The 134,386-nt window shown below is 39.6% G+C and overlaps 2 protein-coding genes across 2 annotated transcripts; both read right to left on the reverse strand.

The window, feature by feature from the left end:
• Positions 1 to 37,603: 37,603 nt before the first annotated feature.
• On the reverse strand, positions 37,604 to 44,328 carry LOC104842168 (probable G-protein coupled receptor 115). Its single transcript, XM_010584307.1, has 8 exons — positions 44,254 to 44,328; positions 43,313 to 43,349; positions 43,010 to 43,170; positions 42,130 to 42,420; positions 40,034 to 41,398; positions 39,276 to 39,317; positions 39,119 to 39,178; positions 37,604 to 37,660 (listed from the first exon to the last, which is right to left on the reverse strand). The coding sequence occupies exons 1-8, from the start codon at positions 44,326 to 44,328 to the stop codon at positions 37,604 to 37,606; spliced, it is 2,088 nt and encodes a 695-aa protein (XP_010582609.1).
• Positions 44,329 to 52,473: 8,145 nt separating this feature from the next.
• CD2AP (CD2-associated protein) lies at positions 52,474 to 118,337 on the reverse strand. The gene is made up of 18 exons (XM_010584308.1): positions 118,319 to 118,337; positions 110,661 to 110,821; positions 94,712 to 94,865; positions 90,900 to 91,000; positions 86,281 to 86,401; positions 83,563 to 83,747; positions 79,816 to 79,924; positions 75,685 to 75,776; positions 73,277 to 73,381; positions 70,790 to 70,826; positions 70,343 to 70,405; positions 66,743 to 66,902; positions 63,077 to 63,219; positions 56,676 to 56,791; positions 55,722 to 55,808; positions 54,884 to 55,068; positions 53,664 to 53,727; positions 52,474 to 52,515 (listed from the first exon to the last, which is right to left on the reverse strand). The coding sequence occupies exons 1-18, from the start codon at positions 118,335 to 118,337 to the stop codon at positions 52,474 to 52,476; spliced, it is 1,944 nt and encodes a 647-aa protein (XP_010582610.1).
• Between the last annotated feature and the right edge of the window lie 16,049 nt (positions 118,338 to 134,386).

Consider the following 134,386-nt stretch of genomic DNA (forward strand, 5'->3'; position numbering starts at 1 on the left):
TTAAATACTTGCTTCTCAGTACTCGTTTTTCTCCGGTTTGATGATGACTGTCAAAACTCATTACTGTGACACACATCCTTAGCCAAGTATTTCCCAACAGTCCAACTAGCTGCTGTATTTAGGAATGTAAATAACAGTGACCAGAAAACTTATCTCAAAACAACTACAGAGCACAATCCTTTTCTTTCTTTCTTTTTTTTTTTTTTTTACCTCCTAATGTAGTAGAAGAGTTTTGCTTAAGAAAGAAGGTCTTGGTTTAATCTCAGTTTAGGGCTAAAGTCTGAAGACTCAAGCTATGGACTGGGAATCTGTCTTTTGTCCCCAGTAGACTTGTTTAACCACCAGGCTGCTGGTTATTCTAGGGTAGATTCTCTCACACCCATTGAAGAGGAATCATCACTTTGAGTTTACTAAGTTAAAAGTTTAAACTAGCATTTCCTATATTTCAGGTGCACACCGTGCTTCATCACATCAGACTGCTGTTTTTGTGCTAACAGTGACAGAAATCAGTCAAATCGCAATGTCTCATATTTCTCCCATAAGAGAGAATCAGAGAGCTTTTGGAACATCAACTTTTTGGATGTCGATACTAGGAAAATACTTTATGCCTACCTATCACGGAAGATCTGCCCAACCAACCTAATGTGACAACACCTAGCAACATTAGAAGGGCATGGGTAAGAGAAAAGCTATATTCAGAGGTATGTGGTCCTGGTCTCAGGCTAAACCCCCTGCTGAGCGGTGAAACCTAAATTTTTTATTAAAGCCCTGGTTAGGTGCTTCTATTTCCGTTCCATCTCAAAAGTATGCAGTAAAACTTGTTACTGAGTTTTGAAACAATGCAGTAATTATAAAAAATGGGACAATAATAAATTCACAAGTGGTTATGTGAGCACCTGCAGCTACATTAGTAAGCAGAGCAGACCTAGAGCAGATCTGTAGAGCAAAACAGTTGCTGTTGAAGACCTCCCTTTTTCCAAGGCTGTACACTTTTTGAGCACTAGTGCTCAAGAAAAAAAAGGAAAAAAAAAAAAGAAAAAAAGCAAATATATGAAAATAACAAAAAAGTGAAAGATAAGAGAAACCTGTTTTGTGATTGAGTCCTTGATTCTGATTAATAAGCATAGATTAAAACCCAAGCTCTCAAAAGATGTTTTGCAACATGAGTGATTCATCTAGCGTGGTAAGCACACTTGGACAAGCACTGGAAAATAAACCAGTTAGTTATCGAGGACTGGTTTCTTCTTGCTCCCCGACAAGACCAAAGAACTCCACTTTGCAGTAGGTCTCCAATGACCAAAGCGTGAGAACAGAGAGCACTACACGGCAGCGTACCATCTAGCTCATCGACAGACCATCTTTCCAACACATCCCGTGCTGAAAGGCCCCCAGTGCCTGTGGAAACCAATCTGCTGCTTCCTATTAGAAATGGACTCATGCTTATTCCTGTGCTGCAGACATTCATATTTAATACAAACAATTCAACTTTTAAATAATATATTCTTTAAAATGGAACTGTTCCACTATAGCCAACCTCAGGAGAACCAAAATCCTGACTCAGACACTATAAAACGGCAATATCAAGCCTCAAAACTTCTGAGACTAAAAAATAAAAGCGATTTGAGGATTTTTGCTTGGCTTAATCAATGCAGTTTTGCCAGCTCTACAACAGTTTTGCTCCCCGCTCTCTCCTCATCTGCCGCTGGGGTGTTTCACCATGTCCTTTGCAGCTCAGCCAGGTTCTTCTTACCCTGAGGAAGGCAAGGACAAGCCACCCCACCTCCTTCAGGAAAGACACAAACTGCAGAATAGCAGCAACCTTCCTGATCCCTTCCTCCTATAGGGAGGACACTGAAGGAAGGGTGAGAAAAATCTTGGTTGTTCCTGCAGAGCATTGACTACCTGACGTTTTTCCTAAGGTTTGGACAAATCCAGGGAATTTTCAATGGGGTTGCCAAAAGCAGGACTTTTTACAGGAGGTGAGTGACAGCAACCAGCATGGACCTGACTGTTACCTATCATTTATGGGGCACTGACATTCGGTTTCAGGGTTTTGTAGACCCTTCAGTGGCTGGCACACTGCAGACACAGCACGAGACTTTCCACGCCCCAAGCAAAGTCCAGCCTGCGAGCTTAAGGTCACATCTGCCTCTGCAACATCATCTGGAAAAGACAGGAGCTTCATGGTAACTGCTACCTCAGCAGCTGTAAACCACTGACGCGGTCTGTCCAGCCTGTGGTTTTGTCCATTTCTATTTCATCACACCCCATGACTTTGCCACTGTCCATCTTCTCCATCCTAGTCCATGATGTTTTCCCATCTTCTGAAGGAGATTCTTACAGTCCCCTGCCCTCCCAAGGGAGCAGAAATGTCTGGAGGACCAAACACAGAGCAACGCCCTGGGTCCTGCAGAGTCTCATCCCTTCTTCTCCTTGATGGGCAGTTTTCAGCAAATTGCTAAACCTCTTCCCCCAGAAGGAAAACAGAGTGAATTGCTATCTATGGCAGAGGTGGGCCAATGGACTAATGTGAGCTGGTGTAATGGCTCTCAAGTCAGTGATATGAGCAAGAATAATGTGTTCTGCTGTTTTGGAAAATTATTATAAACCACAAGCTGTCCTAAGAGATGTAAAGGCATGCAATGCTTTTATGAAGTAAGAATGAACTTATTAGCTCCAGTAACAACAGACTGTGATTTTGCAGGTGATGTCATACTCAGAGACCTGAAGCTGTTTTTTTCCCCAGGACAGCATCTTTGGAAGACAACTGATCTATTTACAATAAAGAGATCAAAGCTGAAATTTCAGATTCATCTCAGCAGCCTATTATATTTTCAATGTTTGATGTGAAAAATCACAAGCATTACGTTTTCAAAGCGCTGCATTTTTACAGTTAGTCCTCAATATCCAAAGGGCACATAACAACATCCACAAGCCTGAATTCATCTGAATTTTACAATTTATTTGTGGGTTTGTTTTCCTATAGCTCAACAAAACAACAAATAATGCTCTTTGTGGTGTAATGCCTGCTAATATCCCTGACAGCAGCCAGATATATGTTTGTGTCCAGGAGCAGAATCTGAAGGTGCTGGGGCATGCAAATCACTGGAAATTTCCTTCTGAAAACAGCAGTATATTTGAGCAAGATGGGTAAAGAAGCAGCCTTCACAAGAGTGCCCTCTGATTAGGAACATAAAACTCTTAACTGTTCACTCTGGCTGCTAATAAAACCCTTTGCATGTGGTTTCCAAGGAGGCCAGAACCACGATACTCAATGATAATTTTGGAAGATTGGGTGGTATTTTCAAGAGAGCTAACCGAGCGGTGATTGGGGCTTTACACCCTGCAGAAGGCAGATACTGAGAAATGAAATCGTGGCATACAATCATTACAACCCTTATGACTGAAAAACAGGCTGGAGAGGACATCAGGCAAACACGTACTCCTTATCTGATTTCATAGCAGGATAAATTCTGGTTATGTTGTTACAGATGATTGTCCAGCTTGTTCTTAGCAATGGAAATTTCACAGCCTCCCTAGGTAATTTTTTTCCTGAGGTTAATTAAAATTCTCAAAGAGAGAAACTTGAGACCGCTCACTTCTTAAACAACTCACATCATTAGATCAGAGAGACTCAGTTCCCCCCCAAATCCTTAATATCTGATATAGGTAGATCCTTTTGGGGAGGAATAATATTAGAGATTAATTTCAGTATTTTAGAAGTGTAATTAGTGTAGATTCAATAATCTGCTGAATTCAGCCTTGATAAAAGACTTGTTAATGCAAAATGGATTATGAGCAGGGTCATGCACAAGGAAGGACAGTTCAAGTGCCTTGAGCAGGTAACACACATATGGAGAAGTGCACTTGTATGTTGACTAGTGTCACTGCTTTGGCAAGAATTGGGCATCAACTGTGCTTTTTAGGGACTCCAAAAAAATTGAAAGTCTTCATGATAATTATACCACAAAATATATATTAATTGCAAGAGATAGAGGTGCAGGAAGGCGAGATGAAAGCAATAAGAGAAATTCAGAAGAACCTGAATTCAAACTCAAGCACTATTTTATCCGGAGAATAGAGGGTGTTTAAGAAGCACTGAGAGAAACTCAGTTTGGGAACAAAATTTAAAATGAAGAGCCATGTAAATATTTGATAAACAACACTACATATTTCCTCCTGCTTGGCTTTTAGTTCATGAAATCGACCTAACTGCAAAGCATTGTACACACCAACACCGCGACACCGTGTTACGCGGCGCCTTGCGCCTGAGTCAGTGCCCACAGCAGGGACACTTCCAGCGCTTTCGCCAAGGGGCACGGGAAGGCAGCACCCAAAACGCATTCACGGCTTGCCCAAGAAGAAGAACACATTATACCAGCGGCCCTGCTTAGATTAAAAAGTTAATCGCCAGATTCGAGCCCTCATTGCAAAGTTCCTCAACTTCAAGAGCCAGCATATTAGGAGGAAGAGTTCTGTGTTCCCACTGTATCCTCAGGGAGCCCTCTGGCACACCAGCATTTCCTTGCATCCATGTTTGAGTTCACCCTGCTTATGAATTTCAGGGCACACACCCCTGCTCTTGTCTGGGGCAGGCAGGACTATATTTTCTTGCAATAGTTTTCCTGGGAGTCCTGATGGGGAGCAGATCTTCAGCTGTGTGAACCTGCTGCAGCGGAGTAATGGTGACTTACATGTGCCAAATATCTGGCTCTACCCCCCTCCTAATCTTGCAGAGAAAATTTGGGTGTCTATAGACCTTAGCCAAAACAAACCAAAAGAAAACAGAGCAGACATTTCACAGGATCTGAAGAGGCTGCAAAGGTTTTATTGAATATTCCTATGGTATCTACAGCACAGCAGTGCTAAAGCAGGTTTCACACTACTGCTTTGCTGAGGTTGACTTGTGAAAAAAGCATGTGCCACTCAGATACAGGAGCTACAGAATCAGCAGAGACTGTCTAGATGAAAAGGAAAAGTAGTCACAGTCAAGGTATGGTTTAGAGCGGACAAAAATGGGGCTAAGTAACCCAGCAAGTACAATTTTAACCAAGAAAACAGTACCCCGATAGTAGCACCACAGGAGAACAAGCAACAAGGAAAAGCTATGAAAACAAGACCAGCTAAAGAAGAACAGAAAGGCAATGCCAACTCACAAGATACAGCACCTGCAATTTTGGTTTAGGCTCCTGGAACACTTTTAGGTGGAGGTTTCCTATTGCAGAGGAAATCCTTTTCCTCCGCTTTGACATCGCTGTCCATTTGTCCATTAAACAAGTGTCCTGGAGATACACAAAAGCCTGATCCTGTCCGGAGGAGAAACAAGTGGCTTCCTGGGAGACCAGCAAATGAAATCTCATCCATTCCTTTCTCATGTAAAACAATAAGGCCCGGAGTAAATACACACATAACAATTTTCCAGCTCATAAACTTAATTAGAGTGGCTTAGTGATTTACGTGCAATCATATAGCGAGTCAGAGGCTGGGAATGTAACTTGGAAACGCTGACTACCTTTCCCTCACTCTCTCTGCTGGATCTCCTCCTATTACAGGCTGAGACTGATATTAAAATTGTCTTTTTGCTCCTGTTTACTACCGAAGCAGTAGTTCAGCACCGCAAACTTTGGTGCAGCCAGGCACGCAGAGAGGGTGCCTGCATCCACCTCAGCAAAGAAACACTCTCCAGCTGCATGCAGACACTGGGGTTTGCTGATGCCTGACACTCAGATGAGTACTTCAGTGCTAATTTGCAATTAAATGTAGTTTAGAGTTCTGCTAAATACAAAGAGCTGTTTTTTCTTTGGTGTAAAGTGCCATCACAACACTCTGCGGACTTACAGTTTTCCAACTCCAGGCAATTGCCTTCTATGAACAAGCAAAGCTGTAACGAAGGGACATGAACACCGTTTCTGCACATACTTTCTCTCTTATTGTAAGGGAATGTTTTGGGACATTCATTTTAATTTCTTACTTTGAATTTATCCAATAATCAGTATCAAATCAAATCAACCAATATGTTAGGCTCCTGATATTGCCCAAAGAAACAATCAGTTCTCTTCTGAACTCATCCCAAAATAAAGGTAATGCCAGATTTGTATAGACCTCCAAAACAACTGAAGAAAACACCAGTCCAAAAAGGACAGTATTTATCAAAATGCCATTACACTGCCCAGGCATGTTACATCGTGAAATTATCCCTGATTATATCACACACATATCATATGCCTAGAGACCCCAATGCCATCAGAAGGGATGGAGGAGAAAAAGAAATAAAGGGCACTGTGCAAACATTAAATATCAAAACTTTTCAGAAAATTTTGCTGACTTTCTCAGATACCTTTCAGAAGGCTACACCCTAAAATCTTTATTTCTATGACGAAATATTTTATTCTACAGGAAAGAGAAGAAAAGTAGAATGGCAATCAAGAGGTTTCTATGTGAAACTAAGTATTAGTGAAGCTAATATGAAGATGGACCTAAACTAAGAATACAGTGAAAATACGTAGTGTAAGACCCTAGATGTGCATGTATGCATGTAATTTTGCACCTGCATTTTTTGCATGTACACACCTATACTTTCAGCATCTTACAAGAACAGGAGGAGAAATAGGACGTACCTTATTCATGAACTCCGTATAAAGCATCCCCCCTAGAGCTCCCCAGCTGCTTTTATTTCAATGTCCAGACTGGAGCGATCTGTAAAAGCATAAATCCAGAGTGCTCTTGGTGTTTCAAGTTTTCGGACTGAAGAGGGAGAAGGGAAAGTCACGCCGTTCCTCAGTAAAAGGCAATCTCTCTCCCCTCCTTCCCGACTCGGGCTCCCAGCCTCTGGATGCTGTGCTGTTCCTCCCTCTCTCCCTCTTCCCAGCAGCGCTGCTGTCGATCATCCACTTTACCCCACCAAAATCACTCTCCAGAGCATCTTCCCCTACGGCCGTGCTGGCCAGCTTTCCCAAGCAGCAGTGACACCTTGGAGAGAGACCCTGGGAGCGTACCTCTGGGGAGGAAGGGGCGTAAAGCCAGACTCAGCCAAATTCTGCCAAACCCCATGTCACATGCTGCTGGATCCCTCCTGCCAGCACAGCTGTAATCCTGTTTATCGCCCGCGCCACAAAACAGAGAATGCTTTTAAACTTGAAGGCTTACGTGGTTTTTCTCATCAAGTGAGTCTTACTCTCTGGTAAGAGAGGAAAAAAAGCTGCAGTCTTAAAAGGTGCTTTCACAGCGTTAATAAAAGCATCTTTTGGTATTGTATTTCACTCATGTTCACCAGCACCACCAGCCACTTATAAAATTGGCTTGGATAGCAATAAGACATATGTAAACCATCATCACCACCCTGAACTCAGTAAATTTTTACATCAACTAAAGACCTGACTTTCACTCCCCACTGCAGTAAAATAAAATTCAAAGCCTGCAAAAGAAGTTTACAAAGGTGAAATGCAGGAATCGGTCCCCGGTTTTTCCTTGCCAAGGCAGATTTCTTGAGTCTGTACATCTCTGCCCCACAGAATCAGTTTGCTTTCATCAGCTGCCTGGTCAAGAAGCACTTTCCTGGTTAACACAGCAAAATTAATCTGATCCTGGATATGGAAAGAATATTGCAGGGAAAATTTTTAGCTGCTTTATAACCGGAGACTAACCCTGTCACATTTCTGCCAGGGGCTAGGAATTAAGAGGCTGCAGAAGTCACTGAAAGATTTTAATAAATAACAACTTCACATGACATTTTAATACCAAAGATCAATACAGACTATGACACTTTTTTTGCTTCATTTAAAAAAAGATCATCATGAATTTTATCGGTGTCTTTCTATGCTTGCCAAGAGGTGAAAGGATTATATTCTACAAGTAAAAGAGAAAAAAGGATTTTATCCTACAATGGTAAAAGATAAGAGGAAGCAAATGATTTCCAGAAATATGAAGATTCTTCTGAGCCAAGGCAGAGTCTTACAGTAAGGCTGGATATCACTCTCTGATGGTTACATAAAAAAGAAAAGCAGCATGTTTTCTCCCTTCCTAATGAAGAGATTGGGAGTAGCTCAGTTTTCCATTACAGACTGGCCCCAGTTAGTTCACCTGGAGTGCAGCCTTCCTTGGCACTCACACAGATCCTTCAGCCCATAAGCACAGCACATAAAGGGAGGAATCATGAAACTCCAGAGAGTAACTTTCTAACTGACCCAAAATCCAGGCCACACCATCAAAAACCTTGCATGGCAAGCGACCTCAGGACAGATCACTACAGAGTTATCAGGAACACAGTGTTTTATGCTCAATTGACTTGAAGCTGCTTTGCAGAAAATGCTCATCGTTAATGCCATGTTTTATTTACAGGGTGAAGGATCAGGGCAGAGAAAGATGAAAAGCACACGGTTTTCCAAATAGAAAATTCACTCCAAGTAAGATTTTCAGTCTTCCAAACTGTCAGTGTGTGCCAGAACTGTTGTAGGCATCAGGAAATCTCTTCAGATGCAAAGCTCCAGAAGCTCCAGCCCCTCCAAAATCAATCCTGCACTGCTACCCTACAAGCCTCAAGAGGAGACCAAGGTCAGTGGCTGCTCCATAGGTGATAAGTCCCGAAAAAAAAGCTACATGGTGTCCCTCCTCTCCTCACCTCCACTTTTTTGACATCAACATGGAGAACAGTGGTAAACAGCAGCACTTAGTGAGGGTTAAGAGAGGAGTATAACAAAAGAGGGTCAGGACTTGGAAAGGGCGAAGAAGAATGGGTGAAAAGGAGGAAAAGGGAAAGATGGGCGTCATTTATAGTATCACTGAAAGCCTTTGGCACTGGGAGAGAATAGCAGCATGGGTCTCCTCCAAAGCAGTAACCAAAGAACTGGACTTTCAAGGCTTCCACTGATGACCTATACCATCATTTTTTAAGGAAGATTTTGATATTTGCTATGGAATCAAACACCGGTAGATGTAAAGTATAAATTGAAGCCTTTCTGGGGCATGTCACTTATCTCCAGGAAAGAGTTTGCTTTCCCTAGTTGCAGAAATCATGGCAAACAACTTATGAAAGGCAGCAGTGGAAGAAAATTGAGCTTATTCCTCAATTTATTGCAGGTGGTGTTGGTGATATGAAGTTGTCATTGTTAGTAACAGACCACTGACCTCAAGTCCTCCTCTTAGCCCTCATCTTAACTGGTCTTGACTTGCTTTGCTTGCTCTAGCAGCAAAGTAGTCAGGTGACCAAACTCTTAACAGTAAAAGAAAATGGTCAGATGTTTATCTTTTTAAACACAGTCCTTGTTCAGTAGCTTTAAACCTTGAACTTGCTCATATTTAGTAAGATTTAGTCATTTTGTTTATGGCAAAAGTCCAGAAAAAAACCACATGTGAGTGAAAATCCTAGCATAGTATAGGATCATAGATCTCTGGGAAAGAAGCTCACTAACAAACAGTATAAAAATATCCCCAAGCTAACCACAAAACTGAAGCATATCAGAAGAAATTATTGCCATCAACGGCGACGCTGGCAACTTGGGGCACTGACATTTTGTCGTGACAGCCCTCAGCCAGCACCCACAGGAAATCACAGGCAACCTCAAGGGTGGGAAAGTAGCTGGGAGAAGAGGGACAGCAAGAAGATGGTGTAGCCAGGATATTGCTATTAATTACATTAGTAATTTCACACCTTTTATTGTAATTAAACAATTTGGATTATTGATGCATGGGTGTAATTTTAATTGGACTAGTAGCAGCTTTTGCCTTCTTTTAATTGGACTAGCAATCAGTTCTTGTATGTCTCTAATAAGGTCCATAACAAGATTTTGACTATGCCAGGCCAGGCTGAGGATGTGGTACCAACATAAATGCTGTGAACTTCTTGATGAACTAGCATGTGGGGGTTAGTGAAGATGTGAAACTTAGAAGATTCAAGTTGTGGAACATTTTTTCAGGAACTTTGGGGAAAAAAAGCCACAGTTTGGAAAATGTTCCAGTGGTTGAAGAGAACCAAGAGGCTGCTGCTCTTCCAAGCTTGGATGAATCGAAGTGGTATGTACCTTTCATGTCAAGACTGTCATAAACAGAGCAATGAAAGCCGATAGTGAACATGCTTGCAAGAACCCAAACCTGAATATTTGATTAGGGATTTTTTTAGAAAAAAAGGTACAGAAGAAAAAAAGGTACAGGGGAAAAAAGCTTTCTATTAATTCTATTAATTCATCGATTTTTTTCTATTTCTAAAGCAGCCTTTTAACAAATTACTGATTTAATACAAAAGCCAAAAAAAAACCCAACCCAAAATCAACACATCAGAAAGGCAGTACTTCAGTTTTGGAACACCACAGCACTGTAACCTATCTTTTCAACAAACATAAGGCATAATAAAGCTCCATGTTATCTGCATCATTTGCACCACTATGCAGTGTTCTTAGTGCAGCAGGTAGAACATGGGTCCAAAGTAAACATAGTCATGGGCCAATTGCAGGTTGTCTTAAATGTTCAGCATGTTCATTCACATGGTTATAAAAGAAATTCGTGGCTTGATGCTTAATATCACACTGATCAACTGAAATAAGACCTAAGTAACTCTCTGCTCTGCTTATTCAGTTTCAGCTTGGCTACGCACAATGGCTTGAAAGATGGGAATTTGAGTGCAAGAGCCTCATCCATCAGGATATGTCCACTCAAATTACTCCTATGGCACTCACACTCTCTCATTAAGAAATAGATGCCAGGACTCATTAAAGGGCAAGGCTGTGCGAAACTCCAAGTAATACATCATGATATGTGGCAGAACGAATTAATACAATGCCAGTGCAAAGCTTAAGGCGCAGAAGAGCTCGGTGGTGGTGGGTGCCATCCCCTCTTGGGGCCTCATCGTCTAGCTGCCAAAACATGTTAACTGAGTCATTGACTTTGCTCAATCTACTAGCACCATTCTGGATGATATTTTAAATATTAATGCTGGACAGGATTTGCCAAGTGGAGCAATTGTGCACATGCCCAGACCTTCTCTGTTGGCATGTTATGAATTAGTCACCTGCAAGTTCTTGAGAAGTTACAAGGCAACTGGAAGCATGAAAACTCCAGAGTGTTTTGTTCATCAAAACACAGCTCTCTCCTCTACAGATTGTAGGTAGCTGCTTACAGTACCGTTCCTTTTGGACAGATAACTTGAATCAGGTAGGAAGGTAAGATATTTCCCTTTTCTTCTGCCCCCTCAAGAAAAAAAAAAAAATCATTCTTCTTAGCATGTTATCCTCAAGAGAAATAGAATCTTTTCTACGTGAAAATAAATCCTTGTATGGGTGTATTGGGTTTGCGTGGCAAGGTTTTGGTAGCGGGGGGCTGCAGGGGTGGCTTCTGTGAGAAGCTGCTAGAAGCTTCCCCCATGTCCGACAGAGCCAATGCCAGCCGGCTCCAAGATGGACCTGCCGCCAGCCAAGTGGCAGTGGTAGTGCCTCTGGGAGAATGTATTTAAGAAACAGAAAAAATGTTGCTGTGCAACAGCAACTGCAACTGGAGAGAGGGGAGTCAGAACAAGTGAGAGCACCAGCCCTGCAGACCCCCAGGTCGGTGCAGAAGGAGGGGAGGAGATGCTCCAGGCGCCAGAGCAGAGATTCCCCTGCAGCCCGTGGGGAAGACCATGGTGAGGCAGGCTGTCCCCCTGCAGCCCAGGGAGGTCCACGGGGGAGCAGATCTCCACCTGCAGCCTGGGGAGGACCCCACGCTGGAGCAGGGGGATCCCCAAAGGAGGCTGTGACCCCGTGGGAAGCCCGCGCTGGAGCAGGCTCCTGGCAGGACCTGCAGATCTGTGGAGAGAGGAGCCCACGCTGGAGCAGGTTTTCTGGCAGGACTTGTGACCCCTCGGGGGACCCACGCTGGAGCAGGCTGTGCCTGGAGGACTGCAGCCCATGGGAAGGGACCCACGCTGGAGCAGTTCGTGAAGAACTGCAGCCTGTGGGAAGGACTCACATTGGAGAAGTTCATGGAGGACTGTCTCCCGTGGAAGGGACCCCACGCTGGAGCAGGGGAAGAGTGAGGAGTCCTCCCCCTGAGGAGGAAGGAGCAGCAGAGACAACATGTGATGAACTGACCACAACCCCCATTCCCCACCCCACTGAGCTGCTGGAGGGGAGGAGGGAGAGAAAACCTGGAGTAAAGTTAAGCCTGGGAAGAAGGGAGGGGTGGAGGGGGAAGGTGTTTTAAGATTTGGTTTTATTTCTCATTATCCTACTCCGATTTGATTGGTAATAAATTAAGCTAATTTCCCCAAGCTGAGTCTGTTTTGCTTGTGATGGTAACTGGTGAGCGATCTCCCTGTCCTTATCTTGACCCATGAGCCTTTCGTGATATTTTCTCTCCCCTGTCCAGCTGAGGAGGGGCAGTGATAGAGTGGCTTTGGTGGGCACCCGGCATCCAGCCAGGGTCAACCCACCACAATGGTCATATGAGTTTCTCTTACCTTGTGCAAGAGGCTATCTCCACTGCTCCACCAGCAAGTGGACCTTCAGGGCCACGTGTTCCACCATATCTAGCTATCGAGAATTCCTCAAGGCCCCTCTCTTCTCTTGTTTTGTGCCTATCATCTTTGTCCTCATCCTGTTACAGATAACCCTCTTCAACGTTTTCTCTTGCTCTAAGCCCTCCCCCTTTCTTGACTCTCAATTCCTTTCAACCTTGCACCTAGAACAACATTTCTCAGATGTCTTGTCCAAAAACCTCTCAGCCACTTTGAGATGCTGTGGCATGGGATCCATCTACATTAAGCTCCTATCAGTTACTGCAAAGAAACAGATAGTTTGGGTCTTTTTATCGCCAGAGGCCATTTCACCTTGCTATAAAATGCATAGCTGAGAGTAGGCAAGTGACTTTCTCTCTAAAAATGCCAGGTTCTCTAGGACTAGAGAACTAGGTCTAAAATTAGTCCTAATTCTAACTTGTCCTGTACACATCCCTCCAAAACAACTTGTACCAACCTCCACTGCAAACATAAGCAATGTCTCCTTTAACGTGCATGCATTTAGGAATGTTTTTCTCTTACTAAGGCATACAAAAACTGTGAGATCAATCAAGCCACTAATTCTGTCCTCTGGGTCTGCAGAACTTGCCAAAGACAACCTTAAACTAGGCCACCTGCTGACAGTTCACTCAGGCCATCTGGGTATGTCTCACTTCAAAAAAGTCCTGTCTTAGGAAATGACAACACATTGGGGTCATCTGGTTTGAGCCAGTGGTCCCCAGCCTCCCAAGAGCAGGAACATGAAAGGTAGAGAGCAAAGAGACAGCCAAATAAAGTGTAACAGCCCATCATGAACGGGTGAGCAGACTTCTAGACTTAATTCTATGAACTACGAAGATAATTATACATGCAGGCTAAGATTCATCTCACCTAACATTAGCTGATGAAATATTAAGCATCAAAATTTAAATATCTATAAGCCTTTTATCTTTAAGCATGAGAAAAATAAACAGAAAACAACATTTTCATCATGGAATCATTCAAAAGAAGAAATAGGTTAAAGAAAGATGGAAAAATGTCGTTTTCTTAAAAATTTGAAATTAAAATTTTTGAAGTTAAATACTTCCTAAAACCTCATTTTTAATTTCTTTATCCCTGAAAATATACATTAATTCTGAAAATTGAATTAAAATTAAGCAGTTGACTTGCTTCTTGGTTTCTTAAGGAAATGTGGACTACATAATCACACTGCCCATTTTCCCCAATAACTTTTAACCTTATTAATTCCCTCCAAAACAGAAATGAGTGGAAATCTCTAATTATATCTCTTTTAATGTTTTGAAAAATCAGTAAGAACATAGATAAAAGAGATGCAGAACCATGATCCTCAGGAAAGAAAGGAGGCAGAATCATGACCTATGCCATTGATGAAGGCTAATGACAGCATCAACCTTCATTTAGTGCCTCATCAGAAAACCGAAACACCAATATTTCTGTGTACAATGTTTCTCTTTTGACATCTCTTAAGGTTAAGAGGCATGGGAAGAATGTAGCATAATTATTTTAGAGGGAAATGGGAAGATACACATTAATGGATGAAGAATAATAGAAAAATCAAGCTTCATCAATTCCACTGCTCATGATAAAACTGGTTATTTTTATGTATTTATTTGAAACTGTAAAAAGATTACCATTCTGACAAGCTGTACATATCACCTATTTGTGTTGGTGGGTTGGTAGACCCTATTGGTGTTGATATCACCTGTTTGGGTTGGTAGGCTGGTAAGTATGGGTAGACCCCACATTTAAAATGAGAAATGCATCCACTTAAAGAGTCTAGAAAAAAGGCAACAGAATAAGCAGAACTGCAGGGGGAAAAAAAACCACAGGAAAAGATGTATTTAAAAAAGAAGTTGTTTAATCTGAAATGGAAATTATTCAAGAGAGACCTCTGAAGAGTGTAAAAATGTTTAGAAGAGTGAATAAATTTTCTTCCCACCGATGTTAGAAAGGACAAGAAAGGCTAACATTTCAACAAAAGAGGTTCACACTGGACATTAGGAAAAAAAAAACCAAGAAGCTTGGACTGACATCTAGTAGAAATGGTTTCAGGAGAGTTAGGGGAAGAGAGATGGCCTAGATTACTTCTCAGATTCCCTGCTCCTCTTGTTTTGAGTCTATATAATATATCTATTCATGAAAACAGCCCATATGCCAAGTAAATATTGATATAACCAGCATGGAAAAAGACCTTATGTATAAAAACCAGCTGACAGATACTGAAATGAATTAAGTAGCGAAGTTCAAAAGAGTATGAAACAGTATTTGATTGATCTATGTCTACTTGAATTGTACATTTCTCTACTTCATACTGTCAGTTCAGGAAAGAAATCAAACACATTTGTTGACAGAGATTAACCTCATGGGGTTGTACATTAATGACATTAGACCCAAAGGCAATTCTTGCTGGGTTTGAAACAAGGAACTGGCTGTTTGAATCTTGACTGCTTTCATAGTTCCCACTTCATTTGGATTCTCTACTTTGCAAAAAATTAAAATAAAATAGCCTCTTTAAATGTTTCCTCTGATGGAAGGGTTTCTTCTGAATTTGAAACCAAGACCTTCCAGCAATTTCAGCTATGATTTTGTCTTTTTGTTGCTAGAAAGTGTAGCAATTTCTTGCTATATTTCATTTGCCTAGATATAAAAAATGGAGTCCAAACACCTAATTCTGCCTACATCTAATCATTAGACACATTGGTGGCAGTCTGAGGAAGGGGAAAACCACAAGTCACCCTGGATCCATCATTTCCCCACATAGACTCTTGCTATCTTCATTGCAAATGAAAAAAGGACAAAGGACACTTGTTTGTTTTTTAATTTTCCAATATATCAGACAATCTTCAGCTTCTCCATTTCTCTCCATTTCTCTCCATTTAAAAGAGATGATAAAGCTTAATAATGTTTAACTCAAGAACACTCCATATTTATTGTATTAGTGAAATAGCTTAGGCAATACTGAGGTAACACTATTTAGTTAAGACAATTAACCATAAGCTCAGGTACTGAGTTTTAGAATAGTATTTGAAAGGCTAATATTTGGTTGAGATGGTCAGAGTCTTTCTAAGGGCAATAATATAGCTTAAAAACTAATAGAAATTAGGATGCTTTAACTTCTGCGGAGTTACAAATCAGTTTGGCATTTGCAGAAGAGAAACAGAATCTCTTCCATGGAGAGCTCAAACTAGTACTAAAGACCAAAACCAATTTTTCCCCATAAAGAATTTTTATATTTTGCTGCCATTTTGTTGTGGATGTATTATCTCAGTAGGCTTTTTTTGACCCATTTTGGAATAGCTCAGCTGATGCAACCCTGATCTGTTCACAATCATATTAAGCACAAAAGCGTTCTGCCACTGGTCTGGTTTGCTTGTGTGAGTGTGCATGCACACGTGTGTGCACATGCTTCCCTGCTCTGAGGCCCTTCACGAACGTGTGATTTAGCATGACTCGTAACAGGGCACAGAGCTGCTAATCACTGTGCTCCAACAGTTACACAGCCCGATTAATCCACTGCAAAACGATCAACAGCAAGTTCTTGACCTCATTTCCCGAGAGCAGTGCCCTATAGCAAAAAGTTGCTGATAGTCAGGTGCGTCTTGAACTTTTTGAACCTAAGGAATATGAATCTTACTTCCTACATACACAGAATAAAACAGGATAAAAAAAATAAGGTCCTTATTCTCAGCTCCCAAGCTTTTTACCAGCTTCCATCACAAAAATCCTCTCCCTGCCTTCTCTCCAATACACTCAGCATTTCCCCTGCAAAAGGAACCTCCACATTTCCAGTTTAGAGCAGGTCCCTTCTGTGACAGCAAGTCACTTTCCTGTGCATCTCAAGCTGGAGATATGTACTTGGGTTTGTACCTGCCATTACTTCAGCTCCAAACTTCCCTGTTATTTGTGTAAGTTTTGTTAAAACTAATCTGACTTATGCCAGTAGTTTCAGCAACCGGTTTTGATAAGATTCCACCCAACACATTTCTCCTAATTGTAATTGGGTAAATAAGTCTCTGCTTGTAGAGTTAGCACCTCTCCAACACCATCCTTTAGAGATAATAATACTTCAACTTCGTGGTTCTCATTTTAGCTCCTCTTTGTTTAGTTTTTGAACATACTGGCAGCCTGCTGGTTGGTCTATGTTTGCCTACATATATGACTACATCCTTTTGAGTCAATAGCTAGAGGATTGATGAGAAGTTGAAGTTGAAAGAGAACTATCTAATCTACTATGCGCTTGATTCCCAGGATCTCGCACAAGTGCTTACTGGAGTCGCTGGTTTATCCACCACAGTGAAAGGATCTTGATTGTGTAGCGTGCACAACCTCCAACAAGATGCAGTGATTGAGGAATTGCAACAGTCAGATCAGCCAGTTTAATACAAAGATGACCCAGCTGAGGTCACCAGCTGTGTTGGCCAATGGCAACTTTATGTGTAAATTATATTTTCAAGTCTTTCTTTGGGTGCTCGTTGGGCACAGTGTACAAGAAAAAACATGAACTGTCCTATAAAGCAGAATCTCTTAAAGAGGACAGAAAGAGTGAATGCAAAAGAGAGGAAAAGGGGAAGAAATGAAGAATGGGCAGAAACAGCAGTAGAAGGCAGCCAAAAAGAAAGGTACTGAAAACAGTAAAAGCAAGAGAGAAAAGTCTTGAAGTGAAATGGATTGGAAGATGAGACAGGCTCAAAGGAAAAAAAAAAAAGAAAGAGGAAGAGTTTCTGAAAATATATTGTCATTCATTTAAACTGCATCTTCCATGGTTCAACAATCTCCAACATCCCCTTTATTGTTTCAGGGTAGGGACATCCTCCCTTTTCACCTCCCTGTGCAATTCCCCCCCCTCGGCCCCCTGCTCAGCCTTGTTTATCCCTTGCCTTTTATTTTGTCTCTTCCCACTCCCTTCCCAGGCACTATTGCTTCCCTGTGCATGTCACACGTTTTAGTCCTTGGACCACAGCCTCCTCCTCTCCCCAGTCCCACTAGTGTCAGACTGAAGTCTATTTACTATGCTCTATTTACTTCCAACGAAAGAAAAACAAGTAGCCATGAGGTGTTTTGGAGACTCTTGAGCCTGGTCTGGATTACGTTCACCATGCCCAGCCAACATGGGTTGTACCAGCTGTGTAAGAGCAAGCGTGGTAGCAGGGAAGTCTCCGCATGCAGCAGAGTGGTCAGCAGACTCTACCATCAAATTAACACTTTTATACTACCAAAAAATCCACCCCTAAACAGTATTACCTTCAATGCAACAGGAGGTGGCAGCAAAGAAAAACGATGAGTTTCTCAAGGAACCCAGAAGGTAATAAAACAACAGAATTAGTGCTTGGAGATGTGAAATATTACCTTGTTGAACTTTTGTCATTGATTCATTTCTGGTGAATTAATTAAAAATGAAGATGTACTTAAAAAAGAAAAGATAATCACAGCAGAAGACTGTCACTTGAACAAATTAATTAATTTTTGTGGAAAATAGTACAAAGGAAACGTTCCATTTTGTCCATTTGAATGTGTTTGTGATAGATGCAGGTTTAAAACCAAATCTTTCATGGTATTTTCACAGAATTCAAATACAAATGGACAAGTCACACTTTATATTTTAAACAGGTATCCAAAACCTTAACTACTGTTTACTTTTGTATCAATACACCAGTACTCGCCCATTTTCCACCACTTGAGATGAGATATAAACAAAAAAACATGGAACCTTCCCAGCTGGGAGAAGACACCTAGGAAATACCTTGAGGATCAGGCAGTTATGCAAAAAACTGGACTTAGGAATTACTAAAGCGAAGACCACAGGAGAAGAAAAAAGGGCAAAGGACAAACAAATAACATTTGCAAACAGTTGAGTGCAAGAGGCAACAAAATTTGAGTTTGATGTAACTAATTTTTTGCTCTTTTCAATTCCTGAGACCTAAAGGCAGCTGTCTCTGCATCTGTGTAACATGCTTTTGGAAGATGAGCACAAACCTTCATTTAATGGGGCTACGGTATCTATTTCTCCTGTTTTCTTGTACGCTGACAAATTCTGTGACTTTCTTGGAGGTCGTTAAATGTAAATCCAAAGCACCGTGTGTTTATGCATAAGGATGGATGTTAGAAGTCTCTCCGTGTATGTGGTCCAGCACGGACAGCAGGCTGGAAACACCTTCCTCAAAAATAAACCCACTTTTTCTCTTACTGCTTTACACCTTTGCAAAATGTGTGACATGCAATGGCAGTAGTGACTCACGGAGGTGATCCCACTTCGATGACACCTCTGTCATGGTGACTGTCTCCAGGGTGCCAGGACTTTCCAACTGGTTCTGCAGCTACAAAAGCAGTGCCAAAAAGTGTATAAAATGGGAGTCAGCCCTATAGATGAGCATGTTACCCCAACTCCTGACAGCATCTGCCATGTCTAGGCATGTCATAGAAGGAGCGAGAAAGGTGAAGACAACATTATCAGCTTTGCTAGGTGACTATGTAAGAGATGCCATCACCAGAAACAAGCATGAAACAGTGGTTTATTCTGGCAATGGCATTTCTGCACCTCTGTGTCAACCACTGCAAAACCACCCAGCAGAAAATACCAGCAAAGACTTTTCAGGTCATTTTTCCACTATTCCACCTAAAGTCCGGCTTACCACAAACCCAGTGCTACTGTCCTAAACCAGCTCAAGAACGTAAATTAGTTGTTTTCCCCTGCTAATGCAAGGTTATCCTTAATCCTAAATGCTTGATCTTTCTTTAAGTCATTCATACTGTGTGGATGGATTATTAAAAATGCAAAAAAAGTTGCCATTGGATAAACTGTAATCGCTGCCTACAAACTTTTTTCTGCCTGGTAGAAGGTAAGGGAAAAAAAGGATGAATGAATTGCCCACGAAAGAGTTTGTCTGACCCACACCTATTGACCTAGAATTCAAGTGTCTGGTCATCGGGCTCTGCCTACAGACACACTGGCACTTCCCAAAGGCAATTTGCCTCATTGTGTGCTTGCCAGTCCCAGCTGAAACAATATATCTTCTTTCCAAATATATATATATAATGTAAACATGTATATAAGATATAAAAAGAGAGAGAGACCATAATAAGAGATTGTTTTCCATGCAGTTAATATGTGATTTACAGAGCTATATAAATACCCCCATGAAGGGGGAATGCAGCATTAGGAAGAATATTTGGAGCTATGAAATCTCATCACCCAGCACTGCAGGCAACCAGCATGTAAGCTGATCACACTCCTTTTTCTTTTCTTTTCTTTTCTCCTTTCTTTTTTCTTTTCTTTTCGTTTCTTCAGCTTGGTTATTTGTTTCCTTTTGGTTTTACCGTAGGCCTATTCCTGAATTTCATTCAGTGATGATTAGAAATCTCTCTCTAATGTCCAGTCTGAACATATACCTATTTGTTATGTTGAAACTCTCCTGTAGCTCTGGTAACTCTTTCCCTGTTCCAGCATTTATTTCCCCAGTGAATTACAGGAAACAATATCATTTCAACCTTTATTTTGCCATCCAAATAAACAAAGTACCTTCAGTTTCTTCATGAAGAGAGATTCCCCGTTCCTCAGATCACAGTTAGTCACTCTCAGGATCGGCATTAGTTGATCCATCTATATTCAATGTGAGACACTACATCCTAGATGAGGCTTTATATATGTCACATACCCGGGGGATTCATTCTCCTTGTGGTTTTGAAAGACATCGGTGATACGATTTAGGGGACCACTCAGCTTTTTGACAGCAGTGGAATGAGGGTCTGTGTTGAGCCCGTGGTGGGATGGTCTTTCGTGTCAAGATAAGCTGAGCTCAGGAAACAACGTAAGAGCGGTTCCTGCGGCTGTTTCCTAAGGGCACACCTTGTACTTGGTACCCACCTACTTCACCCCATTTCCACTGATTTCAGACTGCAGGGTGACTCTGTTTTCATCGGCCACGTTACTACTGAGAAATCATTCCCTGGCACTGAATCTCAGTCACCTGAATATTTGGCCACATTTTTGGCCAAGACAAACCAGCACCCTACCAACAAATCCCAGCCATGGGGCAGGAACCATTCCCAAAAAGTAGCTTGGATGTGGCCACACCGTTTTGGAGGCCAAAGGAGCTTCATAGCATTGAAATACTGGCTGGGATCCTGCTAATGCTCCTAGTGCCAATGCACCCAGGCCGTGCTGTTTTAATCTTCTCCTGATTAAGCGTGATCATTGAGGATAGGTACAGACCTGGCTGATGGTTTCAATCAGTCAAAAGCAGTGTATTTGCCTTTGACTAAGGATGATTTTTGCCTCTGTAACAGTTAGGTGTGAGTGTAAAGAACTACATTATAGAAGTCTGCCAGTTTCTGAGAAAATATTGACATTTTAATTTCCCAGTCTATGGGGTTTATGAGATACACTTAATGCGAGATGACTGAATACAAAGTATTGCAGCAGGGCACTGTAGAAGATTTTTATTTATTATCACTGTAGTAATTTTTATTTACATTGAGAAGCTACTGAAAAAAATGACTACTCATCACATCTAGCTACAAATAACTACAGCTGTGAAATTGTAAGACTGCCACAGAATTCCAGATACAGTATGTACATGACCTTTCAAAGAATAAAGCTTGCAGAATGGAGACCATATCGCACTAGTAAAAATGAGCACTTTGTCCTTTTAAATACTAAAGCCTATAAGAAATCTGACTTTTTTATTTTTTCCTTTTTTTAAATTTTTTTTTTCTCTTTTAAGATAGCAATTAAAACAATGTCCTCAAATAATCCTGAGTGGCATTTTTGTGTCACCTCAAAGCAATATTACACAAGAGGCTAAAGATAGTAAAAGGAATCAATTCCTGCAAATAAAAATCTCATTCTTTGGCTAGTCATTATGCTATGAATGCATTTCTAATAAGAATTACTCCTCCACTTCTCACTAAGGGAAGCAGCACCAAGAACTTTTGCAGTCTAAAAAAAAGTAGTGTCAGTGTTTTGAATAAGCACAAAGTGGATTTTAAGGACTTTTTGATCATTAACTTAATAGGAAACAAAGGTACATCTGCTCCTACAGAAGATATGTCCTGATAACAACAACAAAATGTTGCCTAATTCTTGAAACAGCCATTGTATTAATTGTACTTTTTCTTCACAAACAAAAAGATTACCTTTTAATGACTAATTCTTGTTCATACTATACCAAGTATTGCAAAGATAATGCTGTTATTGTCCTCAAACTGTGAGCTATCATTAAATCCAAAAAGTTTTTATATTTATCAAATTATGGGTCATGGTGGGGATTTAATTACTCCAACATGCATAGAAGCAGATAATCTACTTTCTGATGTTATAATGTATCTAAAATATTAAGCATATATTTAACATAAGAAAGTTCAACATGCTTTTAAATTATTTTGTTATAATAGATACATTTTTAACAGTATGAGTGAAGTTCTGACTCCAAAGTAGATTAATTGGGAGATGATAAAATGAACAGAGTAAGAATTGCAGGGTGAGTAAAATCAAATGAAGCATTGCAACTATTTAAGATATTGATAATAGATTATATTCACTAAGAGACATAGACCAAAGAAGAGGTAGAGCACTGAATGACCACAGCACGGAGACGTGAAGATGTAACCAGAACTCACGGCCATGGTATGCTGCTAAGGCTGGTTCAGTCTTGTAAAAGCCAACGAGAACAGACCCAATTTTCTTTTTTCTAAGCCCTTCTTTTATTGATGTTGTCACTGCAGTATAAATCATACTACCAGAGGGATGGAAAAAACTTCTGCATAAATAAGAGAGCCCTCTACACTCAGTGGGTTAATTTTACAGTCTTCACACCATGAGAGCCTGATGTTCCACATAGCAACTGAATAAAGTTCCAGTAAAAATGTGTAACCTGAAGTGTCATCCTCTAGAAATATTTTCTTCCTAAAGGAACAGAAGATTTGAAAACATGCAAACCCATGATGGTGGATAAGCCTTCACCTTAATAATTCCAAGTGTTCAGAAAAGGTCTATTTATTTATTTTAAATCCCCTGCTGTTCACAGTCTCTCTCTCTCTAAATGGTGACACATGAGTGTTACAACATCTGCTGCGGTACTGGGAGCTCCCAGTCAGACGGCTGGAACTTAGAACATAAACTGGAACTTGAAAATAAAGTCTATCGAAGAAGCAGAAAATGCTTTAACAAATAGCTTCTTTGTAATTGTAAACACGTCATTTCAACACAATGTTCTCTGGAAGGCACAGAAAGAAAAAAGATAATTACTGGAACACTGGCTAGAATTTTCACAACTTTGAGAGCAATCCCTTGAGGACCGGTAAATGGCTAACATCTTCCTATTGAAGTAAAGAGATTAAAAAAAAAGACTCAGGCGTATCATGACAGGGAATCACGCACTAACCAGCCACTGCTGAACTTGCTCAGATTATTTCAAGGGCATCAACATAAATTATATATACACTGCACATCTGCACACAAATATGCTGGTAGGAGCTGTTGCGGTGCGTATTTCCAAGGTCACTGAGCTCTTCTCTAGGAAAAAGTGTTTTGCCATTCATGTTTGGAGTGAAAAAGAAAGAAACCACGAGTAAATTCCCTTATTATTTCAAATCCACCAAAGATAGGAAACGCAGATCAAACTGACTGGAATGGCACGTTGGCAATTTCTTTTAGCAACAAGAACAGAAAAGTTTCCCACTTCTATCCAGCAAGATTTTTCTTTTTCCAAGTCCTTATAGCAAAAGTGAAATGTAGAGCTACTATGGAAAGTAGCTCTGGAAACAGAGGCACAAATACAGCTATGAGTGAAGCATTCGGGAGGCAGAGCATTTTCCTTCACTCCTGAGAAGTGGAAAATGGAGAATATGAACTCAACTTTGTGGTTTGGAGGAGGGACACAAAGCAATTTGGCCAAGGAGAAAGCTAAGCAGTGCACGCATCCCACGCAAAACATAACAGCAGGATCGTGCGTTCATGCCATACTGCTGCAAGGGAGGGGAAAGAGATATTCAGATGTCCTCTGGGAGAGCCAGGTTCTTCCACGTCTTGAATTCAGTGGGAGCATGAATGCTTTTTAGCTCTTGGGGAACTGAGCTGCCATACTTTGGAAAACGGAAGAAATGGCCATCACATTATAAAGAAAATTCTAATTTCCTCTGCACGTCCCTTTGGTCCTCAGCCTGAGCTGCCAACTTTTGAGTAGCCTTGTGCAAGAGCAATCGAACACAACTCATGGGGAGGGACATCTGACGCTTCCTCTGCATACTCGCATGTATCATCGTACACAAAAAGGGCAAAGGAGTGGGATCCACCTCCCTTAGACGTAAGGCGCCCAGTCCAGGGTAGTCCGTGAGCTCCACAGACACAGGTGACACATGGATACCTCCAGACTGAGGTTCAGTCCCAGCTCAGTATGGAAGTACACAGAGATATCCCATGGAGAGGGCTTCTCCCAGGAACATTAAAGTTCAGAAATAAGGTACTATTACAGAGGGGACTTTTGGACAAATTTGCAAGGAATTCAAACCATTCAAAACACAGGTATATTTTGCTTTTGTCACACAAATGCAATTCCTGCTTCAAAAACTCGTTATCTAGGAGGCAGGCACTCATGCAATAATGAATATTTTTAGGTACCTCAATGAACTATTCTTACCTGTGCTTTGATGAGGTCCCTAGTCCTTCTATGCCATAAAAAGAAAATGGATTTACTTTTGCAGTGTCACAAACAAATACAGTTCAGCCATTAAACCATCCCTACCAGGGCAGAGCGTTCTGCTCACCGCGTGGCAGTTACATGCCAACACTGAAAGCTGCAGCCTCTAACGCATCACTGGAAACATGTCCATCTGCCTTCACGTGCACAATGGAGACTTCTTATAATAATTTTATTTTGATCCATTACCACATTACGGTCCTCTAAAGTACCAGTAAAATGAGGGTCTGTTTAAGCTTGGAAGGGTCTTTTGGCTAAAATCTATAGGATGCCAAACACATGTGCTTGAGATGTGGAATATTATTTGTTTCTGAACCACTTACTAGGGCACTATAAGGCTTGTTTCTTACTTCAGATTGTAAACCTAAAGAGACTACTCTTAAACTCTCTGGAGCAGAAAGATGCAGGTAAGTTTTTCTTTCTTTTTCTCACACAACTATACTATTTGATTAAAGGCTCACAGACACTGCACAAAAATGTTTTCTCCTTACACCCCAAAATAATTTTAAAATTATTTAAGTAATAATTTTCCATATCTATGATACCATCCATTTAATTGCAGGGTGCCTCCTTCCCATTCAATCTCCTCGAGATTTTTGGAGTCCTGAAATATAGCTATAATATTTCTAAGTTTCCAAGATGACTGTTCACAAGTCATCATGGAGAGTACTAAAGAAAGAGATACTTGTCTGTACCTTTGTGATTGGCTTTTCATGATTTTGCTAAACATAATTAAGGTTTGTTTAATTAACAATTTGCCAGCAAAATTAGTGCATGCCAAATTTATGCTAAAGTTCAAGATGATCACTACTTATGGGTGATTGTTCTGAGAAAAGTTCACAGTCAGAAATATTGCCTCAAGAATGTTAATTTAATCAAGTCACACTGACATTTTCCCCTAAAGAGAAATCAGATAATAATAGGGAAAAGTCACATCACCTCCTATTTCTAATGAAAACAAATAAACCATTTCTAATACATCTTAGTACAAGTGACATGGCTGTGCAATACCAACAGCATAAAATATTTCACTGATGCAGCCATTTTACACGTGCAAAAGTGAAATCATGCATTAACTTGCTAAGACAAAAAGATGTTACCATTATTCTCCCTGAGGAATTTCTTTAAACATTTTTCCCTAATACATGATTATATCTTATACCACAACAGACAGCCCCAATGAAAGAGAATTTCATAAAATCCCAAATAGCAGAGAAAATCTAGGAAAGTAGTTAAGACAAGGTGATTGTCTGAGAGTATATTTAGTGCCAGAGGCAAATTGGCAAAATCATATCTTGATATTAAGAATAAGAGAAGAGTGTGTCAAGCATGGAGGGGGGGAAGGTTGTGGATTAATTAGAAAGTGTGTGTTGGGTGTTTTTTTAGATTAGACACACTTTGACCAAATTTGAGTTAAAGCTTCAGTCAGACAGGTACCAAATCGGTATCAGTGACTCCATGTGGGATGGGCCTGGAACAAATACCGGTGTCAAGGAAAAAAACGGAGCAAGAGAGGAGTGACTGGCCTTCCAAACCATCTGCTCAGAATTGCCCATATCGCAGGAAGCAGAACTGGAGAGGACATTTGTTATTCATGTTACATTTACAACCTGTAGTAGAACTGTACTGCTAAATGCACCAAATTCTCTCTGGGCGTTTATCAAGAGCAGCCCAACTGACATCAGTGAGGAGCTCAGCAGAACACAGGTATGCAAGTTGAGTTCTGGTAGCAAGTACGTCTGAAAATGAATGCTTTCATAGGGAGACCGCGGACTTACTGTTTTCATAAAGTGTTTATAAAAATGTTCACAAATTGAAAAGAACCCCAACTTTTTCCACAAAAGATTGGTGACATGAAATTCAGAACAGAGTTCCAGTTTTATTCAAACTCTTTGTTCTGTCATTTTTTGACATTTTAATCATCAATCGGGACACAGAAAGAAGATTGATGACTCATACTGGACAACATCCACACCAAAAATTAACAAATCCATACGTACTAGCCATATAACTTCTTGTGCAGATGGTCCAGGACTTCCTTCCTCTTCCTTCTCCCTGTCCATCTCCTGGCCCATACCCCTGGTACCAGCAGATACACATAGTGCACACGACTGCTCATGGGAGAAAAATGCAGTTATGCCCTGGAGCATTACCAGGCTCATCCCTGCAGTAGGACAAGACAGACATGTATTTTTCCCAGGGCAATTGCATTTTGCTCATATAATGCTGCACAATCAGTCAGACAGCTGCAGAGGAAAGCACTTGGCTGCAAATTCCTCCATTTGCAAATTTCTCCCTTTCCTCCAAATTTCTGTGTGGGAAAAGGCAATAACCTGTATGTGAGGGTCCCAGGGAAGAGGATGGCAAGGTGCAGGTTGGAGGCCAGGTGAATTTTTTTCCTGAGCTAGATGTGGCTTGGGGTTCTTCACCTCATCAGCCTTGCTCTAAACAGTGGGGTCAATATTTACAGAAAATAAAAAGCCAGTTGCAGATATCAGAGGTTTATGAAAGCTCCCAGTAAAATACAGCTAAATGTACAACACACTTCATACCAGCAGCATCATGCTATATATGAAATTAAAAATTATCTGTACTGATATTTATGTAAGGTCCATCATTCAATTTTAAGATGTCAAGTTTGTAAACCCTGCAAACTCCCCAGCTCAGCTTTTTTGTACGACGTGGGTTCTTTGACAAACACTGTGACATAAATGCACCATTTTAAGGTAAGTGGCTTAACAGGTTGCACCTTTTAGGTCAGCAAGGGAAGTTTTTTCTGCCTGATGGTAAAGGCAAGAGCTGTAGATGCTACTAAATCATCTCTACAAATCCTGAGCAAGGGGCTGGTGCTTGTTACTGTTATTCCTGGTACATTCAGGTAATGCAGGAGATACTTAGCAGTGAGCATGGATTATTACCCTGCATACAGACAAACAATTATTAAAAATGGGCTATGTTTAATAATCTCATTCATGCTTTTCACTATGCTATCCCTGTGCAGAGTTGGGCTTGGTGAGATAGAGAATTATTTTACTGGGGATAATACACATTCCCTATATTTTTCTTGCAGATTTACAGACTTGCAGTGGTTATATGACTGACGTGAATAACCTGGATAAGATCTGAGACTATGTCTATCTTTAATGCCTCCCCAGAACTGTTAGTATCTGGAGAGAAGATTTAAGGTTATGCCTTGGTCCCAGGGATGAAAAACCTGTCATTTTTGTTTAGGAGCTGGTCAATAAAGAGGGCAAGTTTGGGTGTTTGTGTGTATTATCCCTTCAAATACGTATTTTTGTGGTTTAAAAAAATTATCTTTTGAATTTCCTTTGTGCAGATGACTCTGGCTGATAAATGAGGTGCTTCACGGGATGGAGAGCTCAGAGCTCACACTGCAAATTCCCCGTGGGTCTGTGCTAACACCGATGAAAGAGGGTGAAAATCTATGACATTAAAATGACAAATTCCATTATACTTGCACCTTCAGTGGCTGTCTGGTCAGGAAAAAGAAAGTGTGAATGTGCTGAGCAAGATGACTTTGACTTTTAAAACCTGCTTTTATCAAGGTCATGCGAGCAGCCCAAACTTTTAATTGGGCACGGTTCCCTTATCACGGAGATGCTCGCCCTGCCCTTGGCTGGTCTCTGGCTTTACACGACGTTAGCAAGGTGCTCTCAATGCAATGGAGCCATTTCCAAAGGTGCTCAGCTCACAACCCAGCAAGAAAAGATGTTTCAGAGATGGTTATTTGTGCTGTATTGAGCACACATGCATAAACAAGCCGAGAACCGAGAAAAACTAAAACCACAGCCTATCTGAAAGTATATCACAAAGTTCCCGCAGTGGCAATAGCAGCAAGCAAAAGGGTAAGGAAAACCATTATTGGGTTCACACTACAGAGAGAAAATACTGAATGAGGATTCCAAGTCAGTTTTTCATCTCAAATTTAATGCTGTCAAAGGATACACAAGAATTTTTTTCACTAACTTTTTCTCATAATGAAGTTTCTTCCAATCCTTTTCTTGAACCATTTCAGAGGGGGTGAAGGAGCCTTCTGCTCCCCCAGAGAACTGCTTTTATTGTTGTTAATAAAACAGCAAATTCGAAAACATTCTGTTGGCTAACCAAAAGTTATTATTTCTTTGTAAGCAAAATGTGGTTTTGTTTTGGTTTTTTGTTTGTTTGTTTCCCCCCATATATTGTTTCCATATTTTCATTCTTCCACATGGCTTCCACTTTTAAAATCCTTCAGTCAACCTTTAGGGAAAAATTCTTGCCTTCATCTCAGCCCTTCCAAGAAGCTACTGTCTGTATCTTTGATGATAAAAAAATAGAACAAGGAAATGAATTCATGTTTTTCCTCATCTTTCTCTTAGATGAGTGCAGGCAACAAACAATCACATTACTCTGTAGCCCCAGCCGTGCATGTCCTAACAGATATCACATCTTTGCTGCTGGCCACCAATTGGTAAATTTTAATCCTATCAGAGATATTTCCCTTCATTGGTTTGGTGGTTTATTCTTAATAGGTCTACATATCCAAAGACCTATAAAGATGTTAGCAAACGAAAGAATTTATTCCATGCACGGCCTCTATTGATACTGCATGGAGAGATTTATTTTTTTCCTGCACATAGAAAGGCTACATAATGTATTTTGATAGATGCACATACATACACACACCTTTAAGTCTGGTGATAAAGCCAAAGAAATATCTTTCATCCACAAATAAATCTACCTCTTCCTATCTTTACAGCATCTTAGTAAAAAATTTAAAGTTAATGCACTGAGAAGTAAGTTGCTTGAGAAAATAAAATCATACACTTGACCTGAAAGATGTTATAGAGGTACACAACCTGAGATGGCATTAAAAGTTTCATATTTAGGGTTACTCTTTGGGGGAAAAAAACTGAAAGCAGCACTCAGTGAGTCTGTTGACAGCAGTGTCTGAGTCGCTTATCAAGCAGCCCTAACACGCTGGCTCAGAAGCAAACGGCCATCGTGGAGACAGACCGACCCTGCCCAAGATACTTCATGGGCAAAAGCTTCCTCAAAACTGGTAGAATTGGTGCCTTTCAGTTACGTTTCAACAGGGAAGCAACACAACTGAAACAATGCAAAATTATTACACTAACAATTTCACTTAATAGCACAGGTAAAGACCAGAAGAAAGTTGAAATTCAGGTAGAACTTGTCTCAAACATTATATTCCAAACCTCTATCTTGTTGAACTGAAGCTTTCTTCCTTCTTAACCTGTACAGAAACTGTGTTGAATGAATGCCAAGATGATCTTGATATAAAAGCAAGACAACTGAAGTTTCGGACTTCTTTACACCAGGGCAAAGAAAATTTTCAACATGTGCCCCAGTTGCTTCTTCAAACTTTCAGGTTTTATTTACTTATTAGGATGATTGCACTGTTGTACAAGTAAGAGAACTGAGCAAAGGCCATTACGTTTTTTTTCCGTGTTTCTTGTTTGTATGGCTTATCTTTACTGCACCAATAAAAAACTTTGGTCTGAAATCAGTAATAAAGCATTGTGGAAGTCATGGGTTTACCCCAAAGAAATAATCCAAGAATTTGTTTCATAGTATTTGCTTTTATTTACATTGTCATAAGATCTGTCTCTGAGACACATGACTTGTTTTTATTTCCTGGAAACAATGATTTAGTTATGTCAAATCATATCAAGCTAACTAGAGTTCAAGCCCAGAGTTCACCAGTTGAAAATAATACAATTTTTATCAGAAATTCTTTCATAGAAACACATGACTCCAAACATAACGTCTGTAGGATACCCTTTTCCTTTTGCATCAGCAAAATTAACAATTAAGAATTTTGGTAAGTGACTGTTAATCACCTACTTCTCTGCCTGCAGTGGAAGATTATCTTATGCTACTAAATCACATCACTTCTACTTAGAACTGTACAGGGCAACAACTTTTGTTTAGCAGGTATATATTTCAGAGTGTAATTTCATAAACACATGCATAATGAGAAATATTCAAGAGGAAGCCTTTGGAGTCACTAGTAGTATTATTATTATTCACTTATACTGTGGCATCACGTAGGATCTTGAGCCATGGTCCAGAACTCCGGCATGCTGAGCTCTGTGCAACCATAGCACATTTGGACTCGATGATCTTAAAGGACTTTTCCAGCCTAAATGATTCTATCATTCTATAGCACAAAAGAATAGGTCGTGTTCTCAATATTCATATTTGGTACTTGGGTCAGGTTTGTGTTACCCCATTTGGGAGAAGTTAACCGAGGTCAGAGAATACAGCTACCAGCATGGAGACCTTCAAGAAATAAAATCCAAGGTTATAGTCCTAAAGCCATAAGTAATCATCTATGTAAATGATTGGACTGGTCAACTTTTATGAAAATCAAGTTATTGACAACTTTCACTAATATAAGTATCATGCATGGACATATGTAAGTCCCTGTAAAAAACCACTTAAGTAGATCCACATTTGAAAGTATTAATTTAAGCATTAAGATTCTGAGTGTGCTTAGTATGAGCTGTGGATCGTCCCAATCCTGATTACACTCAGCCTGATGTGACCAACACACAATCAGTAAAACATTTTGCTTGCTTTCTGAACAACTGTTATCCTGACCAGGGAGCTACGCAGCACGACTGGGCTTGCAAACCAGCATCGGACCTTCCCCGTGGCAAACTTTTTGTTTTTGCCTCTCTAATGAGCAGACACCAAGTTTTCAGCAGCTCTACCTGTGACCATTTCTGCTTCTGGGCTGGTGCCCATGTTCAATCCTCCAGTATTACATTATGCACTCTGACTCCCCACACATCTCCTCCACAGAGGATGCCAGCCTTAGAGCTATTCTCAGATACAACGATCCGTACCAATTTTAGAAAAGGAGGATTCAGGCTTATGTCCCCCTCGCTTCTTAAGGTTCCCCAGAGAATTTCCGCACTGGGAGAAATTAGGACTGACAGCGGTTCAGCTAATCTCTGGAGAGAGATGACTATTCCTTCATCAGAACAATTGTATTTTAGGCATATTTCAGCTGAAAGTCAAGCTCGTTCAAGTTACACAGCTTTCCTTCACATTTTTTCACCTCTCTGTAAACTGGTATTCGTAGAAAAGCTGGAAGCAACAACGACAGTGTTTCTCACTCAGCCCATCTCCCTTCTCCCCTCTGGCTCTAAGTGCCATTTCCATAAAGCACATTTATTTTTAAGAATCCTGTAGTAGCTCAAGTGATCAGGAACACATGCCAGCTATTATACAGCTCTATAATTCAAGTAATTTAGGATTGTGACCAGCACAAAAGGAAACATTCCTTTAGAAAAAAGGGATCCTGTATTCATCAGCAGCATCCCATTTTGCATGCTTATTCCTCTTAAACCCTCCGTAGTAAAGTGTCCTACACGGAGGCTGCTGCTGCTAGACAACTGCAGAGCTCCAGATTACCTGGGAGAGCAACTTTTGGACATCTCATCACCTTCTGCATCACCCTTTCCTTTCAGTTTGAGGCATCTGCTACCCTCATCACCACACACCGAACGCCCAGACATCCCAAATGCCTTGGGACAAAGCTCTTGGGGTAGCCTGATGGCCAAAACCCCGCGTCCAGCTACAGCCTGGCTATCGCAACAGGTCCCATATGGGGTTTTCAAGGGGTGGTTGCTGAAGCACAAAACCTCCCATGAGCTAGTCAAAAAACCTGAAGATTTGTAGCTTTTTTTCTTTGCCAACATTGCGATTGAGCTGTTTTGTATCTGTTTCAGATGTCAGCCACTATTTTTTATCAATTTTATTTCTGTATTTTCAGCTTAAGTCTCAGTTACCAAAAATTTTGTCTCAACTCTCCTTTCTTCTTGTGGGTTTTCACACACATTCATTACAGGAAGAAGACCCTAATTCCTATTAGTTTAACACAGCTTGTAACCTGAAGGATGCATTTGTGTACTAAATTTATTCTTCTGTCTGCTAGCAAAAATGGAAATCAATACAAATTCAATACTACAACTCCTCTTCTGAAAGGAAAAAGACAGGTCAATTTATCTAGCTTGCCCAAAAGAAGGTTGAAGGGTGGTTTGATCAAATCTGAGAGGAGAAGGCTCTGGTTAATCTCAACAGTTTCTTCTGGCCTAAAAAATAAAAGCTTAAAAAAAAAAAAAAAATGGATCAGTGAACCTTTTCCCAAAAGCAGACATTTTCAAGACACTTACGGCTTGGCAGTTCGTTTTAAAGTCAGTGGGAATTTTACTGCTAATCAGCACACTTCAAAGTCAGCCTTCAAGTCTTGTCTTCAATAGATCTTTTGGCAGATCCTGACGCACATTATACTCTAGTGGCTTTACAGCTTATTGATAAAAAGGTCAAAATCCTCTATTCTACTGCCCTATTCTTGCTATGCCCAGCAGCTCCTAAACTTGCAGTACAGAAGATAACAAGAGGATTTCTGCTGTACCTCTCCAGCTGGCTAGATGAATACCTTGGGCTCTCTACAGCGAGCAGAGATTAAGATAACATTTTGTAATAACGCAGAAGCTAAGCAAGAAATCCAGGCTGCCCCAGAGCTCCCAAGCCAACTATCCTGGCAATGTAGGAGATTTTCAGCTACGCCACGACAGAAAAAAAAGATTGCACGAGTAAATGTCATTACCCAGAAAAAATTAATCCTTTACTGTGGAAATAGCAATCAGAGACACGCACAGCAGTGTGATGGATCTGACATTGATTTAAACAGGTGAGTGGTACCCCAAGTCCAGTTCTGCTCTCTTGTACCACAAGAAGTCAGGATTAACTACTGACGTCAATGGAGCATTTCTGGAAGAAAAACACTCCCTGAGCAGGGATGGGGGCCAAAGATACTACTAATGAATAGCAGGGTTTATTAGAAAGGTTGGCACCAATGCAAGTATACTGATGCTATTACCCCACCTTCCTTTTCCTTATAATTGCCATCAGAGAGCCAGCCAAAGCAGAGATGGCCACCTATAATACTAGAAATTCACATTTGGCTGCTGATAACAATGCTGGGATAGTTATCGAGCATTAAGGCCAGAAGGGAGTGTTTCACAGGCTGGAGAACTGCTTTCACACCAATAATTAGTGTTTACTGAAAGCCTGGTTTAGCAACATCAAAGAAAGGAAAACTCACTAACTTACCCTTCTTAAGGCCGGGTATTTAAAGCCAGACAAATTCAAGCTAAATATAGCTCAAACTTCCAATAGCCCAGTAATTGTAATAGTCTGCCTGTTCCCTGACCAGAGACGCTGCAGCATGAAAAAGTAGTAAACTATAAAACTCGACTTGTAGTCCCCAAGGGTCGGAATGATTTTTCTAATCAATCTGTTGTTCAACGCTTAATCTTCAAACAGCCCAAACAGATGATTTATTACTGCTCTCAACCTGAAACAAAAGTACCCAAAGGGTACAAGTACATCTTTCATGCGGGTTGAAGGCCTACAATTAACCACTGATGCTTAAGCAAGCAAGAGAGCACTGGGCTTTTCAAGTTTAGCACTGCTGAGCAAACAGGAGCACAATTCCATTTACTGGCTGCAGTTAAGTAAATAAATTGACCTAAGATGACTTTTTCCAATTGTGAAAAAGAACAACCTTAGAACGTGGCTGCAGTGACAGAGGAACTATTTTTGTAAGATCAGAAGAGGCATGCACCTTTTTCCAAAGCTTGAATTAGCCTCAAGGTATCACTAAAGTCGGGCTGGGTTTCAGGTACAATGGGAACCTTCAGGGCCTGAAGGAACACGGTATCCAACTAAATGTGACCTGAAACACAGGCTGGACGTAAGCAAGTTTACAAACTTTACACCATTAGAAAGGTTTCTCTGTTACACCCAGGTGGACGCTGTTCAAGAACAACATCTCTAACTACAGTGTTCAGAGCAAAACCATGGAAAGATTTGATTACATCAAAAGATAACAGAAAAGTTAAAATTATATACAAGTCCAGTAGCATTCAATATTGATTATGTCCCCCTGGGGAGAATGAAAACAAAAAAAATCTGGTTTATAGTGCAGAAGATGTTAGAAATCGTAAACTAAGTCATCAGCATCACCTTGCCCACAGGACATCTGACCTGGGGGAATACTGTTGGGTTTGACCCGATCGCATTCACAGACATGCTGACAATATATTCACATAGTACTACCAGCCTAAACAAAAACACTGACACTGGAGCCAGAGGAGGAGGCAGTGCTCCCACGGGGCTCTCTCCCAGGAGCACACCCACTAGAGATTTTAGGCGCATCTTCACTGTGGGGCCAGAAGTGAAAAAGTGCTGGATGTCCAAAATTGTGCTTTCCCCCCCCCATAACCCTGAAATCAGGTTTAAGTGCAGGAGGGATATTACCCTACAAACCCCACTCGTCTAGCAACGTGTACCGTTAACACCTGAAGCCAAGCAGACTGACCACAGGGCATGGCCACACTTCTCACCAAGGCAAAGCAGCGAGCCAGACCCAGAGCCACGCAACGCCTTTGCGAAGGACCACAGGTCAAACACCCACCAGTTTTTGGAGCCGGGAACAGCAGGCTGGAAGCGTGCCTGGAGCTAGCAGTGCCAAGCCTCGTGGTGCAGCCAACATCTACTGTAAGCCCATTTTATGGGGCAACCCAGCAGCCTTGTTAACAGCCTGCCAAGACTCTGCTGGTTTGGCATCTTCTTCTCTTTTGATCCACCAGCTGTGAAGGAGATGCCTGTGCTAGATAGAAAAAGAGGGGAGAAAGTTGCCTGGCTCTGGAAAGGCAACATAAAACTTGAGGTATTTGAGGTAAATTAACGTTCTGCCCAGGAACTTGTTCTAGTGTTGTCGTGGTTTAACCCCAGGCAGCAGTTACACACCACGCAGCTGCTCACTCACTTCCCCCCCTCACCCAGTGGGACAGAGGAGAGAATTGGGGGAAAAAAAGTAAAACTCGTGGGTTGAGATAAAAACAGTTTAATAGAACAGAAAGAAAGAAACTAATAATGATCATAATAACAATAATAATAATAAAAGGATTGGAATATACAAGTGGTGCATAATGCAATTGCTCACCACTTGCCAACCGATGCCCAGTTAGTTCCCGAGCGGTGATTCCCCCAGCCCCACTCCCACCAGTTTACATACTGGGCATGACGTCACATGGTCTGGAATACCCCTTTGGCCAGTTTGGGTCAGCTGCCCTGGCTGTGTCCCCTCACAACTTCTTGTGCCCCTCCAGCTTTCTTGCTGGCTGGGCATCAGAAGCTGAAAAATCCTGGACTTAAAGGGAGGAAACGGAAGGGAAGAAAAAAAACCCCCTAAGCGCTTCAAGGAGAGAAAGAAGCTAAAGCACAGAAGATGCTGCTTGACACCAAGAAGCAGACTTTGGGGGAATGGTCTTTTTAAATTTGTTACAGCAGCACATAAGCCCAATTTTATCTTTACCTGATCAAAGCTCTGCAACATGCAAATGTGCTGTATGAAAGGAGCAGGGATAGTCTCCTGTAACAAGACTACAGTCTATGAGGAAAGAAGATAGGAGAGGAAAACACAAGGATGCAACAGATTCCTGGGGACAAGGACTGTCTCATGGCCCAGGGCAGAGCTCTGCCCTCCAGATCACCCCCTCCAAAACCCCAGCTTCTCCCCCCACGAGACATCTGGAGGTGAGTTTTTCCATAGTACCTGTCAGATGCCCCACATCCCTCAGTTCATTTGCCAGGGTATTTTTCTCCTTCAGTAAAGGGGTGTTGATGACATTAAACAGTATTATTTCAATTAAATCTTCTATATCTCAAATGTACATAAAGCCACAGGGGGATGAGTGATTTCTGACTTGAGTAATACCAGCTAATATTAAAGGCCATTTATCTGCTTTTTTTGGTAGAGGAGGATAAGGACCACTTACTAGAAACGATGACAAAATTTCAACTGTATTGCCATTTGAAAGCATCGATTTGTCCTGACAAGAGACAATAATGTTTCTATCAACGCTTTCATTAGAAAGGGTTTCTCAGACCAAGGACTGATTTTCTAATGAAACCAGATACACCATCACACATGGACAAACCACTTCCTTTGTTAGCACATTGCACTGGACACAGGAGATCTCCATCCGCTTGATTCAACTCTGAAGCACATTCAAAGCTTGCTTTCCCACATCTAAAGAGGCAAACTAATTATTTGCAGAGTGCTCTTTCTTGTTTATCATCGTCTTGCAGGATTGGAAGACGAATGAAAATTCTGTCCTGACAGACCAAAAAAGGGCTTTGTACAATTTCTCTGACACACAAGTACTGAGATGGAGAGAACAGCTGTAATGCAGAAATAGAGTTACGTTGTCCATCAGTCAGGGATGACAAATGGAAATGATGAATACAGTGCCACCTAATAGAATCACTTTTGATCAGAGACAGCCAAAACCAGCTAGATAACACTCAACATTTGTATATCGCATTAAAAATTAAATAATTTTAGAACAGCTCCACATGCTGTACAGCTCCTTATTGCACTGACATAAAAAAAAAAAGAAAGAAACTGAAGCACTGAAATGGCAACCGAGGACAAACTCTCCTCACAGCAGTTTTCACAATGGTAAGAAACAACCTTCATGTATCAGCGCGTTTCCTCCAAGGGTTGCACCAACACTGATGGTTTCCTGCTCCTGACAGCAGGTTCAGGGCCTTTTCTCTTCTGGTTTTCACGATGCTTCCCACGGTCACGCTCCAAGACAGCGCTGTCCACGCTCCGAGCCGGTCAGCCACTTTGGTTCATCTCAAACCAGGATTTCTGTGTAAGAAGTGCTCCTTTTCCTCTCGCTGGTCAGATCCACTGAAGACAACTGTGCACTGCTAGGACTAGGAGAAAACACATCAGCAGGTCAGGTTAGATGTAATCGTCCATGTAGGTGGAGGTTCCATTTTAAACAGGAGGTGCCTCAGAGTCCTGCGAGAAACGCCACAAGATGATCATCTTAAAATCTGACCCAGAAGAAAGGCTCTTAGAGTCACAAGAAAATAGGAGTCCTGAAGCAAAATTCTGCATAACCCTTCCAGATGTTTTACATACTCACCATTAAAATCCCAGATACACAGTCCCATTCTGAAGCTCTGTGAAACAAGATTTTTTTTTTAACAATCGTTTCAGGTGAGACAAACTTTTCCAGCTCTCATGACTCAAGTTCCATATTTACATCCAAGTTTACAAAAGTGGATGACTAACATTTTCCTCTTCTCTGTTACACAATGGTAAACACCTACATGTGGTCTCTTCCACCCAGGTGAGTGACATTGACCCAAGTTCTTGGGCACATGCAGCCATAGTTGCCACATCAAGTTTTGCCCAGTGAGATCACTTAATACTTTTACAGTAAATATTGCTGAGTCATGGGATTAGTGATATTTCCACCTGTTGTTTCCAGAATATTATATTGGTAGCGACTTGAAAGAATTTTAACTTTCAACCCTGCGCTACAGCCTGTTGTTTCACTTCTTCACTGTTATTTGGATCCTGGATCTGTAAAAGCAGGAATTGTAACCTCTGCTTATTAAATATGGAGCAATCTCAAACACTTCCCTTCTCTTTTTTTCCCCTCTCTTAGGTAGGAAACAGTTAATTTTAGCACAAGTTTTGGGGTTGGGTCTTGTTATTTGTTTTTCATTTTGGGGCTTTGTTTTGGGTTATGTCTTGTTGTGGGAGGGGGTTTGTTTGGGGTTTTTTGGATGGTTTTTCTGTGGTTGTTTTGTTTTGAGAGGACCTTCTGCACTGCATTTAAACTTGGCACATAATATCAGTGCTGGATGCAACTGAAGACCAAACTGGAGAGGAGGGATGCCGAGGAATCAGAAGTTGTACAAACACGCAGCCTCTCTTGCACCAAATGACCCAAAGCACACCAGGCAACGCTGACAGCAGAGAGGAGGTACAGTTTCCTTAACCCCTCTATTTTTTCCTCAGAAACCAAGGACATTTGGACACACTGTCACTAAAAGACACTCTGCAGCTTTCAATACTAGAATCAGGACTGATTAGTAAATAAACCAGAGGAAAGTAAGGAAATATCTTTATTGTTCCAAAGTCCAAACTGAACTGACACAGTTTCTTTTGGTGGATAGCAGGAGCACTGCAGACTATTCTTGTGAGACAGCTAAAAGGGATTCCCTTTTACAAATACAGCATGAAACCATTAAAGCCTTGGTACCAAAAGAAATCTGACAAACAGCAGATAAAAGTTTTCCAGCAGAGGTAGGAAACACTTACTCAATGATGTCAACACATCAATTCTGCCTATGTTTTCCTAGGAAGCTGCTGAAACACAGTTGTTTCCTTACGCTTTAAACATTTCCTTTTAATGAATTGCCCCGATATTTAAAAAAACTCAAGCTCTTATGAGTACACGACATTGATCAGCACCAAACGTACTGGCTGGGCTCCAAATGGTTTCCATGCTGAGCTGACATTCAGATGGAAGCGGAACAATCCTCTGACATCCTAGAGCAGCCCTGCTGTCGTACAGATCCATATTTTTGTGAAGGTGGCAAACAGGTCATTATATTGGGATTTTGGACTCTCAATTCTGTTCCTTACTTAGTCAGTAACCTTAAAGTAGATATATTTTACAGATTGGAAAAAAGTCATAGGCATTCTCTACCTAGAGGGCTTTGATATCTACAGGTGAAGAGATTAGATTAAAATACCATTTTTATTTTCGTAACAGGAGCAGTAGGTTACGTAGAGTTCATAAAAATCTACAGATTGCCACTGCTAATATTTAGAAGCTTAATAACCTAAACATTCTTTTGAGATACCTGTATTTCCTTCAGCAAGCACTTGCCTTAGAAAAACTTTAAACTAGGTAAGATTTAGTGCATAGTTCCATTCTCTCCATATACAAATAAGAAGGTGTGTAAGTTGGTATAAATTTTAAATTAAGCCATTAAGGGAGGAAAAAAAAAAACAAACCCCAAACTTTACCTTTGCTAGACTACACCTCCACTTTGATGAAATGCAGTTCATCCTTAAGGCTTCTCTTGTCTGTAGGTTTAAAAAAAAAAAAATTAAAGGGAAGAGTTTCTCAAAGTGTAGAAAATGTTTATATAATTTAGAACGAGTGCTGAAGTGACCCAAGTACCTTTCTGTCCAGAAGTGTTCCAAACAACAGGATGAAGAACCCCTAAAAAATTGTAAAAAAAATTAACAAAACCAGCATAACCACATGACGTTTCTGAAATGCTTCTAGATGTTGTTTCCTTAAGGATGGAAAAAATAATGTTTTTGTCAGTGTAATAGATCTCATCATGTATGACTCAGATAGCAGCAATACGCAAAGTGAGTTTATCCACCCAGGTCACACGGACTCTCTGGGAATGTCAAGAATGGATATATAACCCATGCTAATTCTCATTACGAACTGGACTGATGGGTACATACCAGGACTTTCTCAACCCACTTAGTAGCAGCATTAGCCAAGAGCAGCTAAGGCAGACTGGCGATACAACAGTACGTCAGGTAACATTGCATGTCTATACTGATGAGTTAAATAAAACCCTCTTCAATGGCAAGGGAGAATTTCCTGTGTATTTGTTAAGCGATAAGGATGAGACATCTTTGCAATTACTGGACATAAAGCAGTGTACTTTAACATAAATTTGTCATCTTAATTCTTCATCCCACTTTACACCAACTAGTTTGTTCCATTACCCATCTGCATCTACTATGTCAATGCAGGATGCCTGCTGCATGCACTGTGTAAGACAGTTAAGCTGAAGGGAAAGCCTAGGTCCTGTTTTTCATGCACAGCTCAAGCTGCCAGACCCTCTTAGGTCTGCTACCTTTTCCCAAGCTCAGCAAAGTCTGAGCACGTGCTATTCCCAGTCTCGCTGAGCTTACCTGGAAGGCGTTCAGCAGCGCAAACGTAACATGGAATGCCAGAGAGCGGCTGTCGACAATTGTTGCTAATCCAAACCCCCAGGTGAGACCCAGAAGAGGTGTCAGAAGGACCACGTTTTTGCTAATTCGGATCATGTTGCTCAACTCTTGTGACTTGCAGCCTTCTCCAACAGCGGATCTCCCAGTCTTCGCCACGACCACCACCACCACCACCACATTCACAACGACGATGCCCAGAGCGGGTACAACAAAGGCCAAAAGGGCTTTCGTTTCATGCCAATTGAGCCAGCAGGCTCCACTCCTTAAATACCCATTTTTTGGTTCAGTAATAGCAACAGTGAGGATAGATATGACCAAGGGACATCCATAGCCAATAGAGAATGCTGTAGCTATGAATACAGATCTCGTTATCTTAAAAAAAATTAATAATAATCCATAGAGAATCAAGAGGCCCAGGGTAAACATCCAAAAAAACATGGCAAGATAGAAAAAGTGAAGGAAAAAAGTGGCTGCTACACACAACTGGTAATTTAGGGCTGTATTGTGCACAATAGCCGCGAAGATGAACAAAACATCTGCAATGAGAAGAGATGTAGCAATGTTGACCAAACAAAAATGGCGCATGTAGGTTATTTCAGTTTTTGTAACGTGATGCCAGACAACAGTCTCGATGACAAGGCAGAGAACCAAGCTGAAAATGGAAAGGCCTAACCCTACACGTGTAATGTAATCCAGCACTGCATTTCGCAGCATGGTGGGGGACATCAAAATGGAGAAGGATTTGAATGTCCGACGGTGATGCTTGCAGATGCAAACAACACTGCTGATGTTGTCAGACTTCGTTTTGCATGCCCTGTGATCCCATCTCCTTTCAGTAGAGTGCCACCCAACACACTGAGACTTGACATTCTCCAGTTTATTCACCTTTTCGAAGATGAGCAAAATATGCTGAAGCTCTTCTGGCAGAGACACCGATAACACCATTCCATTCACAAAAACAGGGTCCAACCGGTTGGTTTCTAGAATGGCTCCAAGTGTTGGAAGAGCAATGCTGATGGCTTTGGAAGTCTTGGGTAACTTCAGAAGCTCTTCTTCTGGAATGACCACATGCCCAGTGATATCTCCTGTGTTATTAAACTCCATAGAAAAATCAAAGCTCTTTCCTGAAGTATTTTTATGTATGCTGTAGCCTTTTATAGAGATGAAGTGCTCCTGTACACTTTCTGACCCATTCCTTAGAAGAAGTTTCCCTGCAAATAAATTCACTGAGTCCAGTAATATTGAACTGGCATTTCTGTCCTTTACAAAAGCCCAGTTGGAAATGATGGAGCTGTTCAGAATATGGTTTGCTATCCTGCTGTAACTCTGAAACAAACAAGGAAAAAAAAAAGTTATTTTTTATGTTAAAAGAAACCAGCTGTTATTCCACTGGCAGAGCCTCCAGAAAGGCTCATTTAATTCAAAAGTGATGTCTATAAAGGGAATATTCTTCTTTGACAATGAATGGGTTCCCATGATCCATCCCAGTCAAACCCAAACATCTCATTGGCATGGTCACTACCAGAACTGTCCTATCCTCTTCATATCATAGCTCAAGAGATGATTAGAAAAGCAAGTATAAAGCAAAAATCAGGACACCTAAGTTTATTCCAGATGCTGACCTGCCATGTACATCTGCTTTACATCACCCTCCCTATATTTCTTCCCCCACCTCTCTGACTTCTGAGTTCATCAGGGAAAGATGTCAGTTTTCATTGTGCAACACATGACGGGTCAGCATCTCCAAGGCTGCCTTCCCTACAGAGCCATACTTCAAAAATGAATTCTTCCTTGTACTGCTCTCCCATGTCTGTAACAGCAGTTCCTGAAAACAATTTTGCTTTTAAAGTGAATTCCACAGAGTATTTTCACCATACATGAATAGGTCAAACAGTTTCTCTGACAACAAAATATGGCCCTCTCTGGAAACTCTTTCCGGGTGATCTCCTTGTGACTAGCAGCCACCACTTCATTGGATAGTGGCTATAGGGACAAAACACTGTATGGATGCTCTGGTAAGCTCAGAAACATGTCCTGAAGCCCATAAAAGTAAATACCTGCATTTTTTTTCTATTGACATTCTCTGATAACAGCAGGGAAATCTTCTTTAGCAATTCCACTATATCAGCAATGTTTCCTGGAATGGCTGGTGAAGACAGGATATCTGGGATGATGCATGAAAAATCAGCTCGGCAGTTACTATTCCCATGGTCATCAGCACCAAAATATTTTGCTCCATCTCCAGGCCTCCCATGCACTGGCTTTCCTTCCCCTACAAAAGGAAGGTGTCCTCCAGCAACACTAACATGTCCTCCGGAGCTTGGAAGGAGATCACGTTCAGAAATCCTCTGGAGGGAGGAAAATAAATTTGAGAAAATTAATGGAGAGAATAAAAATGAAGCTACAGCTACAATCAGGCAAGAGATACAGTGCAGGGGGGTGCAATGAATGTGCTGGATGGCCTGAAACCAGGGACCAAAGCTCACCTGAGAAGAATGTCTTGCTCGTACAACACACATGAAGGAAGGGGCAAGAACTAAATGCAGTGCCTTATTCTTAAAGTGACTTGAATGAAGTTCTTCATTTTGTAGTTGGGGAGAATTTACCATGAATCATCTGATTATTACAGATATTGGTGTTGCTCTTTTCTCAAGTTCATCCTAGTGTATCATTGTCTTGGTTTAGATTCACCTGAGGAACATTAGCCAAGTGAACAAGGCAACTTCATTTCTGAATTATGTTTCTACACAGGAATTTCCCAAATTTATTTCCTACCGCTTCATTTAGGATGAAGTCAAAGCCTTTTATCAAAGTAATCTGTGTTTTAGGATCCCATCTTCTTCCCTTTGCTCAAGACTGAAAGCGTATGGAGGGAGGGGCTGTCTTTGCTAGAAATTAGGAGCATAGGCTAAAGTAGAAGCATAACAGTTACCTCACCTGAAAAAGGGACTGAACATCCAGGCTTGCACAGGCGTCTATGAACATTTGCCACTTTCTGTCTGCACAGACAAAGCTTGTCTCCCCGTGGAAGGAGGGAGAACAAGGCTGAATACAAATAGCTCCGTTATCTTTGCAGGGAATGAGATTTATACAGCCATCTGAAAAACATACCAAGCAGATATTGTTATAAGGTGTAAGACAGCATACCATGGTCCAAGAGGTGAGTATCAGGGTGTAAAGTATTGATAACTGATAACACCTCACAAAGAATTAACAAAGATACATAGCTATTCACTGTACCTTGCTGATCACCAGTCTTTGATTCCTTACCGACAACCTGAAAAATAAGAAGCGTAGATTGAATGTTAAAATAAATAAAAGATGACTCTTTGGCACAAACCAGAAAGGTGATTTCAAGGGCAAAATAGTCCTTTCAAGGTCCAGAATGCAAAGCTTATGGCCCCTTGCTTGTACGGACCAACTGAGAACTCTCTACTAACAGTTTGTTTCTGTATTAAGCCTTCAGTTGTACCCTTCTACTGAAATGACATACTGAGCTAGTGGACAGGATCACACATGCCTCCAGCAGTCATTCCTCAGTCAAAAAGCCTGTATTAGGCTTAAGGTCTCTGGTGTTTCTCATGTTGATGAGAATATGCGACTTGTTGATGAGGATATGTGACCTATATGACTTTTGCCGTAAGAGAAATGTACAGTTGTACAAATACCAACGGCTGCTTCGTTCCTCTCCCAGCTGGGAAGCGACCCCACGGTAGGCATACCCGGCTCCCGCAGGCAGGACCACTTGCTGGGACTGCGTGTCGTAATCCAGAACAGCTTCCATCACTGCTTGGTCAAATGGTCTATCATCTACAGCCAGCCAAACCCTGCCAGCCTGGAAGGAAAGCTCGGCTACGCAATGCCCTGGAAATTGCACTGTTACTGCTGGGGAGAGCAGGCCGCACAGCAGATTTCTAACGCCCCAAGGGTTGCGCTGGAGGTTGCTTGGCCTACTGAACGTACTGAATACTTCAGAATGTTTTCTCCTGTAGTGACAGGACAAGGGGCAACGGTTTTAAACTGAAAGAGGGTAGATTTAGATCAGATGAGGAAGAAATTTTTTATGAGAGTGGTGAGGCACTGGGACAGGTTGCCCAGAGAAGTTGTGGATGCCCCATCCCTGGAAGTGTTCAAGGTCAAGTGGGACGGGGATTTCGGCAACCTGGTGCAGTGAAACTTACCCCGAGAGCAGCGCGCGGTGCGGCCAGAAAGTGCACGGCCCAAAGGAGGAGACAGTGGGCTACCCTCACATCCATCACCTCCCATTTACTGCTTTCCTCCTGCAAGAAAGAGATGTTAAAGAAGTTTAGACATATCTGTTTTCACCTGTGAACATAATCCAGTTCATAAGAGAGCAGCTAAACCCATCCCAAAGACTGTCCTTACTGGGCTTGCAAGGTAATGTTCAGAAATTTCTTAAGTTTTTTAATGAGAATTATTTACGAACCTTTTCTTAAAAATAAAAAAAATTTTAAAAAATAATCTGTCCAACACTGGAAGTTACTGCATTAATAATTTGCTGTAAACTGCAAGGTGGAGAGCTTATTAAAGCAGTTCAGCCTGTGGTTCCCTTTTGAAGGGATTTAAGACAGCCTCGCCTCCACTGGGTTCACCACTGCTACTCTGCCTCCTTGGGCAGTTCCTGATGAGACCTGCCGTGTGAGGTAGGAAACTCAGGCCCTTGGGGCTCAGATATCCAAACCTGAGAAACAAGGACCAGACTGAAATGTTATTTGCTTCGCAGAAGTATTCAGGCCTCTGCTCCCCCCATGAAGTTTCCTGTGGTCCTTGGTAAAAGCTTAATATCCTGGGATGCAACTTACAGGCATATTTACTGGAGGAAAATAATTCAGTAAAGGGAATGAAGAAAAAAATGATGCATTCTATCACATCTGATTATTAGATGCCATACGTGTCTAACAAAAAAAAAAAACCAGCTCCCGTAGATTCAACAGAATTGAGACACTGATCTTCTATCACTGGATGTAAAAGTAGATTAAGCCATGTACTAAAAAAAAATAATAAAATCCATACAATGGATGCAAGGTGACAAAAGCAGGATGATGGCTGGTTTTCAGAAGATGCACACAGGAGAAGGCTTGGTCAAATCACCGTGCTTTGACAGAAGACACTCAAATTTCCCCAATACGTACTGATCAGGACAGAGGATGCTGAAACAGAAGGGGTCCTGCACTGACAGAGCAAAGATGTGTTTTTCTACCCAAGAAACTCCAAGCTCTCACAATCTGATGGCATCAAAGGACCAGGCACACAGGTGGCTGCCCCCTTCACCTGTGACATTTGTTCACCTTACTGTATTTTGATATCTGCAGGTTTATTACTTAATTACAAAAAGATCACAAAGGGAAGAGCCAGATCGATGCACTTAATTTCTAAGCTAGCTCTAAAGGAGAACCTCGTGCCAGTCTCTGAATTCAACTGGTATTAATAAAAGCATTTTCTGGGTTTAAAGCTAGCAACTATTAGCTCTTCTAAGGAAATAAAATGGATAAGGAGAAGTGAACCAAAAGACGCGGATCAATATTGCTGAAGAACAGGAGGTGGCTGGGAAACACCTACAGGTTTGAGGCAAAGGGCTGTATTGAATTCTTTTCCGATTTCTGCAGTCATTAAATGTTTACTCTGTGCTCCTAGCCCTAATTCCATTTCACAGCTGGGAATCCTTGAGCACATCATGTTTCATCACTAATTAATTCATATTCATTTGGCATTTAATCACTGATGTAACTCCACCTAGGGCTGTTACCTTTAAGTGAGGCAGAAATCTGGGACAGCTCCAGGTATCTGAGGCTCACCAAGATACTGGCCCATGTTACCAGCAAAACACTGATCTTGCTCAGTTGCATTGCTTGACTCATCATGGAAACCACCCAGTCTCACCACTGCAAGAATGTGCCAAGGTAACTACTATGCAGCAGTAGAAACTTAGAGCAAAACAGGTAATACAGCAGCAAGTCACCGTCACTTTATGGAAAAAATATGGATATACCAACATAAGGCCACGGGAAAGCATATACAGCTACTCCTCTCCCTCCACAGCATCCAATTATGGTACTTTATCTAGATAAAGGATGATGTATAACTAATCATAAACTATCTACTGCCATTAATAGGAACACACAGTGTGAATGCAGGGTATCAGACAGTGATCTGGTCCAAACTCAGGCAATGCATTTTTTTTTTTTTTTTTTGGGGGGAAAGGTCCATAAAGACCAACTGAGCTGTTAATCCAAGACACTCCAACTGAAAACTTGACACTTTTTGAAAATCATCCCCTGGATGAAGAACACCTTGCCCCTTCATGCACCCATCCTTACTGGGATTAATTCACATTTGCAAGGCACTAGGCTACTAACTTTGTCTCCTTTTTTAAGAAACTGTAAACACATTACTCCTCTCTTCCAGATGTTTCTGCTCCATCAGGGTACAGGCACATGAGCAGCTGAGTTGTCAAAACCTTCTCAGATGGAAGGGACTTTCTAAGTAAGAGGGCAATTCCATACCCTCAGGTATCTCCCACCCAACTCAGGAGATTGTCACCAGCTGCTGATCCTCCTTCTCCAGCTCATTTCATTTGGTCACAGCACCCCAGGGGGGGCAAAGCCCTCAACAGGAGGGAAAGAGTGAGGAATGAGTGACTAGACAGTGGTTACGAGAGAGGAAAGAGCCTCTTAAAACAGTAAAAAAGGGTAAACTGATCATGTATTTAAAAAGTAATCTATATGTCAGTTAATGTATCATAACCTTAAATTCAAAGCCCTTACTCTGTGACTTCTGTTGGCTTAAAATCAAAGTGTTTTGTAAAACCCCACAAAACTATCCCTCCCTTCCACTACCCCAAGCGCTCTCGTGCTTTTAATTTCTGGCAGGATGCATTGCAAGGCAGCCTGGCCCCCCCTGCTCACAGCTACCCGAGGGCTCAGCCCAAGCAGCGACAACTGAGGGAACTACAGCCCCAGACTGGTGGACCCAAGGGCTCTGGCCAAAGTATCCTGCACAAAAGTTACAAGCACATACTGTAGAAAAAAAAAAAATTACAGTGGGCTGGACAAATATATTTTCCCAAACACTGCAAACTCGCACTGTTTGTATTTAACATTTTTTTAAAAATATTAAATCTGTTTTTACAGAACCTAATCTATTATTTTTAGAGCTTGAATGCTACATGGCTGGCTTAAAACTCAATAAACCACCCTAATATGATCACTTGCCATTGCTACCTAGCAAGTTAAAAAGGCTGCACAGCAGGAGACTTTAGAGTCTTCAACATGGTCATCCAAAGATAAAAATTAAAGGTCTTAACTACACAGAATTGTATTACTTGTATTTTTAAAGGGACCACACTTGGAAAATATGAATTTAAGTAAAGCAAGTTCTGAGAGCGATCTTTACAGTAACTTTAGCTATGAGAAAATTTTGGATTTTCTTAAAAGTGACAACACTGTGATTAGAGACCAGTAACAAAGCTACAAGCAAAAAGCTCAGAGGATAACTAAGATATCTAATTGTTTCCACAGATATAAGGAGAACATAAAACTGAGGAAATAAGTGCAAAGTAAATACAGCCTAAGCAATTAAGTGCATTTTAGATTACGAATGAACCAATTTCACAGACCACTGATATTTTTCAAGCAGTTCTGAAGAACGTTGTTTTGCGAGAGTACTCACTGTTTTTAGAAGTCTGGGTTCTACTGTAAGCAAAATTAATGCAGCCAGAGATCCTCAAGATACCACAGGCGAGTGTCTAACCATTCATCTGCTGCCATCGTGCCCCAGTCCCACTCTTACGGTCGTACCCAGTGTTGCTTGAGTGCTCTGATTCATTCAGTTTTCCCATGAAGAAATAACCTTGGGCATCAGCCTCCTTCTTTTCTTGCCCAACCGGATTAATATTGAGGAACCTGCAGATGACAATAAAGGTATTGCACTGCAAAATGACAAAACAAGTTACAAAACACACCCGCAAAACTGCCAGATTGCCACCTTTGCCAGGAGTCCACACAGATGAATCACACCCGCGTAGTTTGTATCTTTCTTCCTCATGGAGAAGGCATCTTCTGCTCTTCTGGATTTAATAGATTGAGACTTTAAAGACCAAAAAAAAAAATCCATGATCAAAATCTGGTCAAGTTAACGTATTACCCTTCATAAATCAAAGACGACACTACTGACGGTATCTCGCACAGCTGAAAAGCTCAATGAGCAAGTAATAATCTTTTCTTTACAGGCTGCACCCATTGTAAGGGGTGAGAGCTGTCTGCTGAACTTTCTGCCATGTTCACTGTTGCCTCTCTTTGTATTGGCTCACCTCCAACAGCCAGCAATTTACAGCAAGTAGTTTATCATAACAGAAGAGCAATTCCTAACATACCTTTTACTCACAAGGCTGCTTTGGAAGAGCTTTGGTCACTAATTTTTTCCACAATCCTGTAATGTGTTTGTCATGAGCTTATAGGGTTTCCTGTGATAACGTCATTTTGCCTGCTACCACAACTTCAGTCAGTCCTCAGCCACAAGGTAGGTCTCCAATTTTAGCCTAAAGATAGGTATTATTTACTGTTCTGTTTTGATATAGCCAGCCTTGCATCTCACATTGGTAACAAGTAGGAATTAAGCCAAGCACAATTAGACACAGCCAACACAGCCCATCTGGAAAGGTTAAATGACTTGCACTTGATACAGTACCAGGTAGAGATGAATTAAAAGGTGGCACCTTAGCTACCTTTTAAGTCAGAAGGGCCAAAGACCAGATCACATCAAGGTACAGACACCTGTTGTAAAAGGCTTCTTCCCTTAGTCACCTGGAGTTGTGCTTCTACACAGTCCCTGAACCTTTGCTACGATGGCAAGACTGAATACCCCTTGATTCTCAAACACCTCCCCAACCTAAGCAATAGTCCTCTGAAGTACACAAAGGCTGGCACACTTCAACACTCAGACACACACATGCTTCTCCCAGAAGGAAGAAGTGTGAATCTGTGCTCCTGAGGGCTTAGGAAGATATTCAAACCATGATCTCCAACAAGCAAGGACGGTACTTCCAAACCCCAAACCCAGCAGCATCAGTCCCACACTTTACAAGCTGGTCAAGGCTGCTTGCATTCTTCAAGCTGGGAGGTATGTGCCCAGGCACCCAACAGGGAGTGGTTTGTCTTTTCAGCTCTTGCAAAATCCAATTAGCCAAGATATATGACCAGCTGCTTCGACACCGCTCTAAGAAAGTGAACAGTCAGCAATCAGGAACATCTCAGAGAACTCCAATAGCAGCCAAAAGTAAGGCAGGTGTGAAAAACTGGTTTTACCATTTCCTTTGGAAAGAGTTAACAGACTTCTACTAATTTATGACTTCAATGAATACAAGGTATTTATTTAAAAGTTCAACAGATACTTTGCTACACAACCCAAAGTCAAACCTTGCAATACATTACAGGTATCATCAGAAAATTAATTCCCCTGAAGCAACATTAATGAAAAATGTTATCTTGCTGGTGATTGTTTAAATAAATTAAAAAAAAAAAAGTAGACCCGTAATTTTTTTTTAACACTGTACCTTGTATGCAAACAAAAGCTTTTTGGAGAAAGTTACAAAGATTGAATAAAAACCTTGCAGTTGAAAAATGCCCTTCTGTTGTTCTGTTCTTCATCTGCCTTCTCCCTCATCCATACCCCTTTTAAACATGCCATGCTCTCAGTCTTCAGTTCTTCATTATATATTTAGGAAGTGATTCAAACATGCATTTATCCATGCAACTGATTGGCAACAGGGATCTTAAAAAAGGCTCTGAAGATGCACAATAAGGTCAGTTCAATATGGACCAACAAGAAATTAAAAAAAAAAGGGAATAAAGAGATACTGGTAAGATTCCCAGTTAAATTTGCAAATTAAAACAGTAAGATTTCCAACTGTCTGGATCCTAAGCCATCCTGGGAGTCAGGAACCGGAGCATTCCAGTGAGTAAATTAAAATCCAAAAGCCTCAAAGGCAGACCATATAAATAACAATACACTTCACTCCCACCCCCCAAACTCCTCCTGCAAAGAATTTAATGGCATATGAAACATTCCTGAACAGAACTGAGCAGACATTTCAACAGGTTTTTAAACTTATTTTATTTGCCAAGTTTGGATAGCATGCATCATTTTACAGCACCGGTAAACAAGTCAGTGAAGCATACTGCTTTTAGGAACTTGTACTGTGGAATGTCTTCAAAACCATTACCCTCTCCCCCTCCACTCTAGTACGTAACACTAGCTGAAGACAAGACAGAGATATATCGGGGCAACTTTCTTATGGCTAAAAATACTCAATAGCAGCGACTTTTAAAGGAGGGTTTTATTAAGTCAAGTCATTGCACTTGGGTCATTTATTGCTATAGCAAACAAAGGCCGTTAAATAACAAACACCTTTCATTTGTGGTTTTAACCGATTGTCTTGTTCTGTTCATCTGCTACAAGCTTACATGCAGACACAATTTCTGTGGAGCAATCCATTCCAAGATTTGTTTCATGCTCTAATCACAGTGAGAGCTTGTATAACAAAATTGGCTATTCCCTTAGGCTCAATTCTTGCTTTTCGTCACCTGACTTAGAGATATGAATTCTAAGTAAGAGTTTAGTGTCTGATGAGAAGCATTACTTCTGCACATTATTCCTCAATATATAGATCTGGCTCAAGTCTTCATTTGTGATGCATCTAGGCAATTAAAAGCATTAATATTGAATCAGCTTATTAGCAATGTGACTAGCAAATATTCCCTAATACCTCGTAGTATATTAACCAAATTTTATGAACAATTTAAATCAGCAATTGACAAACATCCTCCAACTGACCTTTTGATGTTTGTATTTTATGATGCATCAACTGTGGAAAACGTATACTCTCAAGAAGCAACACTTCCCTGTCACTTGCTCAAGTGACACACTAAATAATTACTATATTGATGACTATTCCCATGAATAGAAACTTAATTACTTCTCTTACTGGTGAAGTTGCCAAACTACGTGGCATGTTTTTTCATTTAAATTCTAGTAAACCAAAAGGAGATATGGTGATTATTAACAGAAGTAATGCATTTGACTGGCTTTCTAAGCTGTAAGTTTCTTAATTGTTTGATCAAATTAACACAGCAATAAATATCATTGTCTCCCACCACTTTACATATTATTTGGATATTATTCTGGTGCACTGTGTTGAGCTCAGGGGTTAAAGATAATGGCAATCCACAAGATTTCAACTGTTTTCCATAAAATGTGAAAGATGCCGTCTTGGACACCAGCACAATGCTGTCAAAGCAATTGTTCCAATCACTCATTAAAATACAAAGATGTTATTAAATTTAGAGATACACAATATACTGAGAAAGTTTATGGCATAAATATATAAATATTGAGACCTTTTGAGAGTATCAAAGTTCCAAAGGGATTTATTTAGAGACATATTATAAACAAAACCTGACTATTGTAAAAATGGATCAAGATGCATATTTAACCACTAGAAAGATTGATGACTTCAGTTTAAATACACAGAAGCACAGATGTTGTGACTTAAGGTTTACTTTTTCATGCTGTATGCTGTATACATTTTAGGCACAACAGGTTAAGACTGGATTGTAGCCTTGTTTCTGTTTTTCTTGCATTTTGTGGTTTTAAAAGTTAATTTTGTCATAGCTTCATGATTCAGTCCCAAATCCCTTTTTAATCCAATAGTGCAAGTGACAAAACATTCTGCTAAACTACTCAGATTAGATCATTCGTTCTTACTATAATGCATAGGAGTTTCACCTGCTTCGTTGCATTAAAAAAATTCCTATCTCATTACTCAACTTATAAACAGCATATTATTAATATTCTCACTGCAGACAGGCACAACAGCATAACCCTGGGTAAGACTGCCAAAATTATACAAATATCATATATTCCCTTTTGCGTCTAGGAGAAAAGTAGTGACTACAATTACAATACAGTTATTACACCCCTCCCAATAGACTATTTTACAGATTAGTTGTAAAGATAGATCACCCTATTTATAGTATAGATCTCTTTAAAAATTAAGCTACAGGTATTCAATAAAAATCTATTAAGAATTCCCTCTCCTTTCTATACAGATTCAGTAGTATTTTCAAGCAAACCAAAAAATAAGGTCTGCAATTCCAGCACAGTAAGAAATAAGGCCTCTTTTATATTGGCAAAAAAATTACACCATTATTCTTTTTTGTTTTCTTATCTCTCTGAATAAAAGACTATATTCCTTTTTTTACTATATTTTTTTCTTTAAGACTGTAGAACACCAGCATCCATTATTATTATGAAATAAGAGTCAGTTCTCCTTGTGTTCAGCTTTGAATTCCTGGTGAGTTAAAAACATTGAGTCCATAACTGTCTCATGTAGACATCACTGCTTTCTTCAATTTTTCTATTTCAAGCTGGAAAACGGACATTTTGAAAAGAAAGAGAATCAGTATTAAAGTAGCAATAATCTAAAGTCTTCAGAGCTTTCACCAATATTATAACCTTTATATTTCAAAGACACTTAAGTAAAAAAAATCGTTACACAGAAGCATTTGACAGCTTGATATTTACAGCTGATTTCATACTACTGTTGGCTAAACAAACAAGAATTTAAATTCATCAAAAATTTGCCTATAGTTCTGGTACATCTTATTGGATAAACTCTGAATAAAGCAGTCAAAGCTAGGTTGTGGAATCGCTTGACATGTCCCCATGTAACGCTGCATCATCACCTCGGACTAACTTCCTAAAGCAGCCTTCATGCAAAATACTGTGCCATGATTAATTTGTATTTCTTCAAATGGATTTAGAGGATACATGGAATTTACCTCCTCTTCATCTCCAGTGCATATTTAAGGCTACTTCATTGATTACTTTAGAGACGCATTAAAAAGGGGACTCACCAGAAGTTCTTCTCAAGTTTCCAAAGTAGCTTTGTAGTCAATAAGAAATACTATTTCACAAATAAAATGCCCTTTTGTACCAGACTGAAATAATTTTCTACAATGAGCTCATCCTATTAACTACTTAATGGCATCATATTATAATGCAGGTAGCCTTCTTCATCAGTAAATTGAGAGGAGTAGCATTCATGCATAAGGATATTTTTCAGATGCATTCCATTCTTTCGGCAAATTATTCACTTAATATTTAAACAGTTCATCAAAAAAATTAGGAAAGTTTACTTTTGCCCCATTTTTCTTTTGATTACATAAAGTAAATCTGTCCTTCAATCTTCCAAAAGCAAAGTATTAATCTTCTCCCTTGGAACACAGCAGAGCAAAGAATCCAGCAACACTAAACTGAACTTGCATTCCAACACCCATACATATTGTTAAAAATACGTTATGTTAAAAATTTTCCAGATAAAGCAAGCTCAGCTAAGATGAACTGTGAATCTTCTATATACAACCAAATGCCTCCTGAGGCATTCATTCAACCACACAGTAACACAGCAATCAAAAAAAACTGAGCAGGCTCATTAAGACCTTCTTGTGGCATCAAATACTAGAACTGCCTACAGACTTCTAAACTTTACTCCCACTCAAATTGCTAATATTACCTCCAGATTACTTCGTAACAGCTTCTCTTCTTCCAAATCCTTCTTTAGTTTTTCCAGTTCTCTCCTAAAAGTAGTTAAGATATCAGAAATGCAAGTTTCACATTACTGAGAACAGGCAGCATGGGTCTTGTTTAAATTTTACAAGAGAAATTCCTGTAACAACTGTCTGATGCTATATCTTATAAATAAAACTTCCATATAAGTACATGCCCACTAGTGAACTGGTACTCAAATCTAGTGCACCACAAGCTTCCACCAACTCTCAATACTTCTTACCTATCACTGTGCACTTACTCCTAACTTATAATCACAATTTTAAGTACGCTACTTTAAAATTTCTACTGTTATTTTACTTGAAGGAGTTGAATTTAAACCAAGATAACCTGGCAACTTCTACATAGAGATTAGAAATTCTTTAGAATAAAAAGTTCCTAAAATATGTTTTATTTCATAACTATGTTCAGGCATGAAAGCGCTAAGAATTATCATCAAGTCACTGAAGAACTAGTTCATTAATCTCCAGAACTCATAATGTACTAGTGTGCTTTGGAGACCAACTGATCCTGATGCTCTATAACCTCTCAAGAGGTCAATCTAAAAGCTGGTTTGGTTAGCACTAGTCATCACTTAACGAGTACCAAAATGAATGTCTGTGCTGTAAAAATAAAAACAGAAAAGGTAAATTTCCTGCAGATTGGTCTTTACTGTGTTTACTCAAACACCAATTACATTTTTCTTCTACATCATTCTCCAAACACAACCCTACCCACATGCACACAGATGACTGGGCCACCATGATCACCAATTTGAAAAGCTCAGTAATATCTTTCCCTACTACCAGTCACGTCAATACTGCAATTACTTGTGCGCAGTGTTACACAAGGTCAGCACATGTACTTACATTAAATACCACAAAAATTATCTACTTTTCCTTACAGTGAAGGTACTAACTGTTTAAGAAGTATTTACAAAAAGCTGTAATGCATGCAGGAGTGCAAGTAGGAAGGAAAAATGTGTACAAATTCCAAAAATACTCTGACATCAAATCTGTATGTATTTAGGACATCTAGTTGGATCAACTTCTAAAGAAAGAACTTCTGAATTAATATTAATACAGAATAGCATTTTTTTTCTTCTTTTTTATTTTAAAGAAGTTTGGCATTAAAGACATTTGGGAGATGTCTGTGTAACCCTTTGAGATTGAGAAGGAAAATATTTACCCATGTTCTTTCTTCAGTACGTCTACTAAACCCATCAAATCATTAATCTGAGTCCTGAGCTCTTCCACAGAAATTTTTTCATCATCTGTTTCTCCTTTAAGTTGGATGTCTCCAGGAAAAAAGTTGAGTATAACAGAACTTGGTCTCTGCGATGAAGATGGATTTGGTGGACTGAATGCAGATGGCTAAAAAAAAAAAATACATCAGTGGAAAGCTGAGAAATGAAATCATACTGACTACTTACAGCATACAGGTTGTACTGTTATGGGAGCTACATGTGCACAACCTCCTTAATTTTCTACCCAAAAGGCAAAAAACAATGTCCAGTTCAAATGGACTACTGTAGTATATGAGATGCAGTTATTTTATACAGCTCTTTATTAAGCATTTCCCTGAGGTTCCTGTAGTCACTAAAAAAAGTGCTCACACTGCAGTTCTCTCAAAAACAAAACAAAACAAAAAACCAACGTGATTTAATGGGGCCCATAGGTTCATTATAAACAATCTTTTCTGCACCTTTCTGCTCTGCTCAGTTGTTCTGTCTGTCAGGAGACTAGAGGATGAGCAGCCATGAAGCTTATTTGGGAAATTATACCATAGGTTTTTTTATGCTACCCGATACAATAGCTCCCATCAGAACTGATGAACTTTATACTTTAGTATAATGAACTTTATACTAGAATTTCTAATATGAACTTTATACTAAGCGACATGGCTCACTTGCATTTAAATACAATCATTTGCATTTAGGTGGTTGCATCGATCTAAACTGGAAATGCAAGCAAGATGAACAGAACACCTAGCTGCCTGGTACTTATCTAGCTCCTTGGTATCATACCTTTTTTGTTTCAACTGGCTTTGGTTTGGCACTTTCTTCTTCTTTCTGCACCTTCAAATTTTTTTCTGGACTCACATTTTGACTTGCCTGGTAAACCATTCATCAAAAATAAAAAGGTTTTCAGAATTTTAAAAAATAAATAAAAAAAAGTAAATAAAAAAAGAACTGTCATATGTTTCTAAAAATGCAACAGAAAAAAGAAAAAAAAAAAAAGGAAAAAAAAAGGCCACAAAACCCAAACACCCAAACTTAAATTATTAGACTACCATGGTTTTCTTTCCCTGCCAGTCAGAACTTCCCTTCCTCACCATACTCATTCAGCTGAATTTACATCAAACATAAAAATCTTGGGCAGGATTCTCAAGCATCTCTGCAGTACTTAACAAAGCAAGTCCTTGATGCTTTTGGGAGCCTGTAGGTACCTTCTTAAAACATAAACAGTAACCAGCAGTAACTGTAGATATTAACTGTAGATGGTAACTGGCATGACTGAACTACACAACATCCAATGATACAATTTGTTTTCAGGGACTCCGCACCACCTGGTTCTCATGGTCTGACAATATCATGTCTTAGCACACGAGATCACAAGTCCCGCATTACAGCAAAATTAAATTACAAATCTGTTGTTAGGCCTGTAAAGCACTAAAGACACTTTCAGAGTTGTGTGTATGCACACCACCTATTTCATCATCAGTGACGCTAGAAGAGCTAAGTACTTACTGCAGTAATACCCCACAGAACAGAAAGACTCCTTCAGCTGCAACGCAGTCACGTTGTTTCTCTTACATACGCTTCCCTCCGGGGAATGGATGTTCCTGTAGACAAAGTCTATAGGAACTGAACCTCTACGGCATTTTGCCCTCAGATAAATGGTTCATAAAACTGTTTCCCAGTGCAACTCTGTTTCCTGGGAAGTTAGTTCACTACTAGGAAAACACCCAATATACTCACAGGACTGCTGTTATTGAAACGTGAAGGCAGCCTCCTACCAGGCATCTTGGGTCGGTTTGCAGTAGGGTGTGATAGATTATCTGAGGTAGCTATTACATCATCAAAGCTTAACAGATCTAGGAAAAAAAATGAAAACATAGACCACCATCAAGACCAGAAGGTTTTGCTGCATTCTTTTTTATCACTTTTTTTCCTCAAGACAAAAAATAAATATGTAATTTATCAGAATTCTTATTGTTTGAAAGTTTTTCAGTATATACAACACGAGCCATATGAAACAACTACACGACTTTGGCATATCTGGGAAACCACATTTTCCACCTTGAAAAAAAATTAAGAGTTAATTCAACTAGTATTTAAATACAAGTTCTCAACAGAAATGCTGTAGTAACATGGCAGCAAAACCAGACCTAACAATTATCTGGAAAAGAATATATTTATGACTTTTCTTGAGAGGTGCCATATTCAACTGTTTAAGAGAGCATATAACTTGCATGAAAAGCATGAAACCTCAAGTTTAGTGACTAAGACAAAAATAAAAGCAGTATGGTAAAGTACATCTCCACAGGTTGGTGAAATAAGTTAAGATGACATTAACTGCAAATATTTCTGTGCAGGCTAGTTTTTTCATATGCAGTGTTTTGTCTAAAGAAAATACACAACTTCATAAAGTCTGTCATAAAGAATTTCAAAACTCCATTCTCATACTTTATTATACCATACAGATCTCTCTGTTCATTAGTCTCTTTATGCTCACAGGTCTCGGTGTACTCTCTCCTAGATCAGTAGAAATTCTTTACATCCTATGGGAAGAGGCAACCTTAGGAAAAAGGCTGCCTATTAATAGGAAGATTAACATTAATAGGAAGAACAGAACATATCTAATCTAACAACATAAGTAGTTCACCTAGTTAACAACTGGACTTCTTAACTGTTTCTCCACAAAAATAATACTACTACTTACCTGTCAACAGATGTGCCATGAGATAGGTTTTTTGTTTAAGCATTGACATAAGATCATAGGTGTTATATAAGTTTTTACAACACAAGTTCGTTACACTTATTCTAGGTACTCTAAATGTTTAGCTAAAATACCACACAGCATTTACTATGGGCACCAAAAGTAACATTCAAGAATTGGGGTTTGTTGGGCAGGGAGGTGGTGGTTTTGCAACCTCTGATTTTTACATGACATTATGATTTATCAAATAGCAGCTATGATAGTTCTTTCCCTATTTTCTCATTCATTTTAAAGCTATAGAAAGAGGTCATATAACAAAAAAGCCCTAAGAACACTGAGCCAGACTATTGATACCACTTTCGTGTTTGGATGGATGACTTAAAATCATCTGATTAATCAGAGTTTTAATCACACATTGTCAAAGCTAATTTGTACGTGTAGAAACTAAGTTTTCCACTGAATGTTTTAACTGATTTTATTGTCTTCTATTCTGTGTTACTATCCTTGAAGTCCCTAAGATATTCGCAACTTCTGGGCATCCCTGAACATATTTCATCATCTGTTGCCTTGTTGAAATGCAAGCTTTTATAACAGTATCTGTTACCAATCAGTTTTGCTGCTTTTTAATTTTATTAAAGAGAACGTAAATACAGTCTTTTGTAAACATGTAATCATATCTGCAATGTAAAAAAGCGGGGGGGAAATAAACAAAGAAGGAAGAAACAGAAGAGTGATGAATGGCAAGCAGCTGACGGAAAAGAGGATGAGGGAGAATTAAATAACTATGAAGGTATTTCTGCTGTAGTCTGTGCCAATAAAATATTTAACTTATTAGAAGTCAAGCAACAGTGACCAACACGTTTTTTACTCAATCCCAGAGCACTAATCCATGCCAAAATGTAAATCAGGATTTACGTTAATTAGGTATTATTAAAAAGGTAAAAAGAAAGCAGAAAAAAAATATATATGCCCTTTCCCCCATCTCAGTAATTTTTGCCTTTAAACGACCCTCCTTTTGTCATTCTGCAGAAATGACAAATCATTTGGCAGGAAATTTAAATAAGAATTGAAAATTGAGTTGCTATTATGATTGTAATGCCAGCTCTGTGTCCACGAACAAAGTAAACATCAGGCATATTAAGAATAATGTGTACATCTGAAAAAAACCCACAGTATTTGACAAGGCTTGAAGATGAAGACTGCTACAGTCTTGAATTGTATATGATTTCAATATAGATGGTGGGATGACACTAAAGCCAGGGGCGATGGGGGTGGTGTCCTATTTGTTAAGAGCTTCTAAAGGAAATTGCTACACCTGAGACAATTGCTCAGCATTAAAATATTAACAGCACCTTACAGTCAGAGGAAATTCTGACTGCACTTGCATTTTTCTTTTAACCTTTTCATTTTGTTGCTTTGGTATAGGGAAGAAATTAAAGCACAGCCTGATGGAGATTAGGGTTTGTGTTTGTGGTGGTGGTTTTGTTTGTTTGTTTTCTTTTTAAACAGCATTCTTATTTATTTTAGGAGAAAGCCTGGCCCCACTGAAACCAATAGAGATACTGATGAAACCCACTGAAACTTCACAATTTCAACCAATAAAATGATTTATCAATTAACTTTCTTACAGACAGCCTGTAGATAATTGTTAAAGGAAATCCCATGATAGTGCCAAAAGAGCAACATTATACACGTGGGGATAATTTGAGTCAAAAAATGATTTTAAGGCTGAGCAAGAGCATCTTTCTTTCTAGAAAGATGAGTCAAGTTTAAACAGTTACTTAGGACAGACTACTAGAAATATCTCTTCTGCAAGCTTACCATGGATCCATAACAGAACTGTTAGAAGCTTTAACAGATACAATTAGGTGAGAGGTTTTGTTAAAATTTGTGAATGCTTCAAGTGTACTCATAGCAGTTTGTCTTAAAAAGCCTTCACAAAAAGAAGCAAAGCTGAAGGGGTGTCTAAAGAAATTATGGTTCCAACATCTCATGTGGCTGGGGTTTAAAAACCCATGACAGAAGTGAAACATATCCAATATTTTAGAAGACAGGACCTCACATTAATCTGCAGAGTAAAAGAAGATGGCAGCCCTTTTTCCTATTACTCATCTTGCTGAGATTGCACCCCAAAAATTTAGGGCACAGATATAAGCTTCAGAATATTTAAACTTGCAGTCGAGCAATAGTAAGGTATTTGCTACAATTAAGCACATGCCTAATACGTAACTTTCAAAAACACTATTTTACAAGACTCATGATACTAAATAGCCAACACTAGTGGATTCAGTGCCTAAAGGCTTCATAACTGCATAATTTGTGTGTACAGAAGGATAAAGCCATTCAACCTACATACACCAGAAGTGGTATAAGTATTGAACACATTTCACTATAAACACTAGGTTTGGCTTATCTATAGCTGGACTGTAAAGTTTTTCCTTTTTTTTATCCCCACAAGTTCCTAATTGAGAAGTATACTTAAAGTAACAACTTCTTTAACAGCTAAGCAAAACAGGCATTCAAACGAACCAAAAAAGCATTTTAAATCGAAACCCAAAAATTTTAGTATCCATAACTGCAACTCAAAATTACTCTTATGACGTTAAGAAGAGGCTATGTGTATGGCATAAAGCATTTGGATTTCCTTATAGATTGTTATCTTACCAAAATGGAGAAGGGTAGGGTAATTTCCTGACACGTAAGAAGGGAAACATGGCAAACAGGATAGGAAACAAAATCTGGAAAGAAAAGTCAAGGAGAGGAATGTCTAGAAAAAGATTCTGAACAAAAAAATTATTTTACAAAGCAGGAAAAAGAAACATTTGTAGAAGAAACAGAATCGCTTTACATGTTCAGCATGCTAGTATTACAGCTTTAGTCTTTTACAGTACTTTAATTCTAGTTGAACAGAGAAACATTTATGCAATTTTTCAAATAAAGCTTCAAGAGAAGGTATTTCAACATGATCAATGTTTCTGAATGCTTTTGAGTATTTGTCCTTATCTGATGGCTGGGGGCCTAATTTTGATATGGAGTGTGTTGGCTTTTTTCTATAGATACAGAATATTTATGGCTTCTCCTTAGGCTAAATTGAAAGTGGCTCAACCTACACCACACTTCATGGTCAAACTAAGTTGCAAAACAAAAGACCCATACTTATAGAAATTGGTTTTCTAAAAATTCATTCACTTCAGGACTTCAATCTAAAGGCGGGCGGGATGGAGGGGCAGGGGAAGAAGAGAGACTGGTAATGCAGTTGCCAACCGCAGCCATACTCTTTCCCCCGTGGTTTAGCATCTATTCCAATGCTTGTAAGATAACAAAGTTTGAGATTGTTTAGTAAGGACCCAACATGTTTGGAGCTTTATATAGCCTTAGTTGCTGCATGGAGCATTCTGTCTTTAGCAGCAGAATGCATACAGAGACATAAAGCAAGAGATTCATTACATTTTACTGGCAGGAGTTTGGACTAGTCTATTTTCACAAGAGTAGTAAAACTACAAGTGACTTATGCAGATCGCTTTAAACAAGGGCACTTTCACATAACAGAGGATTTCTGAAACTTTCCTTAAATAGCAGCTCCTTGACACTGTCAGTGCTGCATCCCCACACGGACTGCCTGACCCTCCTTTGCTTGCTCTGCACCAGACAAGGATCACTGAACAGACCTCACCCACTTGCTTGTTATGCACCCCTGTCCGCTGCCCCATACAGGTATTGAAATCTTGAATTTCTCCATGAGCCTGTAAAATCTTACGTTAGCAAGTCAGAATTCATAGAATTTTTTTTTCTAAATCTGTACAAAATTGGGGGTTTTATGTATATGTGAATACCTAATATCACAGCTACTACGTTGACATCTTTTAATAACCAGAGTAGCAAGATAATTGCACCTAAAGAAAAAAAAAAGACATTCCATCTACTTTCATGGGGAGTTTTTTCCTGCAGATAAATGATACTATGCTACACAGTAACACATCTAGCACAGTTCTAGAGATAAACATCTGAGTAGTAGGACAAGGCTTACATTTTTAAGGCTAGGTTGTGCATCGCTCTTTCATCTCTCAGCTTACATTGGCTGGAAAGTGTTTCTTCCGTACCCTCATTCAAACTCATCTTTAAATAGAGGCAATAGTTAAACTGCCAATTCAAACCCTTTAAGACAAGGCATATCACAGCATATGCATAGATTTTACTGGGGAATAAAAAAAGAACTTACAAATACTTTAGAGTAACACTAATAATATTTGTAATATTTCCAGGATATTTTAATACCTGAAGTCCAGCTTTTTGTGGCTCAGGAAAATATAACTTCTGTATTAAAAACATACATAAACTAACCTTTCCCCATACAAAGCATTTAAGCTTAGAAGCACATTTTAAAATGCTTAATGGAAAAATCAACAGTACTCTTTTCTATTCATAAACTGCTTCAGTTTCTTAATGCATTATTTTTATCTCCTAGATCAATTTATTACACTTTAGGACCAACTATTCTATAACCTGAATATCCTAATTAGCCTAAGTTTTATATATATATAAAAGTTATATTATTTCAAAATGTATTATTACTAAAACTTTTTCTGAGATGAAAGGTTGCATTTGAGATATGCAAGCCAAACACTGCAGGTACAATTCACTAAAGCTTTTTCTGCAGTGGTTAATCACACAGTAAAAATATTTTAGAGTTAAAAAAAAAATATGCCCACAGCAGATGATCTCTGCCTAAGAGGCACACAGAGGACTGAAATCAGTTGTGCTGTCTGTAAAGGACAAAAGGTAACTTTATAATAGCTCAGAGAGCCTGATCAATGTGGGTGCTTTAACCAGTATCAAGGTTTTGGCTGGACAAATTTAGATTTAAAGAGATGCCACGTTTGGCTCGAGTTGCATTAAGCAAAGCCATAAGTATGAAATTCCAGTGTACAATGCTCCATGCTGGCCCAAATGTAACGTATGATAAAGTCATAATCTAAAATAGCTATGAACTTAATCACAGAATGCTGAAGGTAATGGCACTACTAAAAATACGCAAGTTAGCCAGAAAAGCAAAAGTTATCTTAAACGCAAGAGCAGAACAAACAGAACCAGTCAGTAAGGAAAACAATTTCATAAAAACACAAGATAAAAGTGGCAGCAAAAAAACATGCTTTCAAATTAGAAGAACAAACCATTACCTATGTTTCTCCCTTTGTCATCTACTACAACACAGCACTCATTAACTGCTTCCAAATAGCTTACTGACATGTGTTCACCGCTTGCTGACTCTTAACCTTCAGCTACCTACAGCAGTTCTAAAAAAAAAATATACTTTCTACTGAACAGGCATAATCGCACTCTGTGGAATTTTGAGTAAACTACTTAAAAAGCTTATTCTAACCTTGTAAAATACTGCAATCCAAACAGAAAGACCAAAAAGAATGTTTTATTCTTTTCTTACCCAATTCTTTAGAGCTCTTTACCACAAGTGAATCTACCTCTACTGATTTTGGTCTAAGTGGTAATGGTTCAGTATCTAACTTTGGTTTTGCTACTGGCTCAACTTCAGATTTCGGTCGAAGAGAAACAACTTCTCCATTAGGTCTGTAGTAAGAAAAAAGAAGACAAGACATACCTAGTCAATAAACAGTTTACAACTGAAACATACCAAGAATTACAGGTAAATTGAAAAATTTCAGTAGATTTTATCATTTTCTAAAGCCTTGCTTAAAATAAAGTCTTTTGAAGAGCAATTCTAGTCCTATAAAAGCCAATTCTTCTGTTCAAGCTCTTGCAGAGTTGTCAAACATGTACAATCCTCTTGTAAAAATAATCCAAAACTTCTACTACAGGGCATACTTTGGCACTTAAATATAAAATATTACACTTCAGAGCAACAGAAAACAAAATAGCTAAATAGCACTTTCAGTAATATCTCTTGAAATACTCAGAAACATACTCAGAGTCCTTGACATCAAAATCTTCCTGTAAAGAAAAACACTACCAAGAACAAGTTATTTCTTTCTGGGTATAGAGTAAAGTACCTCGTATATACGGCTTTTATTCTACCACGCATTCTTTGCATGTCTGGTGACACCATCCAGGGACAAAAAAAACCCAAACAAAAACCAAACCAAACAAAAACCAAACAAAAAAAAAAACCAAAACCCACCCCCCCACAAAAAAACCCCACCAAAACAGACAAACAAAAAGGAGAAACACATGACATTTTCCTTTACAATTCTTCCTATCATTTACGCCACAGCATAAAAATAGAATCACAGAACCATTTAGGTTGGAAAAGACCTTTAAGATCATCAAGTCCAATCGTTAACATAGCACTGTCAAGGCCACCACTAAACCATGGCCCTAAGCACCACATCTACATGTTTTTTAAACTCCTCAAGGGATGGCGACTCCACCACTTCCCTGGGCAGCCTCTTCCAATGCTTGACAACCCTTTTCAGTGAAGAAAGTTTTCCTAATGTCCAATTTAAACCTCCCCAAGCACAACTTGGGGCCACCTCCTCTTGTCCTGTCACTTGTTACTTGGGAGAAGAGACCGACCCCCACCTGGCTACAACCTCCTTTCAGGTAGTTGTAGAGAGCGATCAGGTCTCCCTTCAGCCTCCTTTTCTCCAGGCTGAACAACCCCAGTTCCCTCAGCCGCTCCTCATAAGACTTGTGCTCTGGACCCTTCACCAGCTTCGTTGCCCTTCTCTGGACACACTCCAGCACCTCAATGTCTTTCTTGTAGTGAGGGGCCCAAAACCGAACACAGTACTCGAGGTGCAGCCCCACCAGTGCCGAGTACAGGGGGACGATGACTTCCCTGCTCCTGCTGGCCACACTATTTCTGATACAGGCCAGGATGCCGTTGGTCTTCTTGGCCACCTGGGCACACTGCTGGCTCATATTCCGCTGGCTGTCCACCAGCACCCCCAGGGCCTTTTCCACCAGGCAGCTTTCCAGCCACTCTTCCCCAAGCCTGTAGCGTTCCATGGGGTTGTTGTGACCCAAGTGCAGGACCCAGCACTTGGCCCTGTTGAACCTCATACAGTTGGCCTCAGCCCATCGATCCAGCCTGTCCAGATCCCTCTGTAGAGCCTTCCTACCCTCCAGCAGATCAACACTCCCGCCCAACTTGGTGTCCTCTGTGAACTTACTGAGGGCGCACTCAATCCCCTCATCCAGATCATTGATAAAAGATACTAAGCAGAACTGGCCCCAACACCGAGCCCTGGAGAACACCACTTGTGACCGGTCACCGACTGGATTTCACTCCATTCACCACAACTCTTTGGGCCCAGCCATCCCGCCAGTTTTTTCCCCAGCAAAGAGTACGCCCATCCAAGCCATGAACAGCCAGTTTCTTCAGGAGCATGCTGTGGGAAATGGTGTCAAAGGCTTTATTAAGGTCTAGGTAGACAACATCCACAGCCTTTCCCTCATCCACTAAGTGTGTCAACTTGGCCTAGAAGGAGATCAGGTTAGTCAAGCAGGACCTGCCTTTCATAAACCCATGCTGACTGGGCTTGATCACCTCGTTGTCCTGTACATGCCATATATAAAGTATATAAATGGACTAGTTGTCAGCTTCAATGTGTCCCTGTCATTAATTCACCTCCCAAATCATTTATTTGGAAGTTTTATTGCAGTAGAAAAAGAGATAGCAGCCTTATCTTCCTAGAGGAATGTTAAACTTTCAGATATTTAAACATTTAAATATCCCTAGGATTTAAAGTTTTCAATTATTAAACAACCACAGTTTACTACAGACCTCTATTTAACTGCACATGTATATCCCTTTATAGCCATAATTATTTTCTAAAATGAAGGAGAAGATGACTTGTGGCTAATGAATAAATAAATCTTTACTTGGGAAATTCTCCAAAATATCAAGTGATATAACACAATGGCACACTGAAAACCTAAACAGAAGTAATGTGGCAATGGTCTAACTCTTCAGTCAGGCATCCAGTGTTCCCAGGGCTGTGCAGGGTGGGATCAGAGGCAGCTGATCCCTGTTGGAGTCAACTGTCCAAAGTGTGTGCCTTACCCACACTCCCTTTCCTGACTGCCCTCCTGCTCAGCCTTTTCTCCCTTTAGATATTCTTCCCTGTGGTTCAGCTATACAGGATCTGCTGTAAAAAAAAAGATAAACCTCGACAAATGCTTGCTGCCACCCCGTATCTTTGAAGGTGTTTAAGGTGCAAGCTCTTTGATGTAGCAGCCGTCTGCTCCTTTATTTGTACAAGGCAAAGTGCCTCATGACCTTACTTTCTTGTGGTTCTTTCAAGTCAACCAAACACCCCAAAGGGACAGTTACCCATCAGCAGTTTATTTACAGTTTTTGGCAAGGATCTAGCAAATACTTTGATGGAGACAGAAAGAAAAACTCTATGTGAGGGACTGTATTGATGCAAAATGAGTCTTAGTGAAACACCATAAATAATTGTTTCAAACTCATGAGAGAAAAACATTTTTTAAAGTGGATCTAAGAAATAGTGAGCAATTACTTGCTATTACCCTCCCTATTTGTCCAGTAGCTCAACTGAGAATATTCAAGACAGAGCATACAGACTGGATATGGTTCTGTAATAGGTGCTTTCTTCCCCAGAAGAAGACATGAGCAATACTGAGTACCTTTAGCACAGGTACTGACTGTGCTAAACTCTTCCTTTCCATCTATCTTATTCTATATAAAGTGCTGAAACATTGAACATTGATGCAGCTCAAATCTTCTGGTTTTTTCCAACACAATAATTCTCAAGTGCCATGTCCACAGATTCTTTTATACCTTACTGCTACCGTAGCTACAACTTCTTTCTTATGGGGAAGGCTAAAAGCAAAGCAGCCCACAGATTTGTAACTTCATCTGCCCCATGGTTAGTTATGCTGTACTATCTACTCTGAGATGGATCCAATGTCTCAAAGAATTAAAATTTGTAAGTTCACACTGATAAAGACTTGGAGAACCAAGACACTGGTAGGTATAGGGCAAAACTTATCTTTGCATCATTTTCACCCTTAAAACATCGGTTTCTTCCCACCTCATCCATGAAGGAAGATCGAACAACAAACCAAATAAAATACACTTGGGGTATAAAATTTAAGTTATACTGACTTGGATACAGATGATGGCAAAACAGGTTTATCTGGACGTTTTGGGTGCAGAAGCCCTGCTCTCAGTAGGCTATTAGTCTTGCTTGGAGGAATAGGCTTCTTGGGTGGTACTTGAGGAGCTTGTGGCTTCAAAGGCTTCTGATCCAAAGCTCCCTTTTCATCTGACAAAATAAGTCACCATAACATTTAAAAAATGCATGTTGTCTAGAATTCTTACAATGCTAATAAATTAGAAAGCAACTGCTGTCAGAAATACTTTCTTTGAAGATCAAAGTGAAAAATAGATATGCAAGTGTCTTAAGTGATACCTTACCAAAACACACTAACTACTTACCTGAACTTAAAAAACATTATGTTAAAGCAAGCAAAATGTCTTTCTATTGACATGAAACAGTAGTAAGAAATTATGGATTCACATTATTGCACTAAAAGTGACAGCTAGGAACCAAGAATCTCTCTGTACTGCTAGTGCTTTCTGTTTTCTGTGAATTCACCTTATCTCCACTTAAAAAGGTAGGGGTTTGTTTTATTTTGTTGTAACTGGACTTCTTCCGTACCCACAAGCAGCACAATTTATCTATGGAAAAAAGGGGAAAAATGAATATTTATCTGAATAACTGAATTTACTTTAGATAAAGTCTACCTTCCTACAAATTCAAGATACAATTTAAGTATGGCTGATGAAACAACAACAAAAAAAGTTAAATTTATTGTTCAATGACTGCATGACCTAATTGAATTCTGCCCAGACAAGCTGACATATAACATATGAGACACTGAAAAATTCAAGCTGCTTCACAAATGTTAGTTGAATAGTCTTCAACCCATGTTCCCTAATCACACCCTGTGGGATATCCAGACTATACCTTCTACTTTTCCTTGTAAAACTATGCTACAGCTCAGTCACGCTTGCATAAAGTACTGACGATTTAAAAGACTATTGTTAGGGTACAGTAAGGAGTTACAGTCTTTTACAGTTACTGCCCTTACAGGGCAGTAAATCGTAAACTGGGATGGAGAGACTGACCTTCAGCTTTGATTCTTCCCATCCTCCCCTCCTATGACTGCCTTTAATCAAGCATTGGTCTAATGTAAAATGTTTACATATGTTATGGATTTGGGGGTAGAATTGGAAATCTGCTTCAGCTCCATCCCAGCTAAGTGCCTGAACTGCCGGCTCTATGACTGACTTCCTTTGGACAAGTTCTGCAGCCGTTGAGTGTCAGCCCTCCAACTGTAAAATGGGAAAACTCCAATTTTGTTTCACAAGTACACTTGCAAGTAAACAGATCATAAAGATATACCTCTGAGGGGAAAAAAAAAAAAAGAAAAAAGGCATTATCCAGGGCAGAATTGTCTTCCTGCTTTGGAACATTGGAAGGGGATATGAACAAAAAACCTGAACTGGTTGGCATTCCCTTCCAGTCTCTCTTAGTATCAAAAAAATAAAATACTGAAGTAGTAGAAGGATTTTGCCACATGGTGGTGCTGACTGTCCTCTGTAAAAGAACCTGCTAACAGTGCTAGCCACTTCTAACTAGTGATCCTATACGGAAGATTTAAATTTTAAATGCCCAATAGCAGCTAGCATTACTGACGATCAAGTAGCTTTATTTTAGCTATGCTGAACACAAGTTGAGAATTAAGCCTTTTGTTTTTAACAATAAGTGAGTTCATAAACAGGTCAGAAAAAATGCTGTCATCAAATCGTATTCCTGAATTATCATCTGTCAGTTTTCCCTTCAGTTACTCCCACTCAAAATCCGAATATAAAAACCATCCACAGCTAAGTGGAAGAAGTTAATACCAAAGGTCAAGATTCACCATGAGCACAGAAGTCAGACAATTCTGCTGGACAAAACGGCATGCCTCTTTTTTGGATTTTGCTCCGCAATGAAAAATAAAAGGGTTGGCTAAAAATGAGCAGTTTAGTAATGGAAATAAAAATACTAATCTGAAGACATTTACACTGGACAAAAATTTCTATGTGATACCACTAAGTGTCCTTCACTATAAACACAGAAATACTTATATGAGTATTGCTTTTAATTTTTGATCAATCTTTTTATGACAATTAAAGGCAATTATTAGTCTCCAAATAGGCATAAAAAAATTACATGGCTTGATAGCTTGTGATTAGAGCTGCTCAATTAGTATTTTCTTTGAAAACTAATTACAGTACAATTTCATACTTAATGAATTTAATCACTAATATCAACATGGTTATTTTTCCACAAGTAAAACTGTACTGATAAATGGGCATTTCTAGTAAAACACTACCGCTACCTAAATAAGCAACTTTTAAGACCTGACCTTCAACTGAACACAAGACAAACTTTTCCTCCATTGTTTCCTGTACCACAGTAAAGGACAGTTCTCCACCTTACTTAATTTTTCAGAAGCTTTCTTGTTCCTAAGCATTTTGGATGGCGTCACTCTTTTTTTTTTTTCCCTATATTCCACCATAAACAGTTGAGGCTCAACTATGCAAAGGTTAACACCATAATACAAACAGAACCAGTCTAAAATTAAACTTCAGTTTAAATAAACTTAAACTTATAAAGAGCCAAGTGATCAAAATTCCTAGTCATAGAGTTGATCTCAATTCACACCTGAAAATACTGTTTCAACAGATAAAAATAATTGGTTTGCTCACATGCAGAGGAAACATAGCTGATTTTAACAAGTATCCTTCATATGAAACACCCAAGAACATGCTTTGTTTAAAACGTGGGCTATAAAAACTGCCCAAGGAAGCCAAGAAACCCATCGAGCAGGCTTACTTGTCGAAATGTTGCTTAGCCATGGTCAGCCACAGTTCACTACTCACAGAACAGAGTATGTTTCTGTAATAAGGTTGAGCTGCAGTAACATCAGAATTTCTTCTTTAAGACCCAACCAGCATGTTTGTTTAAGCTTCTACCTTTTAAGCACAATCAAAACAGTTTAACAGTTTGACTTGGCAAGTTTTTCAAATATGAAAAGAAGCCTTTTAGAAATGTGTTTGGGTGATAATAGTACCTTTTGTTCTGAAAAAAAAGGTATCCTTTAAATTTTAAGAATAAAGTGGTAAGCATCTCTAAATTCTGTGGAACTGGAAAAACATGGAATAGAGCAAGAACTAACAGGACAAGAAATCTCAATTTCTGAGCACTGTGACTGTAACATCCATCTAAGGAGCGTGTGTATTTCTTTCAAAAATATTTTCCATCAGAGACTGATTTTGGCCAAAACATTCAGAAGCAGCAGCAAATGTTTTCATTTCTAATAACTTACTATTGCTATTCAAACTGTAGTCACTATCACAGAACTATACTTAAATTAATTCAATAGTAACTATGTTATTATGCAGTGCAATCAACATTTTTCAGAATGTAATGCAATAACAAGAAATACACATTTCATAGAAGTGTAGTTCTTCTAATCACTCTAAAGACATTTCCATAACATCACAGACATGACAGCTTCAGTAGATGATATCAAGAGAATCTGTGTGAAGTCTTTCAAATAGGTGCCTAATGCACAAAGCAGCCAAGCTACAAATTGTAACTCATTTACAAGAGCATAGTCTGAAATTCACTATGAAGAAAACTGGTCTCACCTTTTTCTTCAGGCCTCAAAGTAGGGAGTTTCTTGTCTCCAGCTGGCAATTCAGGCTTTGGAGCTGAATGTAAAAAACAAACGACAGACATTTCTCAAAGAGCTTTAATTATCTTAGTCACTAACTAAAAATATGATGTACACCAATTTGTGTTTATATTTTCTCCTTTGCAAGGAGTGTAATACAGCTATAAACACTCATTTAAGCCCAGAAAATGGTAGGCCTGTATTAAAATGTTTCCAAAGTAGGTAGGCTCCATCATAATTTTGAAAAATATATAGCAGCAGAAAAATACATAAAGCATAAAAAGTAACCTTAAACTGCGACTATGGGTGGCTACACTACTAGGAAATACAAAGCTACTTCTGAATTTTCTTCTGAGGTCATGCACTGCTTCTGAAATTTAATATTTCCTCAGACACGTACCACCATACATATACTACATACCTGGACTTTTAACTGGAGGTGGAGGTTTCTTTGGCTTCTGGGTGGGGAAAAAAAAAAAAGTCAAATAAATAAGCAGACAGATATTCTCTATCAAAGACAGACTTATTTGTGGTTTTTTCTGCATACTGTAATGTCTAGCTTGTTTACTAGCTGATTTCACAGTATTTCACAAAGGAGGCAATCAATTCACAGACAGGAAACAGAACTGGAGTAATTCCTCTAGTATCTCCTGGACAACCAGTTGCAAAAACAGGAACAAAACGCAGGTTTCTTCAAATAAGATCAGTGCTTCAGCAACATGCATAAGCAGTAGAGGTACAAAGAACTAAAACCTAAGAATTACATCTTTTCCAGCCCGAAGAGTTGCTCTGATCGCACCCATTTTAATTTCAACACGTAAACCTCAATCTTAGTTAGTACAATGCAAGTTTAAAAGAGTAATCAGGTAAATTTTTGAACCAAAAATGGTCACTTTCACAAAAAAAAAAAAGTTCTAAATTAAATATCAGAAGAACCGTTTCAACTGACTTCTAAATTACAGCAACGTAAGAAAAAAAAAATAGTTCACAGCATTTGCAACAAACACTGCAGTTGCATGAAAAACATTGTTTTAAGTTTCCTTATCACTGTATATTCAAGTGGGAGAGTTGGACAAACTATAGCCATTAAAAATTTACAAAGTATTACAATTAGTACATTGAAAATAACTCTATTTTAAAATGCAGTCATTCATCACTTTCCTTAAACTGGTAAAACTCAATCTGAATCTCTCTCCTGTTGAAGGAATACTGGCACCTCTCAGGACAGATGTCTCAAGCAACCTCATCTTCAGAATCTCCAGAAGAGGTATCTTTGTGGTTGTGTTAAGGACAAGACTCACTGATAAAACAGTCACAAAAGCCTACAAAAACACTTCTTCTTTATACAAACACTGCTGAAACCATTTGGGCTCAGTCTAATATAGCCCCTCCAAAAATGCCTTGTAGTGGGTATTTTTGAAAAAGTTGCTATGGACAGATTTCAATTCTGTGCCCCTACCACTATTGAATAAGTTCTTAATGCAGAAAGATTTTATTCTGACAAGTGAAATGTAATTAAGCAAGCATGAAAACCCATATTAAATTTCTTTCTCTAGTTTCAGAGAAGACAAACGCTACTGAACTTAAGTAACAAGACTGTATTTTCTTTCTTTCCCAAAAAAGCAAATACATTACCCAGCTGTACAGCACTGCTGCCTATATCAAAAGCAATTACACTGAGAGTTCAGCATCAACTTGCCATTATATGATTCTGAACTGTGTTTTTATTAAGTCGGTATCAAATAGCTGATTACAATAATCAGCCGCCCAATGCCTTGAACTTCAAAGTTGCTCAGTGCAAGGTGATTCCCTGTACTGAGACACACTATACAGAGCAGAATAAAGGATCAAAGCAAGCTCTGTCTATAGGAAACATTGTTTATGGTAAAAGAATAATTTTTTTCCTCTTCCTCAAGAGATCAATTCTGTATTGCATAAGAGTGGTACCACCCACCCACCCCTCAAATTGAGTCAGCCATACGTTACAGCATTTATGCCATCCTTGCAAAGCTGAGAATCAGTTTGAAAAGAAAACACTGACTTGAAGTAACTGGACTTTCTGTGCATGTTAGGTAACTGAGGTTAAATGCTAAGTTAATAACTATCTGTCAGGTTGTAACTAGCAATCCTGTCAATGTCTCCAATTCCAGACCAAATGGCACTAATTATGAAACTCTGAAACTGTTCTACTGACATATAGGCTTCAACATTTAGATGTCCTGATCTGGAGCTGAATCTGTCCCATCTGGGGATGAGGTACATTTGTGAATTAACATATCTTTGCTACACAAACTTGTCAAAACCAAAACATCACACTAATCTCAACAAAAAAATTATAAAATAAGAACCAAAATTTCAAGACCAAGGAGTACCACATGAAAACATGAATTTACGTAAGTTAGCACATGAGATAGTAAAAAAATATTTCTAGATCCCACCCAAAGATTATCCTTCATGCACTGCAACCTACTGGCGAGTCTTAACATGGAAAAATACCAGTCAGTCCCACAGGGGTCACTCAGCATTTTGCAATTACAGTTACTTACAGGACTACAGATGGAAGAGACAAACCGCTTATCTCCTTTCAAAACAGTAAGGGTTTAATTCAGTAATCAGTTACATGTAACAGCGTGTTATCAGAACTATATCCTTTTCTATATGGCCTAATCATCCTCATTAATTACAGTTAATCTCAAAAAGCATGCTTCAGTTTAATATTTAAGAAGTTTAAACACAAACATTAACCTTTAAATCTTTCTTCTTTGATATAGCTATTTCAACATAAAAGTCAAAAACTGCCACACTAGTAGTAATATTTTAAGCAGCATAATGTGCTGTGAAGTCTTTTATTCTTTGCATTTCCATCAATACTTTTTTGTGATACTAAACGATACATGCAAGAACTTACAGGGAAGTCTTTATCAGACTCTTGTATTTGAACAGCAAAATTATCTGGGAAGACTCCTTCTTTACCATTGAGTTCTCCTTTCCACCAGCCTGCCTCTCCAGTGTCCTAAAAGAAACAACAGAACATTTCAATCAATATTTACTTCTTCCCCAGAACAAATACAGTTACAGGAACAATGTTTTTGCTTTTACCCACAATATAAAATAATTGTTTGTCTGAAATATCACATTTATAAGAGGAATACTTTGGCCACCTTAGCAAAAGGCAACAGCTACAGAACAGATCAGGTTTGGTCACTTTGTTTTCTAAAAAGCAGGATGAAATGATATTACGTCATATATAAGATAAGGGTATAAGGATAAGATCTGCAAAGGGAAGGAAAGTACATAAACCCAGTTATGACCTAATGCACAATATTCAATATTCTCAACTTCCTTGACCGGCAACTTATTCAGTAAATACTTCAAGCGTCATTGGAGTAACACACAATTCTACTAAATAAAAATGATTCTGATGTGACTGATCAGGTCCACTGCTGTGAAAAGGGTGAAGATGCAAGAGCACATACCCTACTGAGGGAAAAAAATAACCACAATAAGACATAAGAAAAACAAATCAAAACAGAGAATTAATTCAGTGGCAGAGAAATCCATTACATGATCTTATTGGACCAAGGCCTTACTTTGTCCATAACAGAAACTATGATGTTATTTGAATATTTTAGCAGCATAAATAACAACTTTCCTCTGTGCCTCAGATCCAAAATACTGAAGATGTCACTCCTGCATACAAGTCCAAGTGGATCACTGCTGATAATGTGCCGCTGTTAGCAGCGCTAAGTAGTTCATGCCAAAGTTCAGCACAAAACAAGGACAATTCAGCAATCAGTTCAGCTGAGACACTGAACAGGTAAAGGAGAGGAGGAAAAATAAAATATAAAAGAATTTAAAAAAAATCCCACCCTACATTAAACTGAAGAAGGAATTGGCAGGAAAAAGACCTGAATAGGTGATTAGTGCTGAAAATAAGTTTGCTAAAGTTGTCTTTCATTTCTCCCTCCATCACCCTTTCAATTAAGTACTACAGAGTCTGATTTCTGAACAGTGTGCAGTCATGAATGGGATAAGGCATCTATTGCTAAACTTCATTTAGCCAGTGCTGAGGTATACTACAAAGTCAGAGAAACTCTATCAAAAATGATCATATACAGAACAAACTGAAAAGAAAAGGCCAACAGGGACAGGCTTTACATGAAACTTATGTGGTAGAAGAAAAATACCTTAACACTTGGCAAGATCAAAACCCCAGACTGAGGCAGCCACCTGAAAGTTATATTAATCTACTCAGACTTCAGAAGATGATTTTGGAGGGAGAGCTCTGCTCTGGATAACTCTTCTTCACTCCAGTTTGGACCATTGGTTTAAAAAGGACACAGAGGCAAGAGGTTCAGTGAAGATGGGGGGCAAGAGCCGTTGCATTTTAAAAAGTGCCTTCCACAACTACTCTTTTCCACTGTAATTAGTCAATAACAAGAAAATGGATATTAGCAGTATTAAGAAAAGCAGCCATCTTTTCCATAAACTTAAAATCCTCCTAAAGAAAAAAGTGTTTCTTTTCTTCTGCAACTGTGCAAAAGCTGAAGACAAAAAAAAAAAGAAAGAAACTTTCCACTTCTTTTAGGCAAGTTGTTATTCCTTAATATAGCAGCATATAAACCAACAAAAGACTGCAGAATACTGCAGGGAAATTAAGTATGGGTAGGTTCATTTCTTGTCTAAAACCATCTCTGCAACAAGATGACCTTTGAAAAAGGTGTTTTCAATATTCAACACAAATAAGGACATTCAACTAAATAATCACATTTCTCTAAAGAGCCAGACAGTATAATTAAATTCTGTATGGTTATTCTGAAATACCAAGCATCTCTTAACACCTGGACTTCATTCTCCTACTGAAAACATTTGCTCATTTTTTTTTTCATAGTACCTAGATCAAAATCAGTAAGTACAAATCTTAATTTCTCACCTTTTAACACAGTAATACTTCCAACCACCACCTCTAGGTCAGCCTGATATATCACCAGAGAAAAAGTACAAGTTCTGAAGGTAAAAGGGCTGTTTGCAAAGCTTTTCCAATTTCCTCACTGAAAAGGCATTTGGTACTGGGTGTATACTGATCCGACTGGCCTGTGACGAATATAAGATAGCTTCCCACTCTGGAATGATCTTTAAGGACATCTGTATCTCCACCAAGTGTAGGAGTGAAGAGTTGACCCTCACATGAGACAAATCAGTCTACAGGAATATTCACTCCAACAGACTCTCCTGCTTTCACATTTTCCACATTACCTACCTGCACAAAATCCACAAAAGCTATATAAAATTGTTACAGCAGATCGAACATCTTACCTTACTGATTATTTGAATGATCTCGCCTTCTTTAAAGCTGAGTTCATCATTTGAGCCTTCGTAGGAAAATATTGTCCTGCAATATTCCTTGGCTGAAACAAAGCAGCACAATTAACTACATTTCATACAATGGGTAGTAACATACATAATACCAGCTCACTTGTGCTGTGTGAAAGGAGAGCTCAGAAATTAACACTATAGTCATACTTCCCTTCTAGACCAGCCATCTGAGACTGCTTTACAGATGTTCACTATGCCATTCATATCACAAGAAAAATAAAATCATACATTTACAGCGTGATGGAAAGAAATCTTTGTGCAGTCAGTAGTTTAAGCTCTAAAACATTTTTACCCACAACAGCAACTTAATTTGGGTACTCTGAGTTCAGAGGGAGAAGAGAGGAGCCTCCTCTCTTGTAACAGCCTATCTAACCATCCCCATAGCATTATATATTCAATTTTGAGCTGCTTTACAGAAAAATGGTTTCAAGTTTTTTATTGAGAGTTTATATGAGATTTTTATGATCTCAAAATTAAACTAAATTTCAAATTTACATTCCTAATTAAATACATGCAATTGTTTCACGTTGACATAATTTATTAACAGCTACAACTACAGAAACTTCAAGTACTCAAGCAACACATTTGCTGAAATTCTGCAGTGAAATCAAGCAATTGAAGCAAAGGAATTCCTTGGCTAAGCACCTGAAACCAGAGCTCGTCTGAGTGACCAACTCAGACAAGTTACAGCCTCATTTGCAAAAGTAGAAAGAATAATTCCTTTCTTTCCATTTGGTACAGTTCAATAACTAATCCATTTAAATTTGAGATAATTTCAGGTGAAAAAGCAGGACGATTTACTTTACTTTCCAATGCTAGAATAAAAATAACATGAGAAAGGCCAAAATACCTTACATAGAAGTCTTAATTGCAAAGCATTTTTTGCACCTTTTTTAACCCCAGCACGCTGAAAATTATTTAGCGGATTAAAAGGCTGGATTTCTGTATCTGACAAATTAAGGAAGAGGAAACAAACAAAAAGGACTCTAACATGCTGCCATAACCTATCAGGTATTTGGCACTGATAATACACACAGGTGAGCAGCTGCATCAACCCCCAGTTAGACAGCAGCACATCAAGTCCTCATTAGGATTGTCTGTAAGTCAACTTGTTAATGACTAACTCTTGCTGGATGGTAAGAAAACGTGAGTTGCAGTTGAATCATTTTGTTGTTGCATTTTGTTTAATCAAGATACAAATCTTTAGCTAAAAAAAAATGCATAAATTGTATTCTTAAATAAAAATCTACCTTGGTCAGTGCCAACCACTATGCTAAATGCAAAAGTATGCCAAGCTTAAGAGATAGATACATATCTAGATAAGTATAGAGATATATAGAGATATGTAACCACATGAGTAATCCTAGGTACAAGAACTTGCATTATTTTACTCCATCATCTCATGATCAAAAATGCTCAACTATAGATTGACTATATTGTGGTTTTTGAAGAATTACCGAAAAATAAGCAGAACCATGTCAAAAAGATGAATGTTTAAATCCAGGTCTGGGGCAGAGGGGAGGAAACCACAATGACCAAAAAAAAAAAAAAAAACTCAACAGGTACACTACCAATATCTATCAAATTCAGGGATTTTATTCATTAGTAGTGAGTAAGTGCAACACAAGTGGAATACATTTCTATACAACTTGATTCTGTAAAAATACATGTATTTCCTTACTGCCTGGGGATTTGGTCAGTACAGCTGAACTACTGAATCCTTCCTTTCTCTCCTCCTCCTCCCTCAAGCACTTCTCCCCTCCTTACATACACCAAGTCCCACCCAGACAGAAAACCATGCCAGAACAGGGACCTTGCACTCTGCTCCAGCTGCCAGGAAGGCAGAAGACAGGGAACCCTGCACCCTGCCAAGCTCCCCATATGTGGAGGCTGCAAACCCCAGCAATCAGCACGACCCGAGAAACCCAGCCACGGATGTTAAGAGTACATTCAATTTGCCACTTCAGCATCTTATTTTGTGAGCCTGATACTCTGCCAGTAGTTAAGATGAAGGAGTCCAGTTTAAATTTCCAGCACTTAAATCTATGAGGGCATTTACAAAACAGTAAATCTGAACTTCAGTAAATATTTTTAATAAAAGGTAGTTTAAAACTGAATCTTTTCCAAAGACTCGGGACTAAGAATACAGTAGCAGGAATCAGAGATGTTGTATACTAACATAATGAGGGGAAAGAGGGGTCAAATTGGGATTTATTTTTTTTTAAAAACAAAATATTTTTACATACTTGCACAAGCCCAAAACAAGCTTTCCAGAAATAGCAGAGCCACACCAAAATAAGCCACACTAGTCTAAACATTCTAGAGATCTCTGTTTATTTGCTAACATATTGAACAGTTTATTTTAATCTTGCTCTCTCAAAACTGAGGATGATATACATAAACTATAATAAGGCCTACATTAAAATAAAAACAGTAAGGAAGAAAGCTTAGTTTTCTTCCAAAGGTTACAAAATGTTCGTAAATAGTGTCTATCGGTATTATCTACTGATGTTCTCCTACAGCATCTATTACTACTATATTTAAGTTCCTCTCTGATGTGTTAATTTCTCTGGGGAGCAGAGACTTAGCACGGCTACTGGATTAGTCCAATTTCTATGCCTCTAGCATAAGGCGCACGTGAAATTATGAAAAAGAGCTAAATACTGAATATTCTGAGTGTTCAATACTGAATGTTCACATTCAGTAGACTAGAGTTAATTTTTATGCAAAGTTTTAGACAAATCGAATTTCACAGTGTTCAGGGCTGCACATTGTCTTCCTGGCTCTTCCAGCAATAGCACTGGAATGGTTCAAAAGCAAGATCCCAAGACTATCCCAATTTTGAAGTTTAGTAAAGATTTCAAAGTTGCAAGTAAGCATCAACTTCCATCGAATGCATGGTACATAAACTTTTGATATACGCTTTACAATTGCGAAACTTAAGTACTAACTACTCTCAAGCCATTACATCAAACACTTCTTGACAGTAATTAGCTGTTTGTAAACATGGTAATGCTATTTATAGCTATCCAATTCAATAAAGCCAAAATATGGCTAAAATGGCAGGAATGCCCTATATACTGCTATACATACAGATAAACTAGGGCTCCAACTAACAAACCTGCCATTTCAAGTGCCCTGTTGTGACAGATTACACAACTCCTCTTAACTCCGCCTGAACACAGGTAAAAAGTCAACTGTTTGTTGCAGTTTTCTTATTTCTGCAAATTGTGCATTCTATATAAAACAACCCACTTACACCAAAATAAGGTACTTGCCCATAAAACAAAAATATACCTGAAATTACAATACAGAAGTCAAAAAAAATGTCTGCTCAGGAACCAGGTGAAATGAGCTCTCTACACATGACATAATTGAAGTTAATTTTTTATATGGGGTTGGCACTCCTACAAGATGTTTTGGGTTGACTTAAAAATATCTCTCTAGATAGAACTATGCAATTTGGTAGTTAAATGAAGTCATAAATTCTTCAAGATAAAAAAAAAAAAAAAAAGAAGTTATTATAAACAGAACCATAATGGAACTGGATTATCTAGGGAACAGACTTCAACAAAACATAAGCACCAACTTTCTGATGCAAGAAACTTTGCATACAGTTACGACAGCACGTTAGCAACTCCACAGTAAATCCTGAGCCTAGAAAGTAACTTCTATAATCTAGGGACAGAAATTGAGTTAGGGGACTGTTCCATAGCAATAGATTTCCAGCATTCCATCTGAACACTAAAAACTAGGCAGAAAGTCAGTCAGTTTGAGCATGTAAACATGGCAAATTAATGCAAAGGAACTGCTGCAATAAAACTTCATACCCCAGACTTATTTTGTTCTGGGATACAACCCTACAAGTGTTTTTGATTTCTTTTCCACAGAAATGCAAACAAAAATTCCTTCAGACTCTTTTGCGTTTGCATAACTCCTCAAAGGTATGGAACACTACACAACAACCCAGTATACACAACAGTTTAAGATTTTAACACAAAAAAATTGACAATCAAATACTTCTCTAGAGAGGACTACCAAGTAATAGATGTAAATTTCTATCAGCCTTACCTTTTGGTTTACTTTCAGCTTCTGATTTTATTACTTCTGATGAGCTTTCAGTTTTTGTTGTACTGGGAAAATTAATTAGCTTTGTTCCAGGGGGGTGGTTAGGTAATGGCTATATGAATGAAAAAGAACTTTGTTAACAAAAATTTGAGTTTTAATTTTTATTAGGCTACAGAACATACTCGGGTTTTTACTAGCTGAGATGATGCAAATGACCACCTCCAAGAAATTCATCACTGAGCTTTCCCATTAAGTACTTAACTTGCTGTCATTACTTGTTTACAGCCCCTGCAATTAGAATTTTGTCCACTGATTAAAGACAGAGCACAACTTTCAAACCAGAAGCCAATCTCAGGACATTGCCAGATATATTTTTGCAATCGTGTTTCAGCAGTTCCAAGTGTTACTCTTCCAGTATCCTGAAAATTGCCTCCTCCAGCACAGAACAGAAGCAGTTATTTAACAGCTCTGATGAAAGCAACTCGCTGACCACACTTACTTTGCACTGGAATAAAGCTGGAATATTCAGTAGCCATACACCACCTCAGCTGAAGAAGCAATCAGATTTTAACTACTCAGACAATTGTAAGAACACACGAAAACCCATCCCAGCTTCCCTTCACTCTTAGCAATTCATACAGAACAGAACAGCTAAGTGTCACTAGAGATTTCTGCTGAACCAAAAAACCACAGAGGCATCGTAACCAGCAACAAGTTTCAGAGTTAACATCTAACTAAAACAATTGTTCATTATATATAATATACACACATATTATTTTCCACACACACCTCCCAGGAGACTTACTGAGCTGCCAGGAAGATTCAGAGAGCTTCAGCTGCATCCACTTCTTCACAGTCCTATAAGCTACAATCATAGAATACTATCTCACAGTCAGTACTTACCTGAGCAGCCCTAATAGTGTTACTGATGTGAAAAATCCCATTGCCTTTAGTAACTCTGTTCATTTTCATTTACAGTTAAACTTCACAGGCTTTCTACTGTCAAAGAAACTAGATTTACTCTCCTTAAAACCAGGTGATGCCTCTGGGCTGGTGTTTGGTACTTCTAACATACCATAGAAGAAGCCACAGTCACTTGGGACATTCTTGGAATACATATGCAATTTAGCTCGCTCCAGAATGCTATATGAAGGAAGCACTAAAATAACCCACCTATGAGATTAAACAAGTCCAACATGGAAATAGTTCTCTACATTTCCCCCTTCTAAAACAAGATGCAATTAGAAGGACGAGGGGAAGTTTAGGCAGGCGGGGTATAAATAGCCTGAGCACAGGGCAGGATGCTGGGGACCAGCTGAAACTATCTCCTGCAGGAGCATATATACTCTTGAGCACTTCAGATACATCAGTGCTCAGCCTTCCTGGGCTGAACAGTCTCTGAATTACCCAAGGGAAAAAAAAAAAAAGCCCTCTCTACTCTAGAGTTTCCCCGATGACAGCTTTTTTTCTTACTGGCTTAAAGACTGAGATTGTCCTTCAGACATCCCTCCATCTAACTCCAAAGAGAGTTCAGCACAAATCCAAAGCAGCCATCCATTTCCACAAGACCTTAATGAGAATTATGTCCCTAGGGTTCTCCATGTTTTTTCTTAAGTCTGTCCACCTTTGGGATGACTTTGGCAACAAGCTTAAGTAGAATATTAAGTGCTAAACTCGACTGTTTATTTCACTGTCTTTAAGTTACGCAAAACTGTTCTCTCACTTCATTTCCCCTCTTGCTGAGAAATGGCCTACAACAATTTTCCAGACAAGCCGAACAACAAAACAGAGTGCCAACATATTTTAAACACAGTCAAATAACACAACTCAAAAATGTCTGAGCAGACTTTGTATTAATTGAACATATTCTAGATAGGCTCTTTATACTCCCAAGTTACAAGGCAGAAAGTATGGAAATGTGCCTTTGAATGATCAATCACACGACAAGAAAACAAACTGAAAGCTAGGTACTGAAACCCTAGTCTAACAGCATTCACATGAAGATGTAGTGATCCCACAGACTCCTACCTGAAGGGACAAAGCCTGGAGAGAACCAAGGAAAATCAATGTGCCTTCACAGAATCACAGAATGGTTTGGGTTGGAAGGGACCTTTAATGATCATCTAGTCCAACCCCCTGCCATGGGCAGGGACGTCTTTAACTAGACCAGGTTACTCAAAGCCCCATCCAACTTGGCCTTGAACACTTCCAATGATGGGGCATCCACAACTTCTCCGGGCAACCTGTTCCAGTGTCTCACCTCCCTCACCATAAAGAATTTCTTCCTTATGTCTAATGTAAATCTACCCTCTTTCAGTTTAAAACCATTGTCCCTTGTTCTGTCACTAATGACCTCAACAAAAAGTCTCCCTTCACCTATATACTGAAAAGACTGTGTAAGGTCTCCCTGGAGCCTTCTCTTCTCCAAGCTGAACACATTCCTCCTCAGGAGGTAACAGTCCCCAAGCCTTAAACAGAAGGCAACACACTCGTAACCTTCACTTCCTCAATCATTTGTGTTTTGACTGGACCACAAACAAGGAGGACACACACCATGTCTATAGGTGGATAAGCACTGCTCTTAGCACCGCTGCCAAAGGAAAACACATTCAAGGAAGGCTCTGTCCCTACCTTTTTCCCAGGCACTCACCCCACCTCTTGCCCTACACCATTACAATTATTTCCATGGCAGCAGAGGAAAGCAAATCAGTCAGCAAAACAGCTTTAATGACCACAACCCAGAGATGAAAAGGTTTTAAAAGCTTTCTTGAATTGATCACCTGAGTAAAAACTGAAACCCTGATTATCTCAGCTGCCTTTAATTTATCAAAAGCTGAAAATCCATATATAAGCTCCTGGTATAAACGATGCATAAGTTCAAGATAAAGGACTAAGCATCACTGCTGTGCCTCCAAGGGGTGAGACCGCTCTTGGGTTCAGATCAAAATAAAACTCAAACTAAAGTAATTCCACTATCATCACATTATCTGCTCTCTCCTAAGCTTTAAATTCGATACAGAGAGCAGAAGTGCTCCTTTTCTCCACTCACTCATAAAAAAAGGAGGGAATAGAAAATGAAAGAGGATGCAAAACTGTAGAACAGTATTTTTCAGGCTTACACAATCAGCAGTTTATGTAGCTTATTAACCCAAGACACGACCAAAGCCAAAAGCTCAGCAGCATTCACTGAAGGTAATTTACGTTGGTTATGACAGTCAACACCCACAACAGCAAATTCAACATCTGCTAAAACTTGAAAAAAATCCCCAAACCAAAAACCTCAAGAAACCCCCAAAATTCCTTGTTTTAAAGGACAAGTTTAACTTGTATAGGAAGACTTAACAGTCTTGTCCCAGACTATATATAAAGTCTGTTACAAAGAGAACTACAAGAGACTTCATACTGTAGATGTGTTTGTGAAGTTAAGTCTTACAATACATGGCTTTGAAATGACAGTTTTTGTATCAGCTTGGTTTTCCTTCTCTAATGTTTTAAATACCAAGACATTCAAATAGACCTTTTGGAATCAATGTTAAATATAACTTAGCATAAAAGAAGTTTGAGGGGGGTTGTTTTGTTTTATAGACAAGAGCCCTGCAAGACGATTATGGTCCGATTATGGAACAATAGTGACAAATTTTAAAATGGCCAGCGTATTCAGCATCTGTAAGATATTATGTCTTCAGATGCCACATCTTTTAAATTATTTGTACAGGAAACCCAGAAATAACAATACGAACCACTACAAACCTTATCTTGCTTTTTATCTTCTGATTCATTAATGGATAATCTTGTCTTAAGTTTCACTGAGCCTTCTTTAAAGATATCTCCAAACCCAATACCTCGGATTTTCTTTGGTTGTGCTGGTCCAGATCCAGCTTCACTCCCATTTCCTGGAGAGGCCACAGGTGAGGTAGGACCACTGAAAACAGGCTCTGAAAGTAAAAAAAAAAAAAAAGTTGTTTTAACATCTGAAATCTTTTATTTGCTCTTCTAGGAAAAAAGTGGAAGTAACACAGCTGTGTGCACTGCTCTTGCTAAACAACTTTTCTAGGAACATTATTGTAGCTGTAATACCTCACATTTGTTCTAGTTTTATATTTAACATAAGACCATTTGAAATAACACCGGTATTGCAACTGAATACTCTGGCAACTAAGTCATTAGATTGCTAACATTTCTTGCTATTTCAATTATCACAGAGGCTCCAGTTTTATGAAACATTGCTTACATATTCTCTGAAAATGTGTATTTAGTCCAACATTTAAAAGCTTGTCATTCGCACAACTATAGCTGCTGAAAGCAATAATCAATAAAGGTCCATAATGAGTCCAATCATGTTTCAACAGCCACAGGAAAAAACAGTGTGTTTCAGTAGTAGAGTGATGCCTCTCAAAGCACCAAAGTGAAATTTTCCTCTTGCTGAAAATGAACTATCAAAAATACCAGAAGTTTCTTGCAAATTTATTTAAATAGCTTTTTAATCTGATAACACTTAAAACCTATTTTAAATTACTTAAGCATTCAAATCAGATATAGTTGAGATTAATCACCGATAGATAACACAAGTATTTTTAATATTTTCTATATATACAAAGTATATACTTTGAAAAAGTATTTTTCCAGTTTTAAGGGACAACATCTATCCACCCCCAAAAAATGTAGTTCAGAGAAGAACTTAATTTAGGTGTTAGGAGCTTTTTAAGACTGTTCTTTTTGTTTGGGTTTGGGGGTTTTGGGGTTTTTTTATTTTATTTTTAAGTTACAATCAAATCTGTTAAAACCTACAAGCTAGTATTCATGGGCAGATTATTTCCATGTGCAGAATTCCAGGAGACAGTCATATGAAAATAGACAGCTTTTATAAACCAAATTCAAAATAGCCTCCACATCTTTTAGCCTCTCAGTTAAGTTCTTTTCAGTGTATGCACGCCTGGGAATTGCTATAAAAATTAAAGCATCTTCCCTTTACCATAAATTTAAGGGGCTTTGATAATACCATGAATAGGTCTTACACAATACATAGCTCTTGACTTCAATTTCTCACCTGTTCTCAACCAAGTTACTCTTCACTTAGTTACATCCCTCTTAAATACCTAGAAGAATAGCTAGACATTTCATTGATGAAAAAAGTCCAGGTTGCATGTTTGAAAGACCATGGCTCAGTGAATGGGGCATTTACTGTTTTCCAGGAGTGAGGAGAGAACTAGCAGATATTTGAGATCCTGACTGTGAAAGTACTGAGCATTAAATATAAACCCTGTGGGCGTGAGGGGCTGAAAATCATAACCTGTTAGTACTGAAAGAAAATACAATTACTTCAAATTACTGTTCAGTCCCACTGATCTCAGTATTCAGGAGTTAAAACCAACACATACCCATTTGTAAACTCATCTCACCAGACCCCACTAAACTCAGGGAACTTGACCTCCGAGGTGACAGCCACTGGGCTATTTGGGACTGCTCAAGTCAAACAACTCTTGTTTTACACTACTGCAATTATTTCCACAATTTGCCAAAAAAAAAAAAAAAAAATCCAAGCCAGACTTTTTTTCCTATCTCTGAACAAACCCTTGTTAGAAACAATCAATACTGAACATCTTGTAAATGAGGGCACACATTACTACAAGAAGGGCGGGGGGGGGGGGGGGGGGCGCAGAAAAAAACACTTTTTCCCTTGAATATACACAACTGTCTTCAAGCATTGATTAACTTGTGTCAAGATGTTGTTCCCAAAGAACACTCCCATTCCAGCAGTATCATATCCCAAGTCCGGGCCTTCAAACTGGTCTTCATAGACAGAATGCCTCCAAAGTGCAGTTTCAAGGGAACAAAGTAATTTCCTGTAAAGCACGCACTTGCCTGGCACCACTCAACCCTCAACTAGTGTTCAGCCACAGACCATCTGCTTCTGCCTGACCTATACAGTCATAGCCACAAAGGAATGACTAAATGTAAATACTGCCTTAAAAATATTTTATTGTTCGATTAAAAAATAATAAAGAATCAGGGCCCCCTTCCCAGGATTCATTTTAAGTTGAGGCTGTTTTGATTCAATTCAAGTTTTAATTCTCAACTGACATGGTTAAACACTTATATCTTCCATGTCAGAGTACTCACGTCTATGAAAATAAGACTGGAAAAAAGCTATTAAACAGAATAATAATTTTATATCCAATACTAAAAAAAGCTCAACGCTGAATATTCTAAAATTTCTAGTGATAAAATGCCAGATATACATTCGCAAGATCAAGACCTTGATTGCAATTCTATTTAAAAAGTGTATTGGGAGCAAGACAGGTATCTTCATACTCAGCATCAATATTTTCTAGAATGAAATTAAATACTTACCATTTTTAGGAAGCTTGAATTCTTTACAACTTTTGTTGTACTACAACTGTAATACTCCAAATTATACCTGAGATCTAAAATGACTTTGCTAAGGGTTTTCAACAAACAGAATACCACCTGTGTCATCCAGAGCGTCCTGTGTTTCTCCATCATCCATCAATTCCAATTCTTTCACAAAGTTTGAAGGAAACAACCCTGCCTTGCCATTTAGTGTTCCACTCCACCAGCCTTCTTCTACCTGTATAGAAATATTTTGCACGTTACCAATAAAGCAAAAGGAAATTCCTATCAATTCCATCCATACTTTACCTATGAAACTCTACAAACAGCTTTCTCAAAAGTTCAAATGACCACGATTTCTCTTTAAAGAAACCTGCTAAAGATGTAGAAACAGTAGGCAAAAAGAAGAGCAAGAAAATTATTCACTGTCACTTCAACCACTACAGCAATGATCCTGAAACACGAGACTAGCCTCATGCCAATTAATTCAGAAGAGCAGCAAAATGTTCATCAATTTTCTCAAGGTAAGACAGAATAACAGGCATTTTACATCTAACAGAAGAAGAAAACATTAAACTGTTTATGAAATAAAGATGCAACTTTTAGCCTGGCTTTCTAAGGAAATTTTTATGTATTCTTGCTGTCCATCTGTCTTTTCTTCTGTCTTGTCCAGCTTCCTCCAGTCCTATTCCCACTGGCCTCATATCCATTGAGCAGCTTTGAACAATTTTGATCAAAAGACACAAGTTTCAAAGATATAATTTCTACAGATAATGTTGGGTAGAACAGAGAAAAGTCCTTAAGGACATCACAGTGAGACAGAAAACTAAGCTATCCACTCCTTCTGGCAGGAGGCAACTGGCTGAACAGCATATACCTAGCTCTACATGCGTCAGAAGGTACAGATACGTTCCCATCAGAGCTGGCCAGATGACGAAGGTAGCACAAGGATTTTGTGGCGGCACACAGAAGTGCTAGGGATAGAAGTCAGTTGGATGCCAAATTTTGTTGTTGTTGGCTTTGCTGTTCACAAAACAACTCATTTTTCATTTTTGCACTGGAAACAAACCTGTTCAGGAATTAGGGAACATAATGACTCTAATGCTCAGTTATGTGCTTGTATTCCTGGTGTGTCATTTACACTGCAATACTTCGAAGTTTAACGGAACATTTATCTGGAATGCCCCATGGTCCAAAGCAGAACAAGCAAAAGCTGGGCATACATAGCTAAAGGTGTAAAACAATGTCAGAAGACTAAGAATTGTGCTTTTCAAATTTATGAACAGTTTTCAAAATGTCTTAAATAAATCAAATGTATTTGCCTAATGAGCACTATTTTAAAAACCGTAAGATAAATTTTCAAAATATTTCATTTTGATTGCTGTTTTGTGGCTGGAAAGCTGTTTTTAGATAAGAAAGAAAAGCAACAGGGAAAAAAAAAAAAACAGCAGTTGTTTACATAATCTTTTTTTAGCCTTGTTTTGTAGGTCACTATGCCTGACACACAGGCATAGTTTTTAAATGCTAGCCTACCTCCGGGCAAGCAGAATGCATGCCTGGCAGCTACAGAGACAGACAGGCAATGAAAAGAGAATTATTATTTTTAAAGACATCCTGGTGCTCAAATATAGTTTTGCTCTGGTTGGTTCAAATTCAGAGTCTGGTCCTCTGAAACAAATTTTAAGCATAAGATTACTGGCAAGCGCTGACCAGGCTCTGGCACCTCGTGCTTTTCATAATACACTACAGAAAACTAAAATTCAAATGCCTTGACTCACCCATACTACACCCATGAGACATGAGAAAGGGACTTTTAATGCTTATGATACAGAAAGCAACTCAAGCATCCATTTATTCTTCTGCCAAAAAATAAGGTCAGCAAAGCACTTTACAGTCTTGCAAGGCAAAGCAATGCCAGTTCAGAGACAGTCAGGAATAAAAAAAAAAAATTATTGAGTGTAATTGCTTCAGTGTCCTCACCACACTGTCTTTAAAAAAACTGACTACTGTATTACCAGAAAAGATATCTTTAATTAACAAAACAGGTTAAAAAAAAAAGCCCACAACCTTTTGCATGCTTTGGTGGAGAACATCTGTGCATCTCTGAGTGCTAGCAATACAGATGACAATTTCACAACTCTTATCTTCCATTTCAAAATCTTACCACATGATACAATTTCCACAAGAGGGAGTTACAGCTCTGGTACATACATCAATCCTTTTTTTGAGCGTGAATTCCATCAACTTATTTCTATAAGATGACAAAAACTGAAACTTCTGAACAAAGCCGGGGGGGAAGGCTGAAACAAGCAGTTTTGCCAATCTGATTTTATTTTTTGTTAATAAAAACTCCACTAATGGAGTCATATGAATTTCAATTATGCTTGATAACACAGCATGCAAATACTAAAAATATAATACTACAAAAATAAATCTGCTATTTAGTGCTGCATCTGACAGGAGCAGGGGAAAGATATGAGGAAGAAACAAAAGTTTCACAGCACTGATACAGTTATCACATGTACTTTATGCATGTATTTTGCACACAAAACCCACATGTTCTGTAAATAAAAAACCCTGCAGATTCAGCCAGCACAAGAGCCTTTTTCCCTAAAAGCTACTTCCGGTTCTTGTAGTCTGCTCTCTTCAATATTAGCCATTTAATTTCTGAACCCATCTGCCTCCACCTTTGATTTCACAATCAGTAGCGTCAGTTTTAACTACTCAATTCATGAATACAATTGCAAGGGTTAAATACTGAATATTTCTCAGGTAATTGGTAGAACTGATTCCCTTGTGGAGCTGATTTTACCTTATTTTCTCCATGAAAAAAGTGACTAAGTGATCTTTCGTTGAAGTAACAGTTATGAGTTATCTGCATATATATAAACAGCACCTTTTATATATAAATGGAAGCAAAGATAGTCTCACAGTAGCGAAGACAAATTACCTAGGACAAGTTATCCCAGCGTATTGCACAACCAATGGATGGTATTTTCTACCATTCTTCACATTTCTGGTCCATCAGTACAGTTTTGTGAAGCAGCCCTAGCCCACACCTGTCAGGTCTATTCTAGACCATCATAAATACAGTGTGTAAACAGCTCTGTGCTAATAGTTAGCTGCAATATTTTTCTACCAGGTAGCATTTGCCTGAAAACTTGATTAACAGTTTCTCTCAGAAGTAGCAAAGGCTGGGTACTACAAACAGGTATTTTTAAATCATTAGGAAAAGGAAGAAACATGGGGACAGACAAAAAAAAAATTAAAAGAATAAAGTAAAATCCCTGTTTCCTTAAGAAAGCAGATGAGGAAATGCTTTGATCTTTTTATTCTCTTTGGCTACTTAGTCATCTCTGATATGTCACACTGAACACCCCTCCCCAAATAATTCCAGATGTTGACATGTACAACCCGAAATGGCAGCTCCTGCAACAGTTTACTGCACATGCTCTCTCTTCTGAATGGATATGTTGGACCATTCAAAGTCATGACTGTTGTGTACAGGCACTACCCACAAATTAAACTGGTGAGGTTATCTGGGGCACTCCTTTACAAAACACCCACACACAATGGTATTTATGAAACTGATTTTAGTGAGCAGGTTTCACAAGTCACTTGCTCTGTTTATTCAAAGAGAACAAATTCTAGAAGTCATTAGTGCAAATGCATCTAAAAGCATAACTTTTTCCTTGCTAGAAGAATGGAAAAGTCCTTCCTGGCAACTGTCGGGATCCTGGAGAGTTAGCACTCTCTTCAAAAGTAGTCATGCATGTGAAAAACACAATCTCATAAAGCTACTTAAAAAGCACCACCAGACACATGGCTAGAAAGAAAGGTTCAATCTTCTCCATCCTCAGACCCTCAAGGAGGTAGTAAGAGATGGCACCAGTGAAGGTCAGAGCATGCTGTGCAGAAGTTTTCCACCTAGTTCTGACAAGGTTCTGTCCACGATCGCTCTGGTCTTTTCTGCAGGTTCCCTGACAGATTTCACTCTTGTAAGAGATACTCTTCTGACATTCCAGCCTCCCACAACACAAGTTGCTATCAAATGGAACAGATACCAAGGAAACATGTAGGTAGGAAAAGATAAGAAACCCCCAACCCCAAACCCCTACTCAAATACATAGGGCCACTGCCATCAAATTCTGAACATCAAGATGTATCTTTAACTGTATGTCTTACCCAGTGGAAAAGGAAGGCAATAGAAATAATAACATGTTGAGTGCATTTGTATGCTGCATATTTTTGTGCAAGTGGGTTGAAGTATATTGTACTACAGGTATAGGCTTCTGTGCTGAATACTGTTACTATTAGTTCAAAGCTTCAACAAGTTTGCAAGAAAGCATGAAACTGGAAAATCAGGTCAAATAACATTTTTCACCTAAACCAAGTTAGAGTACGTCAACTTAAAGCCAACTGATCCAACAGTTTTAGCATAAGCATCCTAAAAACAAGGATCACATAGACAGGGCCAAAGGACTGTAGAAGTCTTTCAAAAAAGGAATCTGTGTAACAGATCACAACTTATTGCTGCAATGATCAAATACTTCACCTAAACATTTAGCATTCATTGATTTAGGATTAGATCCTGAGAGAAAGAACTAAAACTATTAGCTTCAGAAATGCTACTTTCCATCCTATTTTTCCAACATCCTTTTAATTCAAGTAATCAGCCAAAAAACCAATTTGACTTTTGGCCACAAAGAGATGATAAGCTCTGTAAAACAGCTTACCTCTTCATTGATGTCGATCACATCCCCCAGCTTGAGTTCCAGCTCATCCTCGTTCTGTGGGACATATTCAAAGAGCACTTTGCACTGCCGCTTCTTGGACCCTAATTCAAAGGAAATGGCAAAAGTAAGAACGTTTGCAAAGCAAAACTAGTTTTTCCCTACACTCAGCTCCTGAGGATCAAATCTGACCAGAAGACCCATAAACTATCCCAAAAAGCTACATAGCTTTTGCTGCTGGTTTTCCAGTTTGCTTGTGTCGCTTTAGGCTAGTAAGCCATATCTTAGACAGATATGCTGATTACAAACAAACACTATGCTGCCAATTACCAACATGCTATAAAAAACATGTTGACACAAGCAAGTCAGATAAATCCCCACTCACTGACTTTTCAAGCTATTTCCTGCCCAAAATCTGCAGGAATGACAACTACTGCCAGTTGCAGTGTTAGCACCTGCTTGGAAGAAAATGTGCAAGTTTGCATCTTCAGCCTGTAAGCAATCCTGAAAAAGTAACACGTGTTTTGTTCTGCACAACACTGAAGTGCGGATAGCCTTTCTGCTCCCTAGCAAAGACCTTGCTAACCACAAGTCTGAGGTAATGCTAACATTTGCCTGGCTCATATTTCAAAATCCAAACTCATTTTTATCTGCAAATGCAAAACACCTTCCTTTTCTCAGTGCCAGTATGGAGTCGAGAAATTCAACCTAAGCTTCAATTAGCAGTGTTTGACAAAGGCAAAATTAAAATAAAGTGCAGTCTTTAGAGTTTGCCACATATCATTAAAGCTTTTCAGGCATTAAAAAGACAAAATAACATCACGAAAGGGGAGAGCACTGAAGTGGCTTCCAACAACCCCTCCAGCCAGAGCAGTGTGAACCTATGATTGCCCAATTACTCTGTACATATCCTGGAGTGATGCTACTGCTGAACCTGGAGAGTTTAAGCATTTCTTCTTCAAACGAGAGGCCACGCCTTCAGACATTTTCCACAACAGAGCAGCCAGCACGCTTTTGAAGGCAATTGTCATCCTGAGCTATGACCCACACACACTCCCTATCCTCCTCAAAAACAATCTGCCACGGTTTAAGTGAAAATATGAATCAATTGAAATGGTAAAGCTTAATCTTGTAGGAGCTGTATAATTTCCATATTCTCTCTTATACTTTGCACTCCTTCCATACTCAAGCTTCAGCAATTAAGATTAGCTGTGTAAAAACATTTCAAAATACAGATACTGCCTCCAAGATTGATCCTTGTCTTATTATAGCAGCATTGAAAGTCCAAAGTCAGACATTTAGAAGACTGCCACACCCAGCGACCTCAGTACAAAACATGCCAGGCGTCTAAGTAATATTCAGCATCTGAAATTTCTGAGAGAGGGCTCGCCAAATCAAGAATTTTCTATATGCTGGTTTATGGTCTGTGCTCTAAAGAGCTTAAAAGGGGCAGGAAACAAATAAACCAAAAGTACGAAGGTCTATGGGTTATTTCTAATAACACATAATTGCCCACATAATACACCCTTCTTTTAAGTCCACTGAAACTCATACATCAGCCAAGAGGGATTGTTGGGTTAACAGTAATTGCAATAAACGGTTCACTGGCCTTTACTACCTCCTACAGCACTTTCAAGGGCTCCTCCTTTGTATGAGATTAACTGATAGCAAAAAAAGGCAAATTAAAAAGTCATGGCCATTTGGAATAAATCTGATCTCAGCATTCCTTTTCATAATAGAATTCTATCTAAATGGGGAAGAGGGGGAGAAAACAAACCCACAGATGAATTTCACATCCAGAACTCTCCCACCTGAGGTCTGTTTTGAGTGATACCCAGTTTAGGAAGTACTGCCTTCCAGTTTTGAAAGTCCCTAGATTAACCTCAGAAGCTAACCGATCTGCACAGAAAACAACACTCCAGCTTCATGTGGTGCCACAGGACTGCTGGGCTGGCAGTGCCAGGGCAATTCTGTCTGTTTCCAAAACAACTTGTCTGGTTTCAGGTTTTATTTGTTTTGTACAGTGTAAACCAAATTTAGCCCTTTGTTGCAGTAAATTAGCCCACCTTCTGTATTTTCCTTTTCCTGAATAAAAGCAGCCATCTAACTGATAGGAATACTGCCTGCAGCTTACTATGCACCTGATATAAAATACCTGAATTCATTGAGAGCTGCACATGAGAACAACACAAAGGACTTCCCAGGCAGAGACAACCTACCTCAGCACACATTGGAAACTTGCTATTAAAGCAGCTTAACTTTGTTTTTAACTTTGTAAACCTCATATTACCAGGTTAGGAACCTGAAACAGAAAGACTCCTAAGCACTGGAAACCTTTTGAAAGGAGTGAGCGACAGCCCGGGAACAGAGCAAACAGGATCTGCAGGAGCTGTTTAAACAGTCTTCCACAAAAGAGGGAACAGCAAGTAAAATGGAAACACAGAGACTGTCGTTGCGCCAAGTACACAGTTGTGTGCTTAAAGGAAGGTGCTTGAACACCATTTTCTTGTAGGAGAATGAGACTAGCCAGGGCACTACAGCGTTTGAGACCAAGTCATACCTACTACCCTGGCCACAGCCACCAGCATGAGGACAAGACATGCTGAATATGGGATTGTTCCAAGGTTGGGGAAACCAGAATGAGTAGCCAACACCTAAACCAGTATCAGATCATGTTCACAGAACCACAGAATCCTAAAATATCTCGAGTTGGAAGGACCCATAAGGATCATGTTGATTCCCTTTCAGAACCTGGTTGCATTAATCCAGGAACACCGTTAATCTTTCAGGCCAGATTTTCAAAAGCCTGCTGATAGAAACATCTAACAGGCATATATGTGCAATTGCCAACATGCATATACAAATCAGATTTATTAAAAAGTAATTTTGAAGGTAACATCCTTAGTTGCCTAGAAGATTTCAACAAATCTGTAAATCTGGTGGTCTCGTTTCAGGGCTTTAAATGATGACTAGTGGCTCTTCTCCTTTTATGGGCAAAAACTCAAAGCATAAACATACCAGAAACAGTAAGTTCTGAATTCTTTCTTTTAAAAAAAGCAAGCTTAAATCATAAATGCCTGCAATCCCTTATGAGAGAGAGGAAGCCAGAGTAATTTAGAGCAACGTCTCTTGTATGACTGAGGTGTCCAAATACAAATCACAAGTCAATTTTCTGGATGCAGGGAATGCGAAGTTTTCTGCTCTAGGTTTTAGTCACCTTGATTTAAATACTGGCATTAAAACACAGAAACCACAGATACAGAGGCATCAAGTCTGCATTCCTGACCATCCTGGGGGCTGCAGTTACAATCAAAGGAAGACCACTACTTGCTCTTAGACACCACCAACTCCACCTTATTTCATACTAGAAGCAAGCCACCAAACAAGAGGAACCTGAACTACAGAGTGTTTCCTTGCCAAAAAGCCCTGAATTTGTAGCAAAACTTTTATGTTTAAGAGAAATGATCACAGGAAGATTTTTGATTATCGTACAGGCCTGCAGTTCTCATTCAGGTACCTGACCATATGAGCAGAGCTCACATGAAGTTACAGAGCAACTCTCTGGAATCTGGACGGGATCTAAATCCTGTTCCCAGGAAAATTCATCCCTATTGCTGCTGTTAAGAACTACATATAAGCTTTCTGCCCGTGCATCTAGGAGCAGAATTTGGCTTAGAATCAAAATTTTTCCTCTTATGCCTCTAGTTTTCCATACAACTTTAAAACCAAGTCAGACATTAAATAATTCATGTTTATTAAAAAAAAAAAGTACGTCAGCAGCTTACGCAATTGAAGGAATTGGAAAGACTACATACTCTTCTTGATGCTTTTGGACGGGGGATGAGGCTGAAATCCTCCTGCTGGAAGCCCATAGTTGCTCATACGCTGCACAAGACTGGCTACATTGCCAGATTTCTCTCTCCTGACTGGTATGGCATCATCCTTGGGCTCTACATCCTTCTTAACTTCCTGAAACAAGAGATTTAAAAGACTGAGAGGCCATTTAAATTAACCAAGAGGTCAGTGTTTCTAGACAGGCACTCCATAGACTAACAGATTTCAGGTACTTACCATTTGGTGTGTAATGATGTATTATACTCAAAAATCATGGCATTCTGCAACTAAATCCTGAATAACACTAAAGGCCTGAATAAACTTGACCCTTCCATACAATCACATTAGTAAGCAGGTAAGCTGATGTGCTGGGAAAATTCAAGTAACAGGGGCAGTATTTTAGCCATCTACTCCAACCCTAAGAAAAGTAACTTTGAGCCCAGAAGTCCCATATTGCAACTCTTAAGTCACAGGTTACTTCAGTGACAGACCCATAGGGTAGAGCACTAAAAATATTTTAGTATTTAAAACTGTATTAGGTGATCAACTCTGCCTCAGAAAGCTCAAAGGTTGTTCGTTGACAAGATGCAGTCATACGGCTGAAAGACATGAGTGGAAAAGAGAGTGACATACAAGGAAGAGTGGGAGGACGTGAGGGGAAAGGTGTAGGAGGAGAGTAACAGAGACATCATTTTTCTGATCATTTTCTCCCACCTTCCTATCTTTACAAATTAAAGTGTTAGCATTGGAATGGAATGTGCCAATCAAGAGTAAGAAGCCTATAAACAAGAAAGCATCAGTTCTTCACAGAAATGGCCATGTACTTAGCAGTTACTCCGCTGCCTCAGCTCACTAAATGAGACTCCACCAGAGAACAGATACTCTGAAAGAAGGAAATCATCACTTTGCACAAGAAAAAAAACATTAAGTCAGATCAATGGCCTATCTAGTGCAGAACACAGCTCCCAGCAGCCGCAATCCCAGACACTCTTTAGAGAGCTAGCCCACAACCCAGATCCTCCCACATTCCCAGTGCACCAGTAAGGGTTTCATTAAGGAGATACCTCCCCTCCTCTCTCCCCTTCATGCTGACTCTCATCAGTGACTTGTCAGGATGGAGAAGTCCTTTGCTTCTTAAGTATCTTCCAACCCATACAAGAATTTTTCCTTCAGTCTCACAGCAACTTCATGCCTTCAATAACTTGATGGAGAATTTTATCAAAGACTTTCTGACAACCCAAGTGTGTCACCTCCGCTGAATCGTGCGCACCTGTGTGCTTAGTAAGACCCCCAAAGCCTATCAGCTATCCCACCACCGCAGCATTACAATGTCTTGAGGAAAGCAAACACCCATAAGTACTTTGCAGCTTTTTGTAATCCACTTCTGAACAACTCTTGCATCCACCATCAGTAGCCACTGGTTAACAACTCCACTAGTTATTGCAGCTACAGCTGCAATAAAATATTTAATAATATTTGAAAATAATATTGGCAATGCATATATATACACTTGCTAATGTTGTGTGAACTCTTAAACATAAGCTTTAAGACAACAAAACCCATGCATTGATGAAATGCCAAAAATATGAGAAACATATTCACCAGCACCTATCCGGTGCTTTCTGGAACATTAACACCCAGGTTACTTACTGCAGCTGTCCAGCTGGAAAACTCAGCAGCTCTGGAAACCTACTGATGCTTTCAAACATACTATGAACCTCAAGTCAAACGCTCCACAGCGCCTTCCTATTTCCCAAAAGAGCAGAGCAAGTAGAAGCAAGACTACAGACAGCACAATTTTTCCTCCCACTCATCTACATTACATAAAGAGGCTTTTCAGAAAACAGGTGAGTAGTTCCTGCTGTTACTCTCCTTCATCCACAAGGACTTCTGCCCCAGAAATCTTAACTCTGCTGAGATCCCATCTTACAAGTAAAAAAAAAAAAAAGAAAAAAAACAAAAACAAAAAAACAAAAGTCAAACCCCAAAACTCCAGAATAGCACAGCATCATGTCTACCTCCCATTTGAGTAGATATTTCATTTTTCAAAGACTTTGTCATTCTCAGTCTTATAGTTGGGTTTTGGCCAGTTACTTGCAAGTCTGATAAACCATAAGAAATTAAATTTGGCTACAGCTGAAAAGTTTGCCACCTCCAAAACACCTTTCTAGGTGCCTTACTGACAAGGCCATTCTGCTCAACTGAAAAACACACTGGCACTTGAAAACTTGCCTAGAATTGATCTGTCCCTGGATTTTTAAAGTTACAACCTTTTGCTATGCAATTTATACAGCCTCCAAAAGCTTCCAGCTGCTCCAGAACTAATGCTCCCCCAGTTAACCAGTCTCTCAATCATAATGCTCTCCGGTAAGGAGTCAGTGCCAGGCTCCTTCCCCAGGTTTGCACTTACACAAGACTTCAGAAGTTGCTGCTGCAATAATTTTGCAAAAAGCAGAGATGCAAAAGAGAAATGGGGAAGACATACACAGGTGGCCTGGTCAAAAACGTGACCTACTACTTCTAATAAATTAAAAAAAAGAAAAAGAAAAAACACAAACCACTTCCAAATGCTAGAACAGGCTGTAAGGTAAGCATCACTTTATCAGTAATTTGTAGTATGGACAACATACTTTTAAGTCCAGCAGTATTATCAAAGGCAGCAAAGTAATTGATAGGTTACAAACATCAGGAAACTATTTGAGACAAAAGCAGTGACCACAACAAAAGACCAAAGGCCCAAAAATGAAAGAAGGAATGCCTGAACAACTTTCTTGCCTGACTTGAGTCAGTAATTGAAGTGGTGACTGGTAGGAAATACCCAAAGTCTAAAACACAAGATTAGCAATAGCAAATATAACAGAAAATATAGTGGAATTAGATTAAAAGATAATATCTAAAATAATTCTGTGAGTAACAGTTACGTGAAGAAAATATTGCAAACAGATTCAAAAGCTGAAGATTTATTTAAGAATTTCATTAGCAGAAACCAGAAAGAATGATCGAGCACTGGGAGAGACTGGTACCACCAGACCTTCCCAATACAGCTAAGATATGAAAGTTGAATACTTCGATATGCAGTTAAAAGAAACCTTCCTAATCTAATACATATAAAAGGAAAGAGGATGCAAGGAAAAAATCAATATGCCTATGTGAAAAAAAAAAACCACGAGCAGAGCACTGCAAACAATCAGAAAGATTTGCAATAAATAGACATGGGTAAAGAACCGACGCCAACCATGCTTGAATCAGAGTGGATGGTGACATTTTACTATACATATCAGAAAGCATGCCATGACCATAGCATCAAGAGAAGCAGCTTTGCAACAAGGGAAAGAAAAATAACTACACAAGAGTCTACCACTACAGCAACCAGTGGTAAGTCTAGTTTTGACAAAGAACTACAGAAGAAGGGGTTAGTAAGCAGTGAATGGATAAATCAACAACTGCTTTCTTTATCTTTAACCTACTAACCTTTAGAACATCCTTGTAAAGTAAGGACAATTTTTTTCTTCTTGTTAAAGAGGAACTGCAGCATTAATTATCCTCCTTCAGGGCATTAAAACCCACATTAAAACCAAACCAAGTTAAAGCAAATTCAGGAATCCCTGGTCTCCATACCTGCATGTGGTCCACTACACCACAAACTTGTATTTCACATCAGTTCTCTAACAGTAGGAAACTGCTCTAAGATTCATTTTCAAAAGCACACATAGGATCCTGACATACGTATCCATCGCCACTGCCAGCAATTTCATCCTGAGCATCATCTCTATGACTCTGTCCTTTTGGACACGTTAAGTTTTTACACAGGATGCAATTTCTAAACAAGACACATATCGGTTTGGATCTCTGAAAACTGACACCAACTGATGCAAACATTAACACATGCCCCTTTTAATAACCTTAGTAAGAGTCTGCAATTAACGTTAAATGTTAATAAGAGTCTACAATTCTTACATCTCTGCCCAAACAGCTGGCCTGAATTTCAGTGGTTGGAAAATAACACTGCCCACAGGTCTCATCTCCCATGTACCACTATAACCAACCTGAACATGCCCAAGACTCCTATTCATTGGCTTCACAACAAGTAAGGCATTTTTCTTTCTTTGTTTTTATTGTTTTTTTAAGTCAGCCTCGTATAGCCAAACTATCAGAGAGAGTCTGTGCTGTGACAGTACCAACAAAAAACCTCTGGGACACTTCAGCTTGTTCTGAGATGAGGCTACCACCAGCTGCCAGCCAGCAAAACCAAAATGAAAATATGACATTAACTGCAGCTGGAAATTTTAATATTTTTATTATGCCAGCCTGCTGCAGTTCAAGGCTTGTCAGCGTTTCCATTAGCAACACAGATTTTATGCATTTATGACTTGGCAGTAGAAGGTCAATACAGACTGTCTCTTGGCATAAAACACACTCAACTGGGAAGGAGCCACCCACTCTTTCTGTTGCAAACTACAACACTAGTAATAAAGGTCTGAAGTTTTCATAATCTCCACTAAACGTGTATTTCACAACAATTGCAAGATTTGCTGAAATCACTACAGGCTGATGTGCAAAAATGCATATAATCTAACTCAATAGCAAAAAAAGATTGGGGTGATCTTAAGGGGCTATTATTTTCATTGCCCCTGTCACAGTTTAACAATTCATCAGGGAAATGTATGTATTTATATATACGTAACATCTCAAAATCACTTAGGTACAGCAACATGTGAAACAAGAATTATTCTTCTTTATCCACAGACAAAAAATTAACACATCTAAATTCATCTATAGCCACATGATGCCCGTTAAAATAATCAAATAAGCAGGCGGTCCTGACCTACTTTTTAAGCGAACAAGCAAGCAGCCTTCCCCCCATCAGCTGCTTGGCCACACATTGCTCCAGCAGGGACAGCAGGATCCTCCTCACTTCCCTCACCAGAAGAAAAGAGCACTAAAAATCAGTGGGGCACTGGAGATAAAGCAGGTCAGACCATCTGAAAGGACATCAGGAATAGATGGTTGTAAATACAAAGTCTATTCCTGAATTACAGGGCATAGAGAAGTTCATTATCCAGCAAACCTAAATCCTTAGCTAGATTCTTCAAGCATAAATATTAAAGACTTTAGCTGCCCATCTCCTTCTATATATATCATTATATCAAGAACAATCATCTTTAGACTTCTTACATTATTTCCAATGCAAACTACAAAACATCAGCTTGTACAACAGCAATGTGCATTTCTGTTATTGGCTGAGTGCATTTTAAAGCAAGATCTCAAGCAGCAGAAAATGGTCTCAATCTCTAAAGAGGCTGAGATGAATAATACACAAAGGTAAATGTCTGAGCCTCCACATATGATTATCTCATCTCTTTTCTTCCCCTTTTCTCATTTCTTTTCTTCCCCATCAGCAATAAAGAACAGCAATAAAGAACCCATGGACTAGCAAATTAAGTTTACAATTCATATTTTACTGGGCAGAAAATAAGGAAGTCAGAATTGAACCCACCACTTATTTTAGGGGAGAGGGAGGAATTGGAAGCTTGCGATAAATCTACAGGCAATAGCTTTGTACAAGTTTACCTCTTCCCCTCACAGCCTGCAAAACCCCATCACTGAAAAATAACACATACATATGTGTGTGACAGTATACAAATACATATAAAAATCTGTACAGCTGCATACAGATGAGATATTGTCAGCCATAATCTGTTCAAGTGCAATGAAACACCATGGTTCCTGGAACACAAAAGTCTTCACATAGCTAATTATTTAAGCACCCATTACCTCCTGCATTTATAGTCTTAGTAACAGCAACCACCAGGCAGACACCAGGCAGCTTTAACAGCTCCAATCTCTTAAATCTAAGATATCCCATGTCCTTTCATTTTGCCAGTATCTCCTCCTTGAATAGAAAACATGTCTTCTCATCATCAATGCAGGCACCCACAGAGGTGAAATACTTAATAAAGGCAAAAAAGGAAAGATGAGTAATTTGCAGCTATTCCTGTCTGCCCCGTTCCTTTGCCACACCTGCCATGAACTAAGGGGACAGCTCAAGATAATTTACGAACCAAAAGAGATGAGAAGCTCCTGAGCTCCTTCCCTGGAGCATTCAGGAGGTCAGAGCAGGTACTACCTCCCAACCGGAGAGCTCGTCTGGGAGAGGTCACAAGCTGCCCTTGACTCCCCAGAGGATTAAATAGTATTATTGAAACTAGAAACAAATCACTTGAAAGATGAAAGTAGTTACCATCTGAAGAATGGACAAACTTGATAACCTTTGTTTTGCAAAACAAATTACCTCCTGGGCAGTTTAACATGTGTAACGGGTTGATTTTTTTTGGCGTAATTTATGGCCAAAGAAGGGACTGTTTAACAGTAAATCACTGGGTTTATTTTTTAAGTGCTGACCCACAATCAGGCTGAACCAACAGGAAGGCAGCATCACTCCTCGTCTTTGCCTCTTCCAAAACTGAAATCGCTTCATATTCTGACTTCTGTACACCTCAGTCAAAGGCATTTCTGTTCAAGTCTAAGGTTAGAAAAAAGTCTCCAGCTGACAGGAATCCCTTGCAGTTTTCACAGGAGCTACAGACACATGCTGCTATGGGAGCGACTGTTGCTGTAGTTCCTCAACGCAGCACACCACTCGGTCAAAGGCCATTATCGGCTGAGCACGGCTTTGGAAATTCCCCTAAAATGTTTTTTTTTAAGAGTTTTATGCAGAGCTATCCATTGCATCTAAAGTTTTCGCATGCTTCGAACATAAGAGTACAGAAAGCAAGGATGCAAAGTCTTGGTAGATAAACTTCTCTGCCATCAAGTGATGCCAGAAGACATCTGTGGACAGTCTCTGTGCATAGCAGAGTTTCATAAATGCTTAGAGAAATATTTTTAGAAAGTTGAATTATTAATATTTGTGTCTGCTCAGATTCAAGTCACAATTTCTAACTTTTTCCCCCCAAGAATAAAATATATTTAGCTACAGAAGTGACTCAAGCCAGGCTCACACTTCTCCAGTTTGCAGACAGAACCCCAGCACTTCCTTCTATTAAATCACACCCGCATCACGTCACTCAGCATGAAGTTTAACAAGTTACCAATATTTTTACATGTGTTATAATCTATGCTAAATATATATCATATAATTATACTGCCTCCCTGTTAGGAAGAAGGGCATCATCAGCCAAGCAAGGTATCACTTCTTTCTCACAATACATAACGTGGAATAAGGAGGATCGCTAGGAAACATAAGAAAATTACTGAGTCACTTCAGACTTACAGACTAAAACTTGAAAAGCACAGCAGTCAGACCACCAGGCCTACCAACAGCGGAGCAAAGAATCCTAAATTAACACGAGTAACTAAAGGAAGCACGGATGTTTACATCAATGTTTCCCAACCATTTAATTAAGGAAAAAAAGTTAGTCTTAAAATACTTCTAAAAAATAATACCTAAATAACATTTTATGGTGCTGCCATATTCACAGCCAGATAAAAACATCTTAAAATGTTAATTGCATTTCTTTTCTATTCTACTTGCTTATATATATAAAAAATTAATTATATTTCTTGTAGTTGTTTTATAGACTAACAGCTAATGTCCTGTCAACCACCAGCCACAAAATACTGCTTTAGATCAATGAAACCAAGAATCACACATGGCAGAGGGCAAGACATAGATCCAGCTCCCGCAGCACATCGTGTTTTATCAAGCTTCCCCCCACAAGGGCAGGCAGGAAGACACATTTCTTTCCCTTCTCCCAGTTAAGTGCCTCTATTGCTGCTCCAGAGAAATGTGTGATCCATTAACCACCACAGGTCCACTTTGATGTTTAACTCAGAACATCCTTTGTTCCTTCTCACCATCATCCTGGCTTCCTGCATCTGCTGTCGTACTCTGCTTTTCTTCCCTGCATCCCTTTTCCAGGGCACCCATCTCTTTCCAATCCCTGTAAAACCTCCAGCACTTCACTCGTGGCCACCTCTGCACAAAGGTTAAAGCAAGTTAAAACATTGCCACATCTACGTCCCATCAGAACTCTTGCCTAAGACACAAAATTACATGCTTAAGAGATTTGCTGAATAAGGGCTAAAAATATAAATCTCAAAATCTCAGTGGAGATTAAAAGAGGTTTAAAGATTAAGTTTTATCAAAGATTCACACATTAACTATCACTTTTAACTGAAAATGCATCTTGCTTTCTGCTCCTGTTTTGTAAGCAGCTAGGTGACAGGGCAACTGCCCATCATCATCAGTTTCTAAGTTTGAAAGCTTATTACACCAAGTCCAAAGCTCATGAACTCATATACATACACTAAAATAATATTTTTAGAAAATGAAAAGTATCCAAACAGCTTGTTCAGCATAAAAAACATTTACCACACCTAACTTTGAGATCAGCTCATAACATTAGATAGAGCCCAGTCTTCAAGGAAGGAAAACATACATTCAAAAATAAATTTAATACTGAAAACACTATGGTACAAGAGAGCTAACTTCCCCCTTCCAAAACAATGACCCACCCAAAAAAGAAAAAAAAAAAAATCAGAAGTGGTGCAAATGTTACAAGATGACAGGCCAGATAAGCTAGCCTCACGCAAGTTTAAGTTTCAAGTTCACAAGTAGCTTACTCCATTCAACCTCATAAAAAAAGCAGAAGAACAGATTTAATATTAACCATGTTGGGTGTACACACATGCTGATTTATTAGACGTATGGCAAAGTACTAAAAATACAGCTCTGAAATGTACGCCCAGAGCCTCCCAAGATGTAACAAACATTACATATTACAGTACCTGGATAACTGACCTTCTTGGTATTATTACATATGCTAATTCCAGAGTACATATTTATGGCTGTATTTTAGACTTCTGTATACAGTCAAGGTTAGTTTTCTGCACACGACCAGTCAATTATTGCTGACCAAGACGCTGGCGATGCTTTGTGGAGTTAACTCAGTGATGGTTGCAAACACCATCTGATGGAACACACCCTGTTTGCAAGCTTCCAGCCAGAGAATGGTTACCTTTCCCTGCTGCTCAGAGAGGAAGTTATAAAGCTACACACAAATCAAGCGTAAAAACTAAATAAGGAAGGACAAAAGAGCAGACTGTTTCATGTCGTTAAAGGAATAACTACTCGTACATACCTGTTGTCCCTTCCAGACTAGCTTGTGCAACAAACCATTACACCCAAACTGAACAGCACGATGAGTACCCAGGAGTGTGCAGTTACAACAGAGTAACATCACAAGCCAATATGCCATTTAGAGAAGCAAGAGGCACGTGTACAATCAAGAAGCTTGGATAACTCAAATCAGAGAGAAAAAAGAGCATGTCAAGCAGGATTCTCATAAGTCATTAATCACGTTTTATCCTGCCAACCTTCAGAACAGTACCTCAAGTTCTCTTCCATACCAGTACTGCCACCAAGGCAAAATTTAGGAGCTCTTTTCATTTCTCCCGTGCTCTTGGCAACACAGTATTTTAAAATACAGAATATATAAATATTTTTTTAAATACTAAATATTAAAAGAAGCACCAGTGTTTTCTTCTTCCTGTGTTCACATTCAGCCACGGAAAGACTTCACAATGCTACAGGTTTTTACTCTTATAGTGAAACAACAATTTGCAAATGCAAACTGAAACCTTTTTGACAGGTGATTTTTTTAAAACTTTTTAAAGCACAGGTGCTTATTTAGAACAGGGAATGGGCCACATCATTTCACCAAATTTTCTGTATTTAGCTTTTTGTTTGTAGTTAACTTTTAAGGAAAGCATCTATGACATTTCAGATCTAATAATCCATCAAAATAAGTAATACATATAGCCACATAACTTTCTCATGCCATATCTTTCTAATCACCATACCTATGCTGCCTTAGTATATGAAATAATTTACACATCCCCAACCAAAACCAATAAGGCAGTAAAATTCCAGTGTGGACATAGGGACAATACAAAAAGACAACCTGGCACACAGGTGCCCACAAGGGGCTGTGCTGGCCTAGCTGCGTGAGCGACAGCAGCTCTACAGTGCAAAGTCTCAGACCATCTGCAGACTCAAATCAACCTTAAGACTTTGCTTTGCCCCTCTTCATGCCAGATACTGTCAGTTTGCAGAAGGAATTCACAGGGTTGGAGCCTGACTGGTATAAACCCAAGCAGTCAATCCAGTGATTCAGTTGCAAAAGTCACAGGAGTAAGAACAATACATGATGAGCTCTGAATCCCAGCAAAAAAACTCTTATATATGACTATATGCCTATATATTGGTGCCACTGGCTGCATCTGCCAGTGTTTTCAGCTGGCTTTGTTTTTGTTTTTTTTAGTATTTTTAGAAACAATGGTTTCCCCATGAGAAGAAAGGCTCACGCAAGCCATTTATCCTGACATTCCGGTTGGAAGAAACCTGTTTCCTTGTTTATTCAGGCCAAAATAGCTGGCTAGTAGAGACCTGTCTCTCACCCCACAAGCACAGGAATCATTATCACCATTCTCGCAAATCCCAGACACATGCCAATGGACGGGATTAGCAGGAGCAGCTCAGGCAAACCCACATGGCACCCCCTGATAACACACTCTCCAGTGGCACTATTTTCTCCAAAAGCCAGAAGAAAAATCAGCAGGTACAATGGATGGCACCGCCATATCAGCAACAGGTCTTAAAGCTCCAGCCTGAACGCTCAGCTTCACTCCCTGCCAGGAGACAAAGAGCCACCTTACACCCATCATTTCCCTCATACACTCAGCACTGAAACCAAAATTACTTAATATGGCTTTCTATCTTGCATGTTATCTTTGTTTCTGAAAACCAAGAACTGCCAACCTCGAAGCACACATCACCATCTTACTGGCAGAGCTGCCTACCTCTTCCTGGGAAGCTAATGACACCTCCGTGCTCCTCGGTCTCACCTCCCTACACAACTCACTGCAATGACAGTTTCCTCAAAACAATAATAAAGCAAAGGAAAAAGCTGTATAAATTGAAATATCATTTGACTGATAGGATTGTTAAATTACTGCATATCCAATTTTCTCCAAGCCTTACCTGGATGCAAAGAATTCAGACAGAACACCTAGCAGAGAAGCAAACCCCAAATTTCTGGAAATAGATACGTGTTTTATTCCATTCTATAAAAACATCCTACTTCACACTAAATGCATGTGGCTTATCCTATATACATTGCTTAAAAGCTTGCGGTTATTAATCCATTTTTTTAATTAATGTTACTACACTATTTAATTACACCTAGGTTAGAATTAAGAACAACTCAGAAGAGAGTGACACTGTCTCACCCGCAATCTGTTCTGACTCCATGATTCCCGTTTAAAGTTCTGGGCAAGGTCAATTTTCTATTTTTAAAAACGAATTACAGAAGATGCTATGCTTGAAGGAGTTTTCAGCCAAAACTTCTCTCACTGGTTCACAGCACGCTCAGTGCTTAACAGCATCCCACCAGCAGGAACATAGGAAGGAGGCAGCAAAGATGCAGTCTTAAGAAGGTAGGTCAGCTGTGCTAATACTCTAAAGTTTTGGTCTAGGGGGGCTCTTAAGGGAAGGAAAGGGGCTTGGGTTTTGTTTTGTTTACACGGACAAACACATAGACCAGGAAGTTGAACAAGAAAGTAACCCCTAAAACAAAATCACCCCTTCTAAAAGAAATTCTTCATGCAAGCACCCTAGTTGTTTGCAGTTCCTAAGCATCTCTATACAGTACAGCATGGTAGATAAGCTAAACCAAACTCAAGTAATTTTATTACACAAACAACTCTAAGGCCAACAATTTACACTATATATCAAATAAAATCTAAAAATTATATTGCAATCACAACTTTTAAATTTGTTCTGCTGTTCACATTCATTGCCCTGAAGTGCAAAGTCTGTTTACAATATTTGACGTTAAGAACATATGGAAAATAAAGCAAGCTTACCTCTTCCAAGGACATATTTGCTCGAACACACCCAGTGTTGCAGGTTTTTTTTATTTAGGGGGAGGAAGAAAAATGTCACAGTGAGCAAAGTTCACGTGTTAACCTGGAAAGGAACCAGGCTCAGTGATAAGCTAAGCAGGAGCAGCTGCACACACCTGTGCAGGCAGAAAGTTTTCTCTGAACCAGCTCCATCGCAGACGCATCCTCCGCTAAGCGGGCGGCTGAAGTGGTGCATATTCCAAACACACTTGTAGAAGAGTCCAGCTTGCTCACCAGAATGCCTCCGAAGCCTACTGGTGAACTTTTCTACCTTAACTGATGAAAGCTACTAATTAACCTATCCGCTGCTCCTCTCTCATTCAAGTTATTGCCTCGAGCTTATGATTGAACTGGTTTTACTACTGTGAAAAGCCATATTACTCACAATATAGCTAATTACAAAACTAAGATAGCAAGTTCTTAAAATCTTTAAGCCACGTACAGAGAACAACCTTCAAAAATGAGCCAAAGGATGAACACCAAACCATCACTTCCATCTTATCAACACAACAGTTGGCTGGAGAGTGAATAGAGCTACTAAAAATAAACAAACAAACAAAAAAATACAAACAAACAAAAAAACCCACAACCCAAAAACCAAAGAGTCTTCCACATCACACCCCTTAACATCGCCCAAAACCTCACACATTCAATCTAACAGGGTTACTGCACTGCTCTAACACATACTGGAGGTGAATGGCTGTGTGCACATTTTGCATTGCGGTGAATTTTAGAAAGGAAAAGCCACTTTCAAAGAAAACAATAAAAGTCTGCTAGGTTTCCACTGCTGATTCCTTTCAGGAATTTGTGAAGTTGTTTATTTTAAATTGGCCATACAGGAAGAGGGAGGAAAATGGCAATGACAATGTCAGGAACAAGAACTCTAATTCAAGTATTTCAAGCCCACTAAAAGCATATATATACACAGTCCAAACAGGAATTTCAAATCAGGTTTTGTTAATAAAATTGGAAATTTATGCGCTCCAAAATCCAACACTGCAATACAGGCAGAAAAATCTTTAAAAAGGCCTAGTACTGAAAAGTGAATTCAAGGAAATGAGCTTCACAAGTGGGCAGTGTAGTTGCTTGTACTTTTTTTCTTTTTTTTTAACCTACTTGTTTTCAACTATACAGTCACTGCAAGCTTCTCTACCACACCTGAGCTCTGGTTTCAGGACTGTTTTGGACATACTACCCCCTGACTTGCCTCCCAACCTTTACAATACCTCCTGATCTCCATCCAGTGCAGTGACACGGTCACACTAGTATCTGAGGATATTTTGGAGGCTTTATGGGGTTCCCCTTAACTGAGTCTACCTGTTCTCTTTCTTTTAATGCAAAACAACCAAGTGGAAGTCAGCACCAAGAACTGCACCTTTTGGGAGAGACCGTCTCAGACTGTTGGTTAACCCATCAAGTGATGAGCTCGCAGAAAATTTCCAGGTCCCAGCTGGCACTAGGAACTAAGCACCACCAAGCTCCAATCCTTCCGCAGGATCTCACCGCCAATGGGCAAAAAGTTTGGGTAGAAGCCAAAAAAGCCCAACCAAAAAGCTACCAACAGATGTTATAAGGTACCAAGCATCAGCATCACATCAGTATCCACAGGAAGCTTCCATACATTCCCTTCTGCATACGAAGCTATTTGCTGCATGACTTTAACAATTAAAAATGAAGTTGATAGCACTTGGTCTTACTTCGAACAGAAAAGACACATTTGTCAAAGCATGCAAAGTCAAAATATGAGGAGTAGTGTACAGTGTCAGGAAACCCTATGTGTTAGCAGAGCCCAGAAGGGGGGAACAGAAGGGGACTGATCCACTTTAGTGGTGATGATACAGTCTGGATCCGGGGCACCCAACACATCCAGGCGGCATGCAGCCATGATCCTCCTGTTGACATTTTGGTTGCCATACCATCTCATCACTGCACGACAGTTTTCCAGCCTATGCGTACCACCTTAAAAGTTCCCAAGATCAGCCTCATAACTGCACTCAACTCCAGCACTAAGAAAGCAAGTTATCACCTGTTGTCATGAAACCAAAGAGATTTTCTTGTACACTTCTTTCTACTTCTCAAAATCCCTACACCTTCTAGAAAACTGATTGTCCCCTGTAATTCAGGATATCTGACCATGCCATGCACATATTCAACAGCTGTATAGTTAAAAATACCTGGAGCAGAGATACATAAAGATTTTTCAGGGTGGAGATAATTTAAAACAAAGTTTATAACAGCCACAGGTGCAGAAGGGCAAGAACACACCCAACAAGTTTAGTATTTAACATGGAAACATGCCACATCTGATCACTCTTTGCTGTTCAGTAGAAAGACAGTCTTGATGACAGAAGAACCAGACAAGAGCCATGTCTGATGCCTTCTCCCTTTATGGCACTTGAGTGCTAATTAAGTACATCAACACAGTAACCATCAAAATACCACTTAAGGTAAAATTACTATTTATACAGGACTCAAAACTGGAAATGGATTTTGAACTAAACTACAAACAACTTAAAAATATTAGACAAGTGAAAGGCATTTGTACAAACTTTTCCTTGGTAAAAGACCCTCCCTAAGAACAACTGGATTATTCCCATCAGTTTTAAAAGGTAGATACTTAGATGCCTCCTCCGTAAACAGAAAAAAAAAAAAAAAGAAAAAAGAGTAATTTTGCTTTTTCAGTAAGATGAACAGAAAAATTGTCAAATTTAACATAAGCAAGTGTAAAGAAGCATTTATAGCACTGGACAATTTTCTCCTTAGGTTTAATGATATGAAAATATCACGGTAAGATATATTAGATAATTCTGTTTTGCAAAGAATTAATTTCACTTCAAAAGAGGCAGGAATGTCTAAATCTCTTTGATTATACTTTATGGGAGTTACACTAAGCAATCCTTGGAAGTTACTAAAAAGGTAAGTTACTAAAAAGAAGCAAAGCGTAACATCTCCGTAACACTTGCGTAGTTTAGATGAGAAAATACCTGCAGCTCAGCAGACTCTGAATTTCAGAAGTTACATGTAGAATACCACATCTAGCTGCTTTGTAGACTTCTTCATTGTAAGTGACTAATAAATAGGTGCATATTCAGTATTACATTTAGAAAATTTGCAGAGAAAACAGGACGCAAACACAGAATAAATATAAAAGGTTAAATAAAAGGTTTGAGAAGCAATATCTCATAGCAGAAGACAACTACTGCATGTCAGTCACACATCAAGCGAGATAGAGGTCCCAGAGAAGAGAATCATATTTAGAAAGATGATGACTAATCCGAAGACACGACCGTGCTGCAGCCCAATAGAGCACTTACATGGGGAGCCCAGTCAGGAAATCAAACAAGCTGAAAGCCAACCTGATTGCACAGTTACCTTTTAGCTGTACATGTTCCATTCTCTGCCCTGTCCCTTTGCAAGGTCACAAAAAAGGCAGTGCCAGCAGCAGGGAGTCCAGGGTAGGGCAGAATTGCTCCTTCAAACAAAGCAGCTCAATCCAGGCTGAAGCACCCACACAACCACAGCCTGAGGATGTAGTTTTTCATTATAGCCGAGTTGGCTGAACTGTGACCCCACTTTCTCCAACTCTCTCATGACTTGATGTCTTCTGTAGGGGTAGGTTTGAGGTTTTTTTGTGGTTTTGGTTTTTGCATCAGTTCATCTCACTAAAGCAGGTAACCATGGCTACAGACAACTGTTAGTGCACTGCAGCAGTAGGAAGGAGACAGAACACGCAGTGCAAGGGCACAGACCAAAAGAAATGCTAGAGTGAATAAGAACAGACAGCAGAACCTACTCAAACAAAAAAGGCTTTCAAAAGCATACTAAAAAAAAAAGATAATCCAAAAGGTCTTCCAGTGAAAAAAATCATCTTGTTACAAATACAACTGACATATTCTAACCATTTCAATAGTAACTAGCCTCCTGTACGATCACAGTAAAACCAAGTCAATGCAGAAAACTCACCTTGACAAAATTGTCAGGGAACATGCCCCTTTTGCCATTTAGTTCTCCTTCTAACCATCCTTCTTCTTCCAGTTTTTTCACATTCCTGATGATTTCCCCAACTCGGATCGTTAACTCATCGTCATGCACTGCATCATAATCATATTCCACAATATAGTCCACTATAAAGAAAAAAACAAAACAAAACAAAAAAACACAGTGAATGCAACTCAGACATGGAAATGCAACGTGAAAGCCATGCGTGTACAAAAAGGCAGACCTAACAACAAATGCAAAGAACAAGTGTGTCATTTGTGAACTGTAGTGTTTCCAGCCATTTTGGAGAGGGGAAAAAAACTGGACAGTCACCTATTAGTATAAAGTAAATTTAGGAATATGACACCAGGTCATATTTCAGTGGTGGTAGGTAGGTTTTTGCACATGTGTGGTGGAAGGGATTGCTGGCAGTAGTTTTTGTCCCCCATCCCACCAAGTCCCAATCCAAAATATACCAATTATGAATCACTCCCCACAGGGCAAGCGTTTGTTACTCAATGCATGTTTGGGGCCAAGGAGGGAGAAAGGTTCAAATTGTGCATGTATGGTGTGTACATGCAACACTTGGTCAATTCTTATACTTGCATCTGCTATTGTATCTGCAAAAAACTGATTGCTGCACACACAATATTTTTGCAAGTTTGATCCAGGAAACGTAATACAGCCAGAAGGTGCACAATTGACAATATCACACAACTTAAATTCCACAGACATGTAAAAGGCACCCTCCTTCAGATTCATCTGGTTTTGTGTGAAGAAGAATAAGCACACAAGCTTTAATTTTAATATAATTAAGTTTACTCAGAGGAGCATAGCAATGTATTTACATACATATCCATCTGTTGCACAAGATCCATGAGAGTTGCTTACTGACAGCTTGAGGCTTGTTTGGCAATAAAGGCTCATTTGTTCACCAGGAAATTCTGTTTATGCCAGAAATTTCCACAAACCTGCAGCAATCAAATAATCTTCTCTCTCCCTCAAATCCAGTCAGGATGCCCAGGCACTACCACTTAACACTGTTCTCACTGAAAACCTCCCTCTCTTCTGCAGACCACAACAAAAAAGCATAAAGACAAGAGCACAACAGGGTTAAAAGACAGAAATCCTGAATGGCTGTACAAGTTTTTTCCCAGGTTACTCTTTATTCTATCAGTGCATAATAATATCCAACAATTAATTCACAAATTAAGGAATCAAATGGGGGAAAGTATTATTTCCTGGTATTGAACTTACAGCTCCTTTAAATCAATGTATAATTTTGATCAAAACTCTCCACATATCAGAAGTGCTGCTGCACGCATGTTGCAACATAGCCTTTATCCCTCTGCTGCCTAGAGATGAAGTCAGAAAAACCTTGGTAAAAAACAGAACTACAGGATGGTACCATGAATACAAAAGAAGCTAGAATGATCTGTCTGGCAAAGTATTTTCTGAATACACCTATTAACAAAGGAACCAGTCGAATATAAACATGAAGACTTAGTTTGCTTTTTTCCCTTTAAGAAAGAAAATTTGTTTTCTTCATTATGAACAGAAGTCATCAACAGAGTTATCTGCTCGTGATACACACTCTGGAACTCCTAACATTTTTTTTTTTACTGTATACATTTATTTTTGCCAAACATATTCTCTAAGCTTGCTTCAAAGCATCATATTTTCCCATTACTGCCTGCAGCAAGCATAGTAGTTTTGTCTTGCTTCTGCACTTAATTGTCTTTTGAGTGGCTGACATGAAATATTGCCCAACAGATAGGAAATTCTGGCAGCCACAGATCATAAAGACAATGGCCATTCATCACCTATAGTCTAGAAATAAAAATGTCATCTTCCAACCAACTCAACCCAACCATTTTGGAAACCTAAAAATGCATTAAAAAGTAAAAATATCCACGTCACGTATTTCTCTCATGATAAACTCTGTTTTTAAGCACATTAGCAGGTATTATATTTCAATATACACACTACAGGACAGTTTTACGAAGTTAAACATGGAAAATGGATCAGAACACAGTATCAGTCACAGTAAATGCTTACAGCATCACAGACTACAACTCAAACTGCCAAACGCCTGGTCCTTTTTCCACAGAAGTAGTAGGTAATCATACTCACACTATGTCAACATGAACTAATTATTCTGAAAGCTTCTTTATTTCCTTGAGGGAATTTTCCTATATTTGTGATTGAAATGCACAACACATTCATTTTGGTCACCTTTGCAGACTGTAAAACATGGACTCGGTCATGCCAACAACCAAAGGAGGATCTCAAGAACCTCCCAGTCATCATCCATGTGTCTCTGTGTTCCAAAGACCAATAGCAGTAAACGAACATCAGCTTTTTATGTTTGAAATTTAGGTGCTGAATTTCCTCTTTTATTTGTCAGTGATACATAATACTACCTTCACTCTCATGGATACGTACACAAAACAGATCTAAACTCTGCTTTCTCACCTGTAAAGTGGGAGGGGTCATAGGCAATGTCAAGATAGTTTCATCCCATATATTTTTTTTTTTGCATGTGATGACACGGAAACAGCAAGAAGCTACACACCTCACTATTATGTGGTCCTTAAGAGGAACACTTAACAGTTTTGCTTTTCAATATTAGCAAGTGCCACTAGATGAACTGTCCAGGTAATTCAGACTGCAACGTGATGGGCAAGAAACCATTCTACTACCGAAACAGTCCAGATAAAACAAGCCTCTGAAAGGTCTTCAAGCATAATATTCACCCAAGTAAAAAACAGTGCCCAGCGGTGACAGAAAATGTTTTTAAGGAATCACAACTCCTTATAACAACAATAATTAGGAATCATGTCAGTCCACAGCTTACACTTCTGAATGCTTGAACTAGTTCTGAATTATACAGTTCTCACTTAAAAGCTTTACTCAAGAACAGATGTGATACTAAAATCAGTCAGCAGTAAGTTGGACTGCAGTAACATAAGCTGGTCAAAACCTTCAAAAATGGCAAAGTCTCCGTTGGTAGAAGGTGCAGCAGAACACCTCAGCAACACAAACTACCAAAACCACCTATCTTACCTCCCCTCTGCTTTTTACACAGCTTTCTCAATTTCAAACCAACTCAAATCAATTATCTGTAGCTTAAAAGCCCATAATGACCAAGTCTTGGATGAAAAATAGTTTTCTCAAGCTTGAGCATGAGCACTGTGAGGTTAACCATGCTTTTCTTGCACATCCAGCAGGACCAAAGCTCACCTGAGAGGGAGACGACATTCTCCTGAGTTTTCACAGGCAGCATGGGCCATCACAAATTACCTCCTACACCGTTTGCAAAGAAGATGTCTTTATCCTAGATCTCTAAGTGGCAATCTTGTTTTGGCAAGAATTCAAATATAAAAAGAAGACGTCACTTGGTACATGCTTCCAACCAAGGAAAGAGGGAAGGAAACAAAAAAAATGACAAGCCAAATCAAAATCAGGTCAATTAGGGTATTATAGAAAATAAATTATAACAGACTGTAAGAACTGACAGAACAGATTTAGAAACACAGGACTACATTCAGTGCCCTGGTAGCAGCCAAGGGGTTGGAAGCTCTGTTCAATGAAGCATCAGAGGCAGCTGAGCCAGTGCCACCCAAAAGCACCAGCATGGTGATAATGGGAATCAGCAAAGATATATGAAGAGGAAATCATGCTTGATCAACCTGACAGCCTTCCACGATGAAATGACTACTTCACTGGATGATGGGAAAGCAGTGGACACCATCTCCCATACCATCCTCATAAACAAACTGATGGAGTACAGGCCAGATGAGTGTAAAGTGAAATGGACTGAAAACTGTCCATAATGCCAGGCTCAAAGGGTAATGATCAATGACACATAGTCCAGCTGGAAGAGAGTCACCAGTCATGCGCCCCAGGAGTCAATGCTGAACTGTTCAGTATCTTTATTAATGACCTGGATGATGGGACTGAATGCACCCTCAGCAAGTCTGCAGATGATACAAAACCACGAAGAGTGGCTGACAGACCAGATGAGTGTGCTGCTATTCAGAGGGACCTCAACAGGCTGAGGAAGTTCAGAGGGAAATGCCAAGTCCTGCCCCTTGCGAGGAACAACCAGTACAGGCTGTGGACCGCTTGGCTGGAAAGCAGCTTGGCAGAGGAAGACCTGGTGGACACCAAGTTGACATGAGCCAGCAATGCACCCCTGCAGCAAAAGAAGGCCAACGTCATCTTGGGCTGCATTAGGAAGAGTATTGCCAGCAGGTTGAGGGAGGTGATCCTCCTACTCTGCTCAGCACTGGTGAGACCCATCTGGAGTGCTGGGTCCTGTTCTGGGCTCCCCAGTACAAGACAGACACAAACATACTGGAGTGAGCCCAAAGGGCCACGAAGATGACCAAGGGACTGGAGTATCTTCATACCAGGAGAGGCTGAAAGCACTGGGAGAAGGCTCAAGGAGATCTTACTCATGAGGGCATGGAGAAGACTGAGTGGCACCCAGTGAAAGCACAAGAGAGAATGGGCACAAACTGAAACAGAACAAATTCCACTTAAACATACATATACACGCATACATATACATACAGGCACACTGCGGGAATGATCAAACAATGGAACAGTTTGTCCTGAGGGGCTGCGTAGTCAGTGATGTTCAAAACCCAACTGGACATGGTCCTGAGCAACCTGCTGTAGCTGACCCTGCTCTGAGCATAAGAGTTGGACTAGATGATCTCCAAAGGTGCCTTCCAGCCTCAGTGATTCTGTGGCTGATTCTATCCAAAGATATACCTTAGGTGGCAGCTTTCTGTCATCCAGCCATGGCAGCTTTCTAACATAATTAGAAAACTTCCCAGACAGTGCTTTTTGAAGGTTTTGACCCATTTTCAGGGGCAAGGGATCGATTAAATCAACAGTGCTAAGTAAAAAAAATATTGACTGGACATCTTTGGGGGAAAGGTGGTTCTAGCAGGCTTTAAGGGAGTGGTCTGTTCAGCTCTTGCTTTCAAGTAAGATGACAACCTGCCTAATGAAACAATAAAACAGACCAAACATGTCAAAGCCAGCCAGCCCAGTCAGTAACTACAGGCTACATTGTTCCCCATGGCAAAGACAAAAAGTATCCTATCTAACAGCACTGCCTCTTTGACAAAATAGCTCACGCTGTTAGCCAACATAGTAACGCTGCCTGCACAAGGCATTCAGTCACTGCTGGCACAGGTGGACTCTCCACTTCTCCAAAACTTACACAACCGGCTCTTCTGCCAACCACATCCCAATGCCAAAGCAGAAGCCAAGCCTCCCGATAAGTATGGCCATGTAACGCCCATCTTCACTGATTTTAAACAAAGGGAGTCTTCAGCTAGTCAGACTCTTTCTGAAGTTGGCTAACATAGGTAACTAAGGTCCTCTAGGAGCCCTACCAAAAAAAAAAAAAAAAAAAAACCCATAAATAAAGCTAGGAAAAGAGTGGAAAATATACTGAAATTCTAGCATCCCCGTGTCTTCAGTAGAAATAACCAAGTGTCAGACACTCATCCAGCAAAAAGCACAATTTTACGTTCTTGGTATTTTGTTTAGGATATTACAATACTGTCAGAATCCAGTGACCTTTCTGTAGTAGCCAGAAAAAGACACAAACCAGATATAAAATAAATCCCACAAAAAACACATTCAATAGCTTATAAAATAAAATTAAAAAATTAAAAAAATAATTTGTGGGATAACTGAAATCTTTGCATATAAATCTCAAGCTATTCAGGAAGCCTTGCTGAAACTTGCTGCAGACCTGGAGGGACAGAGTCCAACATCAAGCAGCAAGAGAAGCTTGAGTTGCATGCCATGCTCCATAAAGGTCTCTTCAGGCAGGTTTTAGGTCAGCTCAGATTCAAAGTCATTTATTGGAATGTGAACCCTGGAAAGTTGTGTGGCCTCCAAAAGCATCTTGCCAGCAGAACTGCAGTTACACTAGAAACTGAGATTTTGCTTTTCCAATTTATCGTAACAGACAGTTGCTAGATGCCCGAAACAAACTTTATTAGTATTGTTATTTCCACTTGTACATCTATCACAAAAAAACCCCAAAGTTTAGTCTCCTATAAAACCAAGCTAACATTTTTGTTATTATGTATGAATACATACACACAGAGTTACAAAGGTATTTAGTTTTATAGCAGACAGCAAGCTTACACTAGAGACAAAAGACAACAGAAGACACAATCTTATCCTTTTAACTATCAACTTTTCTTCATGACTATCTCAAAATCAGGTGTTGGACTGAAGGAGAAAGCTCCTTTCAATTGCTTTCCCCAGAAACTTTCCTACAATTTGTGAGATATAAGAGTTCCAGCTTTTTTAATAGCAATACCATAGTATACATTTGGCCACTGAAGACAGATCTTAACACTGAAAAAGTAGTGCAGGTGTTTAAATGCTGAACAATGAAAACACCTCCGTGTTAAACATAAGTAGTAGTTATAAGAATGGGGTTTTTTCCACTTCAACACCACATAATTCCCCGTACCCTGACCCGAGTCACTAATGACAACCCATGTGCTCAAATAAAGGGAACTGGTGGACTCCCCATTGCCTTTAAAATTCTAGCCCCTGCTTCCAAAACTGCCAGAGTTTTGTCCCCTGAAGCTCTCCTGGTAAGGCACATGCACAAGGTGAGCACCAGGGTTTGGCAACCAAAGCCAAATCCCTCCTGGCCAAGAGCCTCCACTGCTCTGCTGCCAGGCTCCTACTCCTGCACTCTGCATCTGCTCCGGTGATTCACTCTCCTGTTTACACAACGACCCACAGTGACCATAATAACCAATTCCTCAAAGATCAAAGTATTCTTTCGGGATACAGAGGCGAGTTTGGTCTTCCTCACACTGAGTAGGGAAGCACCTCATTTCCTACTACTGGGGAAACCGCTCTGACCACTGATCTTGTGCAAAAAGCTGCTTCCCTTCCTTTCGTGCCCCAAAACCAATAAGCATGAGAAGCAGCCTAGGGACTGAACCTTGAACAGATCAAATAGAAAGTAGGAAATACTATGTTTCTCATGGTGCACAATACAGGTACATCACCGATGGAAAGTGCGAAACCTGCACAGTTGTACTTCTAAGACATCTCAACCCAAGGATGCTGTGATCCCATCCTCTCTTCTGTATGCTTTCACATAGTTCCTTTCCCCTGCTCTGCGCTTAAATTAGTACTTATTTATACTACTGATGAATCAGATAAAGAAAACAGCCCAAGAGAAAACTATTTAGTGCCAACTTTCTGCAAGTTTATCTCCCTAAGATGGCTCACTGCAGGGTCAGAGACACAGGACTGCATCAAACCCAACTTAGATCAACATCCACATCATTGTTACAGTCCAGATCAGCAACACGCTTCTCAGTGAAGCTCCAAACCGTCCTCATTTATTGTGCTTCAGTTCCCAGTGTGGAGCAGTCTCACAGCAAGCAACCTGGATTTCTTTTCACTGAAACTAAATCAAAGACATGCAGCCCAGGAACACTCTTAATGCATGCTAATCTTTAATGGGCATTAAGTCCATGGGATAAGACTAGAACTAGGATGATACAAAAATGTCCAAAACATGCAGGTCCCTAACACCAGCAGTTTCTCCCTATGGATCCACTCATCTCGCCCCTCACCACTTGCCACTTTGCGCATAGCCGAAATCTGCCACGAAACTACATCCTAACGTAATGCACAAACAATATGAGGCCACTGGACTCCTGTCAACTCAGATGGTAGGGATGCAGTTCCAAGCTATTAAGAAACCGAAGAAGGAAAGAGTGTATTTAACCAATGGAGACCATGCAGTCCACACATATTTTACAGTAGAGTTCACCACAGCCTTCAATAAGTCAATAGTTTTAAGGCACACTATACAGAACAGCAGCCACTTAACCAAGCTGAGCCATGCAGAGCCATCACATTAATGCTGCACGTGGAGGACTTGCAGAACAGTTGCATCACGAGGATTACTGAAAGTGTTAAGCATCACAAGCAAGATGTTCTACCTTCACAGTAGCTCAAAAGGAGGTCAGACGCCTCCTGTATGGCCTCAGAAATAGCAGTGACACACAGCAGAGCCACTTCTACCTGTGCCTACTCCCAAGTGAGCCATACCAGTCATGCCAGCTCCAGTCCTGATAAACAGCTCCGTACCAAAGCAGTCACATTGCTTCCTGCTCCTGAAGCTTTGATCCCCTATATGCCAGCCAAGCAAACTGCTGCTGTCACAAGGAAAGGATGTGGCAGAGGAGGTACTCTGCAGTTCAAGATAATGCTGACCTCATATATACAAATATTAACTTAAGGTCTTGTTTTAAGCAAAGTGCCCTGAGCCATCAGGATTCTTTCATTAGTTCATAATAAAACAACATAATGCCAATGGAATTGAAAGATTTTCATGCCATTCTATGTACGTTTTCTTTTGAGCACATACAATTAAATCCCAATTTGCTGTAAGCTGATTATTCTAGTAAGACAGAACCTAAATCTGTAGAATATATTGGCTCAGGTGCTGGGCAAACAAACATTGCTTTCAGGCACTAAAGACACCTTCAACAGGAACAAATACACACTGTTGGACCCAAGCTGATTCTACATAAAACCAGCTCAGCTGTGTCCACCCAAAGTCTGGGAGCACTACAAACACCCTGCTGCCACCCAGCAGGGACTCAGTTTGGATCCCAAGAGGATTTGCTCCATTTGAAGCAACAGCCCTCATACTCACTCCAACACACCCCACATCTCAGAAGGCTCATTAGGTTTGATGCAGGATTACATGAGCTATGGCAATCGGCCACTATGCTACAGAGTCAGGCCAAATTCCCAACAAGCCTCCTTTCCACTTCCCCAGCGTAAGAGCTGATGAGACAGAGCACCATCGCCGCCTGAGCTCACATTCATGCAGCTCAGTCCTCCAGCCCCAGCCCCCCTTCCTCTATCAGATTAAAATAAATAAATAAATAAATAAAACAAAAACACCAAAAAACACCCCACCAGCTTTTTAGAAGGGAATTTAAAAATCAAAGTCTTTCCAAAGACCATAGCACTGGGTTATTAAGAAAATACATCGTTCTTCTGGAATACAGTATATCTTTTGTATTACTAGTTGCCACCAAAAAGGTGCTGGATATATGTGACAGTTTACAAGATCAGTTAAAAATTTAATGAGTACACTCCAGTGCTTACAGTGAGGGTATTTTAAGCTGTTATGAAGATAGCTTTTAGGAAAAAAAAAAAAGTCAGAATAAACACACGGGGTGGGGGGAGAAACACAACAAAACAACTTTCAAATATATTGTTTAAGTCTCACAATATCCACTATCTCATTTGGGCCTTTGCTTGCCCAAACTTCAGCACCAGCTTCCCGTTTTGATTAAACTCCCACGAGCTTCAAGGGAAAAAAATTACCATTGGAAAAGGGGAAGGAACAAGCTGTAATAAAAGGTAGTTCTGTTATTCTCCTGAAGTCTGGGGTCCCAGCACATTTTATACTTTGTAATGATAATGGAGACTTTATTGCATCCTTTCAGTATATAAAGGGGGCTTATAAGAGAGATGGAGAGAGACTTTTTACCAAGGTCTATATTGACAGGACAAGGGGCAATGGTTTTAAACTGAAAGAGGGTAGATTTACATTGGACATAAGGAAGAAATTCTTTATGATGAGGGTGGTGAGACACCGGAACAGGTTGCCCAGAGAAGTTGTGGATGCCCCATCACTGGAAGTGTTCAAGGCCAAGCTAGATGGGGCTTTGAGCAACCTGATCTAGGGAAAGACATCCCTGCAAATGGCAGGGGGGGTGGACTAGATGACCACTGAAGGTCCCTTCCAACCCAAACCATTCTGTGATTCAGACACAAAAATCTTTTAATGAGATTTTACTTAGGTGTTAGATATGCCATACAAATAAAAGAACATATCAGTAACTGGCTTTAGCATGTTCTCTTTCAGAGACATCCTGTGACTTTCACAGACTTCTTGTGATCCACAAGATCTGTCAGACCTCTCATTAAAGTTTCTCAGACTTTTGATTTTACATCTACAGTTGACACGCAACTCTGCAGAAGTTGGCCAAACTCACATTAATTTCAGCCACTGAACACTTCTCCCATAAATACCTTCTCGCTGCTATGCCATTGACATCCCAGTCATGAACTCTCAGCCAGCTCCAGTTGCTGTAAGTCAGTGATAAGGCGATCTGAGTGAGGTTTCGCTTTTTTCTTCTGTTTTTCTCTTTCCATCCTGCAGTGTCTGCTATCTTTCCTTACTCCTTTCGTAACTTGCTCTATGCTGCATCACCCCATCCTAGCACAAACATTTTCTGCTTAGAGCAACAATCTCTCTACATCAATAGCTTGCCTAAAAAAAGGAAAATAAAAACAAAAATAGCAGTCTACCCTTGAGACAGTCTAAAGCCAGGAACCTTGGTTCTGTCAGCACAGAACTGGTCCATCTGGAAGCTGGCCTGAATCTGCCTGGCATTTTTAGATTGGGCAAGTCAATGGTGCATTCTCCAAGGAATGACTCACCACCCATTTTTAATAGAAAACTATGTCTAATTTTACAGCCCAGTAAGAATGGCTGAAGTAATTAGGAAAATGAACAATTGAAAACTGTAAAAATGTACGCTTTTCCGCCCAAACTATTTCAAATAATGAGAAACTCATTGCATTCTAATAGTAACCATCTCAAACACCAGCCTCTCTAGCTGGCTCCAGAACTATTAGCAAGATACTTTGTGAAGGAAATTAAACAGTATAGCAGAAATCCTGCCCAGCAGCCTGCCCTGAAGCATTAAAGATGCAAACCATGCATGCCTCATTTTCCTACTCCAGGCTCCCATAATTTTCTACAGTGCATTCTAGTGCTTACCACTGTGTATGATAGAACACAGTTAAAAAATTAAGTTTGTCAATTTTCACCTTCCTAAATCAAATCACTTCCACACATACCCTCATAATTCTACAGCTGTATCCTGTAGATAAGTCATCATTACCAGCCAGCTGGGAAAAAAGCATTTTAGTGATATATACCTGGAGTGAGGAATGTTAAACTGACTTTGATCACATCTTCTCCAATATTATCAGAAATACTTTTTTTAAAATCAGTCGCAAACTTAATAAATGTTAAAATTGTGGGTTTGATTTACACCCTCGATTCTATGAGCAGGAATTGCCCGACTCCTCCTTTCACAGCAAGGGAAGACATGAAATAGGAAGTATTGGAGTAAAAGCTCTACCACCTAGAGGTATTTGATACTACCTTGTAAGGACAGAAGAGGTCAAAATGTTTTTACCTGGGAAGTTACATTAAGCAGAAAGTAATGTTTTGTGGTACTTGTTATTTCCTTCCTGAGTAGAGTTCACTGAAAGAAACCAGCCTGGAAATGAGAGGTGACACCAGCAGGAAAGGTAGCAAATGTCTTCACAAGCAAAAGTGAAAAACCACTATTAATTTAATATGCAGAGAAAACCAGGGATCTTAGAGGGCACAGGGGAATGTACTTTAAAAAAAGCACCCCACATTTTCTTAAGTCATGACTCTGACACTGTTCCATATATAGATTTATGCCTCTTCCTCTGTTCCTTCTCTTAATTTAATTTTATAACATCTACTTGGCACAACATTCAAGGTGAGTCACAAAACATCAAATTACAAAAGCTGCTAAAACAAAGCCATGCCAAAAAGCTCTGAAGAACAAAAAGATTATACCTCATTTAGATTTAGTTCCAATCCAAAGCACCAAATAAGCAGTAAAAGTAGCACAGGGTCAACAACATATTTATAGGTTTTTCCCTTAAAACCGCCACCAGATAATTAGCTCATGAAAATATGTTTGAAGCTGAAGACTCCAACACTTATCTTAGTTAGAATTCTTTTTACAAAGTCATTCCCCTCCTCACCGCCCAAGAAAAAAAAAAAAAAAATCTGTATTTGAATTTTATAGAAGTTCCCTTCCTTCAATATCAGGACCCCATGTTACTACAAAAGCTTCAGCTCCTCCTACAGATTTTTTTCAGGACTCTTCTAGCCAAAAAGGTTAGCATGATCATAGCTCCCGGTTATGAATTCATGAGTTACAAAAACAAGAAAGTCTCTGAAAGCTTTTTGGGCTTAAACCAAAAGAAAACTCCTTTCACGCTCTAAAAAAAATGCAAAAATGCTTTGATAGATGGCCTACGACTTGGCACATATCTAATTTAGAATGACAATTAGTATTTCTGCAAACATGGCAAGAATCTAGCTTTGAAATAAATTTATGGAAACTTAAAAGCATCATTCGGAGCATGCACAAAGTGTTCCCTTCATCTTTAAAAACAGACATGATGCAATAGTCTGAATGGTCCCAGATTGGGATCTTGCAAAAACCACAAAATATGCTTAGCATTAAAACAGGGACAAGTGTTCCTATCTGACTCCAGGCTGTCAGGACAGTCCATACTAATTATGGCATTAATAAAGTTAATTTACTTCTTAGTGTGGACATTTTAGTCAATACAAAAAACTGAACCATTGATTAAAAAACACAGAGAGAAATCCTTATGCAATGGATTTTTACAAAAGCCAGTCAAAATGGCAAATGCTCAAGGGCACGCTACAGTTTCAATCAGATAGTTTTAAAGGAAATAAAATTGCTTCATTAGCTCAATTATGTTCTAAAAGTTAGGAGAACGGGTCCTTTAAACATTCATTTGTAACTTGAATTTAGAAGGATTTAAGCATATCTTATTAAGACCATGATTTAAACCTGCATGGCTTGCAATACTTCCAATCACAGAAAAACAAGGTTTGAAAGGACCTCTGGAGGGTCACTTACTCCTAACTGGTCAGAGTTGACCTCAAAAGTCAAATCAGGTCACTCAAGGCATTGTCCAGCTAAATTTTGAAAGTCTTCAAAGCATGGAGATAAAACAGCCACCCTGGGCACCTTTTCTGGTACTCAATTCTCATAGTAATTTTTCCCCATTATATTCAATAGGAATTAACATTGTCCTAACTTGCAGCCATTCATTTACATTTTCCCACTGTGCCTCCAAGGAGAGTATGGCTTTCTCTTCTCCAGGCTAGATCAACTTCTTGCATACTATATGCACTGTCCTCTTAACCACACTCAACTCTCCAGTTTGTTGGCATCCCCCTTGCATGTGAGGGGAGGGAGGACCAAAACTGAACAGGGTATTTTAAAGACAGCCTTGTGAGTGCCAGGTAGCGGGGAACAACCACTCCCCATGACCTGCTAGCTACTGTTCTGCTCATACCGCCTGGAAGACAGCAAGGTTGTTCTTTCCTAGATGCTGGATTGTGCATTTGTCTTTTTGGAACTGCAGAAGGTTCCTGCTGGACCATTCTCCTAGTACTACTGTGGTACATCAACCATCCCCCCTTCACTCACTGTGGGGTTTTTTTAGGTACCTGAACATAATCTTCAGCACTTGAAGAAACCAGGCTCGCATGAGCATCCCTATCAGGCTATTCTCTCCCAATAATTCTTCCCCCATACACCCACTTGGTTGAAACATGCCAGAAGAGGAGCATCTCAAAAATAAGAGTTGGTGGTTTTTTGGTTTTGGGTTTTTTTTGGTGTTTGGTTTTTTTGGTTTTTTTCCCCAGAGTCAGCACTGAAGCACCCAAATCACAGTCCTCCCTGAGGAAAAGACCTAAGAACTGCCCCAACACTCCTGCTCTTTTAACCTGATGGTTGGCTAATCACCAAATATGCAGCTTGGAAGCAGCTACAGCATGTGCTGTGTCTTGCACAGCTAATTGATAGTAACACAGAACGATCGGTATTTGAAGAATTTGAGGAGGGAGCAGAGGCATTACGGGAGGTTATGAAAAGCTGTCTGGGGCAACGGATACCAGTCCTTGCGGTCAGGAGACAAAGCAGCCGAACACAAGTTCACAACAAGCTAACCCTCACCTCCACCATTCTCAGCACATTAACTTGAAGTAGCAGTTTGGATTTCAGAAACTCAAAGGAAATCATTTTGACTGTCCTCACATATTTCACAACTATCAGGCACAACCCTGGTGACACAACACACAAAAATAAAGAGTAAAATTAAGAGAAAAAAATCAGCAATACAACCTCAGCTTTCAGGTCAGGGCTTACCACTTCAATCACTGCTCAGAACTACAAAAGCACGATACAGCAGCATACAGCAAGATCCAGCAACTCTGTCTACGTAGGAAACCAGCACAGTCTTCTTGCTGCATAGAGACAGCAGGCTCTGTCTTATTCTACTGACAGCACATCTCGTATTTCATAAACAGCTTTATTTCATCTGCTATTCATCAAGCCTGAGGCTTCATGTTACTAGTTATCTACCAGGGCAGGTTTTCTTCTACTACCTACACATTAGAGGCCATTTACGTTATAATCCATATATATATATTTTATGATTCTCTCTCAGTAAGGATGAAGCATTAAGATTGAAAGAGCAAACTCTCTTCTCACAAATAAGCATCTAGTAAGATGATGAACAGGTGAAAATTAAGAGGCAGTTTTATGCACTTTCAATTGTGCTTTTACTTGAGAAAAACCACACTGTTAATTCACATACAACCCTATAGCACATACAGCTACAAGAAATGCCTTCAAGCTCTCCTCAAGCTGCAAAGGGTTTCATCCAAGAGAGTTTCCAATTTCTCTGCTTCCCTACACCACAGCCTTACACAGATACTGGTATGCAGTAAAAGCAGATCCTGTTATACTTAAGCTTCTCATAATGTGAAAATGTTAATGTAATGTTTTAACTATGATCTTCCACTTCACAGACACTCTCCTTCCCTGTGCTGAAGGATAAGGTATACTTTCAGTAGCACACATAGTTTGAGTCAGGCAAACAAAGCACGGTATTTGATTTTCAAGAGCCAAAAAGCACAATTTATAATAATTTATGCTTAATAAAACGATGATATTCTGCTGTTTACACTTCTCTGAAAGATCTGCTGTCTCCTTATCTATCATACCCTTGATAGTATGGGATTAACATACTTGCTCTTGTGCTCATGTCTACAAAAGACTTACTCCCCTCAGCTCTACCACTGCCCCCATTTCAGAACAGCTTCTCATTTTACCTGGCGTCAGAAGAGCACTAACTCAGATGAAGACAAAAAGAAGCGTTGTTTGGGACACTAAGGTTTCAGACAAACAGCCCATGGCCTACTCTTCAGATAGTCATCTGAAACTCCGCTGACACTCCCAGGCAGCTTGCAAATCTAGCTAAATTTGTTAAGTCTTGTACTAAAACCACTTAGGAAACCAATCAGATTGGGTCTGCTTTTCAGGAACGGATTCTTTAGCCATTTACAGAGAACAGAGTTTGTTAGAACGATTCCAACAACCTTAGGATGAAGGAGTGACCCTGCACACTCTCTCCCTACTCATTCCCATACCACTGCCTCTTCTCTTGTGCTGGTCTCACAGTTGTGCTGCTCCAGGGTGTGCCGGTTTAGTTTGCTGCCAGATCAGCCAGCTGGTTCTCTTCCAATTGGATTCAACTCTGGCCAGTGTCTTGAACTAGATCATCCCATGGACACATGATCACTAAATCTGCCAAAAGGGAAGATTAAAGAACACACTGATATGGGCATCATCCAGGGGATTGACCATATCAAAAAATGATGGATCTAGCACTTCCCTTGGCAATTTGTTCTAGTAGCTAATAACTTCCCTAATAGAAACATTCAGATGTTAAAATGAACACAAAACAGCAGTATAATTTACCTTAAGTTTTAGGCAGGCTTATTCTAGTTAATCTTGCATTTACTGATTTATGACAGTACTAAATAAGCCAAACTCCATAAAAGTGATGGGAACAGTAAAGTCCAGTCCCACTGTGGAAAAACTGGATATAGAAGGACAGAGGCTTTTTTTTTTTTTTTTTTTTTTTTTACATACTGTGCTCAGTCATCATTTTAAAACATACACATTACTGAGGACAACCAAGACCAAAATCCACAGAAATACAAAAAGCACCTCAATAACAAGTTCCAGCTGTTTACTCTTTAAAGGTATTATTAAACCAACAAAAAACAAAAAGAATGCAAGTGAGACGCACAGTTTAAAAAGGACACTTGGCTGGCTTAAAATGGATGCAGAAGGATGACAAGGAGTTTTTAAAAAAAAACATTTTAAAGATCAGGAACAAGCAAGCTGTGAAGTAATCAGTTTGCTGGATCATGAACGCTTAGGGAGAGCAATTAATATAGACACTCAGAAGAAACTTAAGAAATTTCAGCTTGGATCTAGTGCAAAGTAACTGCAGGCTAAAATAGAAAAGGCGAAACACACTCTGTTCCCTGGCTCCTGAAATACAGTCCCATCCACTCTCCTGCACAGGAGCTAATGACTGTGCAGTCAGTCTAAGGCCATTCAGCTTGCTGACATGATGGCAAACCTGGTACAAGAGTTTCTTCCAAACCAGCCAGCTTGTCAGCTCACACCATGGACTCACAACCGCTAGAGCTTTGGCAAGCCAAGAAGAGGCATTGCAAAGCTCTGGTCCTTTTTGGCAGCAGCCTAAAGTTATCTCTGCTGAAGCACAATGTGAAACCGCACCCACAGGATGACTTCAGGAGAAGAGCGATTACATGCAAAGTAGCCTTAAAACAAATCCTCTCCTAAGTAAAGATACAAGCTCAGAGTTAAGTGATGTGATTCTCCTTCACTAGAGAGTGCAAACTTCATTAAACTAGCAGTTTCATTTCTTCAAGCAGCAAAGATGGAGACTTTTCTCCCCCCAGTCCCAAAGATGCATTGAGCAGAAACAACTTGAACCATTCTGAGAAGTTTGCTTATTGTTCTGCTTTTGTATTTTTCCCCAAAAATGAAGAAACAGTGCAGCTTGGAAAAAAAAAAAAAAACACACTAAGCAGAATTAAGGTAAACTGGTATGTCTCCAATAAATCCACAACGGAACTGAAGAATTAAAATTGGAAGACAGTAATTTCCAACAGGCAAGGCTTTGACAACTGCTGTAATTGTGCTGCAGCTGACACCGCGTTAAGTAGCATCCTCATCCTCCTCCTGCTTCCATTCACTCTTTTTGCAACCATGAGCTTAGTCTCAGTTTCTGGAGAGCCAGCCTGGCTGAAAGCTAATCTAGGAAGACAGGGAAGTTTCAGAAGATTCAGCTTGTACAAGCAAGGGAAGAGGACAATACTCACTAGCCAGAGGTTAAGTGAAGGAAAGGTGAGACTTTATTTCAACGCAAGCCTAAAAGATCAAGCTACATATACAGTCAAAAACATTCAACTAAGACTGACCACTTAATAATTTTATCCTAGAGGTAGAAACTGATGACTTAAGAGTCTTCTTTAAATGATAAGTCAGGCAAGTTTCCAGGAACCTGGGCAGAACTGCCTTCTTTAAAAATAAAATAAAAATCATTAATAATTCCAATCCACAAAAATCTAGTCACAGCAGCCGAGACTTGGCTGCTGCTGCAGGAAAAAAAAAAAAATTACCTAGTACTGCTTAATTCCAAAACCATTTACATATTCCTCTACTATCAAAAAAGTATCATGTTCATGGCAATTTAGGTACTGTTAAGAAAACAGCTGAGCTTAAGCCATTTAAATAATTTAGAATAATACTTTATCTGGTTGAAGCAATAAAGGTGATAAAATTCATTTTGAGTTTCTCTAACAGTCATGTCAAATTTAAACTCAAAGTTTACTATCAGAAAGCTCTTCAGCACTAAGGCACACAAGCAGACAGATCCCCAATTCCTTCTCCAGAGTTCAGTGGAGAGCTCCAGCTGCAACCCTTCCCTGTAACATCACAAGTCAGCACTGTCCAAATTGCTGAAATTAAAGGAAAATGGTTCATTTTTTTCAGTAACTCAAAATATTAGATTCTAATTTATTCCACTGAAAGCAATCCTGCCTAATACCTTGAGCATGTTACAGGCAATATATATTCCTTTAAGAAAAGTTAACTTAATATTCTAAATGACCTCATATTATGTTCTCTCCAGTGTACATCACCCCAAAAGTGGAAAGATTTAACTCATTTGGCAGACAGACACATACTGTGACTTCTCTTTTAGTCTGATTTAGGACTCTGGCAGTGACAGGTCTTAATTTTTTCAGGAAATGCAGATATACTATTCAAAAATATTTACAATGTTTCATTTTCTTCATTCAAGATTTCTGAAAGAGCAACATTTCATATTGATTTTGCATAAAGAAAGGCAATTCTGCATATGGCTACAGCAATAAAAACATAATCCCACCCAAAAATACTTACTGGCATTAGTCAGAGAAAGCAAATAGCAGTGCTGGCGTCACATTATTCAAATGAATTGAAGTCTACGCTAAGAAACACAGAATAATTTAGGGTGAGAGGAACCTACAGAGGCCATCTAGGCAAAGATCCTGCTCAAAGCAAGGCTAGCAAAGTTAAATCTTTGGTACACTTCTATTTAACATAGAAAGGGATCACTCTACAAAACAGGCAACTGAACAGGCAGTTTCAGTATACTTCAGTCCTGCTAACAACCACTGCGACAGGACAGCCGAGGGTGATGCTCAAGCAGGGTTAGGCTCATACCATCACAGCGACAAAGTTACATAAAACGATTTCTCATCACTGTATGTCCAAGAAGATAAAGGACACAAAGGCACAGGCATCCCCTTCACAGGGAGTGGGGCACATTTTAGATCAGTAGCAAATTCACAATTCAGAGTAGAAGATAAAAGCGATGTTCATGCAAAGGAAGAGTGTCAGGGGAAAAAAAAGTTGAACATAGTTTAACTACATTAGAAAATACAGGAAGGCAGTTAAAAAACAAACAAACAAAAAAATGAACACACCACTTTACAAGGAACAGAAGAAAAGGGCTAAACCCCTGTAGTGGACCAGAGACATGTTTTAAGTGCCCAGGACATGATCACAGGTTGGACTACCTGCTAGAAATTGCTACGCCCCAGACCCACTAGCAATAAATTTCACCTGGTTGACTTACCCACTTCTGTCAAGATGACCCAAGTAACTTTAAGCACTTTCATTGCTGCTCTTTTCTAACAAATCATTTTTATGAAAACGGGTTAGGGAAATACCAGACCAGCAGTCATATGTGACAGCATCTCCAAGGAAGCAAAATGGATGGGAAGAGCGGAGCTAGGACAGCCAGAACGGGGCAGACCGGGCAGCCGCCTCGCTTAGCCCCAGACAGTACAGTGTGCCCAGCCATGTGTTTCCTGTGTTTATGCAACAAAAAAAAGCCCACTAAGGGACAAAAAAGCCCTAACACAGGTGGACAACAGAGTGAAGAAGGCCAGTGAAGGTGAAGAGACTTCAGGAAGATCCTACCTAGCTGAAACAAAAACTCTAAGAACTGTTAGGAAAACAAAAGAAACCAAGACAGCAAATATAATTACACCCCTGCATGGAGTTAAGTCTTGAATAACACACAGTCCTGAACAACTCTCCACAACAAGATGAAAGTGCTATCAAAATTAAAATAACCAGCCAGTAAAGGGGACCAGCACCCAGAATGGCTGGCACACGAGGAAAGCAGATGTAGAGAGACTTCTCAGTCTGAAGCCACCAAACAATCATCCACCATTTCTCAAAAAACACAAAGGAGTCAGGCAGAACAAGCAGCAGCTTTAGCGAAAATACCTCACACTGAAGGGACATATTTTCCCCACACACGCCCACTCATGCTAAACAGGGACTCTCACTGCCACAGGTAGTTGTGGAGGGCAAGAGCCACGTTCCTCTTTGTCCTCCTTTGTACAAGTCCCTGATGGTCCATCCCTATCTATAAAAAAGGTCCGGTGAAACTGCAAACACCTTTGAGCAAGTACGTAAATTACTAACTGCCAGACCATGGGTTTTTATTAAAAAAAAAAAAAAAACAACAAAAAAAACCCACCCCCGAACTTTCCATGATGGACCTGCTTTCCATATCCTTTTCCTCCCTACCTGCCCCACAGACAGGACTCTCAGCACAGCAGCTCTCTTACATTCTTGGAAAAACAAAAGGGCAAGAGCCGAGCGGACAGAATCTCTAGCACCTTTTGATGGTATTTCTCTTCTACTTTGACCCAAACCCAGTATCCATCAACTCTTCTCAGTTATTGTAAGTTGGTTTCCCAGTAGCTTAGGCACCTCTCTTCCAGAGGTCAACCTTCCACCATCTTCCCTTATAGTTTTGTCTACAATAAAGAAAATGATAATAAGAAAGCACTTTGCTCAATATTGCTATTACAAATACAGTTGGCCTGTGAACATTAGGCTTAAGTACCCTAGTACAGAAGGGTTGCAATAACTTGTACTTAAGTCATTTTATTCCTCAGTAGTTTACTGTGAATAAAGTTCAACTGTACATCACATATTTCTTGGTAAAAATACTAGGGGAAGGACTCTCCATCTATCCTATCCCATTGTTTGGGGTTGTTTGGAATGGATTTTTGGCAGGGAGGGGGTGGGGGTGTTGAGTTGTTTTTTTGTTTGGTTTGGGGTTTTTTTTGGTTTTTTTGGTTTTTTGGTTTTTTTTAATCAGAGAACAAACCTTGAAGTAATGTTTTAATTGGTTCTTGTACTATTACTAGTGAATACTGAAACAATCTGTCACTGTCCCTGTGACAGTATGTTAAAAGTACAAAAACCTTCTGGATTTTTTTTTTCTGTTGCCAACATGAAGGTGAAGAAAGCAAAAGGCTTCACACAAGTTTAGTGTTCAATGAACTTACTAAATAGTTTCTGTAGACCAAATATATTTACATATATTTATACTCATTCCATTAGCAATAAAGAAGTATGTCAGGCTTCTTAAAGTATTCCAAAGTTATAAAACTTTCTAAACAAGAAATGCAGCAAATTCAAATGTACTACCTCATAGGAACCACAAATCAAAGTTTGCACAAATGCTTGGAAATAAAAAAAAAAGGGGGGGGGGGGAAAAATGCATATAGCTAAGAAGATACTGACAGAGGGCCAGTAGATTTCAGTGTACCACTGTGGCAATTTCTCAACTGTTGCCAGAATATTTCCCTCTCAGTTGTGAAACCATACAAAAATCAGTTGGGACACTGCAAATTTAGCTCAACCTTCCTGTTAACATACAAGTTGTATAGTCAAACCATTTCTTAACTATCATTAGGAAAATTATCTGTTATTGAGCCACAGAAGTAAACCGGACAGATGTTACAATGCACCAAGACATAGAACTCTTCCTCCCTTTAAGCCAAGACAGGAAAAAGATAATTCAATCAAATAAAGTTTTTTTCCCCAGAACATCTGAATACATTTTTTCCTTTAATTAATCTATTTCTCTATCTATTTGTAGAGCCATATATTGAATCCACATGATTAATCTAGTGCAGAAGGCAAAAAATTACAATGACAGAGCTTAAGCGTGTAACTGGGCATTACTAGTAACTAGTGTTTGTCACCTCTGATAACTCCTCCCCATCTTTCAAGTGCCTGAATGACACATGCTCTTGCAACATTAGTTTCCAGCTACTACAAGAACATAAAAGAACCTGTTCCAAGGCATTTTGTATTTCTGCCCTTCTCCTTTTGGTTCCTCCAGAGTCATACTGCCTCGTTCTTCTCCATACATCTCAGAAACTCTTGAGTTTGACAAACAGATACCTCAACAGTCCCCTCTACACCACCTCTTACACAAAAACTCTTCCATAAACTGACAGAAAAGACAAACAATCTCTTATCAAGAGCCAGCTCTACCATGATGTCAGTAATAAAACAATCAGCTAATGACTTCTCAAGGTAATCGTGAGGCCATCACTAAATAAAGTGAGTACAGAGCAATTACAGCTAGGTTTTCTTCCACTATTATTTTTTTGAGATGTTTTACTGTACATTCCTCCCCACTTTTGGTCACAAGTGAGTAACACTTGAAAATCTGAATAAAGGACGACACCTTCATAGAAAATCTATTTAAAAGGCTCTGGGATCATTCTGCAATCATTTATAGATGTTTGCCAGCATTCTGGCAGAAACAGTTCTATAACCGCACATGCACACAAATCGTTACGGTTATAACAACCCATGCAATAACAATACTTGACACAGAGTGTATGCACCCGCTCAATTCAGTCACCTCTGGAGCAGTAATAACATGCTCACTACTGTAATCAGAAGAGGTAGAGAAAGAAGCCACACTTAAGAAAAGGAGAGGTGAGGAAAAAAAAAAATACATAAAACAATGTCATATAGCAATCATTAGTCATAAACTGGACTTGGTCTTTTATTAACAGTCTTACACAGTATTCCTAACTGTATACTAATCATTTTAATAACCCAGACCTACCATATGTAAATCCTCAGGTATTTCACATTTCAGCATTATGCAGTCTGAGTTCAGAATGTTTAAATAGCACACTAAACCTTTACGCTTTCGGAAATACCATCACAAGTCACTGCAATGAACTGGACAGACAATTCTCACTTGGCAGTAAGACAATGCAGCCCAGAAAGAAACAGTAATTCTTACCTATTCTGGACAATCAGAAGAAGCATCAAAAAGTGAATTCTTTAGAGTTTGGTCTGTATCAGAACCTCAACCAACAATTTCACTTTACATTGTCAGATTTCATTTTAATTGTGCTTTGACCACATAAGACAATTTTCACCAAGATGAAAACATCGAAAGCACGTCTTTATAATCAGGGGGAACACAAGCCAGGAGGAGCACGTATCACTTCAGTAAGCGCACGTTTCATCAGCGCACACCATGCACTTCTTCCCTTCTTTTTATGCACAAGGGGGAAGAAGCAAAGCTATCCAAATCTCAGGTATCCTTCCACTTTAAAAGCTTAAATCGTGCTCAAACGCAGCATGTTTGCACACTGCAGCGTAAGCACACAGACGCCTCTTCACACAACACGCCACGCGCGCTCTGGCGCACACCCTCCAGAAGTACATTCAGCAGCTGATGTTATACAGGGTGGCAGAGCCAGGGATGCAATACGAGTGGAGATAACGCAGACAAAATGGTCCGTGGACCTTCGCGGACCCCAGTGGGGGAACGCTGCATAAGGAAAGAGGGCTCCGAAGAGGTGTTCGAGTCACTCTTTCATACTTCCCTGTGCAGATGCTCTTACATTAAAAATTACACCCAGTACAACCGAGTGTTTCAATTAATCGTAAGCCTGAACTAGCACATTATAAGAACAGGAATACTTTGTTGTACGCTTGCTTTTTTTTTAAGCCAACACCTTGCTGGAGGAATGGCTGAAGGCGCAGCTCAAACAGAAGCTGGGAAAAAAAAAAAAAAAAAAAAAGCCCAAACCACTCGATTTAATCAGAAAAACTTCCACCCTTCACTAAGCCACTCCAACCAAGCTCCTTCCAACCAGCACCGGCTCAGCGTTCGCTCCACGGCTGTAAACCTCGCTCTCCCCACCGAAAAACCACGTAACCCCCGGCGCTAACCCCCGCCTTCTCCCGCCCCGGGCCAGGCCGGGCAGGAGGGAGCGGCCCCGGCTTCTCCCGGCCCCGCCGCCGCTCCTCTTCCCGCCGAGGAGGAAGAGGAGGAGGAGGAGGAGGAGGCGGCAGCGCTCACCCACGCACCTGCGGGCACCTGCCGCCGCCACCTCCCGCCCGCCGGGCCCGGGCCTCCCCCTCTCGCCCTCCGCGGAGGCAGCGGGCACCGGCAACGCTCCTTCCCCAGGGGACTTCGGGGGCTGCCCCGAAGGGACGGCGCTTCCCGGGCACCCC

This window comes from Haliaeetus leucocephalus, unplaced genomic scaffold (genome assembly GCF_000737465.1).
Source record: "Haliaeetus leucocephalus isolate CR32 unplaced genomic scaffold, Haliaeetus_leucocephalus-4.0 Scaffold964, whole genome shotgun sequence".
Lineage (NCBI taxonomy): Eukaryota > Metazoa > Chordata > Aves > Accipitriformes > Accipitridae > Haliaeetus > Haliaeetus leucocephalus.

What these genes read in the sequence shown, in the direction of transcription:
- LOC104842168 (XM_010584307.1), bottom strand. Translation starts at nt 44,328, where the DNA reads ATGGATGTGAGGGTAGCCCACTGTCTCCTCCTTTGGGCCGTGCACTTT. An exon ending in CACCGCGCGCTGCTCTCGGG is followed by an intron (nt 43,350 to 44,253) that starts GTAAGTTTCACT and finishes CTTATTTTTCAG; the next exon opens with GTTGTCGGTAAGGAATCAAA. An exon ending in AAAGACTGGTGATCAGCAAG is followed by an intron (nt 43,171 to 43,312) that starts GTACAGTGAATA and finishes TATGTTTTTCAG; the next exon opens with ATGGCTGTATAAATCTCATT.
- CD2AP (XM_010584308.1), bottom strand. An exon ending in AGCTGAAAGTAAACCAAAAG is followed by an intron (nt 75,777 to 79,815) that starts GTAAGGCTGATA and finishes GCTTTGTTTCAG; the next exon opens with CCAAGGAATATTGCAGGACA. An exon ending in TCATTCAAATAATCAGTAAG is followed by an intron (nt 73,382 to 75,684) that starts GTAAGATGTTCG and finishes TGTTTCTTTTAG; the next exon opens with GACACTGGAGAGGCAGGCTG.